The 137,541-nt window shown below is 52.5% G+C and overlaps 6 protein-coding genes across 13 annotated transcripts; 4 read left to right on the forward strand and 2 right to left on the reverse strand.

Moving 5' to 3' along the window:
• Positions 1 to 2,615: 2,615 nt before the first annotated feature.
• On the forward strand, positions 2,616 to 6,427 carry Lcn2 (lipocalin 2). Its single transcript, XM_026386562.2, has 6 exons — positions 2,616 to 2,755; positions 3,293 to 3,429; positions 4,531 to 4,610; positions 4,808 to 4,927; positions 5,152 to 5,253; positions 5,857 to 6,427. The coding sequence occupies exons 1-6, from the start codon at positions 2,618 to 2,620 to the stop codon at positions 5,874 to 5,876; spliced, it is 597 nt and encodes a 198-aa protein (XP_026242347.1). The 5' UTR covers positions 2,616 to 2,617; the 3' UTR covers positions 5,877 to 6,427.
• A 2,616-nt stretch (positions 6,428 to 9,043) lies between these two features.
• Positions 9,044 to 12,148, forward strand: Bbln (bublin coiled coil protein). The gene is made up of 2 exons (XM_026386490.2): positions 9,044 to 9,267; positions 11,718 to 12,148. The coding sequence occupies exons 1-2, from the start codon at positions 9,189 to 9,191 to the stop codon at positions 11,888 to 11,890; spliced, it is 252 nt and encodes an 83-aa protein (XP_026242275.1). The 5' UTR covers positions 9,044 to 9,188; the 3' UTR covers positions 11,891 to 12,148.
• Positions 9,986 to 29,177, reverse strand: Ciz1 (CDKN1A interacting zinc finger protein 1). 4 transcript variants are annotated; one of them, XM_026386489.2, is made up of 18 exons: positions 29,025 to 29,177; positions 28,255 to 28,384; positions 27,904 to 28,019; positions 26,588 to 26,659; positions 24,570 to 24,793; positions 22,329 to 22,422; positions 22,042 to 22,150; positions 20,929 to 21,461; positions 20,610 to 20,731; positions 19,779 to 19,973; positions 18,812 to 18,936; positions 16,593 to 16,680; positions 15,994 to 16,107; positions 15,658 to 15,810; positions 14,135 to 14,204; positions 13,793 to 13,914; positions 13,278 to 13,442; positions 9,986 to 10,939 (listed from the first exon to the last, which is right to left on the reverse strand). In XM_026386489.2, the coding sequence occupies exons 2-18, from the start codon at positions 28,377 to 28,379 to the stop codon at positions 10,928 to 10,930; spliced, it is 2,439 nt and encodes an 812-aa protein (XP_026242274.2). In that variant the 5' UTR covers positions 28,380 to 28,384; positions 29,025 to 29,177; the 3' UTR covers positions 9,986 to 10,927. The 4 variants fall into 4 exon arrangements, with proteins under 4 accessions (XP_026242274.2, XP_077653248.1, XP_077653247.1 ...); XM_077797122.1 differs by lacking the exon at positions 9,986 to 10,939 and adding an exon at positions 10,984 to 11,524; XM_077797121.1 differs by lacking the exon at positions 9,986 to 10,939 and adding an exon at positions 28,469 to 28,520 and having other exon boundaries at positions 13,069 to 13,442.
• An 8,099-nt stretch (positions 29,178 to 37,276) lies between these two features.
• Positions 37,277 to 77,117, forward strand: Dnm1 (dynamin 1). The gene is made up of 22 exons (XM_077797123.1): positions 37,277 to 37,499; positions 50,297 to 50,370; positions 50,583 to 50,732; positions 51,019 to 51,222; positions 51,483 to 51,581; positions 51,664 to 51,824; positions 52,838 to 52,980; positions 53,101 to 53,236; positions 53,426 to 53,493; positions 56,214 to 56,352; positions 60,635 to 60,721; positions 63,117 to 63,187; positions 63,313 to 63,364; positions 63,575 to 63,586; positions 65,817 to 65,930; positions 69,547 to 69,656; positions 70,405 to 70,516; positions 71,263 to 71,433; positions 73,209 to 73,450; positions 73,795 to 74,010; positions 76,205 to 76,241; positions 77,063 to 77,117. The coding sequence occupies exons 1-21, from the start codon at positions 37,339 to 37,341 to the stop codon at positions 76,224 to 76,226; spliced, it is 2,544 nt and encodes an 847-aa protein (XP_077653249.1). The 5' UTR covers positions 37,277 to 37,338; the 3' UTR covers positions 76,227 to 76,241; positions 77,063 to 77,117.
• Positions 77,118 to 78,864: 1,747 nt separating this feature from the next.
• Golga2 (golgin A2) lies at positions 78,865 to 94,452 on the reverse strand. 5 transcript variants are annotated; one of them, XM_026386372.2, is made up of 27 exons: positions 94,324 to 94,452; positions 92,724 to 92,846; positions 91,407 to 91,487; positions 89,333 to 89,440; positions 89,018 to 89,061; positions 88,836 to 88,899; positions 88,471 to 88,530; positions 88,210 to 88,290; positions 87,315 to 87,353; positions 86,986 to 87,048; positions 86,803 to 86,896; positions 86,603 to 86,709; positions 84,688 to 84,746; positions 84,232 to 84,373; positions 83,723 to 83,812; positions 83,509 to 83,616; positions 83,247 to 83,334; positions 82,500 to 82,837; positions 82,152 to 82,265; positions 81,574 to 81,819; positions 81,418 to 81,493; positions 81,132 to 81,220; positions 80,652 to 80,870; positions 80,469 to 80,571; positions 80,268 to 80,374; positions 80,032 to 80,188; positions 78,865 to 79,949 (listed from the first exon to the last, which is right to left on the reverse strand). In XM_026386372.2, the coding sequence occupies exons 1-27, from the start codon at positions 94,405 to 94,407 to the stop codon at positions 79,735 to 79,737; spliced, it is 3,099 nt and encodes a 1,032-aa protein (XP_026242157.2). In that variant the 5' UTR covers positions 94,408 to 94,452; the 3' UTR covers positions 78,865 to 79,734. The 5 variants fall into 5 exon arrangements, with proteins under 5 accessions (XP_026242157.2, XP_077653250.1, XP_077653251.1 ...); XM_077797124.1 differs by having other exon boundaries at positions 81,132 to 81,223; XM_077797125.1 differs by lacking the exon at positions 91,407 to 91,487 and having other exon boundaries at positions 81,132 to 81,223.
• Positions 94,453 to 94,556: 104 nt separating this feature from the next.
• Swi5 (SWI5 homologous recombination repair protein) lies at positions 94,557 to 103,027 on the forward strand. The gene is made up of 6 exons (XM_026386460.2): positions 94,557 to 94,597; positions 94,642 to 94,845; positions 95,129 to 95,177; positions 98,976 to 99,097; positions 100,334 to 100,428; positions 102,687 to 103,027. The coding sequence occupies exons 1-6, from the start codon at positions 94,557 to 94,559 to the stop codon at positions 102,749 to 102,751; spliced, it is 576 nt and encodes a 191-aa protein (XP_026242245.2). The 3' UTR covers positions 102,752 to 103,027.
• Positions 103,028 to 137,541: the final 34,514 nt, after the last annotated feature.

Raw genomic sequence — 137,541 nt, forward strand, 5'->3', positions numbered from 1 at the left:
CCCAGTAACTGCCCCCAGCTCTAAGCCATGTGAGCCCTTGAGTCCCCTCCTTGGCCAGGGGAATGGGGCCCAGTGGGAAGGGAGTGGGTGGTACCTGGAGCCTCCAGTGTTGTGTCCACCCTGGAGCCTTGGAGTCAGTCCTAACCTGAACAGGAGGTCTACACTGTGGGCCCCACTCCATCCCCCAGTGCTGAGCCTCAGAGCCAGCGTGAGGGGAGGTGCCTGTTAATCTGACCCCTTCCCACAGCCCTGCTGGACTCTGACGAGGGTCCCACCCAGACTTCGGGAACCTTCCACCTGGCAGGGCTGCCAGCACCCCAGCTTGTCCCTGCTCCAGCTCCAGTCAGCCCAGCATCGGGCACGTGTCTTGGGACACCCTTGAGGCCTGGCTTGGGAACCGCACGTCTGAAGCTCAAATCTCTCAACCGGCCTCTTCACTCCATCCCCGACCTCCAGAGAGGACCAGGACAGATGGCGGGAGGCAGTCAGGGAAGAAGGATGAGATGGCCATCCCCAGGTGTCAGCAAAGACAAAGTCCAACAGGAGATGAGGACCGAGATACAGAGACCAGGCCAGGGGACCAGACAGGCCTGAGGCAGCACGGGGGGAGGAGCAGACCCAGCAGGGTTTGTCAGAAACCTAGAGACAACCTCAGCAGGGACAGCCAAGTCCCCCTTGTGGTCTGTTCTGGCTCCCAGAATAGGCAGAGCCACTCCCTCTGCTGGGAAGGAGCCTGGCGGGTGGGAGGCAGGCAGAGATTTCCTTGCTCCTTGAGGGGCCCAGCTTCAAAGCTGCCTGGGGTCCCTGAGCTGGGCCATCTCCTCCCAAACTCTGTACACCACCCCACCTGGGAACACTGATCACTCAGCCCCCTGACTTTCAGGGTCTGGAACATTCCACCCAGCAACTCCTCTGTGATTCAGGACACTGCCTCTTGCTTACTTAAAAGTTTGGGGGACTCTGCCGCCCCCGCCCTGTCTCCTCCGCATCTGATGGTCACAGAAGACTCTTGAGGACACCTTGAGTGCTGGGGAGGGAGCCCAGGCCCGTGCGTGCTGGGCAGGCGCTCCTTCCACTGTGTGCATCCAGCCCCTGAGAACACCAGCCACGGGAATGGCAGGGGTGGAGCCCCTGGGGCTGGAGAGGGGGTGGGAGGTGGGGACAGGCTCCAGTGGCCTCGTCGTCCCCTCAGCTTTGCTCACCTTCACTTCTGCTCTTTCACCATCGGGACCAGCGGGCAGGGCAGGGCCGGAGGCAGTGAGTCCAGCTGGGGTCTCTGGCACCGGGGATGCCGAGGCAGCTCCCTTCCCACCAGTTCAGGACCCCCCAAAGCCCCTCTCTTGATCTGCTGATTCAGAACCCAGACTGGGGGTCCCAAGCAGCAGGTAGGTTAGAGCCAATAAGGGCCCTTTAAGTCCCATGGAGGGCCACTGAACCCTCAGGGTCAGGCCTCTAGGACAGTCACAGCCCAAATGGTGAGTCCTCTCAGGGGGACACTGCACAGTGCCTGGAACCCATCACTGCCCTCAAGGATGCTGGCCAGCCTCCCTGTGGGGAAACAACTTCCCGCTGGGACAAAACGTGGGTCAGGGATGGTTCTGGGACCTCAGGCCTGGGCCACTGGGTTCCATGGCCCAGAGACAGACAGATGGACAAGGCCAAATATTTGTACTCCCTGTGTCCCAAGGAGCAGAATAGAGCCCACTTTCATGGCCACCACCAGTCCACCTTGCCTGGGGCTCCCACCAGCTCCCCATGGTCCTCTTATCAGGGCCCCAATGGGAACGGGGACTGAAGCCTCAGCAGCCTCACCTGTGCCCACATGCTGAGCCTGGCATCCCTACCCACTAGGCTCACCCAAGCAGCCCAGGCCCTGGGGGGTGGGCTGCTGTTCTGTCCCCTCCTGAAAAATGGGGAAGGGAATGTGGTGGAGGGGTCTCAAGGTGGGAGCACTCCTGGGCCAGGAGCATTCTTAGGCCAGTCTCTCAGGCATCTCATTCCATACCAGGGTCTGGCCAGGGCTCCTGCGAGGGGCCAGGGTCTGGGCTCAGAGGGCTCAGCAGGAGCCTCATCCTTCTCTGCCCTGCACTCCCCTGACCCTCACAAGGAATAGAAAGCATCACGGGGCTATGGAAAGGGACCTTCTCCCTTCTAGCGGGTGCAGGGAGAGGGCAGCGCCACCCACAGCCCTCCCTGGACACTAGGTGGGCTGAGGCTCCTGGGGGTCAGAGATGACAGCTTGTCCAGATCCGAGCTCTGACCTCAGACAGGGCCAGTCACATAAAGGGAGAGGGCACAAAGAGTACCCAGAGGGAACCCTTGTCCCTGCCAGACTGTGGCCTCCTGGGAATGTCCCTCCTGTCCCCCTTCCCTGCTGGCCTTCCTTCCCCCCATTTGCATAATCCTGACCAGAGGGAGGAAGGGGCACGAACCTTGCCAAGCATTTCCACAGGAGTTTCTGGCAATTACCTCACTCTTCCTGGATTTGGCAAAGGCAATGTTACCCCACCCTGTGGGGAGCAGCAGCCAGTGGCCCATAAATAGTTCCCCCAGGCTGGGTTCCTTGTTCTCTCTGCTTCTTCCTTCAACACCTGCCAGGTTCGGCTGCCCTGAAATCATGCCCCTGGTTCTCCTGTATCTGGGCCTCACCCTGCTGGGAGCCCTGCAGACCCAGGCCCAGGATTCTGCTCCAAACCTGATCCCAGCCCCACGTCTCAGCAGGGTCCCCCTGCAGCAGGGCTTTCAGGATGCCCAGGTAAGGAGCCTGGAGGAGCAGCCGCAGGGAGGGCCCAAGGCAGCAGGCGCAGAGGGAGGAGAGCTGAAGCGTCCAGGGCAGTGCTGGGTGAGGTGGGCGGGGGGGGGGGGGGGGGGGCTGCAGCATGCCCTGCACCTGGGCTCCCGGAGGAAGCCATGCTAGTCCACCCATCTCCTCCCCACCCAGAGTTGTCTAGACAGATCTTTCCAGGTTCACATCGAGTCTCCCATAATTCCCACTGTCCATGCAAGGTGGGGACATGTGTCCCTCTGCACAGATGAGGAAACTGAGACTCTCTTGTCCAGGGCCACCCTGTCCCTGCCAACTCGGGGCTAATTCCTCTCTCAGGGATCCCTCTGGGTCCTGGAGGCCCCGAGCTCCTGTGGGCTTCTCAGGGCAGACCCAGCCCAGGGCCTTGCTGCCCAGTCAGGGGGACTCTTGGTTCCTAGATGGGCTGCCCAGAGGTGCCGGAAGGGACAGAGAGCGAGGGGTGGCTCCCAGGCCATCCCTGATCTGCCCATCATCAACTCCTGGCAGTTCCAGGGGAAATGGTATGTGGTAGGCCTGGCGGGAAATGCAGTTCAGAGAGAAGAACAGGGCCAGTTTAAGATGTACAGCACCACCTACGACCTGAAGGAGGACCACAGCTACAATGTCACCTCTACTCTGCTCAGGTGAGGCTATGACCTCCCAGGGGGCTGAGAGGCGGGCTGATGTCACAGCCAAGGGCCAAGTGGGGCTGAGGGGCTCTTCATGGCTCTCACACTGCCTCTCCCCCTCCGTCGCCCTCGCCGCTCAGGACAGACACGCATGGAGGGCGGGAGGGAGAGACACACACCATCAGTGGAAACAAGACGGAGAAAGTAGTGTTCCAAAGTGGAGGAGGGAAACTGAACTCAGCTGGGACCCCACCAGGGCCTCCGTCCAGGGCCTCTAGGGAGGTGACTGTCAAGGACCCACACTGCCTCAGATGGAGATGTGTGGGCCCTGAGTCGGAACTGTGCCTCAGGAACCACAAGCCACCTGCATGGCCACCCCAGCAGGGGGCTGGTGAGCAGCCAAGGGGAGGGGAGCACTCTCAGCTAGTTTCTGGGGCACCTCACCTTGTGCCTGGGACTGCCTGAGACACCCTGGGACTGCCTGGGAGGGGTGTCTCCGCACAAGGGCCAGAATCAGAGCTCAGCGGCAGCAGGGAAGAAATAGTGGGGTGCTCCAGAGAGGTGGGGAGAGCAGTGAGGGTGCGGTCAAGGTGGGAGGTTGGGGCTTGGAACAGGGAGCAGGGCGCACCATCAGCTCGGGATTTCTGACTATGGTGAGGGGGGGGGGATTGGAGCTGGAGCATCTGAGGAACAAGGGGCAGAAGAAAGGCTGGTTTGGGGAGCTCAGCTCTGGGGTTCCAGAGGGCAGGGTGGGACTCAGGGAATGGGGCAGGTTTGGCCCAAGAGCTAGGGGAGCGCTGGCATGGAGCAGGGGGTAAGTACCTGGGGCAGGGGACTGTGTGGAGACTGTGTCCCTCCTCAGCTGGAGGAGGGACAGGGGCTGCTGAAGGAATGTCTGAGCAGGGTCAAGTGGCTCCTTGCAGCAGACCAGGCAGGGACATATAGGCTCCGAGTGGAAGGCCCAGGTCCATCTGAGCTGGGCAGGGTGGGGACTCCTGCCATAGTGGAACTTGAGCTGAGACATCAGAATTCTGCTGCATCCCTGGCCCCTCCTCAGTTAGCCTGGGAGATCAAGTTGCATCATCTCCATGCTGAACCCCCATCTCTCTCCCACAGGGACCAGGGCTGTGACCACTGGATCAGAACTTTTGTCCCAACTTCCTCACCTGGCCGGTTTACCCTGGGAAACATTAGCAGTGAGTCCTGAGTGGGTCCTGAGATGGGGCCTTGGGGTTGGGGTTCCAGGGTGCAGTGTCCTCCTGGAAGAGTCCTCCCTGACCCTCCACATGGATGCTCCCCTGTGGGGAAAAGCCCATGAGCAGTGGAGGAGAAAGGGGACAGCCCCCTCCTCCTGGCCAGGGTAGGGTCCATCCTTTGCTGTCTATACCTACAGGTTATCCCAAAATACAGAGTTACATTGTGCAGGTGGCAGCCACCAACTACAACCAATTTGCCATAGTGTACTTCAAGAAAGTTTCTGAAAACAGGGAATACTTCAAGATCACCCTCTACGGTGGGTCCTCACCCCATCCCCTCTGGGGCCCAGATCCTGGTCACGCCCTGGGGCAGGGGATCCCATTCCCTTAGACCTCAAAGTCTTCTCCAGCTCCAACACCCCTCAGGGAAGAGGTCTTTCTGCACACCCTCCATGGAAAAGGGTTTGGGTCTTGTTCATTAGCTCAACATTATTTATGGAGTGTCTTCCTGTTGGCCACTCACTGGCCATCTTGGTCACAGGGAGAACCAAGGAGCTGACCTCTAAGCCGAAGGAGAGGTTCATCCGCCTTGCCAAATCTCTGGGCCTCACTGATGACCACATCATCTTCCCTGTCCGCATAGGTAACAGCCAGCTAGGGTGAAGGGAAGGGGACACGGGGACTTTCTAGGCCCTGGGAGCCACTTTAGGTTCAGGAAGATCCAACCCCTTCCTGGGGTCGGTGGAGTCCCAGCCCCAAGCACTCCCCCCCCCCCCCCCGTCAGTTTAGGTGGGGACTTCCCAGAGGAGAATTTCAGGGCCAGGCCCATGTTTCCTCAGATCACTTTCCTGAGCCACCTCCTCCCCACACTCCCTGTCCTGGGCCACCTCCTCTGCATACCCCGGGCCTTGCTATCTTGGGCCATCTCCCCCTCCCCCCGAGGGAGGGACTTAAGAGATGTCCTGTATTTCAAGTGGCCTCTTCCAGCCAGGCCACTCAGGGCCATGGGCTAAGGGGCTACCAGGTTCAGCAGGTGAACAGGAGGCCTGAGCAGTCATGAGGCCCAGGCCTTTCTCTTACACCCTTAGCCCCATCTTGGGTCCTCCTACTGCCCCAACCCTGAATCACCAGATCTTCTGCAGCTGGGCCAGGGTGGGCCTGAGGTGGCCCAGGGGAAGTGCAGGGGTCTTGGCCGTCAGAGAGATATCACACGTGCACACACAAACATGGACTTTCTCCCCCACAGATCAGTGCATTGACAACTGAACCGGCCGTGAGGATGTCTGCTCTGGGGGGTCTACAGGAGGCCAGGGTGCAGAGGGCAGGAGGTCTCAGGCCTACCTTTGCTCCTCTCGCTGTTCCTGGAAACACAGCTATCTTCACTTTGATGTCCTCTCTCAAGTGCCCCCTGCTTTCCAACCCCTGTCCTTTCTGTAATCTCTGCTGTGTTACCTGACTGCCCCACCAGCCACAATGCCAGGTTCAGAGCTGGGAGACCCTTCTCATGGTACAGTACTGACCTGAAAGCCTCTGATAAAGCCCTCCTCGTCTGCTAAGTAAACCCATGCCACCAGTCCCCGAGTCTGTGCTCCCTGAACCCTGGTGGGAGGGAGGGCAAAGTGTGGCCTCACACCAGCATGAATCCAGGGATGGAGTCCCCAGAACCCAACCTGAAGTTAGGGTTACAGAGAGACCACATAAAGGGAAGACTTTAGGACTCATGCCTCTCCCTCCCACCATTATCATCCCTGCCAACTGCCCTGAGTCCTCTTCCATAGAACAAAATCGGGCTTAGCCAGGCACAGTGGTACATGCCTGTAATGCCAGTGGCTTGGGAGGCTGAGGTTGGAAGATTGGAAGATTACAAGTTCAAAGCCAGTCTCAGCAACTTTCAAGACCTTAAGCAACTTGGCGAGACCTTGTCTCTAAATAAAATACAAAAAAAAAAAAAAAAAAAAAGAGCTGGTGATGTGGCCCAGTGGTTAAGCACCTTGGGTTCAATCCTTGGTACCCACCCCCCAAAGCTTATTCCTGCTTTGATTGGGCATGCCTCATCACCTACAGAGAAGCACAGCCTTCACAAGCCCTTGCTCACAAGGGCTGCCTGAGTCAACAGAAGCACTGATGGCACCACACCTCATGCCCATACTAAATCATTGGTAACAGGCCTCACAGCACTGGCCGCAACAGGGCTAGGGAGCTGAAGGGGCCTGGAATGGTTGTAAGATGCATCTACCCTGACTCACCAGGCCCCTGTGGATTGTGGAGGCTGCATCCAGGACAGGGGTGCACAGAAGAAGGGATGGGTGCATCCTACCTAGTTTGAGGGCAATTCCAGGCAGAGGATGAGTAAGGGTATAACCCTGGCCCCCTGCCAGACTCATAGGTGGGGACTGTGTTCATGCTGACCCAGTTTAGAGGGCTGCCCCTCACCCCCACCCTGCCACCTGAGGGGACATTCTGAAGCCTCAGGAGGGTGAGTAGAGGCAAAGAGGGGATAAGCTGCCAGGGATCCTGCCTCCTAGGAGTAGGATTAAGGCCCCAGACTGGCACCCATCATATGGCTGGGCCTGAGCCAGGCCTGACAAGCCCCTGTCTCCTCACTAGTCACAGATGTAGCCTCTCCACGTCCGCATCATATACAAGAACATACCCTTCCTGCCTCTCTTCTCCCCATGCATGGTCAGAGGCCTGAGTGGGTGGGACTCTGAAGGAAGCCAGGCTGCCCACCCACAGACACACAGTGAAACCAAGACAAACCTTGTCCTGGCTGGGGGTAGGAAGCTATGGAGTGATGATTAGCCCAGCCTTGGGTCCCCAGGAAGCAAGACAGGTCCACAGATTGTGTCACAAGTCTGGGCCAGACTCCTTGAACAGACCAGGTTGGTACAGGCTGGGCTTCTAATGAGGGATGAGAACTGTGCCCAAGTCTAGAATGGCTTCTGGCAGAGAAGGGTACCTGGGGGGCTACTGGCCAAAGCTCTCTAGCTGGCCGAGGAGACTGAATCTGCATGCGGCACGCCTAACCTCTGGGCTCCAGTTCCTTACCTTGGCCCAAGTGAGGTAACTTCCCATTGTCCCCTGCTCCTGCTGGGCCTTTCAGGATACACTCTCAGGCCCCTCCTGGGTCACTGGAGGCATGAGTTTCCTATTGCCACTGTAACAAATTGCCACAAACTGTTGGCTTTGTGCCTTCTGGTTTAGTTCTGAGGACAAGGTTTGTCTTGGTTTCACTGGGCTAAAAGCAGAGTGTGAGCAGGGCTGTTCCCTCCCGCCCTCGGAAGAATCCACTTCCCTGCTCTTTGCAGCCAGAGCTGCCCCGGTGCAATCCTTGGCTAGGGCTCCTTCCTTTTTCTTCAAAGACAGAGACAAATCCCTGTCTCTGGTCTTCCTCTTCCATCAGGGAGGACCAACTGATCGGAATGAGAGACCTCTGAACTTCTCTGGGTACTGATTCTGTGGACCCCACTGCCACTCAGCCTGGTTTCTGGGAGAAGAAGGCAGGACGGCTAAGTACAAGTTAGTGGTGGCCCATATAGCAGCATCCACTACACCTCCCCTTACCTCAGGTGAAATGGTGAAGGTGGCTTCAGGGATAGGAGAGTTTTCCACCCAATGTCACCATCTGGGACATCCAGCATGAGACCAGGACCAGGCTGCAGTAGCCATAGGTCCTCCTGGCCACTACAGCTGCAGGAGTAGAAGTGGGCCTATCTCCCTTGGGACATGGGCTTGCAGCTCAGTTGGACTCTTGGCCAGGGCACATCTCTGGGTCCAATGCAGGAGCAACACTTGATGGCCCGATGACTTTCTGCAGGAGGTGGGCAGCAAACCTTTTCCTTATGAACATGACAAGTCCTGAGGGCCACAATCAGGAGGAGTCTCCCACTCCTCCCCACCACTGCTCCAGTTATGCGGCTCTTCTTGAAGCGGGACTGTGTCTACCTCTGGTCCAGAGCTGGAGCCCATACTGGTTTCGACGCACAAGATGTAATTATCGAGAGCCCGAAGAGAAATGCCGAAGACCGGGAGGCCCAGGACAGAACAGGGGTGTGGGTCGTTTCCGCAGGGACTGGGTGAAGGGCAGGAGGTGGACCCTCCATGACTCTGGGGGATTGCGAACAGGAATTTCCCGAAGTCACAGGAGGCCTCGGAAACTCGGTGTCTGAGGTTGGAAGCAGCAGGATGGGGCGCAGTGGGGGGTCCCACACTGCCCCGCCCCTCTACGGGGCTCGCTCGGGCTCGCTGGCCCTCGTCGCGAGCCCGGACCTCCACCGCCGGGGCTTCCCCGCGGGCAGCAGGCCCCGCCCAGCGGGCAGTGGGCGGAGCTCGACTGTGAGGCGGGGCGCCGGCGGGGCCTGGGTCGAGGGGCGGAATCTGCCTGCGGGGCAGGGCGGGGTGGAGTTCGGGCCGCGAGGCTCCGCCCCAGGGGCGGGGCCCGGCCGCCATCCGCAGCTGCGTTCCACCCTTCCGGCCCCGCGTTCTACCAGCTGCTCCTACTTTCCGCCCGACGCCCGCTGGAGGCGTACCGCCGCCGCGTTCCTTCCTCGCGCGGCCCCATCGGCGCCCAAGCCCGCGATGTCCGGCCCCAACGGGGACCTGGGCATGCCGGTGGAGGCGGGCGCGGAAGGCGAGGAGGATGGCTTCGAGGAAGCAGGTGATCCAGGGGGCTGCAGGGACGGCCTTTGCTTTTCCAGGGGTGCCCTCCTGGGAGCGGGCACGGGTCGGGGACGGGGCTTTGAAGGGTCAGAAGAGCCCGCCCCACCCGGCCCTGGGTGAATCCCGAACTACAGGCGCCGGCTCGGAGGTGCAGGGCGAGCACCGTGAACGGATCCCTGGGAACCGCAGCATTGGGGGAACCGTGGGCAACCAGCCCCGTTTTACAGATGGGGACTTGAGGGGCTCGCCCATTTGGAATTTGCTCCAGCCACTTCCTTCGCCCCCGCGGGCGGGGCCGAGTTTGGCGAGTTTGGCTCTACCGGAGCGACTCGTTGGGGCTTTGCTGAGTCAGGACCCCCAGCCATCTGGCTTTGCTGGGGTGACCTGCCTCCAGAGCATCCTGCTGTGTGCAGAGCACTGTGGGAGGGCCGGAGAATCATCAGTCCGGGGCTGTTTCCCCCTCTATAATGTAGGAATAATGATTCAGTGTCGCCTCATTGAGATGGGTCAGGAGTAAAGGAAAAATTGAATGGAAAATGCTTAGCGCTTTCCAGAAGGCAGATATTCATTCAGTAAGTGGTTATTATGGTCGCTTTCTTTAGTGTAGTAAGGATTGGTGTATTAACAGGATTTTGTAAATGTGGGGTAAGGATGGATTATGCTTTTTGTTTCTGTTAACAGCTTTATTGAGCTATAATTCACATACTATACAGTTTTAGGATTTTAGTATATTCACATAGTTGTGCATTGATCACAATAGCTTAGAACATTTTAATCACCTAGGGTCTTCTTTTAACAAAGGTACAAGACCTTTCACTTAGGGGACAAGCATTGGGCTACTAGGCCTTTTTCCAGTTTTGTCTCTGACACAGTGCAAAATATTTATGGTAGTGACTGCCTGTGGCCAGACCCTATCTGAGGTTTTTTTTGTGTGTGCTCTGCAGGGGGAGTCAGACCCAGGACCTCATGCATGCTATACAAGCACTCTTGTGGCTGAGCTCTTGATACATTTGAAAGCTTGATTCTTAGCCCCTTTTCCAGAAGGGAACTGTAGTGACTGCAGTAACCCAGAGAGCTGGAACTCAGACCCAAGGGCCCTGATCCCCAAGTCAGAGCTTCAGTGGTCACCAACCAGCTGTACGACCCTTGGCTGGTTCCTTTCTTCTGAGGCTTCAGTTTCCCCATCTGTACCATGAGTGGAATGGACTTTAAGATCAGCAGATTCCCAGGACTCTTTGTCTCTGAGGGGTGCCCATTTGCAAGAATGCAGGCATATTTGCACCCCCAGTCCAGACCTCCTGGGCCCTGGCCTTTTCCATCACCACCAGCCGCTTCTCCTCTGGTCCCAGACTGGCAGCTGGGTGCATCTGAGTCATGGGCTGGCTCAGAACTGGGTCCCACAGTGGGCACAGGCCCAGACCTTGGGTCCTCAGGGACACTGCGTTGCAGAGAGGCCAGTCAAGAGTGGCAGTAGAGGAGTGAGTGCCAGGTTCTAGTGGAGACTAGGGAAGACATCTGGGAGGCTGCATTTGAGCTGGTCCTTGAAGGGTTGTTGAGGCTGAAGCATTGTAGGTGACAGAGACAGTTGAGCAAAGGCAGAGGTGGGGTCAGAGCTTCTTCCACTCACTCATTCATTCATTCAACGAACGCCTACTTTGTCAGTGAGGGCTCTGGGAAGACAACAGCAAACACAAGACCAGTCACCTCTCAAGGAGCTTTATTTGAGTGGGCGACACCCACCACACAAAATAATCACAGCAGTCAGTCCTGAGGGGAGGCCATGGAAGTGAGCAGAGGCAGGCTGGGGGATCAGGACAGAGGACTGATCTGGTCTGGGACACTGGGAAGAGTCCCTGTGGTGTCATCCATACTGAGTCTTCAAGGGTGAGTGGGACTCATCAGGGAGAAGAGGAAAGGAAGACAGGAGGAACCCACACACCCCAGACAGAGGCACAGCACATTCAAAGGGCCTGAGGTGAGAGGATAGGAGAAGACTTGGGAGATGGGGCTAGACAGAGGAGCAGGGGCTGGGTCCCATTCCAGAGCCTGGGAGAGTCCACTGGGTGTTTTGTCCTGAAGGCAGAGGGAGACAGGGAAGGGCTAGAGAATGGGGCCTGCCTGGGACAGAGGCGTCGGTTGCTCTAATCAGGAATGTGGGCTCTAGGCAGCTGCTGAAGGAAGGGCTGAGGATGCTTGGCACCGGGCAGGAGCTCCCAGGCAGGACACTGGCTGACTGCCCTGCGACCACCCTAACCCTAGAAAGAAAGTTGTTGCGCTAAGGTTTCATCTCTTCAAAGCCTCTTTTGGGCTGTCTACCCATTTCCAGATAGTGACACTGAGGCTCAGAAGTAGGGACTTGCCCCAAGCCCTTTTGGAGTCAGTTGGGGGACAGTGGGGTGTGAATCCTGAGGAAACACAGGAACTTGGCTGTGTTCCCCTTCTTCCCAGAGTATGCGGCCATCAACTCCATGTTGGACCAGATCAACTCCTGTCTAGACCACCTGGAGGAGAAGAACGACCACCTCCATGCCCGCCTTCAGGAGCTGCTGGAGTCCAACCGGCAGACGCGCCTTGAGTTCCAGCAGCAGCTCGGGGAGAGCCCTGGTGATGCCAGCCTCTAGGCTGCACGCGCCCCGCCAGGCCCCAGCCCTGCCTCTCTGGGCCAGACCAGCCGAGCACTCACCACCTGGCTTAGACACCTTCTCACGGTCTGGCCTTTGGGTCTCCTGGTGGGTCTGTCACTGGGCCAGCCCCCACTGCCCAGCAACCTTCCTGGGGCCAAGTGGGGACCTGCAACCCCGCCACTTGCCTGCCTGCCCAGCTCCTGAGTCCTCCACTCCTCCCAGGACCCAGGGTCCACATTAAACGGGTCCCCCATACCACTGTGCCCCTCTTCTCTGTGTGCTGGGATGAGGACTCTAGTGGCCACTGGAGGGGAGTGGGGTGGTCAAGGCGTCTGGGCGCATCTGCCAGGGGTGGGGTTTGTGGCCATCTTGGACTGGAGGGTGCAGTGAGGTTGGGGCCTCCTCCCTACTTGGTGTGTCCCTCCCTGGCCAGCAGCTGCTTCCCAGCCTGGCTGACATGCAGTGGTGGCCCAGTGGTCCAGTGGTGCTGGACATGCCCTATGGCCCTGTGGCATGCACTTAGCCTCCCAGGGTACCGGGGCCTTTAACAAGACAGTTGGGACCAAGACAGGCTGCGTGACCTTGGCATTGTCCTGCTCCTGGCCTGAGTCTCCCCAGCCGGCCACTAGCAGGCTGGACTGGTTGCCTGTCTCTAAAGGTCTTCTTAAGAGAGAAGACAGCAGAACTCAGGAGCCAGTGTGGTGTGGGTCCCCTCCTGATGGTCCTGCTAGCGCTGCCTGGCTGGAGGCCTCAGCCCTGCTGAGGAACCAGGAACTCAGAGCCACAGTGCCTGAGGGGCAAGGACCCCCACACCTGCACCTCAGCTCCCACGAGGTCCAGCTAGAGAGGCCAGCATGAGCATCAAGCTCACACCTGGGTCAGATCCTGGCCACTTGCCAGCTCTGTGACCTTTGGCAAGTCACTTGACCTTGCTAGGCCTCGGTTTCTTCATCTGCAATTTGGAAGTAGCCACAAGACCCCCTTCTAGGGTGACAGTGAAGTTTATCCTAACCCTGATAACATTATTAAGAGGGAGACAGGCTTAGAGAGGTCAATGCCTTGTGAGTCCCTGGTTTTCAGGGAGCCTGTCATTGGTCTCCCCGTTCTGCCCCGACATGGTCCCCAGAGAGGCTGGGCCCTGGTTAACGGCCTAGCCGGGGTGCCCCCTTCCCCTGGTCACCAGACAGAAGTGCTGGTGGGAACTGCGTCACCAAAATGACCTTCTTTTATTGGATTTTGAGTAAAAACACCAACCACGTCAAAGTTATGCATATACACTCCTAGAAAGCATTAGTAGATAGGGACCCAGAAGGGTCTAGGCTCAGGTTTTGAGGCGAGTTGAGCGCCGGGGAGGGGGTGGAGGGTTGGGGGGTTGAGCTGTCACCTTGCTGGTGGTTTTGGCCACATCCTGGGTTCTGGGCTGGCTGGGTGGGCGGCCGCTACTGCCATGGGAGGTGAACAGTGCAGTCAAAGCATTCCTGGCATTGATGGCGCACCGACGGCTCACGGGCCGGGAGGTGGGGCTGGGGTTCTTGGCTGCCTTGTATTTCTGGATACAGAGGATGCCAGAGAAGTCAGGGCTCCCTGCCTACCTGGGGTGCTCCCAGCCAGCAATTCCTTCCCCAGCCCCAGGCAAGACAGCATCACTGCTGTGTGACCCCATATAATACTGTCAGCCTCTCTGGGCCAGGGCTCTGAAGTTAATAGCCTGGCCCTCAGCAGCCCCCAGAACCATAATAGAAAGAGCCCAGCCCCATACCAGCTTGGATTTCCTTCTAGTTGTGGGAGTGTGCCTGGGGCTGAGGCTAAGCATAAGAGAGGTGGCCACTGACCATCCCCATCAGCTTGGTCAGAGGCTGGGGCCCTGGGCAGGGCAGGGTAGGAGGATGTTCAGCTCACCTGCAGGTTCTCAAAGTGGGCCAAGGACTTGCAGTGGGAGAGCTGTGCGCCCGAGTTGCTGTGGTAGAACTTGTGGCAGATGCGGCACACGTAGCCCATCACAGGCACCAGGAAGTCCACGCCTGAGGGACAGACAGCAGGGTCCACACACGTCCCTGGAACCAGCCAGGTGTCCGCCCTCCCTAGGGGCCCATTTGCTCCCCACCTTCTAGGCAGGAGTAGAAGAGCCAAGAAAAAGAGGGGCATAGGCTGTCTGGCCAGAGCATCTGGGCTGGCATCTGGGGGTGCCTGGAGGCCGAGCCCCAGCAGCCCCCGCATGCAGGCCCAGGGCCGGGCCCTTACCGTATGCAGTGTTGGGGCTGTAGGTCTCCGAGCCCTTCCACTCCTCTATGGATATATCTCTGGACCTCACCTGGAGACATGCAAGCGTGTACCTTGAATTTGACTCCCTGAGACCCCTCCCAGACAGGTCAGTAGCCTGGAGCCCACCCATGTCCTCAAATGCAACATCCCCTGGACTTCTAGGCTGTTGTGGGTGGCATCTGCTGGACCTTGACGTGCTCCTCTTGCTCCCAGAGACCCTTCTGGTTTGTGTTTTCTAGCCTCCACTCAATCGGTCCCCTCCTCCAGGCAGTCCCCCTGCTCCTGTTTTGGCGTAATCCACACCAAGTCTGTTCAACACAATGTGTCACCTCACTGCAACCCCATGACAGCCCTCTACAGTTGCACCCATTTCACATTAGAGGACACTGAGGCCCTGGAGATATAACTCACTTGCTGGTTTGTGGAGGGGCGGGGTGGCGAACCCTGGGAGCTCAAGTCAGAGTCCAAACTCACCTGTGAGCCCCGCCAGCTTCCCGAGTTCCTGTCCAAAACCACAGTGACCTCGGTCCTGAGGTGGGTTTCAGATGGGGTTCAAGGACCCGCATCTCACCTACTAGACCTGAGCCCCATTGTCTCTGGCCCCGTGGGTCCCTGTGTCTGCAGTGCCCACCCACTCGCCAGGCAAAGAGTGCCAGAAGTGACAACCAACCCCTCTGCTGTGCCTTTCCGGGGACCACCCTGGACTGTAAGGGGGGCAACCAGGCAAGGACCAGGCCGTGGTCCTCACCTGTCCCTGTGTCCAGCACCAGAGCCCAGCTCAGAACAGGGGACCGGAAACATCTGTTAAACTGGGACAAATCCAATTCTTGCAAGATTCTGCAACAAATCTGATTCTCCTGGGAGGCAGCAGAACTGGGCCAGCAAAGGCTGGGGCTGCGGAGACCCGCTTCATGTCATCCAATAAGATGAAATGCCAGGACAGAGCATGGTGCCTGCCCAGCGCGGCAAACAGGAAGTGCTCGAGAAATGTCAGCTGCTAACGTCATCACTGTCGCCTTACACTGAGTCCTGCCCACTACCTAGCTGATGCCTCTGCCTTTCCCGACTCTGTCCCACCCTTTCCCTTCCTCCACACAGGCTAGAATCTCGGCCAGCCTCCCAGAGCCCTGCACGCTCCACCTGCCACTCAACAGTTAGCCTGATGCATATGGGCAGATACGGATAATAGGGTTCATAATAAATTGTGGCCAGGTATGGTGGAACAAGCCCACGATCCTAGAGACTTGGGAGGCTGAGGCAGGAGGATCCCAAGTTCAAGGCCAGCCTGGGCAACTTAGTGAGACCCTGTCTCAAAATAAAAAGGGTTGGGAATGTAGGTCAGTGGTAAAGTGCTCCTGGATTCAAGCCCAGTATCTTCCCCCGCCACACATACAAAAAAACAACTTGACATTCATTAGTTTCTACAAATGCCAGCCCACTACCAGGCCCCCAGGGTTGGAGTGAGGACCCCCTAACTGACTCCCACAGCCCACCCTAAGCACCTGCTTGCAGAATTCCTCCTCAACCTCAATCTCTTCTTCTTCTTCTTCATCCTCATCCTCCTCTTCTTCATCACCCTCAAAACAACCCACGGCATCCACCGTGATGAAGTGGTCCTCGTCTTGGCCAGCTATCTCCTTCTCAAGCGTCTTCAGCTGCCCAGGGGAGTAGGTGAGGGGCTCAGGTCAGTTCTGGGCAGCCAGGATGCCACACACCCCTCAGTGAATCCCTCTGGGACTGCTATGGATTAGGCTGGGATAAACCTCAACCTGCTGTGTGGCCTTGGCCAAGGCTCTGTACCTCCCTGGGCCCATGTCCTCTGGGATGGGTGTGATTACCTCCTTGGCCTTGTCCTTGTGCCCCTGGGACTTCACATGCTCTACAAACTTGCGGGGGGTCTTAAAGTAGCGGTTGCAAATGGTGCAAAAGGGTCGCAAAGACTGCTTGGCGATCTGGGGAAAGAAAAGCAAGCCATGTGGGGTAGACAGTGTCCTCACGTGGAAGCCCCTGACTAGTGACCAGGCAGTGCCCAGTAAGGCTTCACCTATCATCCATAAAAGTAAGGCCTACCACATCTATAGAAAGCCAGCGAGGCTCTACCCCTGCCCTGGAACACACAAAACCACATCTCTCCCCTGTGTGGTGAGCACTGAGATGGGATGGCAGGTGGCGATGGAGGAGGTCAGAGACAGGACACAAGGGAGCCGCCAGAGGAACCCTATGCCCATGGAGGAATGGCAGGGTAAGCTGGTGCCACGCCCACACTGGACAGATGGGGAACCTGGAGCCCAAAGAGGAAGCATGGTCAGCTTGTCAGAAGCCATGCTGACGGACAGACACATGGAGACAGACACTAACTCTCTGCTGGCATCCTGGCTCCCCTCCCCAGCCTCGCTCGGAGGAGAGGCGGTGCCTTCGAGGCATGCAGCCCTTCTACCTTGTGGTCCTGCGTCCTGCGGTGCTGGATCAGGTCCCCCGTGTAGTAGACCTGGCAGGTGTTGCACCAGCGTCTCGGTGGAGGCTCTCTGGTGACAATCCAAACAAGCACAGTGTGACACTATGTTCTGGTGGGAAAGACACCAGCTCTCCCAAGCGCTCCATGGATGTGATGCAACTCAAGGGCTGGGGTGTGGCTCAGTGGCAGGGTGTCCTTAGCCCTGCTTCAAACCCAAGGGAAGAGTGGGGAGGGCCAGGGCTAGGCCCTAGAGTCAATGGCTCACACCACCAAAAAACAAAACAAACAACAACAAAAAAAACAAAACCCACAAGTGTTCCAAGTTAGTGAAATTAAGGGCTCTACAAAATAAGCAGATTTACATCAGTTTTGGGGGATGTAAGAACCTAGCCCAACATCCACTGATGAAGTCATGTGAAGTCGTGGTCAGACTGTGAGGCAGAGGGCTATTTAGAGGCACAAAAACTGTTCACTACCTCGTGCAGGATGATTCTACTTTCTACTTTTTAAGAGGTAAACACAGATAGGATCATGGGAGGAGGCGGGCCAAGAGACAATTTTATCTCTGGGCGATGGGATTATGGGAGATTTTTATCTTCTTGTGTGTGCACGTGTCGTGTGTGCGTGCGTGTCTCTGTGTGTGTGTTCTTGTATTTTCAAAATGTTAACTGAAGCCAGGTGCGATGGTCCCGCCTGTGATCCCAGCAATTTGGGAGGCTGAGGCAGGAAGATCACAAGTGTGAGGCCAGCCTGGGAAACTTGGTGAGACCCTGGCCCAAAAATAAAAGGGGCTGGGGCTGGGCCTCAGTGGGAGGCCCCCTGGTTCAATCCCTGGTACCAAGAGAAAAAAGAAAACAGGGAGACGGCTCGGCTCCTGGGGACACAGGTGCTGCCTTTTGCCAGGTCACTGTGCGCAGAAGCTGGGGCAGTGGGTAGTCTGGCGCCTACAGGAGACGGAGCTTCTCTATAAAATAGTGTCCCCTGGATCCTCCTTCCGTAGGCTGTCCTGCATATGCAATTTTAATCTGACGCGTTTCAGGTTACCGCAAGCTCCCCGCAGACCTTCCTATTAGTGGGAGGCCGCCGCTGGTCTAGCCCAGCCCCAGCTTGGATGTTTGGTTCCCAGTTCCATTCTTTCACCATTACATTAACTGCAAAGAACACCTCTGTGAGCTCCCTTCTCCTGTGCTTGTCATTATTTACCTACAGATAAAACCACGGAAGAAAGTGCTTCTCAGGGAGAACCCGCTAACAGAGACATGAGCTGCCCGTGGAGGGACAGCCACCTAGCTTCTGGTCACATGAGGAATGAAAGCAGGGGCCAATCAAGAGCCCTTCTTGTCCCTCGTTCCAGCCTGGGGAGGTTCGAGCTGCAACCTGGGTACACTCTACCACAGAACCCCTGACCTCTGACTGAAGGTCACTGCCTGGCCTGTAAAAGGGTCCCCCGGGGCCTCTCGGGGTTTGTTTGAATTCTGAATGAGCAGTTAACATTTTGAAATGGGGTGGCGTCACACGCCATCTGGGTTTCTAGATTCTCCTGAAAAACTAGGAGAACTTGAGCTGAGAGGCAGCTGTCCCGTAGACAGAGCCCATGACCTGCAGTGGCCCAAGCCAAAAGTCCTGCTTCTCTGATGACACCTGCCAGCCCCTGCAGGTCTGTGATGGCTGCTGGGTCCCAACAGCTCCTGCAGCTTCCCCCAGCCCTTCTCACCCCAAGCACTAGTCCCAGAGCCAGGAGGGGGCATATTTCTGACCTCATGATGAGAGGGGGACACAGGAAACACTCATGTCAGGCCACAAGATGACCTCATCCTTACCACTGGATCCCCACAGTTGAGGTCACACAGGCCAGAGGGGCAGGGCTCTGTGCCACAACTCACCTCCCTTCTACATGGTTGGTCACACTGTTCCTGACTGGATGAAACCTTAAGAGATTGTCAAGAATTCCTGAACCCAACCCTCATGGGGCCATTTTTCAGGTGGGGAAAACTCAGGTCCAAGGTCATTGAGTTAAAGGAGCCTCTGGGGAAGGACAATGCTTAACCCAAAGGCAGATTTTGCAGAGGACAGATTTAGGGCTGGGCCTGTGAGACTGCCCACCCCCCAGCACTACCTCGTGCAAGATGATTCTACTTTTTACTTTTTAAGAGGTAAACACAGATAGGCTCTTGGAAGGAGGTAGGCCTTCTCCCACTCACTCCTCTTCTCTCTCCAGGGCGTCCCGGGGCATGGGCAGCAGGGACAGGAGACAGGCTTGGCTCATGTGCTGGATCTCCCCAAGCCGCTGCTGGTGCTGAGCCTCTGACAGGTGGTCCTGGAATTCCTGTAGCATGAAGGAGCCAGGCATGGGCATGGGGGGTGGGCCCCGGAACATGGGCAAGGGCAGGCCAAGGGGGACGACTCCAGCCTGACTTCACAGCCAGCCTGCCATCTCAGTGAGGTCATTTCTTTTACAAAAAAGCCCTGCAGGCCAGAGCAGGGACACTAAACTGAGCAGAGAATGAGTATACACACAAGCCAGGTTTACCCCCTGGAAGAAAGGGTCTCAAAGACAGAGAGCTCTCTGATTAACACAGGTGTCCGTGCTCTGCCCTGGGGAGGCACCGAGTTAAGAAGTGACAACAGCAAGAGTGGCAGCAACATAGGTATAAGCCTACTATTTTTTATGTTCATATTTTTTTGATACGGGGTCTACTGTGCCCAGAAAGGCCTTGAACTCCTGGTTTTCCAGCCTTGGTCTCCCGAGTTGCTGGGACCACAGGTGCATGCCATGATGTTCGGCCAAGGCTGCTATTATTGATGCCACACTCACTTGCCCAGGGTTCAGGACTTCAATGACAAGTCACTGAATCCCCAGAAGCCCCAGCAAGGTGGGCCCTGTATGTTTCCTCGTCTGCTGCCAGAGGAACCAGGAGCAGGAGTGGAGCTTGCGTGCTGAGGCCCTCCCAGCTGTGCAGGGCTGATTGGAATCCGGTCTGCCTGACTACAATCCCACCCTCCTGGCTGGTCAGCAAATGTGGACCAATGGAGGCCCAGCTGCCCGGGGCAGGGCTGGTGAGCCCAGCGCTCACCCTGCGGCAGCGGTGGAAAGGGCAGTCTGTGCAGGCCAAGGAGACCCCCACCCTTCCTGCCCACCGCCCTTCCCACGGGCCCGGCTCTGAGTACCTGCTGGCTGGTGCAGCTGGCCTTGCAGATGTAGCAGAAGAACTGGAGAGCCTGCCTGGAGGGCGCGGGGGCCGCAAGGCTGGCAGAGGTGCAGTCACCGGGACGGGACACAGGCATGAGGGACACAGTGCTAAATGCCCGGCTGTTGCTGCTCTGTAGGATGGTGACCTTCAGGGAGCCCCCGGCACCCCACATCTACAGCAGGAGCAGGAGCAGAGCTTCCACTATCTGGGTGCCTAGGGCAAGCCGGCCCCAGGGCTAACCGCCTATGAGCATCGTCCCTAGAGTCTCAGACAGTGGGACTCTGGGCTGGCAGGTGAGGACGGGAGCTCACAAAGTTAGGATGTCCTGTGGCCAGGATTGGAGCCGGGGCCTGCCCAACTCCAAAGCCCACCCGCACCACCTCGTGCAGGACGGGTGGGGAAACCAAGACCCAAAAAGGGAAGGGGCCTGACCGCAGCTCCACTGTGAGCTGTGAGCCAAGCCCCACAGGGAAGCTACCACGTGGGTGATGATGTCTCCTATGAGAGGAGACTGAGGGCTCTAGTTTGGGGATGGGCTCACTGGAAGGGACTCTTGTCACCAAAAGCACCTGGAGGCCTTTGGAGCGGAGGCTGTGCAGGCAACTGACAGTGGTGGCGGGGGTGGGGTGGGGTGTTCATGCAGACAAACCCACCCCCCCACCCCCGTCTGCTGCCCATGCAGCCAGGCAGGGCTGCCGTCCCTGCACATGTGGGACATGCACAGAGCCCCTGAGGTGGCCCAGGCAGGGGTGCCATTCCGCCATTGCCCTCTGGGGCTCTCGTGCTGCCACATTTCCACTCTACCCACCCCCAGCATCTCCCTGGCTCTTTTTTCACATTCTCCCACACCCAGGCCGCTGGCTGGCTCCTCCTGGCTCGCTCCCACGCTGACCTGGGTATCCACTGGCTCCGGAGAGGCCACCTCTGTGCCTGAAATGACAGGTGTGCACCTTTTTTCAGGATCCCTCTGCCTTCTCTGCCCACAGCCAGGACCTTGAAATCCTGGGTTCCAGGCCCAGCCGTCAGGCTCTGGCAGCACCCGTGGCGGCTGGACAGTGCCAGGGAAAAAAGAAGGGCCTGGGCAGAGCCGTGCCAGCACCAGCAGGGCTAGGAGCCACCTCACTCACCTCCCCCAGCCTCCACTGCGTCGGGCGCCGGTGCCTCCAGCACAATGGCATGAGCGGGAGCTGGCGTTGGCTCGGGTGCTGGCACATACCCCAGTGGCTGGGCCTGCGGCTGACCCTGGGTCTGGGCTGGCACCTGAGCGGAAGGCTGCTCCTGCGGCTGCTCTGATGGCTGCTTCAGGGCCTGTGCCTGCGTGTGGCACTGTGGCTGCGTCTGTGTCTGGGCCTGCTTCTGCCGCTGCAGCTGCACCTGCTCTGGGGGCTGCGAACTGGCCGGTGGCTTCCCCTGATTCTGCTCCAGCCCTAAGTGCTCGGGGCAGGTCTGAGTTTGTGCCTGTTTGTGCAGTTTTGGTTGCACCTGCATGTCCACTGGCGGCATCTGTGGCTGAGTCTGTGGCTGTACTTGAGGCTGGAATCGTGGCTTCCCTCGGGCCTCCAGTGGCTCAGGCAGCAGCCCTGGGGTTTGCGTCTGCTTCAGTGCTGTCATCCGGGTCCGTGGCTGCCCTGGAGGCCCGTTCTCTGTGGGCTCCTCTGAGCTTTGGATCAAAAGATCAAAGTCATGTCTTTCAAGAGGTTGCAGAAGTCCCCAGTAAGGCCAAGACCCAATTCCAACTTTAGCTCTTCCACTTAAAAGTGAGGGCTTTGGACAGCTCCTTGGCTTAGCTGGGCCTCAGTTTCCTTCTTTTGTTTTTTCTTTTTGTGGTGCTGGGGATTGAACCAGGGCCTCATGCATGCTAGGCAAGCTCCCTACTACTGAGCCACATCCCCAGCCCTAGACCTCAGTTTCCCCTAAATAAATTGGAGAAGACTGTTCTCTCCCACAGTTTGCTCACAAGCATCTAAACAGCCTTGTAAACACCTACTCTCTAAGGTCCCAGGGGTGCATGTTCACCTCTCCAACCTGCCACCACTCAGGCTTCCAGGTGGCTCAGCCTCAGTGAAACACCAGGGTCTGATCTGAAGCCTCCCCAGGGAGGAGCAGAAATAAGTCTCACCTCCCTCCAAACCACAGGCCAAAGCCCCTCCTTGCTCCAACTCCACTGAAGGGCGCACCCACTATCTTTGCAGGAATGAGCGCAGGGCACCTGGGCCCGGGGCGCTGCCAACATCAGTTACCTCTTGGTCCTCTTGGCTGGTGGCTCCGAGGCCTCACAGGGCTTAGGCTCAGGTGCTCGAGTGTGTTTTTCGCTAGTGATGGCCTCTGGGCAGGGGCACAGCCCCTGGTCTGAAACAGAGGCGGGCAAGGAGAGAGAGATCAGGCAGAATGCGTGTGAGTTCCAGGTGGGCCCGGGCTCTCCCCTCCAAGAATCCCTGCCTCCCACATCTGCCTCCCTTACACTGACCTTGCTCCCACTGCCCCAACCCACGCCCCCTCTGAAGGGCCAGCAGCCTCCCTCCCTCACCTTCAGCTGTGTCCAGTTGGAACTCTCTGGCTTCCTCAGACCCCTCTGGGGGGTCTGACCTGTCTTCCTCAGGCATCGTCTGAGAAGAGGAATCCTGCTTCCTTTTAGAAACCATTTCTGACACCTACCACCCAGCTGTCCAAGAGCAGCCCCACAGGACCCTCTGGCCTCAGTGTCTCCACTCTCCCTTGGCCCTCTCTGTGTGTCCACGCTGGCCCTGTCTCTGGTCAAGTACTGGGCCTCTTCCTGCCCCACACCTTTGCCCGAGCCTCAAAGGCATTTCTTAGAGGAAATCTTCCTGACTCCAGACGAGGTCCAGACCCCTCGTTCAGGCCACCAGGCCTTCAGCTTCCCTTCTGAGGCATTTTCCAGTCTTAACTGGTTGGAGCATTATTTGCATTAAATCTCTCCACCAGCCCCCGAGATCTGCAAGAGGTCAGGCCAGAGGCCACATGTGCACTACTCACCAAGGCCCAGTTGGTTCCTGGGCACCTGGGAAAGGCTCCCAGAACCTGCTGCAGACTCTACATTCCTCCTGCTAAGTCCGCTATACAAGGCTGAGCAGGAAACACAACTGAACCCCACATCATTGCATCCCCAAAACTACCTACTCTGGGCCCCTCAGAAACATCCCAGCTCTTACCCTGCACAACAAGCTCCCCATCTGGGGGTCATGGGCCTGATCCTGAGCCTGTCTCGCCCACCCCAGCTCTGAACCATAGTTTTCCCACAAGTGGTTCAGAAGTAGAGTGTGGACCTAGCATGTGCCAGGCCTTGGACTCCATCCCCAGCACTGCAAAAAGCCAAATGAATAAATGCTACTTTTATTTTAAGAGGGAACTGCTTACAAAATTTTAAACTGTCTAAATTAATTGCCATACATAGAAGAAAAAGAGAAGCTGGCGATACAGCTCAGTGGTAAAGCACTTGCCTAGTGTGCGTGAGGCCCTGGCTTCAATCCCTAGTACCAAATACCAAGAGGAAAAAGAAAGGTAAACGCACCTGGGGTAGCACAATCTAAAGGTTCTTATTCACCCTTTCCCTGATAAACACACAAAGGCTGAGACTTGCACAAGGAACCACCTCCTCCCAAAGCATCCTGTCCCTGAGCTTCCTAGTGGTTCCTTGCCCACACACTGCTCCTGAGTGCAGTTTGGAGTTTTGGGTATTTTTTTGGTCCTGAGGTTGGAACCCAGGACTCTGCATGTGCCATGCAAGACCTTTATCAAGTAACTGACTTACATTCCCAGGCCTCACTCTTTTTTCTTTTTTTTTTTTTTAACTCAGGGCACTCAACCACTGAGCCACATCCCCAGCCCTATTTTGTATGTTATTTAGAGACAGGGTATCTTTGAGTTATTTAGGGCCTTGATAAATTGCTGAGGCTGGCTTTGAACTTGTGCTCCTCCTGCCTCAGCCTCCTGAGCCACTGGGATTACAGGTGTGCGCCAATGAACCTGTTCCCAATTCACTTTTTACATTAATCACAGGTTGAAATGATAATATTTTTCATATGCTGAGATAAATAAAATATATCAGTAAAATTAATTTCTCTTGTTTTTTATCTTTTTAATGTGGTTACCAGAAGACTTTAAATCACACATATAATATATTAAATATCATATTTTATTTCCACTAGGCAGTGCTGCTTAAAGAGAAATGTTGAGTAAATAAGTAAATATAATGCTGGTATAATACTGGTAAAATCATATTGGTGGGGCTGGGCTGTAGCTCAGTGATGGAGGGCTTGCCTAGCACATGTGAGGCACTGGGTTTGATCCTCAGCACCACATAAAAATAAATAAATAAAATAAAGGTATTGTGTTTATATATATATAAAACATTGGGACCGGGCATGGTGGTACACGCTGTAATCCTAGGGACTCAGGAGGCTGAGGCAGGAGGATTCAGAGTTCAAAGCCAGCCTCAGCAACTCAGCAAAACCCTAAGCAACTTAGCGAGACCCTATCTCTAAACAAAATCCAAAAAAAGGGCTGGGGATGTGTCTCAGTGGTTAAGCGTCCCTGAGTTCAATCCCCAGAACCAAAAAGAAAAAGAAAATCACATCAGAGACACAGGACTATTTGATTTGAAATCTGGGAAACACTAGGCGAGTGTGACCCCGTCCCCAGTTCACAGATGAAGACCCCCAGGCACAAAGAGGAATGTGGCCCACCTGAAGGCCCCGGCAAGCCCTCCCCACCCCCACCCCAGACCTGCCCCATCCCAGCAACCACTCACCTTGCGATTGGTGAAGGAGGGGGCCCGGCTCTGTTTCTGGGGCATCCGCCCTGAGAGGTTGAGCTGGGAGGGATTAATGGGGACCCCAACAGGAGGGGGGCCCAGCAGGGACTGGCGGGTGGCCTGGGGGAAGAACTGCTGCAGATTTGGGGGTGCCAGCTGGGGCGGTGTCAGGCTAGGGGCTGTCAAAGTTGGGGTGGCCATGCTGTAGCCCCGGAGGTTGCCTGCAGGCAGGAAGAGAGAAGAGGGCTCACACCATGATTGGGTGGTAGAGGCGAGGGTCACGGGTCAGCTCCCAAAGCATTCTGGGAATATCAGGTAATTCTCAGGAGACCCTTCCTGCCCCAGGGCAGCCAGAGGGAAGAGTAGAGCAGAAGGCTCACCCTACCTCAGACACTGGCAGGGGAGGCTTTAGGGCAGGTTTCCTTCTCTGCTGGGGGTTGAGGTTGCCCCCCGCCATGCCTCTGGGTCAGGGTCAGCAATCCTGCTCATTCTCAGGCATGCTTTAGGGCACCCCTCAGCACAGGGCCCACAGGGAGAACCGGCAAGAGTCTGGTCCCTGAAGAATGAGGCCCCTCTGCCCCACTAGCTGCCTTCCATCAAAGGCCCACCAGAGCCAGGCACTGGGCCACGCACGGTCCATCACCGTGTCTGTCACCTGACCTGTCAGGCATCAGGGCAGGCATTATGATCTTCCCCAACAGTAAAAGGGAGGAACAACTTGCACGATCTCTATGAGGGGCCCTGCCGTCCACCTGCTGGTCGGGCCAGGATTCTCCTGATCCTGGGGGTCCCCTGATTCCTCTTTCTCCTGTCCTACCCATGCCAGCCACCAGCAGGTCCCAGCATCTCTATCCACACCTCCCCAATCTGCTTCTCCTCCCCATCACTGCCGCATCCAAGCTGCTTCATCCCTGGCCTAAATCTCAGCTTCTCCCCCCACAAACCCTCCTACAGCTCCCTGCTGGTCAGGAATGAAGCCCTGGGTAAGGTCCAGCCCCGCCCAATCTCCTTCCTTGCTATTCTCCCCATATGTCCCTATGACATTCCAGTCACTTGTCCCTGTGCAGTCCTTCAGATATCCTGCCTCTGGGCTGGGCACATGCTATTCCCTCTGTAGAGGCTCCATCAACTCCACACACCCTGCAGCCCTCCCTTCAGAAGTCTCTCTCCCAAAGGCCTTCCCAGATCCTCTGTGTTCCCACAGCCCCTGATCCAGGGCAGCCTCATAATTTCCTTGCCTGCTTCCTGCTGACCCTTATCTGACTCAGCTCAGCACCTCAGTGAAGGCACAGAGCCTGGGAAATGTTTGAGGCATGAAAGGGAGTTGGAACTCTGTCCCAGTGCTCAGACAGGAAACACAGGGGTTAAAGCCTGGGTCAGTTTTCCTGTAAGAGCTGGGTTCAAATCCAGACCGCAGAGTATGAGGTCTGTGTCCTTAAACAAATCTATCCCCTGCTTTAAGCCTCAGTTCCTTATCTATAAAATAGCGATCGCCTCACAATGTTTTATGAAAATTCAATAGAATTCAATAAATATAAGTGTGCATGGTATATTGTAAGTGTTCAATTGATATACTTAATGCAAACACATACATACTTATATGCAGAGAGCCAACCAATGCTTAAAAACAACAGGACAAAAGATGGAATACCTTCAAAGAAAGATAGAAAGGACATGGACAAGTCACAAAAAGAAATTGGGGCTGGAGCTGGGGCTCAGTGGCAAAGCACTTGCCTAGCACTTGTGAGGCACTGCGTTCGATCCTCAGTGCCACATACAAAGATAAATAAAATAGAGGCATGCTGTCCATCTACAACCACAAAAAAAATAAAAATAAAAAATACAAATGTTTAACAGATAAATATAAAAATGTTCAACTGTACTAGCACTCCAGGAAATGTACATTAAAACATCAATGACACAGCTCTTTTGTTTTGCCAACCAACTTAGTAAATTATATGTATATGTATACATTTATATATTATGTATTATATATATAAAAAAGCAGATAATACCCAATGTTGCCGTGGGCATGGTGAGACCGGCACTGTCATACGTGGCTGATGGCATTGCAAACTGGTCCAGTCCTTTAGGAAAGCAAGTTGGCAATATTTATCAAAAGCCATAAAACATCCATCCCCTCAACTCAGTCATTCTACTTTTGGGAATCTATTCAAAGAAGAAAGTCTCAAACATTACATTTCTATTAAAATAGAAAAAAGAACAGCTGAGAAGACTTAGGTAAGCAAGGGCACGTCCCTTCGATAAAATATTATACAGCTGTTAAAACGGCTTTGGCAGAGAATATCAAATTATATGGTTAAAGATCATGCTGTTCTATTCAGTAAAAAAGAAATAACACCCAGCCTCTCACTTACGTCAATCACAGTAGTCCTATACAATTCCACAAGTTTCGGTTTTCCCACCTCCCCGCCCTTTTTTTTACATGTTATTTTTCTCTTTGAAAAGTGTGACTTTTAATATGCAAAAGAAAAAGGGGGAAATAGGGTTAGGCACATAGTTTAGTGGTGGAATTCTCGCCCAGCACCTGCAAGGGCCTGGGTTCAATACAGTACTGAAAAAAAAAAAATGTGTGTGTGTGTGTGTGTGTGTGTGTGAGAGAGAGAGAGTGAGAGAGAGAGAGAGAGAATATCTGTGTATACACTGGGGGTCCTTGTGTCTGGTTTCCGTTCTCATATACAGCTGTCATGTGGAAGTCAGCGTCAGCTTCCAGGACTATCCACACTCATGAGGCCCTGGCAAAGCTGAAGAGAGGTGACCATCCAGTCAGCTCCTGCCTGTTGTGCAGGATCATCTTGGGCACATGATCCCTTTCTGGGCCTCAGTGTTTTCATTAGGATGTTGGTGTACCTTCCCTTGGGGTCATCAATAGTATCAGGAGCAGCAGCCTGGAAGGAAGAGCTGACACTGTTTTCCATATGGGGACACTGAGGCAAGGGCACAGCCTTAATGCTCAAGGCCCACTGCTTAGGAGGTCTAGCTGGGCCACTGCTGGTGTGCTGTGTGACCTAGGGCAAGGGACTTCCTTTCTCAGCTTCCTCATTGGCCAGATGGCATCTAATCTGAATGTCAGTGAGGTATATGGAGCACTCCCCAGAGAGCCAGCATCATGGCCCAGGGCACTCCTCAGTCTGTCTGCAGATGGACCTGCATTCAGCTGAGCAGCTTAGAGTCTTTCAACCCCTGGAGCCTGGGTGTCCTTAACTGTGAGTCAGGGCACTCTCAGGGTCACTGTGATTTGGTGAGACTGAGTGCTTGTCTTGCTGGGGAGCCAGTGTCCACACAGGATGCAAAGGGGCCTGAGTCATACCTTGTAACTGCTGCAAAAGCAAAGCTCTCTGGAGCATGGAGCCATTGAGGAAGGAGGCCGAGTGGGTCCCCTGGAGACTCAGAAGCTGCTGCTGGGGCTGCTGCTGGGGGAGGCCCCTGTGTGTTTGGAGGGAGTGTCAGAGGGTGATTGGGAAAGTTAGAACCACCTTCCTCCTTGAGACCCCCATCTCCTGAGCCCACCCTCCCACACAGATGGAGGATCCCCTTGGGGGTGGGAGGTGATGAGCTCTAGGACTCAAAACAAGGATGCCCCTGGGACAAAGGACTGAATGGAGGTGCTGCAAGACATGGGTGAGAGCTGAGGCCTCCATCCCCCAAGTGGGAAACTCACCTGCTGACAGCCATGGGCAAGGGGGCCTGTGGTGGGGGCTGCTGCAGCAGCTGCTGAAGCTGCAGCAATTGCTGCTGCTGCAGCTGCTGCTGCTGGAACTGCTGCTGCTGCTGCTGGTTGAACATGGTGGCTAAGGGAGGGAAGCGGAGTAAGGCCGGGTCCCCACCATGGGTCAGTCCCGATGCCTTCCCCTCACCTCCAAGGCCATACACACCAACCCACAGTCGCAAACACCGGCGCTGAGCTGCACAGCTTCACTCCCAGCCCTGCCAGGGGAAAGCCACATTTGTACCCCTTTCCTTCCAATCCGCCCCCAGTCCTGCCAGGCTCAGGATTCAGCCACTTTCCTTGCCAATTTCCTTCCAATCCTGCCAACGGTCTCTCCTCCAAACCCCCAACCTCGCCCCTCCAACTCTCCAACTCTGACGTTTCCAAGCTTCCAACATCCCCGCCCCCACCTCCAGTCGATCTCTGCATCCATCACTTCCCGATGCCAGCTACTCCCCACTCACACCCCCTTTGAGACCGCCACCCTCTCCCTTTGTGCCTGTGTCGTGTCAATAACATCATCACCCTCCCCCAACCTTTCATCTTCCTCCCTCCACATCCCCAGCCCCGGCGCCCCTCCGATGCCGCCGCCCCCTCCCTCGGCAGACACAGCCAGCACTGCCCCGCAACCCGAGCCCCCGCCCGCCCGTCCGCCCGCGAAGCCTGCAGCCTCCGAGCAAGTAGCCACGGTCGCTGCAGCCCTCCGCGTCCCCGCCCCCCACCTCGGCTCCCCGCGCGGCTTCCGCGGCGGCCACTGCGCAGCCTCCCCCAAGCGCTCAGCAGTCGCGTCGCCACACGGGAAGCGCCGGCCGCGCGCCAGTCACACTCGAGCCCGGTGGCTCCGGCTCGCGGGTTCCGGGACTCCCCGCAACACCGCGGGCGCCTGGACGCTCGGAAGGCCAGTGCCCTGGCGGGCCGGGGCAGCGCCCTCTGCAGGACCGGAGGTTCCGCTGCAGCCGGTGCCGCCAGAACCGCCCCGCGCGTCCGTCACGCTGTGGGCGCGGCGTCCGCTCACCCCGGGCCGAGCCGGGACAGCTGCGGCGCGGCTCCCGAGGGCCAGGGGGCCCCAGGCAACGCAGACCCTCCGTCTCGCGTCCTCTGCATTGGGAAGGGGTGGCTCTGAGACTCAGGTCCTTCTGGTGCCCAGAGGGGTCTGTCGTCCGGCGAGGACATGGCCAGGGACTTTCAGATGGACTCGTCCCTAACCGATCTCTCCGAGGCTGCCGCCGTCCCGTGATCCTGAGCCCTCAAGGGCCCGGGGTGGGAGGGGGCGACAGCCGGCTGGTGCACCTTCGGCTACCGGGCCCGCGAGAGGGCGGCCAAGGTCGCACAGCCCCGTGGGAGTTTGCCCTAAAACGAGGCGAGGCGGGCTGCCTTGAAAGTATTTTTCTTGTAAGACTTGGCCAGAGAGGTGAGGAAAGCCGAGTTCAGTTATAAAAGACGGCCCTGCCCCCTCATCCTGCCCCTAAAACGGTCCCCACCCCCAAAGACCCCCTAATGACCGCTCTGTCCACAGAGGACCACCCGGGACCACTCTGCCCACATCCTTGGTTTCTAAGTGGCAATTCCTTTCCCCTTTTCTGCTGCTCAGAGCTGTCTACACATCTGGCCAAATCGCTTATTTTGCGTTCAGCGCCGACTGTGTGAGGACGGGGCGCACGGTGGCGCTAGGGACCGCAGTCCTGAGGCAGGTGATAGCTGTCCGGTAGCGTCAACGAATCACCGCAGTCAGGTGACAGGCGCTGCCTCAAGGCTCCGGACGGGCTCTACTGCAGCCCGGGGGCGGGGAAGTGGGCCGCTGAGGTCTCTAACTCGACCTGAACCAGCCCAGAGGAGCTGGACTTAAGGCACCGGACCCAGCGCGGGGATTTCCGGCGCTGATGGGAAGAAATGCATCCAGGAAGGTGGGGACTTTGAACGTCAGGATGAGGAGGTGGGCATCATCCCTGAAGGATAGGGAACTGCAGGAAAGGGAGTGACGGCCGCAAATGACAGCATCAAATCCCTGGATTAGAAAACACATTTTGTGGACTGAGGTTATAGCTCAGTGGTTGAGCGCTTGCCTCGCATGCGTGAGACACTGGGTTCGATTTGCAGCACCACATAAAATAAATAAGTAAATAAAATAAATATATTGTGTCCATCTGCAACTAAAAAAAAAAAAAAAAAAAAAAAGCATTTTGTTGCCACATGGGCACAGGCGGTGGCAAGGAGCGAAAATTGAGAGTCCGGGTAGCCCAGGCTGCCAACCAGGCGGAAGGATGTTGACACCTCGATTAGGTGACTGCCTTGGAGAAGTCCGGGGTTGAATCTGGGCTCCCCGCCTTGAGGCCAGGGGAGAGTCTTCTCAAACGGTTTCATCCTCTGTAAAATGAGGGCCCCCTCCCAGGGGAGTGTGAAGGTAACCTTACATAATCGTTAGCACTCGTTCTGGCACACAGAGAGACTAGCAAATTGCCAAAGTAAAAACACTAAAAATACTGCTGCTGCTGGTGAAGGTAGGAAGCCAGGGCTAACTTCCTGAGTTGGTTCATTTTTTCCCCCGAAAGCAATTTGCATATCTTCTATTAAGACTTCAGAACACAGTTCTTCCCTTTGACCAGGTAAATCCACGTGTAGGAATCCAGCCCAAGAAAATGATCAGAAATGAGACTTTTAAAAAACAGCAGGTTGTTCATAAGAACATTATTTATAATAGCCGTCTAGAAAAGAATCAACCTTAGGGGAATAATTTAAAAAATCATGGTGTCCACCTCTTAAGGAACAGCACATAGCCATCAGAAATTACATTTTCAAAGGCTTAAATATATTTAAACACAATATATGATATGACATGAACTCAGCAGGTTACAAAACTGCATACACTTTATGATCTCAGTTTGGGAAAAATAAATATATATGCATAGTGGGCTCAAGGGAGTTTCACTTTCTCTCCCTTTTTCTAATTTGCAATGGTAGGTTTGGATAACTTAATCCTAGGGTTAGAGTGGACTTTATTTTACTTTTTTAGTGTATTTGATCTCATGCAGCCTCCTGAGGACCATATAAGATAGGGGAAGGGAGCACTCTGGGCACACTGGAACTAATTGCTTTTAATTAGCCTCTTGCTGGCAAAGCCCCTGGAAGAATATCTTTGGAGGGTGAAGAGAGGTTCATCTCTGTCCACCCCAAATGAAGTCCAAGGTCATGGGAACAACTGACTTGAGTGTTCTCTATCACAAAGCAAATTCTTAAATTCACATGGATCTATATTCAGACTTACTTTGCTCCCCAGTCTGCCAAGAAAATACCATGATGATTATGGCTTTGGACTACATCGTAGTGCCTGACAGTGTAAGCTTCTGACATTATCATTCTTTAAAGAAAAAATACTTGGGCTGGGTGCAACTCCGTAGTAGAGCATTTGCCCAGCATACTTAAGCCCTGGGATCAATCCCCAGTACCATAAACAAAACAAATTCTTGCTGACTCCCAATTGCATATATTTTTCTATGTAATTTTCATGTAGATTATAGAATTTGATCAAACTTCTTCCAACACCAGAAATCCCATCTGAATTTTGACTGATTTTGTATTAAAGGTGTTTCAGTTAAACAAATGACATCCTTATTCAGTTTTAAAATGAAGTAAAAGTCTCCAAATATTGAAGCTTTGCATTGTGCTATAGTTTTGGAAGTTTCTTTGCCTAACACCTGTGTGATGTGTGTGTGTGTGTGTGTGTGTGTGTGTGTGTGTGTGTGGTGCTGGGATTGAACCAGGCCCCTGTGCATGAGAGGCAAGCACTCTACCAACTGAGCTATATCCCCCGCCCACCCCCCCCACACACCTGTATGATTTTTTTTAAAACTATTTTTCAGTTGTAACTGGACACAATATCTTTATTTATTTTTGTGTGGTGCTGAGGATCGAACCCAATACCTCATACGAGGCGGGCACTCTACCAATGAGCTACAGCCCCAGCCCCACCTGTATGATTCCTACAGTGGCAATTGTCACTATTTTCCCAGTAAGCTTTCTAAGTGGCTATCGATTATGACATCTTTATTTTGTAACCTGGTAATGTAATCCCACATTATTTCTGTCTTCAGTGATGTCATGTACTCCTTGATGGCAGGAAGCAGCTTCTGCATGTCCCCATTTCCTTGGGATCTAGAAGGGTCGGGTACACCACAGGGTTGCCTGGTGAAGTCAATTAAACAAGGAAATGAATGAGTGGATGCATGAATCCAGGATGCAATTGCCTCCCTCTGCCCTTGGGTTGGTGTTCATGGTGGCAGCACAAATGGGCAGTAAAGTGAACCCCACAACCAGACTCCCTAGCTCAGAATTCCCAGGAACAGGCTGTGCTCCTGGGAATGATGGAGGGCATGATGGAGAATACCAATTGGACACTGAGTCACTCCAAGTCAGGCAAGAGGCAGGGGAAATGGAAGGCCATATGCTTATCACCAGGCCTCCCCAGTGGCTGCCGCCCACCTGTGCCTCTTCCTTTCAATAAATGGGGTGGGAGACAGAGGACAGAGGTGGGATTACCTTGTTGCTGCCCCTGTCTTCTGGAGTGGCCTGGGGCAGGCCCCCTGCTGCCCTTAGGGCCATCTCTTCTGAAGAGGACCAATGTGTGGGTAATAGGTCCTCGTCTCCCCACACCTGGTCGCCACATCCAGCAGCACCCTCCGCCTCCTTTGGCAGACTGAAGAAGTCTCTCTCTGGACAGCGCCATGTCGATGGGATTGCGATTACACTAATCGCAGCGCTCGCTATTCACTGTTCCAGTGCTTCCCTAAATTGTTATGACGTCACTAAATCCTCCCAGCCTCCTACAAGTTGGGCTCTATTATTATCCATCCCCCTTTCAGAGATGAAGAAACTGAGCTCGGGGAGGTAAAGTAAGTGACAGGAGGACATCAGGTCAGAAAGTGGTAAAGGCGGGATGAACCCCCTTTTCCGCAGGACAGGATGAGCCCTGCATCTTGTTAACTAACCTCTTCATGCCCTGTGTCTTGCATGAAGCCTGGCCACTGATCCAGACCTGTTGGAGAATACATGATGAATAAATGGGCAACTCCAAAGGCCAGCCTCTGAGCAACTTAGTGACTAAATATAGTGGCTTGAAACAGGAGTTGTATGAAGCCACTGTTCAAATCAACTAGTGGTTTTTTGTGGTTGTTGTTTGTTTGGTACTGGGATTGAACTCAGGGGCACTCGACCACCGAGCCACATCCCCAACCCTATTTTGTATTTTATTTAGAGACAGGTCTTGCTGAGTTACTTAGGGCCTTGCTAAATTGCTGAGGCTGGCTTTGAACTCTCGATCCTCCTGCCTCAGCCTCCCAAGCCCTGAGATTACAGCTGTGAGCCACCCCGCCCAGCCCAGTGTTTTTGAGCACCTGAGACTTGCACAACAGAAATGCTACCAGAGGGGCTAGTGTATAGTTTTATGTGCATTAAAAAATATGTGGAGAGCATGGCGGAGAATATCAGTGTGGAAGCTGAGTCACCCACTTCCGTCCACAACTTGACTCAAAGTCACTTCTTGACTTTGTGACCTTTGCCACATCCTCCGTTACTTTTCTGTAGCTCAGTCAAAATGAGCTAATGAAGGGTGGGAGGTAGCTGGCACCTCCCTCGGCCCAGTGACCTGGCTAGAAGGAGACGCCCAGTGAATGCAATGGGTTTAGCACAGTTGGTCAAAACTCTGGAGGGAGAGAATCCTGCCTCGCGGGTACTCAAAGCAGAGGGTCAGAGCCATTTCTAAGACTCTCATTCAATTCATCGGCCCCCAGGGGACCCAGCTGCCCTGAGCCTGGGACACCCATCTGTAGCAGCTCTCCCTTAGCCCCTGCTAAGCCCAGTGCAGAAAACAAGGCCAGGTAGGCTTCAGGTGTGTTCCCTTTCTGACTTCAGACTTCATGCTGTTTCCCTGCCCACCACATTCTCCCTCCTTCACACCTCCAAGTGGTATTTGATGCATTCCCCCCACTTTTTAAAATACTTAATTTTTAGTTATAGGTGGACACTATATATTTTATTTTTTTATGTGGTGCTGAGGATCAAACCCAGGGCCTCACACATGCTAGGTGAGCACTCTACCTCTGAGCCACAACCCCAGCCCCACTTTTTTTTTTTTTTTTGGTGGTACTGGAGATGGAACCCAGGTTTAGGGCCTCACACATGCTAGGTAAGTACTCTGTACTCTATCACTGAGCTACACCACCAGTCCTTTTCTTTTTCTTTTTTGAGACAGAGTCTTGGTAAGTTTCCAAGGCTGATCCTTTTTAGTCTCGGAGTAGCTGTGATTGTAGACGTGTGCAGCCACACACAGCCCATTCATTCATTGTTCAAGTCCAACCCAGCAATTTTTTGTAGACCAGGGAACAATCAAGGCACTACCAAATAGTAAAAAAAAAAAAAACTATGCAGCCCTGAACAAGGAATGTGGCAGATTTGGAGGATGTCTAAGACATTGCTTCTAAAAGGAAAGTTGCACACAGTACATATAAGAACTTCTCCAACTTTGATGTGCACAGAAATTTCCTGGAGTCCTTGGTTCTTTTTAAATACAGGTCATGATGCAACAGGTCTCTGCTGAGGCCTGAGACTGAATTTCCCCACGAGGCCCAGTCTGCTGGCGTGATTATCAGTGACACAGAATCCTAAAGTATTTAGTATGATCCCATCTGTGAAAACAAAATAGAACAAAACAAATACATATGGGGGGCCGGATCTAGAGGATAAACCCTAAGTTATAGATACCCTTGAGCTCTTGGTGGAAGGATAACCTGAGGCCTTCAAATATTTGTATAAAGCCTGATTTTTATAAAAAGACTAGCTATTATAATTAGGGAAAAAGATAAAACCAATAAAAGCCCAGTGGTGACAGTATCCCTCTAGGCAGACAACTGTGAATGTAGCCCGATTGAATGTGCTGTTCGTCCCAGCTCCCATCACTGCCCTCTCTGGGTCCTCAGAGCATAATAATAGGCCAGCTTAGAGCAGCCGCTCAGGATGCAGATGTGAGGCATATGGAATTGATGTTCCAGCTGGCTGGAAAGTTGTCCTCATCCAGGTTCTCACAGCTGGGGACTAATGAGAGTCTCCTGAGTACCTGGCCTAGGCCCTGCCCTACATGGGCATTCTGCTCTAGCACCATGCCCATTAGCCAGATTACACAACTAAGGCTCCGAGATGTGGAAGGACCTGGGTCAGACAGCTTGTCTAAGGCCCGGCTAGACTCCTAACCCACTCCCTGGGGCTCTGAGGGGTAGGGTCTACTGACTCCCCCTGCCTGCCTGGAAAATTCGTCCCCTACATGGGGCAGTCCCTTACTTGCTTCAAGTCTGCTGTTGACCAACCCGTTCTGTGTCCACTCTCCACAGCAAAACAAACCCTGCCCTGCTTCCTGGCCGGCAGACCTGCTTCCTTGCTCGTCACCATATGGCAAGCTGTGTCTATTGGCTGACTCGTGTATCGCCCCTCTTTCTTGCATCAGCCTGTAAGCTACATTTTAGTAAGCAACATGTCATTTTGCTCGCAGCTATATCTCTGGGGCCTAGCACAGTGCCTGGTTCCATAATACGTACTCCGTGCGTGAAAACTGGACAGTCTCCAATTCCTGGGTCACTGCTCTCCCTCACAGGGAAATGACCTGCTGAGCCTCCAAACATCAAAGTATGCTGCCTCCCTTTCTAGCCTCCCGGTGGAGAGTTCAAATTGCTTCTTAAGTGAAGAGGCAGATGGTTGGGCCTGGCGCCTCAGGGCCTCTCTGTGTGGAAGGACTTAGCAGGGAAGGGTTACGGTGGTCCTGGATTCGAATCCCATATTTTGCCACCATCCTGATGGAGTCAGGTAAAGGGCATCTCTGTCTAGGACAAGAACTTCTAACTCTCCCAAGGGTCTTGTTAGCATCGGGGTCTTGGTCCCTGCTCTTCCTCTTTTTTTTTTTTTTTTTAAAGAGAGAGTGAGAGAGGAGAGAGAGAGAGAGAGAGAGAGAGAGAGAGAGAGAGAGAGAGAATTTTTAATATTTATTTTTTAGTTCTTGGCGGACACAACATCTTTGTTGGTATGTGGTGCTGAGGATCGAACCTGGGCCGCATGCATGCCAGGCGAGCGCGCTACTGCTTGAGCCACATCCCCAGGCCCCCCTGCTTTTCCTCTTGATCTGCCCGTGACAGACTCTCTTCTCCAAGGTCACTTTTTGGAGAACCCTAATTCCTTCCAGTTTAAAACGACTTTTCCACACCCACAGATAACGCTGCATACTCCCCATTGATTTCTTCCATTGCTCTTGCTATGAAGGGTTTCTGCTTTTACTATTCCATTTGCCTGCTCATCGGTTCCTGTCTATCCTGCCAGCTTTGTGTAAGATCTGTGAGGCCAGAGACCTGGCTATCTTGTTAGTGCTGAATCTGCAGGCCCAGGATAGGGCCTGGTTTATAGTGGGTGCTCAGTAGGTATGGTTGAATTAATGCTCCATCCTTCTCCTTCTAGAACAGAGAAAATGAGGCTCAGACAGGAAAGGATATGCAGGAGACTAGTGTCAGACCCTAGGGCAGAAGGCAGCAAAGTCAAGAGGAACTCTGTCAGGGGACTGTGACCTTGAGCAATTTGATAGTCTCTCCAGGCCTCAGTTTCCCCAACTGTGCGATGAAGTAAGACAGCTGAGACCACCATCCAATATCCCATTTCGAGGGGTGGTATACAGCCCACTTCCAGAAACGATATCCTCTGCAAAGCATCAGTACCCCTAGATACTGGTAAATCGCCCCAAAAGCCGCAGAAGGAGAAAACTACAACACCCATAATACCCCGGGAGGCGCCTGCGCACGGCCGCCTGCCCGCAGGGCCGCGGACGCCCTCTCGTGGCGGTCCGACGTAGTGCTCCGCTCGGATCCCCGAGGGGCGGGGGGCCCACGGCGCACGCAGTCCGGGCGCGCGGCTGCAGCGGCGGAGCCGGAGCCGGAGCCGGAGCCGGGAGCGGGAGCCGGAGCCGGAGCGGGAGCGGCGGCCGGATCGCAGCCCGCGGGGCCCGCCGCAACCATGGGCAACCGGGGCATGGAGGATCTCATCCCGCTGGTCAACCGGCTGCAGGATGCCTTCTCCGCCATCGGCCAGAACGCGGACCTCGACCTGCCGCAGATCGCCGTGGTGGGCGGCCAGAGCGCCGGCAAGAGCTCGGTGCTTGAGAATTTCGTAGGCAGGTAGGAGCGGCGCGCCCCCGAGCGCGCCCCCCACCCCGGGGCCCCGGGCTCTGACGGCGCCGCGACCTCCCAGCCCCCGGGCTGCGCCAGCGGACGGCGCGCCCCCACCCGCTGCGGGGGGAGGCGGCCCTCCCCCACCGCGAGCCCCTGGGGGCGGCGGCGCCCCCGGCTAGTCTGCAAACGTCGGCCAGCCCCGGGCCACGGAATCACGCCCCCTCCTCCGCCCCGTCCTTTAGGGGAGACAGCGCTCTGCCAGGAGCAGAGAGGTGCCCCCAGACTCAATGGTCTCCGCGGGGGCCGCATTACTCAGCGCCTCCCTCGGCCCGGGAGTCCCTAGGACCGGGCAGCACCCCGGGCCAGTGCCCCCTTTCCTAGGCTCCAAGGGGTCAGCCCCTGGGCCGTGACAAGGGACCTCCCCCAGGTCCTGGAAGAGGACACAGCCCCGTGGGCATCGAGGACCAGGCAGTCTCCCCGCTGACACACACACCTCTGCGGCTCCCGCCGCCATCCGTGCGCAGCGCGGCGCAGGGGGGGCGCGGGCTGCGGGACGAGGAAGGGGGGGAGAAAACACTTCGGGGTGCTTCTCAGCTGCCGCCCCTGGCCTCGCCGCTGCCCCCGGGTCGGGGGCGCCTGCCAGTGTGGTCCTCCCCAAGGCCTGGCAGAGGGATTGTGATGGAGGGAGCAGGCAGCGGAGGGCAGAGATGACTAAGACAGGAGGCAGGAGGCGGGCAGGGGGAGCCATTTGCAGAACCTAATCCCCCTCCCGCCTCTGATCCCACAAGGCGCTGGGAGGGCCAGGTGACAGAGTGGGGAGCAAACGCAAAGACAAAGGGTCCTGGGATGGGGGGGCGCGGGCAGGTCGTGACACCCAGGCTCCCCTCTGAGACGGAGAAGATAGAGGTGGCTTTCTGGTGCTGAGAAGGAGCAGAGAGGATTCCGCCGGTGCTGGAAGCGGATGGGGGGCTGGGCAGGCTGAGGCAGGAGGCAGGAGAGCTGACAGTGACCTTCCCCTCCATCATCAACATCCCTCCACTCTCCAGGAACCTGGCTTTCTTCCGATGACCTTCATGGCTAAGGAAGTGGTTGGCACGCAGGAAAGGAGGCAGGGGCCCCTCCCCCCAAGGGGACAGCAGTTCTGTAGGGTGACATCCAGGTTCTGCTTTGAAACCTCAGGCAAGTCTCTTGCCCTCTCTGACCCTCAGTTGTCACATGTTTAATATAACAGTTGGAATGGACTGGATAGTTGTTCCTGCCCCTCAAATGTCCTGGGAAGACCACTGCCAATCCTAGAGAGTCAAGGGAAGGATGTGGGATGTTGGAAAGTCTCCCCCCAGGACATGCCCATCTGGTCAGCACAGAGGGAGGCCTTCTGTCTCTCCAGGACAGCTCCTACCGAACACCCCTTCAGATCACGTGACCCCAGAGCTGCAGAGAAACCTATTCGGCCCCTTCCCACAGCCCTGTCCAGCACTCAGGGTTAGGGCAGAGGGTACCTTGGAGACAACGGTTCCCAAGGGTGTCCAGCACTTGTTCCATATTCTACCTCTTGTTAAATATTTGCTGTGCCAGGCCAGCTGGTCTGGGCAGGGGTATAGAGTCAGGGACCTCAGCTCCTGTCCCTGCAGCCCCTCCCTCATGCCCCACACCTTGCTGAGTCCTCCACAGGCTCACAGCAGCCCCCCCCCCAGAGGCAGGCAGGGGTTGCCCACCCTACAGATGGGGAAACTGAGACCCTGGACAAATGCCTTGCCAAGGTCACACATTCAGGAAGTGCAGCCCATGTCAGTCCAAGCCCTGGTTCCTGATCGTGACCAACAGCAGCCTCTGAGGGCCAGTCCCTGCGCTGGGCATGGGAACCTGCAGGTGTGTGGACTTCGTTTTCCTTATCTGAGGAATGGGAACACTGACAACTGCTGCCCTGCCTTCCTGAGCCAGTGGCTGTGGGATACGAGTTCATGGGTGGCAAAGCCCTTTTGTAAACATGTGGGGGGAGGTGTTGACAGTCTAGCTGTGTGCCGCTCCTGGCTCCCTTTCTGGGAGTCCACTGGGCAGCAGGCCAGCCCTAGCCCCACCCTGGCCCCAGCCCCTAGCCCAGCCCCAGCCCCAGCAGATTCAGCCACTGTTGGCTCGTCCAGGGGCAGAGCGAGGTGTGAACTCTGCTCAGGAGGCCTGGCCCTCTTGCTGCCCTCCGCATCTCAACACCCTTGCCAGGATCCCTGAAGAAAGATGTGTAGGGTGCCTGACACCCACCAGCCCAGGGAGCTGGAAGAGCCCTCCTCTAAGTGTGGGGGAGGGGTGGGAGAGCACTGGGATCCTGGAAGCGAGGGAGGGGGCCAGTGCTGGGGCACAAGCAGGGAAACCGAGGCTCAGTGGCCCCCAGCAGCCCTGCCCGCTCCCTCACAGGCTCCTGACCTCTCCACCCAGGGCTGGGTCCCCAGTCTGGTGAGCATGGTAACAGTAGCTCTGCCTCCTGGGGCTTCCCAGGAGCCAACCCCCCAAGGAGAGGAAATCGAGTTGGAGGAAACCAGCTGAGGTCGGCTAGCCTGGGCTCCTGGGTACCCAGGATGACCTTGCCACCAGCTCTGCGATGGAGGTGGCCCGGCAGCTGCCCAGGACCCTGCTGGGACTTGTCTGGATCTACGCTATGTCTTCATTCCCCTTTCACAGAAGGGCAAATGGAGGTTGGCTCCTCGGGTCATTTAGCAAGCATTCCTGGAGGCCACAGAGCCTTGAGGCCAGGGATTCTGCAGGGAGGAGACAAAGGCAGAGGAGTGTGGCCAGCGTTAGGGGGGGCAGAGAAGGCCTCCAGGAGCAGGCGGCACCAGGGTGAGCAATGAACAGAGAGGAGCTGTGAGAGTAGCTGGGGGGAACTCTGGGCCAGGGAACAGAAAATGCAAAAGCCCTGGGGCAGGACAAAAGGCAAAGGCCCTGGGGCAGGACAAAAGGTGGTGTCGAGGAGAAATGAGATGAAAGAGGTAGGCAGGCAGGGCTCGGTGAGGAATGTGTGTGTGTCTTCATTTTTCTTGGAAGCCTTTAAGTAAGTTCAATGACTTTAACTGATTCTGGCAAGTGTGTGACTTGGGGACAGGGTCAGAGAGAAAGCAAGATTGGCTGCTGCATGCGCACGAGGCGGGGGCCTCGGACAGGGCCATACCTCTGTCGAGAATTGTGGGGTTCAGGATCTGTGGTGGGTGGGTGGACACAGAAGGAGGGAAAGAGGGATCAAAAATGACTTCAGGGCCTGTCATCCCGGCGATTCAGGAGGCTGAGGCAGGAGGATCACAAGTTTGAGGCCAACCTTAGCAACTTAGTGAGGACCTAAGCAACTTAGCAAGACTCTGTCTCAAAATTTTAAAAAAAGAAAAAAAGGGAAAGAAAGGAGGGCTGGGACAGCCCAGTGGTTCAATCCCGGGTACCAAAAAGAAAACAAGGTCTTTGACGAATGCTCAGAGGCAGGAATGTCGCCGTTGATGGAGTCAGGGATAGGGGGGCAGGGCAGATTGGGGGCCAGGGAAGAGGGTGCTGGGTTGGACATACTGAGCCTGAGGTGCCCATTAGACTCCTCCGCGGAAGTGTCAGAAGCTGGGGGAAGGCGGGCTGGAAATGGAAATTTGGGAGTTGTCGAGTAAACCTGGAGAGTAGATGAGCTCATTCTGGGGTAAGTGCAGAGGAGGATCCGTGGCCCCCAGCACGCCCCAGCAACACCTGGCCCTAGGTCAAGGGGCCTGTCCAGGGCCCTTCTGCTCCCTGTGTCCTTCCGTCCTTCCCGAGCGCTCCTCCAGGGCTCCTCCAGAGCCAGAGGCGGCCCCGCCCCGCCCCGCCCCGCCCCGCCCCGCCCCGCCCTCCAGCCCCGGGAAGGCTGAGGCAGGGGGGATTTGCGGAGAGGGAGGTGCTGGGGGCGGAGCCAGGCCTGAGGGTGGCCCACCTGGAGCGTGTGCTCCACCCCTGCCCAGCTGCTGTCTCCTCATCTGTAAAATGGGGACAATGACACCTCCCTGGTGGGACTGCAGTGGAGCTGGAACTGGAGGGCCTGGCGTGGAGGACGCGCCAGTTCATCCCTGCTGGGGCCTGGGCAGGCAAGGCCTTGGTGCCCTGCAGCCTGGGAGGGGGCCACAGTTGGGGAGGGGATGGGCTCCATCCTGGTGGGGTAGCGGACCCCTGGGAGCCTCTGCCTGGATGGAGCTGGGGTCTTAGGTGGCTGCCTACCTACACCCCATGTGGGTCCCCAGCTGCTTCCCCAGGGGCCTGGTGCTGGCCTTGGCCTCTGAGAGCCCTTCTTTGGTCAGGCCTAGCCCTCCTCTGGCCCTCCTCTGGGAGACACCCACTCCCCACTGTAAAGCTCTGTGCTGTCCCTGAACACTCTGGGGCGCACCCTGGTGTTCCCGTTTCTTAGATTGGGAGACTGAGACCAGAGAAGACCAGGGGTTAACTGGGATCTGATGCAGGGGGTCGCTGTCTGACTGCAGATATTTCCTTGAAACCTGCCCTGTGCCAGGCCCCAGGGACAGGGCTGAGAACAAGGTAGACCTACCTGTGCTTCGGGAAGGTCCCAGCCGAGACGACAGGCGACTGTGAAACCCACAAGGATCCCACAGGAGCCTGAGAGTGAAGAGAGGCCGTGGCCTGGGGTCAGAGAAAGCCCTCCGGAGGTGGCACTAAGGCTGGACCAGTCCAGGTGCCTGCTTGGCCCCAAGAGGGGAGAAGCCTGCGAGATGGAGGACCCTGGTGAAGGACCCTGAGTGAGAGGCAGAGGCCACAGGCCAGACGGAGAAGGTGGGGGAGGCAGGATTGTCGTCCCTGTCCCCGGAGAGCTGTGGCAGCTGCCCTGGGTGCCAGCCTCCGTGTGCCTCAGCGCACACACCTGCCCCACGCTCAGCAGTGCTGCCAGGGACTGCATGTGGAATCCATTCCTGGGGGCTGGACTGAAGGAAAGGTGCCCTGCCAGGGACATTCTGCCCCAACCCCGCCCCTCCTGGTGGCCCAGAGGAGCTAGGAATGAAAAGTGACCCTGGCAGACAGCATCTGATCCCGGTGCCAGGAGACTGAATTTCCCAGGCTTTGGCCGGGGTCAGAGGGTGGGCAGGCAGGCGGGTGGGGCAGCGGCAGAGGAGCCAGTCACGGGGACAGTGTTGTCAGACGTGGGCAAGAGCAGAAATGGAGGCCCACATGCCATATGGCCCAACAATCCAGCTATAAATCAAGCGGCGGCTGCTAAACTCGAGGCGTTCTGTTCTCCCACCTTGATGCACACACCTTCACAACCGCCTGGTAGGCTGGGTTTGAATTTAGGACTTGAGGTCCCTCTGAGTGGGGACAGATGCCCCTCCCCCTGGGCTGCCCTGGTCCCTCCTCACTCCACCTCACTCCATCTCACGCCACCTCACGCCACCAGGAGCCTCCAGAGCTCACCCGGCCCTCATTCTCCGCTCCTCCATGGGCCCAAGAAGGACCCTCCTTGGGCCTGTGCTGCCCCCTGAAACAAAATCCATTTGCAGGAGGCAGACCCAGGGGTGGGCTAGGGACTGCTTGAGAGGGGATCCCAGGGTTCCCAAGGTAGCCTGGGAGGGGTCTGCAGGCTCTAGCTGGCCCCCTTCCCTTGGCTCCTTGCCCCCCTGGGAGGGTGAAGGCGGACAAAGTCCAGAGGGCCCCCTGAGTGTGAGACCCAGGATCAGGGCCCGATTCCCCATGTCTAAGGAAGACAGTGCCCACCGCAGTCTTCTTGGAATCAACATCCCACTTGCAGAGCAGCAGAAATGAACACCCCAGGTTTTGAGATGGCCAAATGGCACACAGAGGGTAGGGAACCTGCCCCAAGTCACACAGCGATTCAATCAAGAGGAAGAACAGGAAGCGGCACAGGTCTCCACACACGTGCCACCCCGCCTCCCCCTCCTCTGCTGCCCGCAGCGTCTCTGCACTCTTACCCACTCCCTGGACTGAGATCTGGGTAAGAACTGAGAGTGGAGCCCGCTGCAGTGGCGCACGCCTGTAATCTCACGGCTTGGGAGGCTGAGGCAGGAGAATCGTGAGTTCAAAGCCAGCCTCAGAACTTAGCGAGGCCCTGTCTCTAAATGAAATATTTAAAATTAGGCTGGGGATGTGGCTCAGTGGTTAAGTGCCCCTGGGTTCAATCTCTGGTACCAGGGAGATTGAACAAGGGCTGGAGTTGGGGCTCAGAGGTAGAGCCCTCGCCTAGCACGCGTGAGGCACTGGATTCGATCCTCAGCACCACATAAAGTAAAATAAAGACATTGTGTCCGCCTACAACTAAAAACTATTAAAAAAAACTGAAAGTGGTCTGGAGAGCAGCTCTAGCAACTCGGAATGATCCTAGGCAATGGGGGAAAGGAATATCCGGTTGAAAGATACTCAGGACGGTCTTCTAGATGGCATCTCCCCAGGGCCCTGGCCAGAGGCCCCGGGATCCACCTCCCCTCACCCTCCCCATCCAGTCCAGCCTCCTGCCCTGTCCGCCTACCCCTGACCTCTGCTGCCTTCACCCCTCTCAGCCACTGGGGCAGCGCCTCTCTCCTCCCAATCCATTCCCTGCACAATAGTGGGGGACTCTCCAAGCCCCCCATCTAACCTCTTCTGCCTGAAGTCTACTGTGGAGACCCTGCTCCCATAACCAGGCCCCAGCCCCCGGCCCTGTTTCCCCCAGCCCTGCCTCCTGGGCCACCTGAGCTCACGGGTCATGGGAAGAGTGAGCTGAGCCCTTTCCCATGGTCCTGGGTGCCCGCTGCGCCCCGTTGCCCCAGCCCCGTCTCCCTGCTTCGCTGGCTCCTTCCTCCGAGTCTCTCGTCAGCCGTCACCTACTCCAGGGTGCCATCCCCATCACCCGCCCCGCCGACTTGACTCTCCTGGTGTGGGGTACGGCTCTATTTTCTCTTAGGATGTCCTGACAGACAACAGCAATGACCGTGGCTACTTTTCACCTCGAATCCGTTCATTACCGTGTTACCTCTGGTCTCAGCACAGGGAAAAAGGAGGCCACTGGCCAGGAGGAGGAGGAGGAGGAGGATCTCTGTAGCTGAGTCACGCTCACCTGCTTCCCGAGTCCCCAGCTGGAGGGAGTACAGAGAAGGTACCCAGTGCCTGCCAGTATCCAGGTCTGGTTACCCAGTGGGCACCCTCTGTGGGGCCTTCCGCAGCCAGGACCTCAGGGCATCCCCTCTACAGTCCAGGGAGGGAGCTGCTACATCGGCTCCCATTTCACGGATGGGAAAACGGAGGCCTGGAGCAGGGGCGCACTTCTGTGGTAGAGCTGGTGCTCCTGGTGAATCCAGATGTAGCTCCAGATTGAATGGCTCCAGCGTGTTGTTTGGTGAGTCAAGAAGCTTCTGAAACGTGGATAGGGACCCAGCTCAGGGGCACAGGGCCTTCTCTCTCTGAGTGTCAGTTTCTTCCCCAGGGAGATGGGGAAACTGATGGCAGCCACCTCCCACAGCCGTGGGAGGATCAATCCAGAGGACGCAGATCCCTTAAGCAGCTTTATTGTGGTGTAATAAAAAATTTATATACCATAAAATCCACTCACGTTAAGTGTATGATTCAAGGATTTTTAGTATATCTATGGAGTCGTGAAACCATCTCCGCAGTCTAATTTTAGGATATTTCCTTCACTCCCCAGAAGAAATCTCAGGATGGTGTGGATTTTGAAGCCGCTGGCAAAGGTTTGGCCGACAGCCAGCAATCCATCAGCAATTATTATTATTGATAATAAAATGTTTACAAAGGTTATCCCCCGGTGTTGGGATGATGATCGGTCATTTCTAAAGTATTTATGTGCCTTCTGGACTTTTTCAAATGGAGAGCATATGATTTTTTAAAAATTGGGGGCAAAAGAGAAATATGTTTCCTTTTTGGAAATACAGCCATCAACACTCGGAAGGAAGGAAGAGAAAAGAACATCAATGAAGGATGGAAGGAAGGAAAGTTAGTAGATCCTCCTCAGTGGGGAAGACGAGGACCGGGTACTGGTCCAGAGCCCTGGTGCCCACCCCACCCTGTCACCAGCTTGACCACAACTTTGGGGCCAGAGACGTCAGCCTTTGCTCCTGGGTTTCCATGCCTGCCCAGTGAGGCTGAGGGGGCCCTGAGAGCTCACCTTCCAGTCTTCCTGGCACTGGGCAGGGTGGTCTGGGTGCTGCCACAGAGTGTCCAGGTGCTGGGACATGCTGGGAAAGAGCACCAGCCCAGTCCCTGTTCTTGGGAGCAGCAGGACTGTCAAGGAACTGTCTTGAAATATCTAAACCTTGGGGCTGGGGCTGGGGCTGGGGCTGGGGCTCAGTGGCAGAGCGCTTGCCTAGCCTGTGTGAGGCACTGGGGTGGCCCCTCGGCACTGCGTCTATATAAGCAAATAAAAGAAAGGTCCATTGACAACTAAAAAATATATGTTTTTTAAAAAGTAGAAACATTTGAAAAAAAAAAAAGTAAACCTCATCTTGGAATTCATGCGCTGTGATGTGGGCGGCTGCGGGCTCCCGGGGCCCTCTGGGATGGTGGGAACAGAGAGGGGCTTGTCGCCCAGGGCAGACTCACCCCTTCCTGCTGTATTTCTTGGCCGGCCCACTGCCGCGCCCAGCTCCCTGCCTCAGAGGGCACCTTGGAGCCTGCCCAGCCCCTGCCTTCCATTTTCAGGGCAAGATCTGGCCTTAGACACTCCAGCTCCCGGGCCAGCCAGCTGCTGGAGAGCCGCCTTCTAGCTCCCCGCCGCTCAGCACCCAGCACAGCCCCGCCGCTCTCCGCGGTGACAGCCAGTTCTTCAGGCATTACTGATATCAGCCTCGGAGCAGCCTGATTTCCTGATGTGGAAACTGAGGCTCAGAGAGGTGTGGTTGTTTGCCCTCGGCCACACAAGTCCATGCAGATCTGACCTCAAAGCCCAAGAACTAGTGGGTCCCCCCACTGTCACTTTTATGCAACAGGGTTGGGAACCGGGATCCCTGGGCTCTGGCCCCGAGTCTCAGCTCCTAGAGTGGAAATGGGGTCCCTTCAGCCTTTTGGTGCAGTTTCTCCAGACCCCCTTCCGGGGGCGACAGTACCAAATCAGACAGGGAGTGGGTGGCGTTTGGAGGTCCTGAGGTGTGCATTTTGTCCTCTCTGCTCCAGGTTTGAAGGTGCCTCTGCAGATGGCGAGGCAAGGCCTCCCTGGGAAGCCACCATCTGCTCAAAATGAGTGGGAGAGCTGGCAGGCCACCATCCACCCTCCCCCGCGCAGAGCAGCACGCGGCCACCGCGGCTGCTGGGCCCCCACACACTTTGTCTGGGCACCTGCATGTCCTCCCTCCGCCTGGGCAGGAGCTGGCAGGAGCTGGGCAGGAGGTGCAGGGGTGCCACTGACTGGAGGCTGGATCAGGCTGACTCCCCCCAGGGATCTGTTAGCCTTAACAGGCACCTAGTGGGTCAGTGTAGGCAGGGGAAGGAATGGCCGAGCCAGGCTCCTTCTCTCCCGCATTGCCTGAGCCCTCCCTTGTGCCAGGCTCTGCCCTCGGCGCTGTCTGTCAAGTGGTTGGGACTGGGAAGCTGGCCTCCAGGTTCTCGTCCCATCCTGGCCTTCTCTCCATCGCCGTGTGCCCTCCCAGTTCCCTGCCCTCTCTGGACTTTGGTCCCACCTTCTGGACAGTTATGGAGGAATGGGACATTGTCCACAAGCTTTGCTCTTCAAATTCCCATCCTTCCCTCTAACATTTCATGATCAGGGTCCCGAGATTCAATTCGGTGGCCAGAAGAAGTGAGGTGGAGGGTTCTGTGGGATTTGGGGATTGTTGATGGAATTTGGGGATCATCTCGGGGGGGAGTGAGATCAGGGGACCCTCAGCAGCCCGCTCCAGTTGCAGGGCAGGCCTGGGCTCAGCCCTGGTGTGAACCAGCTCCATGAATCCTCCACTGCTGCCGGCAGGGAAGTGCATGAGGCAGGGTTAATATGACGCCAGAGGACGGTGAGGCCTGGAGAGTGAAAGGACGTGACCAAGGCCACCAGGCGGGGGAAAGGCAGATGTGGGGTTCCAGTCCAGGGCATCTGCCTGCACGGGCTCTGAACCACTCAGCCAGTGAGCCTTAAACTTGACAGGGAGCAAGACAGCCATGTGGGGATGGGCTTTGAATCCGGATTCTGCCTCCCTGCATGTCTGAAGGTTGTGCGTTTGCACAAGCTGCCTCAAGAATTTGATGTGCCTCACTCTGTGCACCTGGGCCCTGAGAGCAATGGGACACCTCCCTCCCTGGCACCCCCATGCCCACCCTGCGGAGGAGAGACTCTTCCCCCAGACATGGCCCTGCCCGCTAATCTCTGCTGTCCATAAGCTGCTTGTCCTTTGAAGAAGCCCCAGGGAGGCAGTGATGTGGGGCAGGCTGGTCCAGGCTGTGGACCACACCCATCACCCTGCCTAGGTGGGCCCTGGGCTCTGCATACCCCCTCCCTATTTGGCACCTCAGAGACCTCCACGCTCAGGGGTGGGCCCTTCTGCTCAAGGGGGATGCCTCTTGGGGAAGAACTCTAGGCAAGGTCCATGTCTCTGCATGGGGGACTCTCCGTGGGGAGTCCCATCCTTTCCAGCCCCTCCTGCAGTTTCCATGGCAACAGCAGTTGCCATGGTATTGCTGGGCAAGAAGCTGATGGGGAAGAAGGTGGACCCCAGGCCCCCATGCCCACTGAAGCCTCTATGAGAACAGCTGTCCTATCTCCATGGTCCTGGGGGTCCCCCAAAACCGAGGGGTTGTCTCCCAAGGAGTCACTGAGTAACACCTAGGAGAGATAAAGGAGGAGGTCCCCCCAGGAGGCCCCGCCCTGTGTGCCAGCCACTCTGCAGTGCAGGCCACACAGACTTGCATGTTCTGTTTACTTGCCTGTCTCCTCCACCACATTGCGAGCGCCTGGGGTGGGGAGCTGTCTGACTCATCATCTCCCGTCCCCAGGGCCCAGCACAGGGCCTGGCACAGACCAGATTGAATTGAATTACATAAAAAGTTGAGTCTGGCTCCTCGGGTTTAGGGGGTGACACAGTTGGATGGGGAGGTTTCCAGGCTCTGGAGGCCAGCCTGCACTTGGTTTGAATCTCAGCTCTGGGGCTGGGGAGGAAGCTTAGTGGTGGAGCACTTGCCTGGCACGTGCAAGGACCTGGGTTTGAATCTCATCACCCCAAGGAAACAAAACCAACAAAAGCAACTTCTATGATAATCCCAGCTCTGGGGGCTGGGGCTATAGCTCAGCTGAGACTGCTTGCCTAGCATGCATTAGGCCTTGGGTTCAATCCCCAGCAGCAGCACCACCAATAAATAAATAGATGCAAGGAGAAGAATAATCCTAGCTCTGCTGTGTGACCTTGAGTGAGTCACTTCCCCTCTCTGAGCTTCAATTGCTTCATCTGTAAAATTATAATTTCCATATCAGAACATGTTTGAGGAGTTGGGATTCACTCAGAATTTATTGAGCACCTCTGGAATACGGGGATTCTGAGCCCTGGGATCTGTGGCAGAGAGAAAGTGCTGGCCCTGCCCTCCCGCAGCTCATAGTCTGGCAACAATGAAATTTGCTTGGCACCTGAAAATGCAGAAGCTACCTGCCATCTCCTTTCCATTGGCTCCTCCTCACCAGCTCTGCTCTCCCCAGAGGTGGCTCAGGCGAGGGCTCCAACAGGAGGCCTTGAACCTGGGAGCCCTGGGCCTCTTTGTTGCCCCAGACCTTGAATCTGAGTCAGGCCCTGGGCAGGTGGTGGGAGACCTGGCTTCTGCCTCTGGCTCTGTCAGTCCTGTGTGTTCCCCTCCCGGTCTCCATGTGTTGCTCCATGAGGAGGCAGCTGGCCTGCTTCCCCCTTTCCTGGGTCCTGGGGATCCCATGACAGCCTGATTCCTGGAGAGGCCTCTGCCCTCGTGTCTGCCTGGGGTGGGGTAGGGCGAGGAGGGTGGGGTGAGGGAACAAGAAGAGCTGACAGGACAGAGTACTTGCACCCTCAAGACTCAGCCAGAAGGACAGCTGGGGTTGACATCAGCATGAGCCATGTCTGAAATACAGATTGGACTGCTGGGTCTGGAGACAAATGACTTGTGACCCCTCAGTCCAGATCCATAGGGACTGGATCCATGGGGAGCTGAGAACAGAGAGCTTTCACTGCATGGTAGAACAGATCCAAGTCCAAGGTCTGCTCTGCTAGATACTGGCTGTGTAATCTGAACATCGCTGAGCCTCAGTTTCCTCATCCATAAAATGGGGATAGTAGCAGCAACTACCTCCTGAGGCTACTGTATGGAGTCTAGAGATATCGCCCACAAAGCAGCTGGCACACAATGGGCACTTTTGAAGCCCAAATTCTTTTCCTTGCCTCCTCCCCCCTGCATCTGCCTGTCCTCAACCCCAGCCAGATGGGACCTGAGAAAAGGGAAGTGAGATGTTGCCCTTCCCCACAGAGAAAGGAAGGGGATGAAGTGCAGGGCCGTTTCTTGGGATCCACTCTGTGGCCACTGGACACTGAGGGTGTAGGCCAGCCATACCTCAGTTTCCCCCAGGCTGAGTGGCTGAGGCTGGGTTGGGGCAGGAACCTCCTGTTGGTCCTGAACCAACACAGGGCATGTCTAAGAGGCATCTGGGGAATTGCTGGTGTAGTCTCCTGGCAGCTTAGGTGCATAAATTATGTGGGGACTTGGAAGAGGGTGTTTTCCACTTTTCTGGGTGGCATCACCCCTTCAGGGCCTGAAGCCCTTGTTCTAAGGTGCGGTGGGGTCAGCACTTTAAGGGGATTTTGGATCTCCCAGCTGCAGAACTGGTACTCCTGATCTTGACCTTCCTCTGATCCTTGCAGGGACTTCTTGCCCCGAGGATCTGGCATTGTCACGCGACGTCCCCTGGTCCTGCAGCTGGTCAATGCTAACACAGGTACATGCTCTCCATCAGCCCCAAGGTGAGGGGCTACCTTTCTACTGAACTTGAAAGTCACCAAGGAAGGGCTTCGTTCCCTCCTCGGGTTCCATTCCTTACCTGAACAAGGGAGATAAAAGCGTTTGGAGTCTGTTTCTGGTGGGAGATGGGGCGCAGGTGGGTTCCGGACTGTGATGCTCGCCCCCTTCCTCTACCCGCTTCTGGAGCAGAATACGCGGAGTTCCTGCACTGCAAGGGGAAGAAGTTCACTGACTTCGAGGAGGTGCGCCTGGAAATCGAGGCCGAGACCGACCGGGTCACCGGTACCAACAAGGGCATCTCTCCGGTGCCGATAAACCTGCGGGTCTACTCGCCGCACGGTGAGACCTGGCCCCGCCCTCCTGCTTCTTTGCCTAGCCACGCCCCCAGGCCGCTTTCTGGGCCCCGCCCCTTTCTGGCGCAGACTCCGCCCCCGCAGCCGCCCCCCCCACGCCCTGCTAGCCCCAGCTCCACCCCGCCGTGGCTCCGCCCATCCTGAGCCCCTATCCTGGTCCTCCTTAGACCCGGCTCCCACGCGGATCCCCTGGGTCCGACCCTGTTCTGTAACTCTGCGCGCCCACGGTCATGCCCCTTGCTTTGAGCCATCCCTCTTGTCGCCCCGTCCAGTATTGAACCTGACGCTGGTGGACCTGCCCGGAATGACCAAGGTGCCGGTGGGAGACCAGCCTGCGGACATCGAGTTCCAGATCCGAGACATGCTTATGCAGTTCGTCACCAAGGAGAACTGCCTCATCTTGGCGGTGTCCCCTGCCAACTCCGACCTGGCCAACTCTGATGCCCTCAAGGTGGCCAAGGAGGTGGACCCCCAGGGTAGGTTCCCACTTGGCAGTCCGTGTGCCAGGCCCGGGGGTGGTTGCTTCTTAGTTTAGGGGGAGCCCCTGCAGGGTCTAGGTGGAATAGCGGTGGGAGCAGATTCATGCTTTTAAACGTCACTGTGTAAAATTATAGGAGGGGTCCCAGGAGCGGGTGAGGGGATGGGCAGGGAGACGGGGAGCAGGGTGGGTGGGCTTGGGGATTTCCTCCTGAGGGCGGGTCTACATGAGGACTGCCCTCCTGCTGCCCACCCCCAGGTCAGCGCACCATTGGGGTCATCACAAAGCTGGACCTGATGGATGAGGGCACAGATGCCAGGGATGTGCTGGAGAACAAGCTGCTCCCCCTGCGCAGAGGTAGGCGACCACTCCCCTACCCACTGCCTGCTCCTCTGGACACTCCTGAGAAGGCCGCTTCCCTGACCTTGACTGCCCACAGGCTACATTGGGGTGGTGAACAGGAGCCAGAAGGACATAGATGGCAAGAAGGACATCACGGCTGCCTTGGCCGCTGAGCGCAAGTTCTTCCTCTCCCACCCATCCTATCGCCACCTGGCTGACCGCATGGGGACACCCTACCTGCAGAAGGTCCTCAACCAGGTAGGGGCACAGGCTAGGACAGGGCCTGGGGACACCAGCATGACCAAAGAGTAATTTAAATGTATCTTGAGGGAGACTGAGAGGTTCGCACCCATCATGCAGACGAACAAACACCCAGAAAAGCAAAGGAGGCTGCCCACATCCCAGGGCCACAGAGCTTTGCAGCTGACCCTGTGTGGGACCTGCCTGGGGAACCCCAGAACTCCTGGGACACAGAAAAGGCCAAGACCTCGTGTGGAGGGGGCCAGCAACAAGGGCTTGGTTTGGGGGCCATGATTGGTGTGTACGCAGCTGAAGACCTGGTTCCTTTCGAGATGGGGAGAGATGGATCCTAGACTGGGGTCAGCACCCCCCGGGGTTTCCCTGGGTGCTTCTCCATCTGGAATGGGCCTCTAGAACTCAGGGCTGTGCGTTTTGACAGGAGAGGGGCAGTGGGGAGTGCCACAGACCTGGGTTCCAGCCTGCGCTGAGACACTCTCCAGCTCTCTGCGCCTGTATTCCTATATCTATGAAATGGGGAAATGTCGCCAGAGTCTGTTTCATAGGGTCGTTATGAAGATACAGGGAGATGCAGTGTGGGGGGACCTAGTGAGAGTGGGCGCCTCAACTTGAGAATTACCTGAAGGGCTGAACCCTAGAGGGAATGAGGGGGCAGCCCTCAGCCTCCCCTGCGTTAGAGGCATTTGGTTTGCCTTTAGGATATCTGAAAACGTTAAACTGGTCAAAAATCAAGTAATGTCAAATACAAATCCGCGATTCTGGTTTTGTTTGAAAATAGAGTTATGTGCTCATTAAATCAAATAATACACCTCTGTGAACTCATGCCAAGGGGAAGCCTGCCTGCAAGAAGATTTTGTTCTGGAGCAGGGCAGCCCTCGGTGGCCCCATGCCCATCCCTCCAGTGTCCACCTCACCACATACGCAGGGCCCCCTGGTAGCCCGCTCTCTGCCTGGCTCCCTGGGAAGCTGGGTTGGTTCTGTGGCCTTAACCTTTTCCTCCCCTTCACACCCAGCAACTGACGAACCACATCCGGGACACACTGCCTGGGCTGCGGAACAAGCTGCAGAGCCAGCTGCTGTCCATCGAGAAGGAGGTGGAGGAGTACAAGAACTTCCGCCCTGATGACCCTTCACGGAAGACCAAGGCCCTGCTCCAGTGAGCCTCTCCCGGCCCTGACGTCCCACCGCTGAGCTGTCCCCGCCCCAGCCTCTCAGCACCCACTTCAGCACTGGACTCCCCAGGGCTCTCTCCACGGGGCCATACCTCTCTCCACAGGATGGTCCAGCAGTTTGCAGTGGACTTTGAGAAGCGCATTGAGGGCTCTGGAGACCAGATCGACACCTATGAGCTGTCTGGGGGAGCCCGCATCAACCGGATCTTCCATGAACGCTTCCCCTTTGAGCTAGTCAAGGTAGGACAGGAAGCCCCAGGGATGGAGGACTCAGGAAGTCTCCACTCCCACCCAGGACACTCTGATGTGGTCCTTTGCTTAACTCTCCAAAGGCCCTGGTGCTCGGCCCTGGGAGTGGGTGGGCCCTGCCTGGGCCTCCCACGCAACAGGGACAGGCCCTGACCATCTTTCTCTCTGTTGTCCTCATAGATGGAGTTTGATGAGAAAGAGCTTCGAAGGGAGATCAGCTATGCCATCAAGAATATCCATGGCATTAGGCACGTACTGGGACCAGGGAGGGGGGCTGAACCCCAGAGGGCAGGGGGGGGTTAGCTCTGATGCAGAGAGCAGGGAAGTGGCCCCCCTCAGGAAGGACCTGAGAGTCCTGCTCCCTAGTCCCCTCAATCCCAACTTTCTAGCTCCCAGCTCAACAGGCTCCAGCCAGGGGAGGCAGATGGGGGGGCTGGACCACTGCACTCCTTGCAACCCGATGGCCTCCTCTACTGTCCCTGGAGCAGGGCCTGGGAGCAGGGCACAGAGCCCAGAGTACAGATGGCCTGCGAAGTACCCTCTCGGGCTGGGCCCCTGCCCTTCCCCAGGGTGGGGCATCTCCACCCAGTCCTAGCCAGGTTACTGAGCAAAGGTGCCCACCCACTGGGCAGGGCCTGGGGCACAGCATCACTCCACCACACCCTCCCCGTCCCCGTCAGCCCAGTGTTGACCGTTCGCCCACCTCCCGAGGCCATCCAGCCTGTGGAGCAGGAGGGCTTGGGAGGTAGACTCTCTCCTTGACAGTTCAGACCCCTGCAGAGACCCAGATCTGCACTGTGCTCGCTCAGCCACTCCAGGCAGCAGAACCATGTAAAGCACTTCCTAGTGCCAGGCGCAGACAGACGGACATGTCCCTGGGTTTGTGCAGACTCATTTCGGTTTTCTTAGAATGACCCAAGACTGTAGACAGAAATGGAACTAGAAAAGAACATCCGAGGTTGGACTTGGAGTTTACCTGCTGATGAGCACCTGGGCCGAGATGCTCAGTCCTGGGCGGCTCTTCGGGAGAACCCAGTTTGGCCATTGCCAAGCCATTTCTGGCCACAGAGCTTTTTGTAGGACCACTTAAGAGGCAGCAGGACATGTAAATGCACACATGCAGCCTTTGTCTTGCCCCCAAAGACCTTGTAGGGAAAGCCCCTCATTAGAATCCCGTCACCCATCTGACAGGTGGGGACACCGAAGCCCAGAGAGAGTAATGGGACCCCCGCCCCCGCCCAGCTCAGAGGTTTGGGAGGGGCCCTGGCCTGTCCCTCCTGGCAGGTGCTGGCCTGTGACACTGTGCCCTTCTCCCGCTCCGGGCGTTCAGAACGGGGCTGTTTACCCCAGACATGGCCTTTGAGACCATTGTGAAAAAGCAGGTGAAGAAGATCCGAGAACCGTGTCTCAAGTGTGTGGACATGGTTATCTCGGAGCTAATCAGCACCGTTAGACAGTGCACCAAGAAGGTAACCCGGGCCAGCCTGCCTCTGTCCCTACCCTGCACTGCTGCCGGGCACTCCCTCCCCAGTCCCCACTGCCTCCCCGGTAGCATGTACAGGCCTCAGCGGGGTGGGGGAGGCAGGCAGCCACGGGCCAGCAGAGGGAACCCCGAGCTCCAGCCCTGGGGACCGAGGGATTGGAAGCTGGGGAGACTGGTAGGGTGGCTGGTCGTTTACCCTGAGAGCCCACCACGAGGTCCCCCCAGCTCAGAGAGGATAGGGCTTGAGGGTACCTGAGCCCCCTTCCCGCCCACAGAGGTGGAGTCACCTTGGGATGCTCTAGGGAGGGGTCTTGGGGAAAACTGAGGATGTAGATGGGGCCCAGGCCTTCTCCGGCACTGGGAGCCAGAGGGGTGCAGGGGCCCAGGACCAGCGGGTATCCTGATCCCCTGCTGTCCCTCATCTTCCCACCCGCACCCCACCCTCGCTCAGGCCCCCCTCAGGCCCTCCCCTCCCCTCCATTCACATCCAGCCTTCCAGGGACGAGCCATCTCCCCCTGCCATGTCATCCAGCCTCACAGAACCACAGGAGAAGGGCAGGGCAGGGACGGTGACCCCCATTTCACAGCAGGAACACTGAGGCTCAGGGGACCAAGTGACTCACCCAAGGTCATGTCAGCCAAGAGGTGGCAGCAGTGTTGCTAGGCCAGGGCTTTGGGCTCCAAGTCCAGGGCTCACTGATCCCACCCGGGCCTCCCTCCCTGCCTCCCCCACTGCCGCCCTGGCCCGCTATTGCCACCTCACTACCTGTCTTTCTTCTTCTCTCTCTTTCTGTCTTTTGGAACTGATTTCCCCAAGCCCCTTTGGAGGAGAGGCAGGGGACTCTCCTTGGGGAGAGTGGCAGGAGCAGAGCAGGGAACTGGACAGCAGAGGTCAGGCTGCTACACTGCCCTCTGGGAGGCCTCATCTGCATCACAATTTATGCAAGTGGAGGCCCTTAGATTTGTGCAGTGCACAGCCTGAGCAGCAGCCCTGGTAGAGGTGGAGAAATCAGGATGAAGCCAGTGCAGGTGGCACTGGGAATCCTAGCACTGAGCAGGATGGGTGGGTGGGGTCCTAACCTGTCTTGGCCTGGGTCGGCTCCTTAAAAGGACCCAAGGCTGTAGACAGAAATGGAACTGGAAAAGAAGGAGCAGGTAACTTAGAGCAGCTGAGGAGAGTGAAGGGGCAGTCAGTCTGGGGGTGAGGCTCTGAACTAGTAGGGATCTGGTATGGGCTAGGGGCTTGGCCCCTGAGACCTCTGGCCATCCCCACAGAGCCCTGGGGGATCTTGGCAGCGCCCGGGAGGCCTGATCCCGGGTGGAGAGGGAGGGCTGGGTCCCACGCTCACGTTGTCTTCTCTTCTCTTTCTCTGTGTCGGTGTCTCTCTCTCTTCCCCCATGCCTGTGCCATCCTGCCCCACCCCTGGAGCCCGGCTGCTTGGCTCTCACCCCCTCCTCTCCCTGACCCCTCCTCCCCGGGTGCAGGACGGGCCTCTTCACTCCTGACCTCGCTTTTGAAGCCACAGTGAAAAAGCAGGTGCAGAAGCTCAAAGAGCCCAGTATCAAGTGTGTGGATATGGTAGTCAGTGAGCTCACCACCACCATCAGAAAGTGTAGTGAAAAGGTATGGCGGCCGCCTGGGAGGGGCTGGGCCTGGCCGTCCCTTCTTTGTGGCTCCGGCCTCCCATGGGCGGAACCATCTGCCAAACAGACTGGCAGCCTCTTGGCTCCCCGCAGAGACCCAGACACCCATGCAGGCCAGGAGATCCCTGGCTGGTGTCTCTTGCCAGCCGATAACCCTGGGTCTCCCTGGGCTTATGGTCCCCCCAGGCCCCTGTCCCTGCCAGAGGACTTTGCTGCAGCTCAAGTGTCCTCAGTGACCCCTTTCTGCCCACTAGGATGAGAAGGATGAGACGAGATGGAGGCTGTTGACTGAGCAGCTACTGTGTGAGCGCACGGGGCTAAGGGCTTGCCCTTAGTGTGTGACTTAATCCTCTCGACAACCCGAAGAAGTGGGTAGTGTCAGCCCCATTTTACCAATGACCCAACAGTTTCAGAAAGGAAAAGCAGAAGGGGATTCCGATTTAGGAAGGGATCTGGGATCAGAGCCTCCTGGGGCGGGGAGCCATCCCAGTCCCTCAAAACCAATTTGCCTCAAAGCAGATGGTAATGCGTGCGTGCGTGCGGTTTGGCAGGGCCGGCCTCCTCCGAGCTGTCTGTGATCCTTCAGATGCCTTTTTCCTATCTGTCTACTCTTGAGCATTTTGAAGATTTTTAGCCAGGTCATCCAAAGCGCATCTTCCAGGGGTTTACAAGAGAGTTCGCTGCCTGCGGGAGCTGGCCCAGGACTCCAGGGCTGCCGCACCCCACAAGTAGCCTGAACCCGTCTCGGGGCTAAAGCCCAGTCTCTCCTGGGCCTGAGAAATCTCCCGTGCTGCAGGGTGGGGGCACGGCTGCCTTAACTTTGAGTTTTCAGTAATGATCTCCCCGGCTCCTCTGTCCTCGGGCACCGGGTGGTGGAATGTTGCATGTGGTGGCCACTGCTGCCTCATGGATGATCTGTGGCCTCAGTATCCTACTGAGGGACAGTTAGGGTGCTTTAACTCCTTTCTGTTTTCTTTTTCTTCTTTTGACCTGGTTAATAGATGATGAGCAGTTATCAATTTGATAACTTCTGCAATATTCCCTTCCCCAAAACTTTACTATCTCTCCAAATCTTTTTTCTACATCTTGGTTTCTTGTATTTGGTGACACACTGGGAATATATGAGCATTCTGCTTTTTCTCTTAATAACATACATTTTCAGGGCCACTAGTCCATAGTCCATAGAAAGATTGAGAATAGAAACACGAGCTTCTATTGAATAAGTTTCTTGAGGTTTTCCTGTCATGGAACATTTAGGTAGTCTCCAGTTTTTTGATATTACACATAAATAACCTGTCAGTGAACATCTTTGTACATGAAGATGTATTATATTCTTTGTTGAGGGCTGTCCTTCATCTAGATTCCTAGAGGGCCGATTTCTAGAGATAAAAATTTAAAAACTCTGCTGACTTGCATTCCAAAAGGAAAGCAGTAATTATTGTAAATGGTAAAATTTTGGAAACGACCCAGATGCCCATCAAGAGGATCAATGCTATGTACACTATTACACAGACAGTGGAATGCTACAGCTATTATTAAAAGGGCAGGACATACTTGTTTGTAGTCACATGTCCCTCCAGAATGTCCTGTGAGGGAAAACATGATTGTTTCAGAGAAGAATGTATATAGTATTTTGGGAAAATTAATGTACATTGAGTGATAAAATCCCCAAGTTGCATTCACCAAATTGCCAAACATTATTTTGTGAGCAGGCAAAGGAACATAGTAATCTTTCTATTTCACAAATTTTAGTTGTGTTCAAATCTTTCATATGTTTGATTTTTGCGAGTGGAAAAACTGGCCAACAAAAACTTTAGAATGGAAAACTGGTCTAAACGGAGGAAGATAATTCTTTTGCCTTTTGATTTGTTTAATGGACAGTAATTATTTTTTCTTTGGCAAGACTCACCCTCTTTGTCTTTTCTTTTTTTCTTCCTAAGTTTTTGAGCTGAGCAAATCACTCCTGCTAAAGGTTTGATAAATGTTTGATTCTGATTACTGCCAGCCCTGCTAGAATCAGACTTCTCATCTCTGGGTGAAATTCAGACTTTGATGCAGGAAGTAGCGGGTGCTACTCCATCTTCTCAGCAACCCCAAGAGGCAAGGCACCTTTACTATCCGTGTGACCCACAGAGAAACTGAGACTCAGGGTGGTCCCGTGGCTTTTCTGGCAGGCAGGGACTGGCTTTGAACCCAGGGCCTTGTGCTCTAGGAGCTGCAGCCCTGACCGCTAAGCCAGTGGGCTCCAGGCTGCCGGCCCTGCTCAGCCAAGAGCTGAGAGAGAAAAGTTCCATTTCAAAAACTGGCTGGAAGTCTGGAAATGCTCAGAGGCAGCCAGGATGGAAAAAGATGCTCAAGGAACAGAACCCTCCCAGGGGCTGAGGCTGCCCTGCCACGTGTGACACGTGGAAAACTAGAGAAATGCAACATGCAGGCAGTCGGTGGGAGGACTGGTCATGCTCTTTGGCAATACTCCCCCCTCCCTCCTTTTCCTGCCCCCCTCCCACCCTGCTCTGGGAGGGGGAGCCTTGGGGGCCACCCCAGAGGCCCAGTAGTGATGACTCAGTCCACAATCTACGCAGACTAGGAGACTCTGAGGAGTGGAGGTCCCTCCCTGAGCCTCGAGGGGCAGCAGGGTCCACTGGGTCCCGCCAGCAGTATGTCTAGCCCCTGCTCACAGGCTGCCCCTCCCCAGGTCCCTTGCCACACCCTTGGCACAGCCACAGAACCGTGGGACCTAGGCTTCTCACGGCGGCCTCTCCTGGGCTGGCCTGCAGGGTACCGCTTCTCTCCGCATCCTCCTGCCTCTCCTGACTGGCCTCCTCCCAGCTCCTTGGCCTCCGTCTTGCCCTCAGAATCACCTGTGACCCAGGCCTACCAAACCCCAGCTCTGTTCCCACACAGGGGGGTCCGTCGAGGGGTTGGACCCCAGCATGGGAAGAGGGACAGGGCGCTGTCGTAGCTTGGCCCAGCTGGGTCTCACGAAGGGAGGGCAGACAGCAGGACTGGAGGTCCCCCTGGGTGGGCCCCACCATCTGAAGTTCATTGGGCCTCCCTCCCTGAGGAAGCGCTGTTCACAAGCCAGAGGGTCAAGGACTCTGGGCCCACTCAGCCCGACAAGAAGGACAAAGACATCATCCTTCATTCATTCCCCCATCCCTTCTACATGCCCTCTTTGAACTCTGGAGGCGTGCCTGGCCCCTCCACCCCTGCCTTTGGGACAAGGACTGCCCATTTGGACGAGGGAGATTGGGTGCCACAGGGAGGCCCCTAACTCAGCTCTCAGTGGTCTGGTGGGGGCAGACTTTCTGGAAGAGGTGACATCCAACAGCCACTTGCAGTGCAGGCAATCACCTTGGCCTTGTCCAGGTGGCTGAGCTCAGTGTGGCTGAGATGGCGGGACTCACAAGCAGAGGGGAAGAGTTTGGAGAAGCTGGGGAAATGGGTGCTGCTGAGCTCCTGCTCCAAGGAGTGGGTAGAGTCAGCCTGGCCTGCCAGCCGGGAGCTGGGCAGAGGAGGCTGGGGACGATGGTGTCAGGCAGGTGCATGCAAAAGGAGGCAGAACTGGGTGGATTTTACCAAGAGGGCCCAGGGCCCTGTCAGGCCCCCGCGGGGTACTGCTCATGCTGCTGGCACCCCCACCTCCGCATGTCCCCATGCCCTCGCATGCCTGTGGCTCCTGCATGTCCTTTGGTGTGACCGCTGGTTTCCCCCTGCAAACCTGCCCCTTCCTCAGCTCTGACAAGGAGCATTGCCTGTGCCCAGCCTGACTCAGGAGGCCAACTGGCACCGTGGGCCCTGACCCCCCCAATTCCTCCTGGAGAGGACTCGAGGCTCTTCCCCACCTGATTACCCAGCTGTCCCTCCAGGCCTTCGGAAGGCAAAGGGCAGCCACCCAAGGGCCAGTGCACACCTTGGGAGCTAATGGTCCTCAAAGGTCTCATCCCTCTGGTCATTCTCCAAGATGGCAGCTGTCCAGGGAGCAGGCTAGTTCCTGTGGTGCTCCTCACCACCAGAACTGCCCTTCCCACCAGAGCTTGCCCCAGTAGGCCTCAGAGAGGGCCCGCAGCCAGGAAGAACTTTGAACCACGCGCTGGGGTTAGGGGTGGCCGTGGCTTGGTGCCATCAGCTTCCTGGGATCCCGGGCCCTCTTCCCGCCTCGCCTCTGTCCCCTTGTCCCTGGGCCCCTGGACTCTGGTGGGCCTCGGGGCCCCTCCCATGGCCCCCGTGCACGTGGTTCTCTCGCCTCCCGCCCTTCCCAGCTCCAGCAGTACCCTCGGCTGCGGGAGGAGATGGAGCGCATCGTGACCACCCACATCCGGGAGCGTGAGGGCCGCACCAAGGAGCAGGTGAGCGCGGCCCCTCTCTCTCTTGCTGTGGTAGAGTGCCACTGCATTCACACTGAGGTGCAGTGTCACCACCAGCCATCCCTAGAACTATTGTCATCTCTCAAAACGGAAGCTCTGTCCCCCATGAAACACTGACTCCCCACCCCACCCCGGTCCCTGGCAGCCACCTTTCTCCTCTCTGGGAGTTTGCCTGTACTAGGCCCCTTGTGAGTGGACTCATGGTATTTACCCTGTTGTGTTGGCATATTTCACTTAATATATCTCCAAGGTTCATCCGTCTTGTGTCTTGTAGCACGTTCCAGAATCTTTGTCCTTTTTGTGTGTGTGTGTGTGTGTGGTGCTGGGATTGAACCCAGGGCCTTGTGCATGTGAGGCAAGCACTCTACCAACTGAGCTGTGTTCCCAGCCCTTGTTTCCTACTGTGACTAATTCTGCTATGAAAATGGATGTACAAATATCTTTTCAAGTCTCTGCCTTCACTTCTTTTGGGTCTATACCCAGAAGTGGAATTGCTGGATCATGTGGTCATTCTACGTTTAGTTTCTCCAGCACCCGCCATCTTGTTTTCCACAGTGGCTGAGCCATTTTACCTTCCCATCGTGTGTCCCTCTCTTTCTTAGTCTGGCTTTCTCGGCTTTCTGGCCTCTGTCTTTCTTGTTGTCTCTCTTTGGGCCTCTCTTTGCTGTTTCTCAGGCTCACCTTATACTCCTTGTGGTTGACTCCTTCCTTTTAGGTTAGCATTCATCAAATATTCATTCACAGACATGGTCACTGAATGCTGTCTCTGAGCCGGGAGGAGTGGCGAGGAGCAGGGCCCATTATTCCACTCTTCCCTGACCCGCCTCGGCCACCCCTCTGTCTCTGCTCATCTCTGGCTCCCACTTCCCACTCCTGTCCTCACATCTCCTCCACAGTGATACGTCTGCAGTTCACTCGTATTTTTGCTGTTGATGTCATGTTTAAGAATCTTTATTCGTCTCTTTCTAATTTCAAAAGTGATCGATACCCAATAAAACATTCAATTCATATAGAAGTGATTAAATTGCGAGTAAGTGCACCTCCACTCACCCTTCCCCACCCCCGCAGTTTGGTGTGTCCCCACCCAGGCGTTGTCCTGAGTGCTCACACTCATACACACACTTTGCAAACTGCACCTTTGTCTTCAAGAGCCACCATCCTGCTGTGTGTCTACCCCCTTTTTTTCTCTAAAGATAATTATAGCACTTCACATCTTTGAGCACCTATTATATTTTGGGCGCATGCCGGCCTCACCTCACTGTGTCTACGCCAGCCCTGAGAGGCAGAAGCACCTCATTGGTAGGATTTTAGGCTCAGTGAGGACAGGCCCCAGGCTCCTAGGAAGCAGCCTGCCTCCTCAAAGTCACCTTGATCACCTTGAGCCTCTTCTCACTTCATCATGTGCCTGGGGAAGTGTTGTCCCAAGACAGCTCCTAGAAGTTCTCCTTATTCTTCTGAACGGCAGCAGACTGCCTATGGTCTAGGGAGTGCCATAATCTACTTCACCTTCTGATGGCCACTGGCTTCTTGGTAATTTTTCTCTATTACCAATTATACTGCAGCCAGGCATGGTGGTGCGTACCTATAGTCCCTGCTACGGGGAGGCTGAGGCAGGAAGATCATCCGACCAGGAGTTCAAGGACAGCCTGGGCTGTCCACAGTGAGAACTTGTCTCAAAACAAACACATAACAACAACAACAACAACAAAAATAAACTACCCTGAACACTCTGGTACCTCTACCTTTATTCAATTGGTGAGCGTATTGCAAGGGAGTATGTGCATCTCAGTGTTGTTGTTAAATATTGCCAGGGCTGAGGTTATAGGTCATGATAGAGCACTTGCCTCGCACATGTGAGGCACTGGGTTCCATCCTCAGCACCACATAAAAATCATAAATAAAGTGAATATATTTTTAAAAAATCGCCAAAGCGCCCTCCAAGAGGTGCAGTTAATTTATACCACCTGGGCTGGGGCTGGGGCTCAGTGGTAGAGCACTTGCCTAGCATGTGGGAGGCCTCATTAACAAACAAACTCTTCCACTAAGAGTATAATGCCCCCCAGGGGTCATCACTTATTATTAATAGGTGGAGAAAGGGCCTCCTTGTTGAACTGACATTTCTCTATTATCGTGGGTGAGCCCCTTTTCCTCCATGAGTTGCCCGTTCATGGCCTTTGACTCTTTGACTATTGGCTATTTAATTTGTGTTTCTTTTATCTTTCACTCACTGATTGTAGGGACTTTATTGTTATTAACTTGGTGGTTTTAATGGATGCTAACCTTCTGTATGTGCCGCAAGAGCTTTTCTCCCACATGGTCACCCATTTTTAAACTTTGTGGTCTTTTCCGCTTGCTGCTGACCTGCGTAACCCCGAAGGTCATGCTTCTCATCGATATTGAGCTGGCTTACATGAACACCAACCACGAGGACTTCATAGGCTTTGCCAAGTGAGTACACTCCCTGCGCAGCAGAGGTGACACACTGTGTGATGTGGCCCTCTGGGTCCTGTGGCCCCTGCACAGTGGGCAGTGGGGCTGAGAAGCTCTGAGGCTCCTCCCTCCCTTCTTCTTAGTGCTCAGCAGAGGAGCAACCAGATGAACAAGAAGAAGGCTTCAGGCAACCAGGTGAGTGGGCCCCAGCGTCCCAGCGGCTCGAGGGATGGAGGGTACCGGAAGGACGCCAAGCTCTGAGAACCCCCCTCCCCTGAGAGGAAGGGTCCTACGGGGGCCAGGGAGCCTGTCATCTGCCAGCCACAAGCATCCCACTCTGCCTCAGTAACCCTCTCTCCTCTCTCCCCGATGCTTCTCGTGGTTGCTATGGTTACCTCTTTGCAGGATGAGATTCTGGTGAGTACCAGGACTGGGGTTCTTTGGCTTCTGTAGTGAGGGGGAGGAGGGGGCCCTTTGGAAATGGGGGTCTGCAGTGGGCAAGAGGGCACCCTTTGGCTTGAATCACTTGCGCACACTGGCACATAAGTGTCCCACACCTGCTCACTGGCCAAGCAAGGTCAAGCCATGCACGGTCCCATCCACCCATCCATCAGGGTGGTGAGCCAAGCACCTGCTTCAGGCAGAGTTAGACCCTGTGGGCAGGGGGCCTGATACTAGGAGCTGCTCCTTAGACATCTGTTGGACGGACGGGTGGATGAATGGATGGGTGAGTGAATACTGGGGTGGAGGCTGGATGAGTGTATCCACTCATCCTTGTGGGGACAGGCCCATAGGAAGCTGATGGCCTTCACCAGAGCTGGCTAAAGAGATACAGGAAGTCCAGAGGCGAGTCCCTCCTCACCTGGCTTCCTGCTCTTCGTCCTTCATGTGTCTGCAGAAACCACTCATCAGGAGCCCTTGCTCGACCTCAGCTGTACACACGAGCCCTAGAGCATCAGCACTTTCCCCAGTAGTCTCCCCAAACTGTAGTTTCCTTGTAAGAATCTAGGTGTTGGTGTGACTGTTGGCTCAATGTCTCTTTCCCTCCCAGGCCCAAGGGGAGGGCTGAGTCTGTCTGGCTCATTATTAAGTCCTCAGCCCCAAGCCCCTTGCCTGGTGCATAGTAGATCCTCCATAGAAGACAGGCATGAGTGGACGTAATGTCCTAGGGAAATGCAGTTGAGCCAGAACTCACAGGTGCCAGTCCCTGACTGAGCCTCCCCTGCCATCTGAGGGCTCCAGGTAGGGTGGCAGTTCTCTGGCACTGGGGCTGCAGAGAGGGGCTTTGGATATGCGGGGAAGAGTCCAGGGCTGGGAGTGGTCAGGAGAAGACAAAGGCTGCAGGTCAGCAGAGAGTAGGTGGCAGCCCTGCTGGCCAGATCCTGGGATATGGAGTGGACTCAGTTCCAAAGATAGTGACAAGACACTGCAGGGCTTTTTGCCGGTTTGGTAGGGCAGGCAAGAGATGGTGGACACCTGTCTCTGTGTCCCTGTTAACCTGCCAAGGCCCCTGTGATCCCCCCTCCTCTTGGCTGCTGATTGGCTGTGAGGTTTGACTTCTCAGAGGTGAGAAGTGCCACGGAAGGGCTTTGGGGCTTCAGAAGCAGGTCCAGGCCTCCTTAGGTCTTTCCTGGACGCTCAGAGATGCAGCAAGGAGGTGAGAGCCAGAGAGAAGCAGCTCTCTCATCCTCTCTGGACAGTGACCCTGCCAGTGGAGTGGCATTCACAGGCCCTGGTCTGTGGCAGTGTTCAGGACAGTCCTGGGGACCGCTGCTTTTTGTCATGAAAAGGGACCTTTGATTGTAATTCTGAGCTTTCCCTAGGAAGAAGAGGGCCTAGGTAATTCATCCGCTTCCCCTACCCCAGGGAGCATGGGGCAAAGATTGCTAGAACCGTACAAGTGTAGCGTTCATTGTTCACACCACAGAACAAACGGAGTCTTCCAAGAATCCTGCAGGGTGCTGGGTTACACTTATGAGCAAGAGCGTTCACAGTTTAGCAGAGGATGCTGCATCAACAGATAATCTCCCCCCCCTCTCTTACACACACACACACACACACACACACACACACACACACACAGTATATTAAAAAAAAAATCGCAGCCATCATTATAGAAGACCTAAGGGAGTGATCAAAGATTATCATGGGGATCCTGGTTTACATGGTGGGCCAGGGAGGGCCTGCTTGAGAACATAAATCCTGAGTTGACACCCAAAGGAAGGGGAAGTACTTTCTAGGCAGAGGCAACAACAGCATGTGCAGAGTCCCTGAGGTCAGAAATAAGTCTTAGGAAGATTAGACCTAAAACTTAAAAGACCCTTTCGGTTGTCTTCCCCACTCAGCCACAGCTTCTTGCACACTCACATCAACAGAGAGTTCACTCTCAACCAAAGCCTCCAGCCCTTTGCTCAGAGAGCTGTGGCTGTACAGGCCCCTCATCCGGAGCTGACCTCTGCCTTCCTCTGTCTCCTACTCTGTTCACTTGTGGTTCAAACCAGGAAAGGTCTGGCCTTCACCCTCCCTGACCAGTTGGGCCTCCGAGTGTTGGCAGGGGGTGGGCTTTTAAATGCCTTTCTTTGCCTACCCCATCCCCCATGGGAAGCCTGGCCCCTGCCCACTGACCTCCTTGCCTCTTCCCGTCCAGGTCATCCGGAAGGGCTGGCTGACCATCAATAATATTGGCATCATGAAGGGGGGTTCCAAGGAGTACTGGTTTGTGCTGACTGCTGAGAATCTTTCCTGGTATAAGGATGATGAGGTGAGCAAGAGGCCACAGGTCATCCAAGAGTCCTGCAGGTGGCCAGAGTCAGGCTCAGACCCTGTCCTGCACCTGGAGTGTCCTCCACCACACCATGGGGTTTTTTAAAGCCTCATAAAGGACTCATGGGTAGAGTAGGATGCAAGGTCCGGAGGCAGCCAGTCCTGGGCTCTGAGGGAGGTATTCTCTCGCCCCAGGTGAAAGGAGAAGGTGGCTGGTGGGACGGGGGAGCTCGGGCTGAGTGCCCTGGAGAGGGTGGGCCCTGACCCGCCAGTCCAGTGGCCTTCCTGTTTTCTCGCTCTAGGGCGTGCCGCCTCCTCCATGGCCCCTACAGGCCCATGACACACACGAGTCCAGCTGCCAGACATGCGGTTAACCCCTGCACCCCAGTCCCCCGGGCCCCTGATATCCAAGGGAGCTGGCCATTGTGCCTCCAGGCCGAGGGACAAGGAGCGATAGTGCCCTGCAGGGCCACCCACAGAACACCTCCCTGCCACTAGGGCACCCAGAAACCCCTGCCACCTCCCTCCCCTGTTGCTGGTCTCCTTTAAGAATGAGTCTGTTTGGCGTCCACATCTGGATTCCAGAGGTGACCAGAGAGAACAGGGAGGGCTGGGGGAGATTGTGGTAATGAGCTCCAGCTGGCCAAGGAGTGGGGGAAGGGACCCCCTTCTTCCTGAGGCGACCGTTGGAGGTTAGGGTGCTGTTGACGGGGAGTAAGTCTTGGGGTGGGGGCCAGTGATTTTGGTTTCCATGTCCCCTCCTTGGTCCCTGTCTCCTCCAAGTCTGCTCTGGGCAGGGGCCCCACCTCCCCCCTTGGGCGGGGCCCTCTGTCGTCACTGGCGGGGGCGCCAAGCCATCTGGACCTCATTACCCTAACCCTGGCCTCTCCCTGAGTCCAGAGGCCCCTGGAAGGGATGGAGTGTGAGGTGGCGTGGGGCGCCGTTGGGGGGTGGCTTCCTGCTCTGTCACCCTGGCTGGCTCCCTAGACACCCCTCCTTGGGTCCCGTGTTACTCTATGGGGGCTTCTTACACAGGGCCAGGGGTTGTTGTGCCCTGTGCCTGGCTACACTGGGGAGGAGTGAACTTGACTGAGAGGGTCCCTTGTCCTCATACCTGTGGGAAGGGGTCCTTTGAAGCCTGGTGTGTACGGTGGAGTTTAGCTGTGTGTGAAAACTGGCTGGGGAGTGGGGGGCCTGTGTCCTGTGTCTGGGACCCGGGTCTGTAGCTTGTGGATGTTGTGGGGGGGGGTAGATGGGTGTGTTTAGGGTGTGAGCACCAGGTGTGAATGTGTGCTTCATTGTGACTCTGCGTGCCTATGCTTGGGGTGTGTGTGTGTAGGGATGGGGGCTTGAGAGGGAGGGGGCGCGTGGGAAGTTTGGGGTTTAAGGGTGGGGGAAGGGTGTTCCGCTGTGAGACTGTGTGTCTGGGTGTGTGTGCGTGCACGTGTGTGTGCACTTGTGAAGTGTGTGTGTGCCTGGGGCGCGGGCGTGGGCGTCAGCGTCTGTGTGAGTGTGTGAGTTGTGCTGGTGTGTGTGGAGGTGTGTGGCAGGGGTGTGAGTGGATTTCTGCACCAGGACTGCTGGGGACATGGAGGCGCACAGAGGCTGGGGTCCGGCTTCCTTCTCCCGCCAGCTGCCTGCGTCTGGGGTGAGGGAGCCCTTGGGGCAGACAGGCGCTGCCCACATCCCCAGCTCCCCGTGACCCCGTCTTCCCAGCCTTCCTCCGCTGACCCCCCACTCCCCACCAGTCCCACAGCAGGGTGGCACCCCCACCTCTCTGCACATCCTCCCAGCCCACCCTGTGCCCCCAAGTCCCCTGCCCCAGCTGCGGGCTCCGGTTCTGGGATGGCAGGCGGTCGGTCCAGCTTGCAGCGGCGGCGCCGAGGGTCTAACCCAGCCCAGCCTAACCAATGTGCAGACTACTGTACAATGCGGGAGTCCTGAACAGATAGTCTAAACACTGGGTAGACGGAGTGGAGGTGTCCTCTGGTCATCCAGGCAGCAGGGTCCGACCGTCCGGTGGTAGCTTCAGCTCCATGGCCTGGAGATCCAAGGCCCCCCCAACCCAGGCCCTGTGTCCCCCCAGCCCCAGCCCGGCCAGCCGCAGTCCCCTCTCTGCTCTGGACTCCCCTTCTGCCTCCTTTGACGTGGCAGGGGTGAGCGGGAGCTGGGCTGGGAAGGAGGGGCCTGGGGAGGGGGCTGGCCGGCAGGAAAGGAGGGGTGGGGGAGGAGGCCGCTCCTACCTAGTGTCCAACCCCCAAGCGCAGGGCGGGTGGCGGGCCTCCCTCGAACGGTTCCAGATGTTCCCTGGCCGTGTGTGCAACTTCCTCCTCTCCTCCCCCAGCCGCCCTCTGGGGCTAGCGGCCACCCGCCTGGCATAAAGAGGGCTTTATGTGGCTGCATGGGCCCGTCTGGTGGGGGGGTGAGGGGGGAAAGGATGTCGGATGACGCACCAGGACGGGGAAACAAAGTCCCCCTAAACCCAGCTTCCCTACCTGGACCTTAAGTGATTTTCCTGTCCAAATCCTGAGTCCCCTGGAGATCATCCCTCCAACACAGGTCCCATGGTGTTGGGTGGGCAATTGGGTGGAGCAGAAACCCCTCCCACTCCTGGAGCCCTGGCCTGGGACACCTTCTCCTGAGATCCCTGAACCCCGCCCTGGGATACAGCAGCCTACAGATGCATGTATGTTCACAGATACACACTACAGGCCAACCAAACATGTTTAGCCCCTTGCACACACTGTATGTAGGTAAATCTGTGTTCCCACGCACAGGTCCTGTGGGCACATGCACACAAACACACAGGCATTCACAACTGCCCCACATTCACAAAATGTGCACACATCCACACGCATACACAGCATGGTCACACTCACACGTGCACACACCTCTGTGTACCACAGACACATGAACACCCACAGAACAGTGACAGGATGCATGCTTAGGCTTGCCTGTGCTTGCACAAATGTAACCACACACGTGCACAACCACAGACACTCCATCTCTGGGCTTGTGCTGTGCGTCTGATTGCTAACACATGGGCAGCTGGGGGAGTGGGCTGAGCTGGCCCTTTGAAGCTCCAGGCTGGTGGCCCCCCTTCCCTGTCTCTGTAGTCAGGAAATGAAGTCAGAGGCCACCAGACCAGGGGCGAGAAAGACTCATGTGAGCTGTCCCTGCCTGGGGCTGGCCTGGCTTGCCTCCAGGATTCGCTTAGGGTGGGCTGTGGGACCCACACTCAGCCTCCCCTGCCTCTCCTGCCTCCCCAGTGTCTTGGGCTCTGGGGTATATGCAGAGCTGCTGGATTGGCTTAAAGTCAGGGGGCGCTGGTGGTGCCGATTCAAGTCAGGGTCCCACGGGTTTTATTGGGCAGCACCTGTGTGGTGGGAGGGACTAGCACCCAGAAGCCCACCGCTTCCCCTGGGAAAGTCCTCAGGAAGGTGCCAGTAGAGGTCTGAGTCCCAAGCCAGGGCTGCATGCTTTAGTGTCCCTACGGTTCAGGGCTTGGTCCCTTTCCAAGTACTTTTCAGCGCTAGGTGCTGACCAGCATGGAACACTTGGGGACTGAGGCATGGCATGCCAACCTCACCCGTGGCTCCTCCCTCCGCCCACAGGAGAAAGAGAAGAAATACATGCTGTCTGTGGACAACCTGAAGCTGCGTGACGTGGAGAAGGGGTTCATGTCCAGCAAGCATATATTTGCCCTCTTCAACACAGAGCAGAGGTACCTGCCTGGCCCAGCGGGGCTGCTGAGGCCCCAGGTTCTGCAAGCCCCCAAACACGCCTGTTGAGTAGAAACTGGGTACTTTCCAGGAAAGAGCAGGACCTGCCCGAGGTTCACAGGAGCCATTTATTTGACCACATCTGTTGACTTTGTCCTGTGCTCTGGACATCATGTCTAGATCTCTTCCTCTTCCTCTCTTTGCCCTTCCTTCTTCCTTCCTCCCTCCCTTTCAGTCAGTTGCTTAATGCCTGATCTGCACTGATGCTCTGACAGGCACTGGGGACAGAGAAGAGTCCTGCTTAGACCTTGTCCCTTCTTGCATTGCCCAGTTTCTCCTGGGGCCAGTGGCAGCACCAGGCTCTCACCCACAACCCCAGGCCCCAGCCTTCAGGCCTCTCCTACTCAGAGATGAGGGTTTAGCACCACTTCCCCTGGGAAAGTCCTCAGGAAGGTGCCAGTAGAGGTCTGAGTCCCAAGCCATGGCTGCATGCTTTAGTGTCCCTATGGTTCAGGGCTTGGTCCCTTTCCAAGTACTTTTCTGCCTCACAATAACCATAAGAGAACAATCATTGCTGATGAGGAAGCTGAGCCTTAGAAAGAGGAGGGGACTTTCCTGGAGTCACACAGCTGGGATACTGCAAAGCCAGGGCTGGACCCTAAGTGTGACAATCTCAAAGTCCAGGCCTGCCCTTAACCCCCAGGGGTGGGGCTCCACCCCACTTCCCTCCCCGCCTGCTGCATCTTGCAGGAATGTCTACAAGGATTACCGGCAGCTGGAACTGGCCTGTGAGACCCAGGAGGAGGTGGACAGCTGGAAGGCCTCCTTCCTGAGGGCTGGCGTGTACCCCGAGCGTGTTGGGGTGAGAGGAAGGGCAGGGAGGGGAGGGGCAAGCTGCGTACCGTAGGCCTCAGGGCTTCCCCTTCACAGAGGCCAAGTCGTGCCAGGTTTCTGAGCCCTTACGTGGTTCACAGAGCAGGCACCCCCACCCCACCAGAGTTAAGGGCTCTGATCCTCCCATCCTTCTCTAGTGGCGGTCTTGTGTGTCCCCTGTCCTGCCACAGATGGCATTTCCTGCACCCCTTCACTCGATGGCGGTGTCTTGTGGCTGCCTCTCTTCTCTGCTCTTGCTCTGGCGGTGTCTAGAGTCGTCATAGAGTTGGGGTGCAGTGCCCTGGGTTCACTCAATTGCTCCTCTTTTCCTCTGTGTGTCTGCTTCGTCTGTGCTCCCTGGTGGTGGCGGCGGTGGCAATGCTGATGTGGTGGCCTCTGTGGCTCTGGTGTGGGCCTCCCAGGACAAGGAGAAAGTGAGTGTGCCCTCCCTTGTCTCCTGCCAGGCACTCCAGCCTGGTATCAGTCTGTCCAGGTCTTTACACAGGGGAGTTGAGATGTCCTTCTCTAATGTCTGGATGGGGAAACTGAGGCTAAGTCTAGGCACTAGAGTCAGAACTGAGACAGGCTGAATGAGAGGCACAGGGGTGGGCAGAACCCTGCTCTGCTCTCTGCGCTTCAGTGTTCCTGAGAGCTCTGGAGGGCCGGGTCCTGGTATGCCTGCAGCCTGGCTGCCCAGACGTGGCCATGCCGACACCCTTCTATTCCCAATGGCAGGCCAGCGAGTCGGAGGAGAATGGCTCAGACAGCTTCATGCACTCCATGGACCCACAGCTGGAACGGCAGGTGGAGACCATCCGGAACCTGGTAGACTCATACATGGCCATTGTCAACAAGACAGTGCGGGACCTCATGCCCAAGACCATCATGCACCTCATGATTAACAATGTGCGTGCATCGCTGCAGGGGGTGGGGGGGGATGGGTGCTCCCATGGGACCAGGGAGGAAGGCAATCTGAGGGAGACACTGGCCAGTCCAAGGGGACCAGGTCTCAAAAGGGAAGTGATGTACAGACCAGAGTTGTCCAACAGAAATATAACGTGGATTTAGTCTATAATTTTACATTTTCTAATAGTCATGTTAAAAAAAAGAAAAGTAATTGGGGACTATGGCACCGGCCTGTAATCCCAGTGGCTTGGGAGGCCAAGGCAGGAGGATCACAAGTTCAAAGCCAGCTTCAGCAACTTATCAAGGCTCTGAGCAACTTAGTGAGACTTTCTCTCAAAATTAATTTTTTTTTTTTAAGGGCTGGGGATGTGGCTCCGTGGTAAAGTACCCCTGGGTTCAATCCCTAGTACCAAAAAAAAAAAAAAAAAAAAAACCAAGTGAAAAGAAAACTGGAGATATAGTACAGTGGTAGAGCTTGTGCCTGACATGCTTAAGGCCCTGGGTTCCAGATTCAGTTCCCAGCAAAACATACACACACACACACACACACACACACACACACGACCAAAAGAAAACAAAACTTTTTTTTTTTTTAGAGAGAATTTTTAATATTTATTTTTTAGTTCTCGGCAGACACAACATCTTTGTTAGTATGTGGTGCTGAGGATCGAACCCAGCCACACGCATGCCAGGCGAGCGCGCTACCGCTTGAGCCACATCCCCAGCCCCAAAACTTTATATTTTAAGTCCATGATATCAAAAATATTATTTTCAGTATGTACTCATCTAGAATATATTAGCAAGATACTTTACATACTTTTCTACTAAATTTTCCAAATCCGATTCAGATATTAAATTTCCATTGGAAATGATCTAAATTTAGATTTCATGAAATTTACAATTGAAAAAGCAGATGCACATAGCCAAGTTGTCCCAAACATACATAAATGTTTTCCAAGAGCAGCACCTTTTGAGAACCCCCAGACATTTTCCAGCTCCTTCATAACTTGTGGCTTAGTGAAAAACCAGGTCCCCAGGGAAGTAGAACTAGGTTTGAATCCTGGCTTTGCCACAAATTCCCTGTGTGACTTTGGGCAAATAAGCTACCCAATCTAAGCCTGTCTCCTTACATGTAAACTATAGATGTTGATGATAGATTCAGTGCATATACAGTGTGTAGCAACTCAATGCCTGACACGGGACAGGTGCTCCACGTGTATTTGAATAAAGAATAAATGAGACTGGGTGTCAAAATCTCAGCCACGAATAACGCAAAGCCTGTGCAGAATAACACCTGGAGGTTTTAAGGTGAACATTAACAATGTATCCCCATGCACAGACTCGCGTTTCACTCAGTCCAGGCACACATTTACAGCTGCTACAGAACAGCGCTGAAGACCGCTGAGCGCCGTCAAGGGCTCAGAACATTTTAAACTGTTATCTTCCTTAGTGGAGCATGAAAGTTCTTGGAAAGGCTCAAAAAAAAAAAAAAAAAAAAAAACTGAATAGGCAAGTGTGTCTTCGTGGCATACTAGGTTCTAAGTCTCTTCCCAGATCTGTGACTTTGGACAGGTGACTCTTCCGCCTTGGAGTTCACGGTCCCCTTCTGAGAAAAGTGCAGTGCAGTGGGGCAGGAAATCCCCGAGGTTAGGCTCAAAGTCGCAACTGAAAACTGAATCTCGCTCCCAGTCGGGCGCACTGCCCCAGCAGGGCCTGGGGGGAAGGCAAGGCAGCACAGGCATCAGGTCCCACGCTCCTCCCTTCTTCGCCCGCAGACCAAGGAGTTCATCTTCTCAGAGCTGCTGGCCAACCTGTACTCCTGCGGGGACCAGAACACACTGATGGAGGAGTCGGCGGAGCAGGCACAGCGGCGCGACGAGATGCTGCGCATGTATCACGCGCTGAAGGAGGCGCTCAGCATCATCGGCGACATCAACACGACCACCGTCAGCACGCCTATGCCCCCGCCCGTGGACGACTCCTGGCTGCAGGTGCAGAGCGTACCGGCCGGACGCAGGTACCAGGGCCGGCCCCCACGGCCCCAAAGCCCCCAAACCCGGGGCCCGCGGGAGGAAGGCCGGGACCGGGCAGTGGCGCGCCCGAGTCGCCGAGGCGGCTCCCACCTGGAGCGAGGGGCGGAGCGTAGAAAGGGCGGGGCTTAACGCGGGGCGGGGCTTGCCGTGGAGCGCTGGCTGCGGGGCGGAGCCGGATCATTGGTGATGCTAGGGGCGGGGCTTAAGCTCCCTCCACCACCTTGGGGCGGGGCTTGCGTGCATGGGCGTGGCCGGCACTGGGCTGGGGCGGGGCCTCAGGCTGGGGCGGGCGGCTCATCTCGGGTTCTTCTGTCCCTGTCGCCCGCAGATCGCCCACGTCCAGCCCCACGCCGCAGCGCCGAGCCCCCGCCGTGCCCCCAGCCCGGCCCGGGTCGCGGGGCCCTGCTCCTGGGCCTCCGCCTGTTGGGTCCGCCCTGGGGGGGGCGCCCCCCGTGCCCTCCAGGCCGGGGGCTTCCCCTGACCCCTTCGGCCCCCCTCCCCAGGTGCCCTCGCGCCCCAACCGCGCCCCGCCTGGGGTCCCCAGGTGAGTAGGGTCTGACTGCGGCGGGAGAGGCCGCCGGGTGGGCGTGGCCGGGTGGGAGATGATGTCGGATTCTAGAGCAGCTGCCGGGTCGCCAGAGCCGACCCGCTGCATCCCAGGCACTGGGTCCCCAGTGCCGGAGCCACGGACGTGGGGCCAAGGGCTGGCGAAGCCAGCTGAGTCCCGGAGGTGCTCTTTTCTGGGAACGGCTGTGGGGCTCATCCCACCTGCTCCCTTCTCTCCAGCACTTGCATGGCGCTTCACTCTTTTTTCACTTCTGGCACCCCAAACATTGCCTTCTTTCCTCCTCTCTTCTCAGTTCTCCATTATGTCCTCCTTTCTCCTGGTGAGCCTCGCTCAGGCCCAGGGACCTGAACCCAGAACCTTCCTCTGTGGACCATGAGGATTGTGTTGTTACACTCAGGGCTACTTGATCCCCCGTTTTCTAGCCCTCTTTTGACTTGTCTGTCTCAGGGTGGTGTCTAGCTTCTGGCCCACAGGAAGAGAGGCCAGGCTGCGACTGTGTGACCAGCAAGGTGTGTGATGTGTGTGTGGGCGTGCACACAGGTGTGAGTGTGAGTGGAACCCAGGCATGGGTAGGACAGGAAGCAGGTGGGGAAGGATTTTGGAAGCCATGGGACAATCTGGTGGCCTTTCCTTTCTCCCTGCTTCTGGCCCTTCCTACCTCCTCTGGACCAATGTGGTAGGGGTGGGGAAGGAGTAGGAGTAGGTATAGGCTGTCCCATTCCAGAATTCCAGAGATTTCTAGAGAAAAGTATTCTTTCCTTCCCTTGGTTTTTGGTTTTGCTCTCTTTTTTTTTCTTTTGCAGTGCTGGGGATGGAACCCAGGGCCTTACTCATGCCAGGCAGCACTGAGCCATACCCCCAGTCCTGGCTTTGCCTTCTTCATCCATGATCCTCTTTAAGGAAGTTCACTCCAATATCTCACTTAGTCTGCCCTATATCCACTGGCCACATTCTCTGAGGAAAAACCCAGACCAATAGCATCTGTTTCCAGATAGCTGGAGGGTGGGGCTGGAGTTCTAGCCTCCATAACCAAATGAAGTGGGCATGGGGCCTGCTCTTTGAGGATATGATGACCAAAGCAGATGGTGTGAAGGCAAGCTGTGTTGCACTGGGCAGGAGCACTGGACTGGGAGTCTAGAAATGTTGGTTCACCCTGACCTAGTTTTAGACAAGTCATTTTCCCTCCCTGGGCCTCAGTTTCCCTTCTACTGAATGATAATTAACTTTCTGCCTTTCTCTCAGGGTTGGTGTGGGGATCAAGGGAGACAAGGGCTGTAGGGATGCCAAACGACACATGTGGCTATAGGAGCACTTTTCCAACTGCCAATGTGAGCTCAGACTCTTATGGGTATTCCACCTGCCCAGGTCCCTGCTGAGGTGTAACATATAAGAACTGTCAGATCAGGTACCTGCTCTAATTCCATTCTCAATGATATATGGGAAACATCTGGAAAATGATGACTCTGCCTGGGGAAGGAGCAGACTGAAGGAGCTTCTTCAAAGCAGCTTGACTTTAGTGGGGAATGGGGCATGATGGAGATAAAGCTCAGGTGTAAAGAATCCAGAGGACATTGGGTTGGGAGAAGACATATGGGCAGATTTAGTGTGGACTACACTAAGGAGAGCTGCTGGCTGGGCAGAGTACAGACAATAAGGAAAGTGTGGATAAGGTGGGGCAGGTTGGAGAACCTTCATAGAAGAAGAGACTGACTTGGGACTCTGCTATAAGCAGTAGGGAGCCATGGAAGGCTCTTGGACAGAGAAATGACAGCTGGGCCCTAGAAAGCAAGCCTTTCCCTTGTAGAGCCGTGCAGTGGCCCTGTGAGCACATTAGGCACAAGAGCGCAGGGAGCTGGTGCAAATGCCTTGTGTGCAGGCAAGCTTCTGTATTGTGACAGCCCACGCGTGTGCTTCAGTGTGCCGAGTGGCTGCATGCCCCAGATCCATGCTGCACGAGCCAACCAGCAAGAGTGTTGGGCACTGGGAGGTGGTTGGAGGGAGGTGTATGCGTGTTGTTTGTGGGCATGTGTGTTAGCGTGTGCATGCAGGGCCGTGGGGCCTCACAGCATGTGTGTGCACGCCCGGGCGTGTGCGTGTGCGTGTCCCCTGCCCCCAGGCCTGCCCCACTTGTGCGTGTGAACTGCCCTGTTGATTTCGTGCTGTCTTTCAGAATCACTATCAGTGACCCCTGAGGAATGTCAGCCACGGTAGGTACATGCTCTCAGCCTGCTGCATGAACGGTGTGTCTGACCCCACTGCACCAGCTCCATGCTGGGGGGTGCAACCTGGGACCTCAGAGCAGGCCCCCTCCCTCTCCCTTCTGCAGCTCCAGACTCCCTCTTTCCTTTCTGTCCTCTGCCAGCTGGCTCTCTTACCTCCCTTCTTAGCGAGCCTCGGGACTCAGCACCGCTGCCCAATGTCTCCATGGACAGGCTCCCTGCCCCAGATGGCAGATGTGGGTGCTCTCTGGAGCTACCAAGAGGCCAGAGAGCCCATGGTTTATGGTGAACGGGCTGGGACCTTGGAGGAGTTGTGCACACAGTTGATCTCTGAGGAGGCAAGAGGCCTTTGAACTTCATCCTGGGCATTCCACATCCAGCCCCCAGTCTGAGCCACTAGCTGTGGCATGGCATCCTACTCCTGGCCTGGGAGCTCTGGGAACCAAGTCCTCCCCAGGGCAGGGGCTTGAGTGGACACTGTGGTTGTTTGATTTCTGAAAGCCTGAGTGTCTTATACACAGTCAGTCAAGATGAGGCAGGGACACAGAGCCCCCTTCCCTGCCTCCTTGTGACAGAAGACAGAGTCCTCAGCCCCAGGTGAAGCAGCTCAGCCAGCCCTGGGTTCCTGCATCTTGGCCTGTTGCTCCTAAGGGTGACCTACACTTTTCAGCCTGGGGACAACAGTGTCTGCTAACTTGGGCGAGTCAGTCTCTGAGTTCCACCTGGCCAGGCCACAGTATGGGCCCGGTGACCCCACCTGCCACCATTCCCTGGCCACTGACTCTCACTCTTCTGCTTTTCCCCAGCAGGAAGGGCCCAGCCTCACCTACGCGACCTGCAGCCCCCCGACCAGCTGAGGCTCCCCTCTTAGACTTATAAGTCTGTGGCCACTGGCATCCGGCTGCCTGCCTCCCCTTCCCCCCAGGTCCCCTCAGAGGACTCCTGGGCTTTCCGATCACCAAGGGGCCTCCAGTGCTCCCTCCAGCACCCCTTTTAGCTTTGCCCTCCTGGTTCAAGTCTTCTTTCCAGCCTGGTGGCTGCTGTGGAGGCTAGGGGTAGAACACAGGGTAATCAGAGGTGGGGGTGGCCCCAGGGCCAGGCTCATGTCTGAACTGTGGGAGCACTGCCTGGGTGGCGAGTGAAGGTTGTGTGTGTGGTGAAGCAGGGCTGCCCTGCCTGCACCAGGCTAACTGGGAGCGCTGGCCCAGCCACCTCCAGCTCCTCCATCCCATTTGCCTTCCCTTTCTTATCTGTCCATCTGTCCGTTTCCTCTTTTCCAGAAACCTTGCCCATGCCCACAGCTGCGTCACCTGTCAGGGCGTGGCTGCTCCTGCCTTACCAGCTCTCTCCTTCCTTTTCTCTCTCGTTTTCTCTTGGTTTTCTCTCCAACTGCCAGCCGATCGGGTCAGGCAAGTCCGTCCCGTCCTGAGAGCCCCAGGCCCCCCTTCGACCTCTAACCAGATCCCTCCTATTCCTCGGAGACCTCCCTCTCCAAGCCTGCCTGGACAGCTGCTCTGTGACTTGACAGTGGCCCCCCACCCCGGCCCCAAAGCATCCCTTTTCATCTGTGACTTAGTCTGCCGTAGTGGTGAGCTGACACATCCAGGCGTGACGTTGGTGAAAACGTGTGTCCCTCTGTGGTATTGCTCCCGCCCTGTTCTATAAATATCTATAAATACTCTATACATATATATACATATATATGGCTGACTCAGCCACGCCTCTAGTGTTGGGAATCAGTCACCATGCTATCCTTGTGGAGTCGTGTGGCCTCAATACAAGGGAATGCTGTCGCCCTGATGTCCCCGGCTCCACAGTGTGCCACCTTCAGTGAGCCTCTCTGTCCTGCTTGGCCTGTGGACAGCCAGCCCCCTCAGCCATCCTTCTGTTGCCGCTCGAAGCATGGGGGCACTGTGCTGGCAGCTGCTGGCTCTCTGAAGGCCTCCAGTCTTGCTGTCTCTCGGCTGAGAATAAAACTCATTCCTGGATGGTGGGGAACCGTGTGTCCTCTGCTGGCTTGTGTTCTCTGTGGGGCTTGGGATGGGAAGGTCTGCGTGTGGCTGGGTGAAGAAGGGCCATGGCTAGTATGCTGTAAGGAGTGTGAAGGTGGTTAAAGCACCTGGAGGTGAACTTCTCATCCTGTGAACCCGGCTGTGGCCACTAGGGGGCAGGGCCACAAACTCAGCCTAGAGGGAGAACCTGTGGCTGGGGTGGGCACTCTGAAGGGACAGCCAGGAGGAAGAGGCTCCCAGGTGTGGACAGGCCAGGGGATGGTAAGTCTGGACTGGAAGTTGACACCCTTAGGTGTTGCATCCTGTGACCCTTCCCCACTGTTAGATAAACCTTGCGTCTTCACACATTAGGACAAGACTGCCCTGAGAGCCCCCATGGTGATGGCCCTGGAATCCTCCAGGCTTCACCAAGCAGGGTAGAGGGGACAGGCTTAGAGGATGGCAGACAGCCCTGCTAGGCACACTTCACGCAGTCCAGAAGCCTGCCCTCTGCTGGCAGGACCACTCCCTGCTTAGTGCTGCCAGCTGTCAGGACCCAGGACCCAGGACCCAGGGAGGCAAATAGGAACCCAAGGCTGAGCGGTATGGCTAAATCCATTTATTCAGAAATAAAAAGCAAAATAAACAGGAGCTGCATCACCAGGGCACCACAACCCCATTCCTGCCTCCTTCCTTTGTCCTATGCTATCAATAAATAAGTTTCCCAAACCCAAATAATTATTAGACTCTTCTCTCCATTTGCCAGCTCCAACTATGATACAGGGGGCAGTCCTACCCCAGAATTTACAAAATGATACACAGGTACAATATGTACACTGGGGGAGGGGAGGCCCACCCCCCCAGCAGCCTCTGCCCTGCCTGGCCTACAGTTAGCCTCAACTGTCATAAGGCCTGAGAATGCTGCCCAGTGGCCCTGCCCAAGATACTTCTAAGGATGGGAGCCCTCAGGACTGCCTGCGCCCACGCTGCCCTCGCCTAGCCTTCAGTGACCCTAAATGTTTGAAGACCCATGAGAATGCTGCCCAGCTGACCTGCCAAAGTGCCTCTAAGACGGGAGCCCTGCTGAATGGAGGACTGCCCCCGCCAGACTCTGCCCCAGCCCCACCTACAGTGAGCCCCATCTTAAGGGCTGTGAAAATGCTGCCCAACTTGCCTGCCCCAAAGTGCCTCTTGTAAGAGGATAGAGCCCCCTAAATGAAGGACTGCTTGGTGAGGGCAAGGGGGCCACCATAGAGCCCTGCCCCTCTAAAAAATTATGAGCCTCTGGCTCTCTTTCTGGAGCAAGAGTCCAGAAATCAAGACTCAGCCCTAGCCAAGATGGCAAAGGGTCTGCACCTATTTGTCCCCTATTAGGGGTCTTAACTTGCTAGTCCTAAGGGTAAAAGGGTAACTGGGAAGGAATGGCAGGGACAGGGGGGTAAGGGACAGGTGGGGGAAAAGTCCCTGGCCCCTCCTCCCCGGCCTCCGACTTAGATGACCATGATCTTAACCTCATCATTGTCGTCGGCACGGTAGAAGAAGGGGACGCAGGGGTTGGTGCCCAGGCCGAGGCGTTCCTGGGGGTTCTGGATCTCGCGCAGCAGCTGTATGATCTGCTGCGCAGTGTGGTTCTCGGGGGGAGAAGCCGCCCCAGCCTCTCCTTGTGCCGGCTCCACGCTGTCAGCAAGGCTCACCTCTCGAAGGTCTTTGGAGAGAGGAAAGGCCTCTGAGCATGGAGCAGCCCTCTGCTGCTCCTCCTGTCAGCCCGTCCTGAGGTCTCTACTCACCACCCTGCTTGTCAGTTGCTCCAAATTCCTGGGGGCTTGCTGGCTCTGGAGTGGTGGTCTCAGCAGGACTCTGGGCTGCTGCCAGGAACTTGCCCTGCCACTCGTTGCGCTCCCCCACAAGCCGCAGCACCAGCTCCTGCAGCTCCAGCAACTTGACCTGAAGGGAGAGGTGCTCAGTGCCCCAGCCCCCGCCCAGCTTGCAGGCCTGCAGAGAAGAGATGTTCAGGGGCTCCCACCTTCATCTCCTCCTTGTCCTGGGCCAGCCGGCTGATGTACTCCTCCTTCTCTCGGTGGCGCTCCTTCAGCACTGCCCTCTGATTTTGGTAGAGGGCAATGTATTCTCCTGCAAGGAGGGGAGGGCACAGGACTCAGATGCTGGGGCTCCCCCAAGAGGCCCCTATGCAACCCCCACTGCCTTGGGCCCCAGCTGGGCTCACCGATGGTGTCCGTCTCTCCAGAGAGCTGGATGCAGCGATGTTCCAGTTCCTCCACCCGCTCCTTGAGCTCCACCTTCTCCTGCATGACCTCCAGGAAGCGGCTCTGAGACCAAAATAGCAGGGTCAGGACTCAGGAGGGAACTGTCCTGTATCTACACTTCCTCTGTTGGGAAAGGCTCTCACCTGCAGCTTCTCCATGGCCATCTGTAGAGCCTGGGTGCTCTCCCCAGACACACAATTGTCCCCACTCCTGGGGACCAGGGCTTGCTCTGTGGGCTCACTCTGGGATGTGGCTTCCAGATGAGCCAGGCGCCGGCAGCGTGTCTGCTGCTCCCTCAGCTGCCTGCGCAGCCGTGCCTTCTCTTCCTCGGCACTGGCTAGAGCCGCATTAAAAAATACCACCTAGAGGCAAGACATGTCCTTTTTATTGAAGAATGCTCGGGACAAACCAGGGAGCAGAGAGCAGAGCTGCTTTCTCCCCCCTGGGCCTCAGTGGGTCACTACTTTTCCTAGGGGGGCACGTATCCAATCCCTGTCTCCACGGGAGGCGTGGGTGTTGGCGGAAATGGGAGTGGGAAAAACCAACGTATCAGGACATCCAGAAGGACCACAGCGGGAGGCAGAAAAGGCGAGCTGGGGAAGGGACAGAAGAACACAGCTCACCATGGCCTCTCGGCTGTCCAGGTCCTCTGGGATGGTCAAACTGGGCCGAGAAGCCTCCTCCTCCTTTTCTTCCTCGTCCATTTCATCTTCTACTGCAGACAGCCAGAGGGATCCCTCAGACAACCCAAGGGGAAGCCCAGGAAAAAAAGGGTCCACTTCTGACCCCTCACTGTGTACCCCTGGGCCAGCCTCCCCAGAGATTAAAGCACGTTCCGAAGGCTTCCTCTAACTCTGTTCTGCCACAGTCCCTTCTTCAGGCTCCCCTCCTTGGGACGGTTTCACTCACCTTCCCCAGGGAGAGCCAAGAGGCTCAGCTGGGCCTGTAGCTGTTGGTTTTGCTGACTGGTGGCTTCTAGGCGCTCCTAGGGATTGGGAAGTGAGTGAGAAGGCATAGAATGGCCAAGTCCTCCACTTAGGAGCCCGGCCTCAGCAGCCCCCTCACCTGGGTCTCCTGCAACTCCTGACGGGCCATCTCCACTGCCATCTTGCCCTGCACCTCTTCATGCTGCAGCTGGTCCATAAGCTGAGTCTGCAGCAGAACCTGCTTGTGCAGCGCCTCCTTCTCGGAGGTCAGCTGCTGATAGGCAGCCACGTGCTGTTGATAGGCTGCCACGTACTGCTGCAGGTGAGACAGGTACTGGTCTCGCTGCTGTTGCAGACCCTGAGCCTCCTGGCTCTTCAGCTCCACCTGTGGGAAGGCCCTGGGTGTAAGGGCAAGTGTCACTTGCTTCCAGTTCTTGATCCCAGCCCATAAGTGACGGTGGTGGTTAGTGGTGGAGGGTAACAGAGCCCCAGGCCTCCAACACTTAGCCTCACACTCTGTAACCATCTTTCCCTACCACGGGAACTTCAGGCCACAGATGTGGAAAAGCAAAGAGAGCCACACACATCTGTTAAGTGCACCCTACTAGTGCCCAGTAACTGAAGCTAAAGAAACCAGGGTTAGCGGTGTGAAGCATTAAAGCCTCCCATCATGGCTGTCTCTTCCCCTATAGTGAGGGCACATGGGGCAAGGGTTACCGTCTCCTTTAGCTCTCCCAGCTTCTCCTGTAGCTGACCCAACTTCTTGGCCAGCTCCTTCTTGACGTGCTGCTCTGACTGCAGCGCACTGGTGATCTCCATATTCTCATTCGTCTGAACAGAAAGCAGGAATCAGTGCCATACAATGCAGCTAGAGACCCCAGGCCTGGGTGTCCACCTGCCACAGTCAGAGAGTTATCCCTCCCCCCACAGACACCTGAGCGAGGCTTTAGCTCGCGGGGTGCTTCACAGCCACCATTTCGTGGGGGGCGGGGTTGGGTGAAGGCCAAGACAGAAAGGCCCAGAAGGACCTGATGAGGAAGGCCTGTGAGCCCATGGGCCACGCACCAGCCTTACGAAGCCGTTCTGCAGCTCCGCCAGCTGCTCCTTGAGCTCACGGTTCTGGGAGAGCGCGCGGCTGATGGTGGTGCGGTCGTTCTGCATGCTCTCCAGGATCTGCTTGCGCTCCTCTGCCTGCTCACCCCAGAGCTCCGCAGCACGCTGGAGCTCCAGCAGCCGCTCCTCCTGCTCTCGATTCAGGCGACTCAGGCTATTGTTATCCTGCACCTGGGCATGGAGCTGTCCAGCCAGGTTCTCCAGTTCCTTCTGCAGCTGCTCCACATCTGCCTGCAGCTGCTGCTCTGCCTCTGAGGGCCCTGCTGGGGGCTCCACGGGTGGGGGCTCCACTGAGAAAGGAAGCACAAAATAAGGGACTTGGACCTCTGGCTTTTCAGAACCCTCTTCGTGGGTCCACAGCTCTTAATTCAGGCTCCTCACTCCAAACCTTGCCTTCCTAATAGTTCCTCATGCCTACATGATGGTCAATCCTTCAAGTCATTTCCCAATATAGTTCCTTACACTGCCATGCTCAAGTCACTGTGGGAGGCTGGCAGTGGGCACACCACCCCTCTCCAAAGATGGGGACACACTGCTGGCTCAGAGAGGTGATAAGATTTGCCATACATCTTCTGGCACAGACCCCTTTCCCTCTGCCACAGTGTCTCTGAAATCACTCCTCTCCCTGAGGTAGTCTAAGCCACCCCCCCAAAGCCCTCAGACATACTCCGGCTCCAGGTGACCCTCGTCCCCACTCACCCATCTGGCTCCTCAGTTCTGCCAAGTTGGTCTCCAACTCCTGAACCCGACTCTCACTCTGTTCCTTCTCCTCCTTCAATGTGCGCAGCTGCCTCAGGCACAGGGGGAAAGAGCAGAGAGAGGGAGGGCATGGAGGACCCTGGCCCCAACTCCCTCTCTGCCCCCACCTCCAAAAATCCAGAACATGGACCCCTCTCCTGGTTGCACTCCACAGCAGGACACACCAGGGAAACCCAGCAAGCCATCTGAGGTCAGGCCTCACCTGCTCTGACATCTGCTGCATCCTCTGCTGCCACATGGAGCTCTCTCCTTTCAGGTTCTCTGCATAGTGGTCTCTCTCCACCTGCAGTTGTTTCAGTGACTCCATCAGCTAACAAGAATGAGTACAGAAATTAGGAAGGCTGTCACTGGTTGTTACCTGCTCCTGGCCACCTGGAGCCATCTTCCTCCCATATCCCTCCCTCTGCAAAGCCTACCTGCCCCACATGTTTCTCCAGCTGTGCCCGCTCCTCTACGGCCTGCTGTAACTGCTGGTTACTATCAGGGGCTTCAGACCGGCTAGAGAACTGAAGTGGGGAAAGTGAGAAGTTTAGATCTGGGGAGCCCAGGTGTTCCACATGATGCCTCCATAGGGTGTGAACTAGATCAGTGTACGACTCAGGGTCATTACCAAATAATAAAAGTGCTGGCTGAACCCTCAGGAGAGGGAACAGACTCCTGGATAACCATATAGAGGAAATCTACAACACGATGGTGTTCAACCAAGATGATTTAAAAATAAAAATTTAAAAAGCCATATCATTGAGATTCTGATTCCACAGGTCTGGGCACAGCTCCCATTTGTGGATTTTTTTACCACCTCTGGAAGATTCTATGGCAGGACCAGACAAGAACCCAAATTTTCCAGCTCTTGGCTGGAAGCCACCCTGATGACCGCACGGGGCCAGGGCTGGGGCTGCTGGGGCTGCTGGGGCTGCCGCCTTACTTGTTGCAGCAGCAGCTCAGACATCTCCAGCTTCTTTTGGAGCTCCTGAGCCCCCAGCTGCATAGCTGCTTTCTCTGCCAGCACCACACGGAGCTTCTCTTCCAATTCTGAGTTCTGCTGCTTCAGGTCCTCGTTATTTATGCTGTAGTCAGAGGCAGCACAGTAAGGAATGCACCAAGAACAGGAAGAAAATTTCGGTGACCAACCCATTGCCCTTGCCACAGAACCATGGCTTTAGAAGGGACTCCAGGAATCAGGAGTCACAGGTGACAGACCACAGAGAAGATACGAGTAGCCTGAGGCTACCCCAGGAATGAGGCAAAGACTGGGACTACAGTTTGGCTTTGGACACATCCAAGCCTATAAAACCTCCTCCCCATGTTCACCTCCCACCCCCACCCCACCCCCACGACCTCACTAAAGTCCTGGACTGCCCATTCTCCTTCCCCTTCCTACTTGTTCTTGTACAACTCCAGCCTGAGGGCATCTCTCTCTTTGGTTAGCTCCTTGTTGTGCTGCAAATACAGAAAACAAAGTCAGGATCTGGACCTGGCAGGCCAAAGAGGCAGCCAGCACTCTAACCACAGTAACTATTCCAGAGTGACATTTCCTCACCCTCAATCACACTTGACAGTTTTCCAAGGCATTGCTAAGCCCAAGGTTCGTTTATGTTTTCATGTGTGTTTGCTTTGATTTGTGTGATAGGGAATGTCTCAAGACGTTATCCCTGCTGGTATTTAACTCCTGGGCTCAAATGATTATTCTGCTCCTCTGTACTTGGGACTAAAGGTGTACCACCAAACTCAGCCTTGATTTGTTGTTTTCCTGGTGCTGGCAACAAAACCCAGGGCCCAAAGCATGCTAGGCAGGTGCTCTATCACTGAAATACATCCCAAGCCCTCTTGTTTGCTTTGACTTTTATTTATCTGTTTGTTTATTTTTTGGTGTCGGGGATTGGCCCAGGGTTGCTTTATCATTGAGGTACATTTCTAGCCTTTTTTATTTTTTTAATTTGGAGACAGAGTCTCACAAAGAGGTTGGCATTGAACTTGTAATTCTCCTGCCTCAGCAACCCAAGGTGCTGAGATCACAGGAGATCACCAGATCACCACCCTGCTTGATTACTCATTTGTTCTGAATAAGAACTCAGTAAGGCTCGGCATGGTGGCACACGCCTATAAGCCCAACAGTTTGGGAGGCTGAGGCAGGAAGATCGAGAGTTCAAAGTCAGCCTGCCTCAGCAAAAGGGAGGCACTAAGCAACTCAGTGAGAACCTTCCCCTAAATAAAATACTAAATAGGGCTGGGGATGTGGCTCAGTGGTTGAGTGCCTCCGAGTTCAATCCCCAGTACCAAAAAAAAAAAAAAAAAACAAAACTCAATAAGGGTAGAAGAGATAGGGGAAAAAGATCTAATAGATAAAAGATCTACAATTGTATCTAATACTGGTGCTACTGTTATTACTACTAGCTGTAATTATCTACACTAAGTGCTTCGCCAGGCATCATGCTAATGATCCCACTTTATCTTTATAACCACTGTATGAGGCAGTTACTGGTTATCTCCATTTTGTAGGTGAAACACAGCCTTTAAGAAGCTAAGTGGCCTGTCTGGGATCACTCATGCAGAGCTCAAATTTGAACATCCTGGTCCCCACACAGGGAGGGGGGTATAGTTAGAAGAAAGGAAGTTAAATCTGTTGTTCACAATTTGATTGGATGGTACATTCACATAGTCCAAAACGCAGAAGGTACAGAAGTGAAATGTCACTAGGTGTGGGGACACACACCTATAATCCCAGACTTGGGAGGCTGAGGCAAGAGGATTGCAAGTACAAGCCAGCCTCAGCAAGGACCTAAGCAACTTACTGAGACCCTGACTCAAAAAATAAAGAGAGCTAGGGATGTGAACCCCTGGGTTCAATCCCCAGTACCCGCCCCCCCCCCAAAAAAAAGAAGTGAAATATGTCTTAGCCACCCTGTTCCTCTCCCTGAGTTTATGTATTCCAGACATGTTTTAGGTATATTACACACATGCCCCCTTCTCTCTCCACAAATGGAAACATACTAAGTTCTTGGGAACCTTCACAGCCCATGCATCATATATCCCTTCTCCTAGCACCTGGCAGAGGCCACAGCAGGCTAAGGGCATGGTGGGCTTCCCACCCTCAGGGCTCCATATCCAGTGCTCACTGTGCAGAGCACCTGACTCATCCCCAGGCTTCCACTACCAACCACACCACACAAAGCTGCAAGAAACAGCCCATGCTGCATTCTGAGCAGCAAGATGCTCCATCCACAGAAGGGCCCTTATGCTCACTCCTGCACTGGAAAGGTTAGGCTTCTGGTGGCGGGGCAGGAGGCTGGGCTCACCCTGTCTGCCTTCTTTTGCTGTGTGGAGACAGCAGACAGAGTCCGTTCCAGCTCTCCTACACGCTGTCGGGAAGACTGCAGACGGCCAGCAAGACCCTCAGACTCTCCTGGAATGAGAAGTCGAGATGAAGCCTCAAGAAATTACCCACAGGCCCGCCAAAGTGTCAGACTGGAGGCTGAAGAGGTCCCCGGACTCCCACCTGCTTTCTGCCTGGCTGCGTGCTGAGTGTGAGCCAGGGCTGTCTGTAATTCTGCTTTCTCAGACACCAGAATTCCTATGGTCTGGATGTGAACCTTTCAGAGAAAAACCAAAACAAGTGCTGAGGAGGAGGAAAGAGGTGTTTTCCAGGGAACATAGGGAACACATGGCACTGTCCACTCACCTGCAACTGTTCCCTTAGAGCTCCCTGCTCCTTTGCCAACTTCTCTTGACACGCCTTTTTCTCCTAGAGGCAGAGGAAGAAGCAGCTCTTACTGGGGGAGGCAGAGATGGAACAGCGAAGACCATACCCCAGAGAACCTCAGTGGCCCAAGCAGGCCCACAAATGAGACCTGAGTATGAGGTACCCTGAGTGGGACAGGGTGGGCCATGGGGGGATGGGCAGTGAGCCTTCTCCAGGCTAGGAGTGGGCAGGACAAGACTGCAGCCTCTACCTGAGTCCTACCCCAATCCCAAGAGCCATGCAAGAAGCAAACACAGAAATCACATTACTTTTTCCAGTTGATCCAGAGTGTCTTGGTTCTGCTGTTTCTGCAGGGAAAAAGTCAAAGGAAGGTAATTGGGGTTGATCCCTTTTATGCCACTCTCCAGATCAGGATGGGGCAGGCAAGTGCCAGAGATGGGTCTAAAAGAAGCTGTCAGATCCCATGGGGACATGAACTGACTAATTCAAGCTCCCAAAGAAAGAGAATTTGGGTGTTGACTGGTGTTCGCTCACAGCTATGCAAGGGAGGGGCTGAATCTGAGTTCTCTTTAAAGGACAATACCATAAATCTCCAGAAATGGAGTTGGAGAAACAAAGACAACCCCCTGCAGCTTGTGACTCAGGAGGGCGCGTTCCCTCGGCAACTGAGCACATCCTATGGGCCAGGTAAAATTCTGAACAGTAGGGTATAGGAAGAAGAAGGATGGACAAGACCCCTCTTCTCCCTGGTGCTTATATTCCAATGAGCCTTTAAGTCTGTGATGCTCAGAGCTGAAAGGGACCTTTGATTCCCTTTAATTCTACCTCTGTGGGAAACTCAAGCCCAGGGAGAAGTGGTTAGTCCAAAATCAAAGAGAGCAAATTAAGGACTGAACCAGGGCAGTATGCGGGGCTCCTGACAGCCATTTAGGCTTAGGCTCCTCCTGGAGCAACAACCTCAGGGCAAGTGGGGCAAGGACTCAAGAAATGGTCTTGAGGAGAGGGAGGACACAGAGAGGGAAGCAAAAGAAAGAGCCATGCGGAATGCTCTATGCTCTGAGGTCTCTCCAGCTGAGACCTAGGCCCCCCAGCACCCCATTCCCCTTGGCACCAGGGGCCCCCAGCCCCTTACTGCAGAGCCCCAAGGGAAACTGGAGCCCAGGATTGGCAGCATGAAACCAGGGGATCCCACTGGACTCTTACCAATTCCTCTATCTTGCTACTGAGTTGTTTGTTTGTTAGATAGCTGGAGTCCAGGGCTACTGCTAGCTCTTGGTACCGGCTCTGAGGCGCATGCAGAGAGGAGGAGTTGGAGGAGGGTTGGGGGAAGAGGTAGAGAGAGCATCATTAGGGTTGGGGGGTGTGTGGACTGTCTTAGCTGGCAGCAGGGCACCCAGGCCCCACTGTGGGAGAAGATAGGAGCTGGCCTGCAGGGTCACTGGGCCAGGGGCCAGGGTCACTCACCTCCAGATCCTTCATGTTAGCAGATGATGAGAGGCCTTCTCCATTGATGTATGATGTAGACTAGAAGAGATGAGAGGTCCAATGGAGATGCTCATTTCCTCTCAATGTCTAAGCCCTCTGACTTCCTTTCTTCCCTTTCAACTAGCAAAATCTTCCCTGGCCATGTTGGATCCCTATTCCCATAACCCCTTTATGCCAACTTCTCAGGGTTCCTATGCTCCCATCAGGCTTCCCCCTTCCAAGCAGCTCTCATCTGTGTTTTTTGCACCTGAATAAATGATGGCATCAAACATATATATCCAGTCCCTTATCTGAACTTCTCCTCCCCACCTCTGCTCCCTTATGGACCCTAATTTCTTAGGTACCTCAGATACAAGACCATTGAGCTGTTGAGAAAGTTGTCGCAGGCTCTCGGTTGATGAGAAAGTCCTAGAGATGGAGACACAGGGTCAGGGGTAGAGATGGCTCCATGGGAAAAAGTTCATGGGTGGTGGCCATCCCTGACTCCCGTGGCCTAGGGTCTGCTGCCCCAGTAGGAGATACTCACTTTGTTTCATCCATAATATTAGGACCAATGTCGGCATCATGGTTCTGTTTGGGAAGAAACACATGATGTGGTCATTCAACTTCTAGTAAAAATCACCCAGGGACAGGGTGAGCCAACCTCATTCCAATAACTTTCCATCTCCCAAACCTCAAAGAAAAGCCGTGTCTTGGCCTCCCCATCCCAGTCCCCAGGAAGAGCACCTGGCTCTAGAGACCAAGCTACCTGAAGAGAGGAGACTCCGTATGAGCATTATCCTTTGGGAAGAGGATGAGTAAGCACACAGGAAGATAGTGGGCAAAAGGGAAAGGAACAAACCTGAGGTGACTCCAGGCTAGGGAGAGTAGGGCCTGGGGAAGGGACACGGCCAAGTGACACGCTGTCATCAGCAGCTGGTGGTGCAGGAGCAGTGTGGTCTTTGGGTGCCTGTCACAGAACAGAGCAGGGGGAGGGGGTCAGGGGCCATATAGGAGAGAACCTGCTTCATTGCTATGGACACAAGAGTGCAGAGCAGGCAGGACATTGTTGCTGCAGTCAGAGGAATAGTCATATGTGCTGGGAGCACCTGGGGGTATAGATACCGTTAGCCCAGGCTTCAGACTGCTTGGCAGCATTTCAGCCAGCCAAAGATCAAAGCAGGGGCTGCATGACCCCCTTCCTAAATACCTGAGGACCTTGTTCTCCCTGGGGCTCAGCAAAAGGTGGTACAGGCTTGGGCCAATGGCAGCCACAGCAGGTAGAAGGAAAGTGTGGCCAAGTCAGGGAGAAGAAATGCACTGTTCTAGAGAATTACTGTGACCCTAACCCTGGGATTCTGCTGGCCAGAGACTATGGGTGATGGACTTGGTGTCATAGTCCATTCCCCTCACCATAACCTAGTTCTACTAGAAATCACATTTTCTCCATTATTCCCCATTTCTGGAGACACCACTATCTCTACTCAGGGGACTGCAATCCCATCTCTGCATTCCTAGAGTAGAAAACCTCTGTGGGAACCAGTTATTGATGCTGCGAGGCTTTGAAACACAGTAGGTCTTCACCTCCACAACAGAGGGGCACAGGCTGGGTGCACAATCTCAGAACACTAGCACAGACTAGGATTTTTCTGATGAGAAAACAGCCCCCTATGTGGCTGGCCCCTCACTAGGGCAAATGCCAGACACACAGCTGTAGGACTTATTGAGGCTCCCACCTCTCATGCTACTTTGTATCCTCCAAGTTGACAAAGTGAGTCATAGCACCTGGGTAGACCTGACCGCCTGGGTGGGAACAGCTATGATGACTGGAAAACTCTTCAACCCATCATCCCTCTCCCTATGCCCAGTTCCAAAAGGATCTGGCTCTGTCTTAGCTCTATTGCTCTGGCTTGGCAGATGTCCTTGGACAAGTTAGCTAAAGAGAAAGTTCCAATACAATATCCGATGGAGGCCGATGCCTAGCCCTGTGTACCGAGACCCTGCCCCAGGACTGAGCTACCTGCATTCCTGAAAGGTCCTCTATGACTTCATAATGACCTCATAATGCTGACCATGACCCTTCCGTTCCCTCTGCCTCCCCACTCCCCATGTGCATGAATGTTACTCACCTTTAATCTTCAAAGTGGCCTCAAAGTGGCCACCTCCTCCATCCTTGAATCCATTCAGAACCAATTTCCCCTCACTTAAGTATTTGGGATGGTGCCACATTCTCCCTAGCTTCTCTCAGAAGCCTCTCCTCCCTATGCCTGCATCCTATCTTGTGTCTGTTTTCGCTTCTGTTTAACAAAGTGCCTGTGCTTTGAAGGGCCAAATGAATATGGCCAGGTGTCCTCTGATTTTTAAGAGAGATTAGGGGCAGAGTGTTCTGGTCATTCACCTGTTGGTTAAACTCACATCCTTTACAGTTAGTTGATCTGAACAAAATAGCCTCAATCCTTGCAACTATAATGCAAACTCACTTTTTCTTAACCTTACATTCCCAAACTTCAAACCCAATGAAGTAATCAATCAAGAAAATTACAAACTTTTAAGGTCTAATGATCTTTTAGGGATGGACACACAGAGGACAAGACCTAAAAAGTTTTGCTGTTGTTTTGTTTTTTAATCTCTCCCAGTCTGAAAGCACCACACTGGGCATTCAAAAGCTCAAGCTCCACACACCTTCTCTCAAAGTTATTCCCAAATTAATTTTAGTCTTCAAGGTATGTTTCACCTTCTCCAAGATGATAAAAGATGTGGAGAAGGAAAAAAGCCCAATCAACAAAGCAAGTGAAGAAGCAGATGTAAGCAGGCTGAGGGTTAATGGCAGCAACATAAAATAAGCCAGAGGCAAATGATCCCCAAACCAGAGAAGCCTCAGAGGCATGCACAGCTGGGAGAGAGGAAGCCAAAGGGTGGTCTCGGCACTGCCTCACCTTCCACTTGTCCAATGGGGGGAGCGCTACCCCATTGGAATGGTTAAGGTCGGACACCAGCACCTTCAGAATGTCCTGAATCTACAGGAGGTGAAAAGGGAAAAACAAGGGTGGGGGGAAAGAAAGAAGTGGCTTAGAGAGAGGCAAGAAAGTCAAGGGAAGGGAGAAGAAGTTGGTTTAGGAAAATGAAATGCTAGAAGAGCAAAGGAGACCAATACCAGGGCCTGTGCCATCCTTCCAAAAAGACACTTGCTGCCTTGCAAATAGTAAAATTCTGAGTGATGTAATCAAGTTACCTGACCAGTGCAAGTCTTAATATGCACATGAGACCCTCTCCTCAGGCTTAGGATGAAGGGTGGAATCTGGAAGAGCTCCAGATGCCCATCTCCATTTCAAAAACCAGACTCCCAAGTAAGTGTTCACTAGAACACAGGGAGTTAGAGCTAAAAATTAAGTTTGAAAGACAATGATTTAATCCAACCATATCATCTTACAGATAAGGAAACTGAGACCCTGGAAGAAAATACATTTTCTGAGGTCACCCAGCAAGCTAATAGCAAAAACAAAGACTCAAAATTCAGACATTCTTCCAATCCTGGAGCCTGGGGCTCTCCTCGCCACACCCTGGGGCTCTTGCAGTGATGCATCCTAAAAGAAGAGCCTGATGGCAAGCAGCTGTTCTCAACTGCCTGGCTTCCCCCTGGCCCCCAAGACTGAGGAAACCAAATAGCAACTACCATTTATTGAATGTTTACTCCAAACCTGACTCTCTATTAGGAAATAAACATAAAAACAATAATCTCATTTAAGCTTCATAAGTGTACATAAAAACTATATACATATATATATATTTTTTTTTCAGTGCTGAGGATTGAACCCAGGGGCCTCATACAACTGAGACACCCCCAGCTCTCAAAACCAAAATTCTTTTTTTATAATGTTTTTGGAGTTTTAGATGAACAACATGTCTTTATTTTTATGTGGGTTTAAGGATCGAACCCAGTGCCTCACATATGTAGACAAGCACTCTGCCACTGAGCTACCACCCTAGCCCCTCAAACCCAGAATTCTTTTTTTTTTTTTTTGTAGTTGTATACGGACAGCATACCTTTATTTTATTTGTTTATTTTTATGTGGTGCTGAGGATTGAACCCAGTGCCTCACACATGCTAGGCAAGTGCTCTGCCACTGAACTAGAGCCCCAGCCCTCAAACCCAGAATTCTTAACCAATACCTTACACTTCTTCAATCTTAACCATTATCCTTTTCTGCCCTTTGAACCCCCAATCCCTGGGAGCCTGACCAGCTAAAACTCACATCCTCAGGTGAATGACAACCACCAGCAGTGGTTGTCTCAGGGCTACTGCCATTTTTTATCTTTTTTTTCTTCTTTGCTCCTGCAGGAACACCAAGACTGTTCTTCTGCTGATACTCTCTCAGCTGTGAAAAGGAGAAGCAGTGACATTCATGAGAATTAGCCCCTATATTCACATCTTCCTCTATAATTTTTATAAAATATTCTTATGTGTACCATCTGATATAATGTCATCAAAAATGTCACAAGGTGTTTCAGTGATTAAGGACTGAAAAGATGGACTACAAACATTGAGTTTTTTTATAAAGACAATAATGGAGTTCAAGTTCAATCTTCTGACTCCCAGCTCTGGAGTTCGCCATAAAGCAGCAGCTCCCAGGGGCAAGCCAGAGGTAGAGGTGGATAAATAAATATTAAGTAAGCAGGAACTGTACACTGGGCGGTTCAGAAGCCAAATATTGGAGTCCTGCTTATACCTCTGTACTTCCCAAAGTTTTACAAATCAACATATCCTAACAGAAGGCAGTAAAGACACAGCCCCAGCGAATCTGGCAACATAGCACAACCCAAATATTTCAGAGGTCTATTACAATCTTAAAAATCTATACAAATGTCATCTTTATATACATTAATGTTTAATCGCTCTCAAGAAAATAAACTGATGCTTCAGAGAGATACCTCACATTTATTACCCCAGAGCACTCTGCACCCCAAGTTGTGAAGATGAATTGGGGAAGATGCAAACTGTGAAGCTCAGTTCCCAGGACCTGTTCCACATTAGACAAACAGACCTCACTCAGCAAACACTGAATGAAGGGCACCTTAGTCCCAGAATCTCAGGGAATTCGAATGTAAAGATGTCAGGGAAAAAAAAATTTTTTTAAGCCACTCTGGAAGGTAGACACCTGGGAGAAAATCCCAGGTTTAGGAAGAACCCAAACCTGTTCTTCCATGGTCACCGGGAGATACTGTCAACCTTTTTATTAGCTCACTGGTGAAGTGTGTAGGCTTTCTGAGTTATCACTGTGTGAGTTGGAAGTAATGGAGCCTAAAACCTCTCAGCACTAGGTCCCACAGACCTGAGAGTTCCCTTCCAGGTGGAAATCTGTGCCCAGACCAGAGAAGCCCAAAGGGAGTGAAGACACTTAGGGGACCAGGTAGGAAGATCACAGGCCGAGCTGGCGGTGGTAATGACAGTTCCGAGGGGGACTGTGACGTAACTACATTCCACTCCTCCCTACCGACGCCCGAGTCGCTACTCCACGGTGGGGGAGGGGAGAGCAGGGCTGGGACCGAGGTCCTTGACGACCAGGGAGCCCAGGGAGGTCCAATTTGGGGCGGCAGGAAGCCGGGGCCGCGCCTGGAGCGGGGAGCCCTGGTGTCACCGGCCAAAGTCACCCAGGGGCGACTGGCGAGGGCGGGGGCGGGGGCTGAGCTGTTGAGGGGGCGGGGCTGGCTGAGAAGACTTTAGTGGGGGGAGCTGAGGGGCGCCCAGGGGCTCACCCCGGGTGCCTCAGGAATGGCACAGACTCTGGCCACGGTCCGGCCGTCGGAAGGACTCGGTCTGTCTGCCTCGAGGGGCCGCGACCCGGCGCGTTTTACCTTTTTCTTGGCCGCGGCCAATTTGCTCTGTCTGGTCTCTTCCGACATACCGGGGCGGGGAGGGGGAAGTAAGGGGGGCCACATCACCAAGATCCCAGCATCCAACGCGAAATTGCTTCCGGCAGCTAAAGCGGCACGAAGCGAAATAACCAGGGGAGGCGTATCCAGGGCGGTTCTAGGCGTCCGTGGTGGGCGTGGTCTAAATTCCCCAATCTGATTGGTTAACAGGAAAGATGACGGAGAGAGGGGTGTGGCCAGGCCACCGCGAGCCGCGGTGGGCGGGTGGAGTCACAAAGAAAGCTGCGCGCGCGCGCGCAGCCGCTGTCCCCGCCCACTCCGGGAAGGGGCGGGGGCTGCGCTCGCTGGGTGCGCGCGCAGCTTTTCGTGCGACGGTTTCTGGCTGCGGCCGCCGAATTCTTTTCATCCCGAGCACCTGAGGCGTCACTCTCCAGTCCTCGCCCTGGATCCTCCTGCACCACAGAACCTCCCGGCCCGGGGGCCTCGGACCCCGGGGCTCAGGAGGTGGGTGAGGAACTGGCATTAGTCCCTTTCCTGATTCCTTGCAGCTCCTCCCCGGACTTTCAGAAATCCCCTTCAGCACCCCCACCCAGCCCTCCTGGCACTCTTTCCCACAACCCCTCCTTCCTCGAGGGTCCCGGCCCTGATTCCGGGAGTGTAGCTCCCGGCAGCACCGGTCCGGTCACCCCTACTTCCCAACTGCTGCTCCTCCTGCACCCACGGTTCCCCGTTCCTTTCCAAGCGGCTCGCAGTCCCACCAAGCTTTTTCCCTCGGCCTTCTCTCTAGGACTGAACCCGGACAGAACCGAAGTTCCCGCGGGGCCTTCCGATCCCCTGTGAGTATGTCGGTGCCCCACCCTCCTCTCCATCCCACTGCAGCCCACGCTGCTCAGCCCTCCTCAACGACTTCTCCCAGCGGGATCTGTTCTGCTGAAAAATCCCAGGTCACTTCGCAGTCCCTTCCCTTCCTCCTGCCCTCCAGTCTTCAAAGGGCTGTGCTGGCCTCCCCCTCCTGCCTCAGCTGCTTTTTCCCCTCCCTTACTTCAGTCCTTCTGCTAAGGTGTTTCCCTTCACCCAGCCCCGCTTTTAATCTCCCCCCCAGCTCTTGATGTTCGTGCGGTCCACTCTTATAGCTTCTAGTCTCTTTTTCAAAAACTCATCCTCCTCCTTTACTCTGATTACCCATGATGGGGTTTCCATCACCCCTCTCAATTAGATCATGAAAAACTTGGTATTTGTTCATTGATGAAGCTCCTGCCCTTAACTGGGCACCTGGGATGCTCTGCCAACCAATTTTTTCCCTCCAGGAGCCACAGGATGAGGAGGAAACAGACTAAAAAATTCTAGGATAGTATGAGCCTGGTTTGAAGAGGGGAGCCCAGACTTTAGTTGTGCAAGGAAGCCTCCCCAGAAATGGTGAGGCTGAAGGTGAGGCCTAATGGATAAGTGGCAGTAAGCCCAAATGACAGGGTGGGAAACCACAATCTGTGAAAAGCATCAGGTTGTATGATATTTTCTCCCAGAGAAACAGTGTGGACTGCCTTTGACCTCCCTGAACCCTCGTTGGATTCCAAATCATGCCTTACTTGTTCTCTTAATTCATTTCTTCCCTTTTTATTTATTTTTTTAAACATTTATTTTTTTTAAAAAAGTAAAAAAGGGCTGGGGATGTGGCTCAAGTGGTAGCGTGCTCGCCTGGCATGCATGTGGCCCGGGTTCGATCCTCAGCACCACATACAAAGATGTTGTGTCCACCGAAAACTAAAAAATAAATAAATATTAAAATTCTCTCTCTCTCTCTTAAAAAAAAAAAAAGTTGGACACAACCCTTTATTTTAATGTGTGCTGAGGATCAAAACCAGGGCCTCAGACGTGCTACATGAGCACCGTACCCCTGAGCCACAATCCCAGCCCATCATTCTTTCCCTTTTTAAAAACAAGCCTTCGCTGGGTGCTGTGGCCCATGCCTTGTAGTCCTAGTGGCTTGGGAGGCTGAGGCAAGACTGAAAGTTCAAGGCCAGCCTCAGCAATTTAGCAAGATCCTGTCTCTAAATAAAATATAAAAAGGCCTGGGAGGGCTGGGATTGTGACTTAGCAGTAGAGCGCTCACCTAGCGTGTGTGAGGCCCTGGGTTCAATCCTCAGCATCATATAAAAATGAATAAATGAAATAAAGGTATTATGTTCAACTGCAACTAAAACATATTTAAAAAGAGAGGGGGCTGGGGTTGTGGCTCAGTGATTAGGAGCCCCTGGTTTCAATCCCTGTTATATTAGTTAATTAATTAATTAAAAAAAAGATTCATGGGGCTGGGGATGTGGCTCCAGCGGTAGCGCTCTCGCCTGGCATGCGTGTGACCCGGGTTCGATCCTCAGCACCACATACCAACAAAGATGTTGTGTCTGCCGAAAACTAAAAAATAAATATTAAAAATTCTCTCTCTCCTCTCTCACTCTCTCTTTAAAAAAAAAAATAAAAAAAGGATTCATGGGGCTAGAGATGTAGCTCAGTGTAGTGCACTTGTCTAGTATGCACAAGTCCCTGGATTCCATCCCCAATACCACAAAACAAAATAAGACTTTAATTTAAAAAAAAAAAAAAAGTTTAGGCATGGGGGTCTCACTGTGTTGCCCAGGCTGGCGTCCAGCTTGGGTTAAACAACCTCCTCCTGCCTCAATCTCCCATGCACTGGGTCTTCAGGCTTGCATTACCATGCAGGGATAAGAAGGCTTTATTGAGCACTTTATCCCAATTAGCTTATTCTAATATATCTCCTAAGTCCTTCCAGTAACTTTTGAGGCAGATACTTTATCATCCCCATTTTTTTTTCTTTAAAGAGAGAATTTTATTTTATTTATTTATTTATTTATTTATTTTCGACGGACACAACATCTTTGTTTGTATGTGGTGCTGAGGATCGAACCCGGGCCGCACGCATGCCAGGCAAGCGTGCTACCGCTTGAGCCACATCCCCAGCCCCAATCATCCCCATTTTTGACCTGAGGTCTCTGAGTGCCAGAGACAAAGTCTCACAGGCAGAGCTGATGAGTTTGAACTGCAGCAGTCTCCTACAGCCTGAGCGAACCCTCAGCTTTGTCTCCTGCCTCTGTTTTTCTTTGCCTTCTTAACTGGCCCCTCTGCCTCCTGCTGCTCCTTTTATAATATGGAGCGTATCAAGGATTGAACCCAGAGGTGCTCTACCACTGAAGCTACATCTCCAGCCCCTGTAATTGTTATTTTGAGACAGGATCTTGCTAAGTTGCCAAGAAACTTAGTCTCCTACCTCAACCCCCATTATAGGTATGTGCCACTGTGCCTGGCTCTGAGTAGTTTCTCCCTTCTCTCTCTGCTGTTCTTTTTCTGCACACTCCCTCAGAAGTCTCTGTCCTGTGCCTCCAACTTGCCCCAGTGTGCATGACTCTCTAACCCTGACTTTCTGTGGACACTTAGAGCTGCCTACAGAGTATCTGTGCCTTCCTATTTATCCAGTCTGAAACTGCTGTCCTGTTAGACACTCCCTTAGGACACTTTTTATGATTAACATATCATTCACTCATTCATTTGACAAATGTTTATTGAGTGTCTGTTATATGCCAGATACATCTATAGACTCGGTGCTGTCAGGGAACAAAACAAAGTCACTGTCCCCATGGAGTTTATCATAATAACAGGTGTATGAAAATACTTATGAAATGTACTTGAGGTGTTGAAATGCAATACAAGATCAGGACAGGGTGATGTAGGTGAATGAGGCAAGTGGTCAGGGAAGGCCTTTCTGGTGAAGTGACATGTGAGTAGAGCTTTACATTAGATCCTGTCTGGAGGATTGACCTAATTGTTGGGTGTTTTCTCTTTGAGCCTAGGATATAAGTTCCTTGAAGAAAGGGGCCAGGCTGGATATCCACTATTGTTGAGTGACCAGTTATGAGCCACTGAACCACCAGGAGCAGGAACAAAATCTTTTATTGCCTCTTGTATCCCATGTAGACCGTTCATCCAACATACACTTCCTAAAGATTAGCCACATACTAGGCACTAGCTGTTGTGGCTTTAGAGACAGAAAGGACAAAGATGAACTGTAGCCCCATGGAGGGTTATGCTATCTGGTGATATTTGCAGACTTAAGAAGAAGAGAACCTAAGAAAGAGACCTGGAGTGCATTCTCTGGAGTCATGTTGGGGGCCAGGGTGGGCCATTTAGCTAGGATTAGGTTTGGCCAGCAGTGAAAGAAAACTCTTAACAATGGCTTTAAGAGTCACTAGAGACCTAAACCTCCATCTGTCCTACCACATCCTCAACATGGCTTCTGCCTCATTGTGCACGATTTCTGTTCAGCTCCAGCTTTACATCCACATTTCAGGCAGCAAGAAAAAGGAAGGCCAGAGAAAGGTGCCCTCTCCCTGGAAGGACTTTCCCCAGATTTTATATATATATATCACTTCTGATGAAGTTCTATTTGGCAGAACTTAGTCATAGGGTCACTCTAATTCCAAAGGAAACTAGGAAATGTTTTATTTGGGGGCTTAGGAGTCTATTACTAAGCAAAAGTGGGGGGTGGCTATTGGGGGACATCACACAGGCTCTGAATGGTGGATAACTGGTCAGTCCCACTGATGACTTTTTATGCCACTCAGAGGCCATCTTCCAAGTCTGGCCCAGCTGCAGGAACCGGTGAGGAGTCCTTGCACCATGAAATTCAGAAACTAAAAGAGAAAAAGAGGATGTTGGAAAGGGAAATCTCCCAATTAATTTCTGGGTAAGTCTTTTGGGGCTCCCTAGCATGGTTTAGATAACTTTTGGGGGGACACAGCTCAGTGCCTGGTATACACAAGGCCCTGGGTTTGAACCCAGTACCACAAGAAACAGCAACAACAGAAACTTCAACTAGTGCTCTGTAACTGATATGGTCACACTGGCTTGGCATAAAAGAAGAATGGCAGGGCTGGGGCTCAGTAGTAGAGAACCTGTGTAGCATATTTGAGGCACTGTGTTCAATTTTCAGCATCACATATAAATGAAAAAAAATAAAGGCCCACCAACATCTAAACAAAATATTAAAATAAGAAAAAGCCGGGCGTGGTGGCGCAGGCCTATAATCCCAGGCGCACGCCTATAATCCCAGCAGCTCGGGAGGCTGAGGCAGGAGGATCTTGAGTTCAAAGCCAGTCTCAACAAAAAGCAAGGGGCTGCTAAGCAACTCAGTGAGACCCTGTTTCTAAATAAAATACAAAGTAGGGCTGGGATGTGGCTCAGTGGCCAAGTGCCCCTGAGTGAATCCCAGTACCAGAGAAAGAAAAAGAATGGCACCATTGGATTCACCAGAGGCCTCAGCAGCCTCTCTGGTGGAGTGTTGGTTGGGCTGGAAAAAACTTGGAAATGAGAATTGAAAACTGTCCAGGATAGAGTCACTCTTCTAGTCTTTCTTAAGCTGCATTCTGTCCTCAGCTTCCACCTACACCCAGATTGTATTCTGGCTGGGAGGAGGGCTTTCAGTGCCTAAGGCAGGCTGGCTTTTCCCCAAGTTCTCCAAGCCTCTTGCTGCAGCCAGCCATGGAATGTCGTTTCACACTTAATGGATTCTGTCTGGATCTTGTGTCCCATCTGTGAGTCCCTCAGCTATGGCCAGGGTTACCTAGGGAACAGGGCATGCAGAGCAGATCCTCTACCAGCTACAAGCTTCAAGAGGGTAGCATCTGGGCTGGGGATGTGGCTCAAGCGGTAGCGCGCTCGCCTGGCATGCGTGCAGCCCGGGTTCGATCCTCAGCACCACATACCAACAAAGATGTTGTGTCCGCCGAGAACTAAAAAATAAATATTAAAAAAAAAAAAAAAAGAGGGTAGCATCTATGCTATCATCACTGTGTTCCCAGTGCCTTGCACCTAAAAGTCCAGTAGTGAACATTTGCTAAATACATGCCTCCTTGCTGCCTAGCTCAGATCCTTATCAACTTTCCCACGGTGCTCTCTCCCTTTCTCTCGTTGCTCACCCTAGAGGCTACAGTGAGGATGAAATGGAGGAACACATCTCCCTGCTCCACGAGTATAATGACATCAAGGATGTAGGACAGATGCTGCTGGGAAAGCTAGGTGAGCAACAGGCTCTAGAGGAGCCACCAGGGATCCAAATGTGTCCCCTCCCCTAGCAGTGTTGGGTTTTGCTCCTGGGCCTCCAAACTTGCCAACCTCCTGCTCTTCTCAGCTGCCCTGCTCTTGGAATGCCCCACCCCTCTCCTCACCAGCCTCTGCCCCCTCTGGCCGCCCAGCAAAGCAGTAATACAACTATTCTTACCTGAGTCCCAGGGATTTTTCCTCAAGCACAGAGCCTTCTCTGAAGTGCTTTAGACCAGGACTTAACCCATCTGCAAGATCATGAACTAAGGTTCCCCCTTCTTCGGAGCCTACAGAGATACCATCTGTGGCTCAATTGTCTGTCCAAAGAGGCAGGAGGTGTAAGAGTGACGCTTTGTGGCTTCAAAGAGTATTCTGTTCCTCCTTGAACTAAATCTTGCTATCCAGAGAGTTTTAACCAAGGCAGACACACCTGTGTGTCTCCAAAGTAAGGCTGATATGAGGTAAGGAAATGTGCAGATGGCCTTGTATAGACCCTCCAGTTCCATCAGCTGGCCTGGCCTGGTGGACAGCCCTGGCATCCAGCAGCCTGGGTATCATTCAGAGCTACCCAGTTGCTGCATGAGTTCTGCACTTAGTGCAGGAAGTTGTGAGCATCCAAGCTTCCTCGGCAGAGAGGAGTCCCATTTCCCCTGTGTTTTGTTGGAGAATGGATCCCAGAGCAGGAGAAAACGAGGAAAATGGATGAAGGGCGAGTGATCAGGGGCCCAAGAAGAAAGGATGTGAGGAGAGTGCTGCTGAGTGGGTGGAAGCATTCTACTTAGAACTCTGCTTGAGATCTGCTGTTGTAGGGTCCAGTGGCCTACCCCTTTTTGGTTTATTCAGCGAGTATTTTGGGGGCACCTCCTCTGTGCCAGGCACTGCACAGATCTTACTTTGGTGAACAGACACTTGAAGGTCCTGTGGCTTGAGTTGTAGTGTCGTGAGGGTGGGGCGGAATGGTTGGTAAGTAAAGGAACACAGCAGATTAGTGATAAAATGTGTTAAGAGCAGAGCTGAGGAGAGACCGCGGTTGCAGGTGAGGACAATGTAAGGTGCTCCGAGGAGCCTGAGGAGAACCCTTCCCAGTGGGGGGAAGATGAGTCTGAAGCAGCAGGAGGCGCAGCTCACACAGGCCACAGACCAGCAAGGGCTGGTGCCTGGGCTATGCTAAGATGTTGGGTTTTCAGCAGGTCTGAGAGGCAGTCAGTTTTCACTAAAATTCTTGTTTTGTTTTGTTTTGTTTTGCAGTTATTGGGATTTGAACCCAGGAATGCTCTGTCACTGAGCTCCATCCCCAGTCCTTTTTTATTTTTTGAGTCAGAGTCTCACTAAGTTGCACAGGCTGGCCTCAATGTGGGATCCTCCAGAGTCATTGGAATCACAGGAATGTGCCACCAAGCCTGCCCCTTTTTTTTTTTTTTTTAATGGTACCAGGGATTAAACCCAGGGGTGTTTAACTTCTGAGCTACATTTCCAGCCCTTTTTATTTTTTATTTTGAGACAGGGTCTCACTAAGTTTCTCAGGGCCTCGCTTGCTGAGGCTGGCCTTGAACTTGTGATCCTTCTGCCTCGGCCTCCCTAGCCACTGTGATTATAGGCATTCACCATGGCTCTGACTTTTTTTTTTTTTTTTTTAAGATGGACACAATATCTATATTTTTATGTGGTGCTGAGGATCGAACCCAGTGCCTCACATGTGCAAGGCAAGTGCTTTACTGCTGAGCTATAATCCCAGCTCCCTCTTTTGAGGTGGGTTTTCTCATTATTGCCCAGGCTGGCTCCCAACTCCTGGGTTCAAGTGAACCTCCCACCTCTGCCTGTCCAGTAGCGGGGGTTACAGGTGCACATCACTGCCTGGCTTCCGTTTATAGTTCAGGCAAGGACTTTAGCTGTTCTGTGTGGTGAAGGATTCTGGGGAGCTTCATTTCACTCTGTGGAATGAGGTGAGTGTCCAGGGAGACAGGTGCTCACAGCGCAAGTTCTGAACACGGTATCTGGTGTGTGGAAAGCTCAAGTGTGAGCTGTTAGTATGGTAGGGCCAGGCAGGGCCCATAGAGAGAGGCCTAGAAGGAGAAGCTTTTACCTTTGCCACTGGGTGAGGCGTAAGTGTGAGCACTAGCTAGAAGCCAGGAGTGCTGTCCTGTGTGGGTCAGGCCAGTGATGCTGGCCTGGGGTTTGGCTTACTTCCTTCTGCCTCTCCCTACTGGACACTCATTCATTTTTCTCCATTTCAGCCGTGATCCGAGGTGTCACCAGCAAAGAGTTGTATCCAGAATTTGGTCTGGACGTGAATGACTGAGCTGAGGCTCAGCCTCAGGTCCAAGACCCACAGGGACAGGTGGATTTGGACTTGAGAAACAGCAAGAGCCCAGCCAGTGCAACACTAAGTTTCCAGTGAGAAAATGCTAGAAGCCCTTTGCTGAAGATCCCAAATGAAGTAAGGAGGGAGCTCAGAGAAGAGGGAGTCAGGGAGGAGGGGGTATTCCCAATTCTAAGGTTCCTAAAATGTCCCTGTGATCCTGAGTATCGGCATGTGTATTCCATTTGCTAATAAACATGAGCAATCTTGGCATCAGTCTGTATACCAATTCTTTCTCCCTCTAATCCCTATTCCTACTTGGGGGAGAGAGCCTGCCTTGGATTTTAACAGCCTTATACCTATTGTCTCTAATGCTCAAGAGCATTCTGTGAGGAATTAGTTTACTGTCCCATTGAGGCTCAGCATGAAGTGACTGAGTTAACTCCCCTGCTGGGCGATGTAGCCTCAGGCACCCATGCTGCTAGACAGCCCCTCTCTTCTAGGTTTCCCCTGACTGTGTCTTTGTGGATGGGGGTGCCTTCCTACAGCCCCATGGGTAGAGCTATGCTCATCTGTTCCTTTGTAATGTAACCCCTTGCCCTGTTTGGGATAGAACGTTCCATGGAAATGCCTTGTGTGTGTCCCCTTACTGTGCCCTTGGGTATGGCCTTCCTAGATGTCAGGCAGCTTGCTGACAGCAGACATGAAGCTAGACTCAGCCCCCTTAAACCTGACCCCTTGCCTTATTTGAATAGCTTCTCAATTAAAAGGGGTCAGTGTGTGTTCTCTCTCTCTCTCTCTCTTTCTGTGGGCCCTTAAGGTTGGAGGAGCTGTCACAGCACCCCCAAAGAAAAAGGTATTTGTGTCTCTTGTGTGGTTATTTTGCGCAGCCCAGTCAGCCCAGTTCTCCTGGAGTGACCCCTGAGTGTTTTAGTCGAGAGCAACTCGGCTTCAGAGAGACAGTGAATACCCAAGGTCACAGAGCTGTAAATGAGAGAGCAGAGATTTGAGGCCAAGTCTGACTCTGAAGCTGGTGCTCTGCAGTACTGCCTTCCTGGGTTGGGAAGAAGCTGGGAGTGAGGAATGACATCACTTGAACTTGCAGTCCTCCTGTCTCAGCCTCCCAAGTCCCTGACATTACAGGCCTGTTTTGTATCAGTATATTAATGTTCAATTTTGGGAAAAAATTATCCTCTTCTAAAATTTAGCCATTTTGATTATATGCAGTATTCCTTTTATAAACCTTTTGTAATTTCCTTAGAACCTTTACAACTGGCTCAAATCTATGACACTTAAACTTTGTATTTTGTCCTGTATTGTCTTCATCACATGCTGGAATAGTTTAGTCAGTCTGGAACAAAATTTTCACTTTTGCCAGTTTTTTTTTTTTTTTTTTTTTTCCACTATTTGGTGAGTCACTTTGTTGCCACACTCATGTCAATCATCAAGCCAAATGTTTCCTCTAATATCTGGCTGTAACTCTCCAGTTAAAAATTCAAACTTCTCTTTTCCTAACATCCTATAAACTAAGCCAGACCCAATGATGCACACCTATAATCCCAGTGACTCAGGAGGCCACGGAAGGAGGATTTCAAAGTTTGAGGCCAACCTTGGCAAGTCAGCAAAACCCTGTCTCAAAATAAAAAGGACTGGAGATGTGGTTCAGTGGTACATGCTCCTAGGTTCATTTTCCAGTACCAAAAAAAGTCCTATAAACTGAACAACTAAATGTCCGTTTCAAGAAGACAAGCCTCGTCCACAAAGTGGACCAAACCATAACCAGAGGCATTTGAAGTACAAACCAAGATGAGGAGTTGACATCAGAACTAGATGCCCTAGCATAATAATAGCTTTGCCCCTCCTAAATTTTTCCTTGTTTATGGCTATTTTTTCCATTGATATGATAATGATGTCAGAATTTCACAATCACAACTCAGGAGGCTGAGGCAGGAGGATCTCAAGTTTAAAGCCAGTGTGGGCAACTTAGCAAGACCGTGCCTAAAAATAAAAAGGGCTGGAGGTATTTCTTAGTGGAAAAGCACCCCTGGGTTCAATTCCAGTTCTGCCCCTAAAAATAAAATAAATGAATTATTTTCAGAATCAGTAACTACTATGGATAACTTGACAGAATCCTTTAATCCACCTAGTGGGTAACTTGGGTAACATCCCCAATGCAACTTTTTATTCAAATTATATAATAGTCCCCCTTTTTTTAAAACCTTTTTAAAAAATTTGTTCTAATTAGTTATACATGACAATAGAATACATTTTGACACATTGTACACAAATGGAGCACAATTTCTCCTTCCTCTGGCTGAACATGGTGCAGAGTCACACCAGGTAGTGTAATCATACATGTATATAGGGTAATAATGTCTGTCTCATTCCACTGTCCTTCCCATCCCTATACCCACTCCCCTCACTCCCCTCTGCACAATCTAAAGTTCCTTCATTCTTCCTCATCTCATCCCCATTATGGATTAGCATCCTCTTATCAATAAGAGAAAAATTCAACCTTTGGTTTTAGCTTATTTCACTTAGCATGGTTATTCTCCAGCTCCATCCATTTACCTGCAAATGCTGTAATTTCATTCTTTAAGGCTGAGTAATATTCCTTTGTGTATATGTACCACATTTTCTTTCTCCATTCATCTGTTGAAGGCCATCTAGGTTAGTTCCATACTTTAGCTATTGTGAATTGAGCTGCTATAAACATTGACTAGCTGCATCATTGTAGTATGCTGCTTTTAAGTTCTTTGGGTATAAATTGAGGAGTGGAATAGCTGGGTCAAATAGTGGTTCCATTCCCAGTTTTCTGAGGAATCTCCGTACTGCTTTCCATAGTGGAGTTCCAACAATAATGTGAATGTACCTTTTCCCCTACATCCTCGCCCACACTTATTGTTGCTTATATTCTTGATAATTGCCATTTTGTAATCCTTTTTATAACACTCTTAATTCAACTCAGTCACATTATGTTAAATGATAAAATTGCTTGTTGAGAGCCACAGTTTAGTCGGAATGACGCCTGGCATTTTGCTAGAGGGAATGGTTGAAAGGTGACCCTGCTCCCGGATTAGGGCGGCTCTGGGGTTAGGGCAGATCCTGCTGCCCACTACTTTGGAGTTCCCATTGAGTTCTCAAGGGGTTCTGGGAGAATTAGCATTCGGAGCCCCGTGGAGGGAGTATATTCCGGGGAAGTGTGTGTAGAGTGCCGGTGAGAGTTCGGGAATAAAGAGTTGCTGTTTGAACCTACAAGGCTTTGTGGCGGCTCAGTTATTTTGTGCCCAGCCAGACTGCGGCATTTGCTCTAAATTATCTTGGTTACATAAGAATATGTCTATGTTATTACTAATACTACATAAATCCCTCTGGGGAAACTAAGACCCACCTACAAAAAAAATAAATAAGAGGCCAGAGCCAGGCATGATGTGATCCCTCAAGAGGCTGTGTTCAAGGCCAGGTTCAAGGCCAGACTGGGCAGCTTAGAGACCCTGCCTCGGAAATAAGTTTTTCTTAAAAAGAGCTCAGTGGTAGTGCGCTTGCTTAGCATGCAATGAGGCTCTAGATGGAACCCCAGTACCCACCACCACACACATGCACGTGCAAAGTGGCTACAATAGGTCTCACATAATTCTCTGAAGTTGTTACACTTATTCAGTTTGTTTCCATTAAGAGTAGTGTTGTGCTCCAAAACTTTAATGCAAACTTGATTTGTTATGCTTTTGTTGGTTTCATTTCCTTTTAAAACTTTGTGCCTGTTACCTGTCAAAATTCTACACAAGTGTAATTTCTAACAAAATTATGCTAGCCCAGTACTTTGAGATTATAGACAATGCCTACAAACAGGCAAAAATTAAACATAACAATGAACTCTAGGTAAACTTAGCCTGAGGACTACTCCTAAACCCCCTCATTGCTCAAATATGGCTAAAAGAGTTTGACACTGAGGGGCTGGGGATGTGGCTCAAGCGGTAGCGCGCTGGCCTGGCATGCGTGCGCCCCGGGTTCGATCCCCAGCTCTCTCTCTCTCTCTCTCTCTTTCTCTCCCTCTCTCTTTAAAAAAAAAAAAAAAAGAGTTTGACACTGACACCCCAGTCACCAGTTACTCCCCTCCAATGTGGTACCAGACCAACAAACTGGGACAGATCTATCCTGGCTCTAAAGAACAACTGAAACCTAGCTACACCGAACACAAAATGTAATTACAGAATGATTCATCAAAACGATGTTTTCAGGTGGGTGCAGTGGTGCACACCTGAAATCCTGTGATTTGGGAGGCTGAGGGGAAGAGGTTCTCAAGTTCAAGGCCAGCCTAGGCAATTTAGAGCTTATCTCAAAATAAATAATAAATAAGCCAGGTATGGTGGCCCACACCTATAATCCCAGCAGCTTGGGAGGCTGAGGCAAGAGGATCTCTAGTTCAAAGCCAGCCTCAGCAGTAGCAAGTGCTAAACAATTCAGTGAGACCCTGTCTCTAAATAAAATACAAAATAGGGCTGGAGATGTGGCTCAGTGGTTGAGTGCCCTGAGTTCAATTCCTGGTACCAAAAAAATAAATAAGTAAATAAATAAGGGATGTGGCTCAGTAGTCGTTATCAAAATCACTGTGTCAAACCCTAACTGTTTAGTCATCTTGTTGCTATGACCAAAAGACCAGACAAGAAGATTTTAGGGGAGGAAAAGTTTATTTGTTGCTCATGGTTCCAGAGGTCTCATTCCTTAGCTGACTGATCCCTTGTTCTGTGCCTGAGGTGAGGCAGACCTCAGGTGGGAGGGTGTAGTGAAGGGAGGCAGCTAGGAACATGGCACCAGGAAGCAAAGAGCTGGGCTCACCAAGAACAAAATCCATTCCCCCAGTGCATACCCCCATGACCCACCTCCTCTGGCCACACCCTTCCTGCCACAATTACCACCCAGTTAATTAATCTCTATTAGAAGACTAATGCACTAATCAGGTTAAAAGTCATAATCCAGTCATTTCACCTCTAAACTTTCTTGCATTGTCTCACACATGAGCTTTTGGGGGACACCTTATCACCCTGAATCTAAACCATAACACTAACAAATAAATCTGGAAGGTTATAAAAAAAGAGATCTCATGCACAGACACCTGATTACAGGAACTATTACAAGCAGTTGGGTGTAGTGATGTGTGCCTGTAATCCCAGCTCCTCTGGAAGCTGAGGATTGAAAGTTCAAGACCTGACTCAGCAACTTAGTAAGACTGTCTTAAAATAAAAAGAACTGAGGATACAGTTCAGTGGTAGAGCACCCCAGGTTCCATCTAGTACCAAAAGAAAAGAAACAAACTACTATTAAAGACCATCAAGATCAAAACCTTGCACAAAGAATATTTCTAGGAACTGAGGTGCAGCTCAGTGGCTGAGTGTTTGGCATGCATGAGGCCCTGGGCTCAATCCCCAGCATAAATAAAGAAATAGGCAACAGCCCAGCAACTGTCTCTTCAACCTTGGACTGGCACCATTTTGTTATTAACCTTTGAATATCCTTGGGGCCAAGGATCATTGTTTCAAAATAACTGATGCGATGCTTTTGGTTTTGCCTTTACAAGTTTTCCTCTGTACCTGTGGAGTGCCCGAGGCACGCACATTCTGCTCTGCAGTGCTCCCTGCTCATTCACCATCGCTGCTTTTTTTCTTTTCCTTCTTTCTGTTTTTTGAGATAGTGTGTCACTGTGTTGTCACTGTGTTGTGATCCCCCTGCTTCAGCCTTCTGAGTTGCTGAGATACAGGGACATGCCATCATGCCTGGCAGATATCACTATTCTTTGTTTTGTTTTATTTTGATTTGTGGTGCCTAGGGATTTAGCCCAGGGCCTAGCACTTGCTAGGAAAGCTCTCTACCACTCAGCCATGTATCCCTACTCCATCACTACGCTTTTTTTTAGAATATTTATTTATTTTTTTAACTGTGGTTGGACATAATACCTTTTTTATTTATTTATTTTCATGTGGTGTTGAAGACCGAACCCAGGGCCTCACACATGCCAGGCAAGCACTCTACCGCTGAGTCACAACCCCCGCCCCCATCACTACTCTTTAGTTTCTACGTTTTGTTATTTAAATGTTGGCATTAATCATTTTTTGTTGTTGTAGTTGGACACAACTACATTTGGCACTTTATTTTATTTATTTATTTTTATTTGGTGCTGAGGATCGAACCCAGGGCCTCGCATGTGCCAGGTGAGCACACTCCACCCACCGCTGAGCCACAACCTCAGTCCACATTAATCTTTTATTCTGACAACTTTCACAGCAAAATCTCTCCCTTGTATGTCAATGTGCAGAATGAGAATTCCAGTCCCCAGTTGTAAATCTCTGCCTAGCAAGGTAGTATGCCTTCTTCATTGCATGTATATTATCAAGAATAGGGGCCGGCAGGGCACAGTTGAGTACACCTGTAATCCCAGAAACTTGGGAGGCTGAAGCAGGAACTCTTAGAGAGTTCAAAGCCAGCCTCAACAACAGTGAGGTGCTCAGCAAGTCAGTGAGACTCTGTCTCTAAATAAAATACAAAATAGGACTGGGGATGTGGCTCTGTGGTGGAGTGCCCCTGGTTCAATCCCCAGTACAGCACCCCCCCAAAAAAATAGGGGTGGTTGGTAGAGTGCTTGCCTAACATGCACACAGGCCCTGGGTTCAATCCCCAGCACCAAAGCAGGAGAAAAAAAAATAGTCACCACTGGCAGAATAGAAACCAGAGTGATAGAGCTGCCCGTGCAGCCCAGGATGACGGGAGTTCACACTAGGCTGCCAGGCGTTCCAAATGCTCCCACTGCACATCTGGCCCCATCCCTGATGGATGTTCTCAAAGATTTCCCATGGGATAGCAGTGCCTAAGGACAGCCTGTCAAGCAATTCAGGAAGTAGAGTTTCTAAAACTCAGCTGTGCACATCAGGTTTGGGTTTGAGTTCCCTCTCTGCCTACTCAAGAGCTATGTGGCCATGAGCAACGGACTTGGTTTCTATAAAGTGGGAAGACTGGCAGTATTGCACTCATCAGGACCATGAGCATTAACTGCCTCGACAAAAAAACCGAAGTCCCCACGGCTGAGCATAAAAAAGTCCATTTGTGTCATAGACTCCAAGGAGGGTCTGGTCACCCTCCTGTATTTTGTAGTTACATTGCTGGGATGTGTGGCCACCATACTTCCTCAGGCTAAGTTTACCTAGTTCATACTTAGCAGGAAGAGAGAGCCGTGGAGCAGGTACACCAACTCCCATTGGACTTACCCCCCAAATTGGCAGACATCACTTCCAATACAGCCCACTGTCCCGAGGCAATCACAGGACCCAAGCCAGCCATGAGTAAGGCTAGGCAATGGGGATAAGCACATGGATATTCCAGGGGACCAGCTGTCTTAGCCATGAAAAAGGATGTTTTTGATACTTGAGATGGGAACTTTTTACCTGGTGACAGAAGAAATGAAATTGAGTCAAATGAGCACAGATATACAGACAAGGCTTGAATTGGGCCTTCAGCCACAGTGGTTAACTGGGGCTTCAGCTGGGGGGAGACAGCACTGATTAAGGCCCAGGCTGCTCTCCAAACAAAGGGAGCTGCAAGCTTTTATTGATTTGCTGGGGTGGGCTAGAATCTAGGAACTTCCAGCGGTCAGAGGCACAGTTCCAAAAGATGTTTCTCCTGAGTGAAAGTCAGACCACCAGGTGGTCATGGGCAACTTTTACTCTTGTAGCTGTTGCCATCTCCTGTGCAAACATGCAGGCCTCGTGACTAGACTAGTCCTTGTGAAGGGGCTGAGGGACTTGGGCTGTTCAGGCTGCTGAAAGAGCAGAAGGATTTGGTAGAAAACATAACCTGCTCCAACAGGCAACCCACATGCCCACTCGCAGGGCCAGGAGAACCTACCCCAGAAGTTAAGGCAGCAACCTTAACCTAACATAACAAATAACTTTCTATAAATATATTAAAAACCCCACCCATCAGACGTGCAGGCCCAAGAATCAGTGTTTTCAGCAAAAGCAGCCCTCAAGTCCCTGAAAAGTAGTCCCTAGGCAACTATGATCATGACCCGCATGTCAGAAGTGTGACCCACAAAACAGCTGTTGGGAGCCTAATCATGTACTGCCCAGCTCAATGACCACCAAAATCAGTGATTTATTTACTTATTTTTATTTTGTTTACTCTTAGAGGAGGAATTTTTTATTTGGCTCATGGTTTCAGAGGTTCTGTTCAGGGTACGTGGATTTCATACCTCTGGGCTCAAGGTGATACAGAACCTCACAGTGGAAGGGCGTGGAAGAGGACAGCAGCCCAGGACACTGAATAAGATGGGCTAGATAAGTAATAAAGCAAGCTGCAGGTGAAGAAATGAACCCCACAAAGCCTTCTCTGAATGAAAGGCCATTACGTACAGGAGCACTCCAAACATTCCAGCCACCTCCTTTGTCCCAGGGTGGTGGAAAGAGAGACAAGGCAGACCTGAGTGAAGACTAGAGACGCAGGTTAACCAGTGCGAACATTGAAGGCTGAACCAACTGCCTGAACACTTTTCCAATACCTGTTCAGCATAGATCTTTTTTTTTTTTTTTTTTTTTAAAGAGAGAGTGAGAGAGAGAGGGGGACAGAGAGAGAGAGAGAATTTTTTAATATTTATTTATTTTTTCTTAGTGTTCGGCGGACACGACATCTTTGTTGGTATGTGGTGCTGAGGATCGAACCCAGGCCGCACGCATGGCAGGCGAGCGCGCTACCGCTTGAGCCACATCCCCAGCCCTCAGTATAGATCTTGACCAATAGCCTTGGTACTTTTCCAATACCTGATTAGCATAGGCATCGATGAGTGATTATCATAGCTATAGCTACCCAATAGCTGTAAGGCCCCTAGACTAGGACACTTTAGTGCTAACCCCTATTGGGTCCCCTCTCACCTTGAAGGTGGCCCTGTCCCTTTTCTCTCACTTGAATGAATCCTACTCTTACACTGGTTCTCCCTTGTCCATGGATTTCATTCTTCAAATTCTTTTTTTTTTTTTAAAGAGAGAGTGAGAGAGGAGAGAGAGAGAGAGAGAATTTTTAATATTTATTTATTTTTTTTAGTTCTCCGCGGACACAACATCTTTGTTGGTATGTGGTGCTGAGGATCGAACCCGGGCCGCACGCATGCCAGGCGAGCGCGCTACCGCTTGAGCCACATCCCCAGCCCTCATTCTTCAAATTCTTGAGACAAAAGCCTGGAAAGAAGGCACTGGCAGGAGTCTGGGGCCTGCTGCGACATGACAGCAGTGGAGGCTGAAGATCCAGTTTCAGCAACCAGGAAATAGAGAGCTCTGCTCCCCAGGGACAAAATGTGTACCCCAGAACCATGCCCCGCAGTGACCTACTTCTTTTTTTTTTTAATCAAATTTTCTTTTTTTTTTTAAGTGGTGCTGAGAATCAAACCCAGTGCCTCACACATGCCAGGCAATTGCCTACCGCTGAGCCTCCGCCCCAGCCCCAGCCCCAGTGACCTACTTCTTCCAGCCACAGCTTCCTGCCTGCAGTCACCACTCAGTCAATCCATATCAAAGGATCAATCCACTGATTAGGTTAAGGCTTTCCTGACCTAATCATTTCACCAGTGAACTTTCTTGCATTGTCTCATACATGAGCTTTTGGAAGATGCCTTAATATTCCACCCCTGCCCCCAAAAACTCATGCCCATTTCACAATGCAAAATACATGTAATGCATTTTCAAAAGTCCTCATAGTCTTGGATCACAAGTTCAAAGCCAGCCTCAGCAACGGCAAGATGCTAAGCAACTCAATGAGATCCTGTCTCTAAATAAATATAAAAAATGGCTGGGGACGTGGCTCAGTGGTCGAGTGCCCCTGAGTTCAATCCCTAGTACCACCCCCCCTAACAAAAGAGTCCTCATAGTCTCAACAATTCCAGCTTTACCCAAAAGTTCAAGTTTAAAATCTTTTCTGAGACTCAAGGCAAACTCTTTTCTCCTGTAAAGATGAAAAGCAAGTTACATATATCCTGCCATGACTATACGACCATTAATTCAGAAAACTGGTGAGGGGCGATGAGGGATTAGAAAAGACAAACACATACAAAGAGAAAAAGCTGGGCCCAGGGGGCAGTACACTCTGGTAGAGACAGTGACCCAGAGCCAGCTCAGCAGGTTTATTATATAGGTTTTTTAACATCAAAGGGATTTTCTGTGAGAAAGTTTCTTCAAATCACATAGAACCAAGGTCAAAGACTAATAGCCTGTTATAATTATCAGCTTGCACTCATAATTCTCTTCCCCCCAGGCAGCTGGTGCCTGAACTTGTTATGCTCGAATTCGGGACCCCCCAAAAGACCACCAGAGACCCAAAATGGATGTAAACAGCAAAGAGGTGTTTATTGCGAGCTGGCTTGGTCCTTGGCATGCACACAGCAACTGGTGACGCTGAGAGAACCCCAGCCCAGGGTTTGCAGCAGTTTTATACATTCTTTGGAGAAGGCAGGAACCCCCACATACATCATAGCATCTCTTAGCAAATCATCACACACCAAGGGAATATCAAATAACAACTCTAAAACATGATTAGCACATTCACTAGGTTTTGGGGGGATACTCTATGCACCACAACATCACACAGCAAATCATTTCACACCACAGCAAAAATCCAACAACAACTCTTAACATTGATTAGCACATTCACTGGCAGGAACAAGTTGGGTAGGGGTGATTGGTCAGTACAAAAGGGGTATTCATTTGAACTGATTGGTTTAAGCCAAGAGGGGTGTTCATGCTGAATTACATGGTTTCCCAACACCATAAACTACTGGGAGGGTCATCTGGCATCCCAGGTATCATGCTGATTGGTGGCTGCTAGGGGTCCTCACCTAGCCTGACTGAGTCAGGGGCACCTGGCACAACAGATCTCTCCTGTTATTTGTAGTTAAACCACTTAGCAGGGTGGGAATGTGCCTAGGAGTGCTCTGTGGGTCTTTCCAAGGACAAAGGTCATGTCCCTTCCTTGGACAGGCTTTGCTCTGAGATAGAGGCTGGTTTTTCAAACTTAAAGTCAAGAACTGATAGCGCTGTGGTAGGCATGTGTTTTAGTCAGCTTTTTTGTTGCTGTGACTAAAGGATCTGACCAGGACAATTTTAGAGGAGGAAAAGTTTGAGGGCTCATGGATTCAGAGGTCTTAGTCCATAGAGGGCCAGCTCCATTTCTCAAGGCTCAAGGTGAGGCTGAACATCATGGCAGAGTATGTGGCAGAGGGAAGCAGCTCACATCATACTGATAAAAAAATAGAGACTCATCACTCCAGATACAAATATATGCCCCAAAGCCAAGCCCTAATTCCACCTCCTACCACTTCAGTTACCACTCAGTTAATCCCTGTTGGGATTAATTTACTGATTGGGTTAAGACTCACCACCCAATCATTTTTCCTTTGAACCATCTTGCACTGTCTTATATGTGAGCTTTGGGGGACACCTCACATCCAGACCATAACAGCACAGAACCCCCTTTTGAGCAGGGTCTCACCATAGCAACTGGGAAGTCTGAACTGTCACCTTTGCACCAGGAGAGAGAGTTCCCATCACCCAGAAAGTTCAAGGACATAATTCAAATCTCAGGAATATGCAATATATAATTGCAAATAGTAAACATTTCCATTCCAAAAGGAAGATATAGGGCTGTAGATAGAAGGATGGGACCAAACCAAAACCAAACTCCAGCTGGGCAAACAAGTCCTCTAGCTCTATGTCCAGCATCTGAGGCACGTGGCATTATTCTTTTGTAAATTTCTTGGTTATTTTTTTGGTATAGGGGATTGAACCCAGGAGTATATTTATTTTTTTTTTTTTTCAGTTTTTGGCGGACACAACATCTTTGTATGTGGTGCTGAGGATCGAACCCAGGCCACACGCATGCCAGGCCAGTGCGCTACCACTTGAGCTAAATCCCCAGCCCAATCCCAGCATTTAAAAAAAATATATTTATTTTTTAGTTGCAGGTGGACAAATATCTTTATTTCATTTTATGTGGTGCTGAGGATTGAACCCAGTGCCACGTATGTGCTAGGCGAGTGCTCTACCACTGAGCCACAACCCCAGCCCAATCCCAGCATTTTTTATTTCTCATTTGCAGACAGAGTCTTGCTAAGTTAGATAGGGCCTCACTAAGTTGCTGAAGCTGGCCTCGAATTTGTGATCCTCCTCCCTTGCCTCCCAAGTGGCTGGAATTACAGACATGCACCACCAAAGGCGTCAGGATATTCTCTCCAAAGGGCTTATAACTCTGCCTCTGTGGCCTCACCGGCTCCAGTCCAGAGAGCCTTTCTCTTGACTTGTCTCTGCTCGACTCGGAGCCTTCTCCACAGATACTCCATGCTACTCACATCTCTCAATTTCATGGGTTTCCACTGTAGCTTCAGCTTCCTTTTCCCCTCTCAGGGACAGCCCACAGGGACTTTGACCCTGCTACATTTTGCCTGGCCTTCCATACCTTCCTTTGAAATCTCAGCAGAAGACTCCATGACCCCCTAACTTCAGCATCTGAGAAACTCATGTGACTCCATTTTTGAGAAGCCAGCTTCTACCTCAAGGCCTGTCTAGAGGGAGGGGGTGTGACTCTTGTCCTTGGGAAAACCCACAGAGCATTCCTAGGCACATACCCACCCTTTCTGAGTTGTTTGTCTGTAAATAACAGGAGAGATCTGTGGTGCAGAGGTCCCTGACTCAGTCAGGCTAGGTGAGGACCCATAGCAACCCCCTAGCAACCACCAATCAGCTGGAGAAGGGGAAAATATCTGAAATGCCAGGTGACCCTCCCAATAGTTTCGGTGATTGATAACATGATTAGGCCACCCTGCAGTTTAGCATATACATTCTTGCAACCCCTCATGGCCTAAACCAATCAGTTCAAACGTATCCACCACTTGAGCTAACCTATCACCCCTACCCAACTTGTTCCTGCCAGTGAATGTGCTAATCAATGTTAAGAGTTGTTGTTTGGTTTTTGCTGTGGTGTGAAATGATTTGCTGTGTGATGTTGTGGTGCATAGAGTATCCCCCCAAAACCTATAAATCCTCACTGAACTAAGGGGCTGGGGCTCACTCCTTGGGACCGCTGCCTCAGAAACGGGTTGTGAGTCCAGGCCCGAGCTTGCAATAAAGACTCCTGTGTGATTGCAACAGATTCGGCTCCTGGAGGTCTTTTGTGATCCCGTGAATCTGGCATTACACATCCTACATTCGTGTAGAACCAGCAACCAGGTTGACACCAAGGTCTGCTGCCATCTTGAACAGTAGCCAAGCCTCCTGGGACCCCAACTACAACAGCCTCTGAGCCCCTGGGAAGTTAGCATGGTGAAAAACTTCTAGTGCAAGCAGGGTGCCCCCCTGGGCTCAAAGAAATTTTTACTTTTACAGCCTTGAGCTTGAGATGGATTTCTTTTCTTGCTAATTCCTGAGATGCCAGATGCCCTCAAGCTATTTTTCATATTGTCTTTTCCTAAAGTACTTAGTATCTCTTTAGTAGCTGTAATGTCTTTAACAATCACAATTTCCTAGATTTCCTGGGCAGGGGCTATAGCTTAGTTTGTGGAGTGCTTGCCTTGCATGTACAAGTTCAATCCCCAGCAGCACCACCCCTGCTGAGGGCCATTACCAAGTAGGTATGACGCATCGTAATCCTTGCCAGTGTACCCCATGTTAAATGGACTTGCCTTGGAAATTTGCTGCGACCTTGCTTGTGTGTTTGAGAAAGGTGACCCTGCTCAATCACCAGGGTGGATCCAGGATTAGGGTGTATTCCTGCAGGAAGTATCTCCGTCCTTGGGTTTAGGGAGTGACAATAGGAGTTTTAGGGAAGTTGAGGTTGAAGATTATGGCTGCTGGGATTAGGGTGTTCCTGCTGCTTGTTCCCCTTGAGTTCTCGTGAGATTCAAATGGGATTTGAAAAAAGCCTCATGGAGTAGGATTTGGGATCGGACATTTTGGAATTGCCCCTGAACGTGTGTGGAGGCTGGTGTGAGATCGGGAATAAAGAATTGCTGTTTGAACCTACAAAGCTGTGTGGTGGCTCGTGATTCTGTGCCAAGCCGAGACATTGGCACTTGGCTTTTGGCACACCCCCCCCAAAAGAAAAAAAACGGAATTCCTTAGCCCCAGTTTTACTCTCATTTTTGTGGTCAATCTGTAAGATTTTCAGATCTTTCTGTTCTTTCTGTCCCTGATTATCACGTAAATGTGGCTAAAAGCATCCATATCTGAATGTTGTGCTGTCTTGAAATTTCTTCTGCCTAATTAATATCTTAGTCCATCATCTTTAAATTAGGCCTCACAGAAAGTCTCAGGACGTTGGCAAAATGTGGACAACTTATTTGTCAGAACATAACATGAACGGCCTCGGTGCCAATTTCCACTACAGTGTTCCTCCTCCTCTGAAACCTCATGAGCCCAGTCTTTACTGTTTGCAGTCCTATCGTGCTGCCGCAGTCTGGCTGGCCTCAAAATCAGGAGCCACTCACACCTTGTAGATTCAAACAGCAACTCTTTATTCTCGAACTGTCACTAGCACTCTACACACAGTTCTGGGCAAAATCCACGCTCTCCACTGGGCTCTGAATCCCAAATACTCTCTGAATCCTGCGAGAACTCAATGGGAACTCAAGGAGCAGGTGCCAGGAGGCAACAGAATACGCCCTATTCCCAGCAGGATACACCTTAAACCTGGAACTGCCCTAAACCCAAGGAGCGGCCCTAAACCCTGATCCACCCTAAACCTGGATCCGCCCTAAACCCGGATCCGCCCTGGTCCTTGAGCAAGGTCACCTTACATGCAATGTCACTGCAAATGACCTGGGTCATGCCATGCATCATTCCTACTTGGCAATGGCTCTCAGCATCGTGCTCTGGTCTTCTGAGCTCCCACCAAACTCACCAACTGTAAGTTCCACTTACAGCATTCTAGTTCTTCCAGTTTGCATCTCTAAACTTTTCAAAATTAATCCACCCACAAACAACTCCAAAAGCTCAGGGCCATGTGGTCAGATTAGTCGTATTAATGACCCCACCTCTTGGTACAAATTTCTGCTTTAGTCAGCTTTGTGTTGCTGTGACCAAAAAACCTGACAAGAGCGATTAAAGGAGGAAAAGTTGATTTTGGCTCATGGTTTCAGAAGTTCAATTTATGGTCATCTGACTCTATATCTCTTGGCCCAAAGTGACACACAACATCATGGTGGAGGGGTGTGGAAGAGGAAAGCAGCTCAGGACATGAGAGTCAGGAAACAGCCCAACATCAGTGATTTTTAATTTGATTAAAATAGGTGACACTAGGTGGTTTTTTCAGGCTTTTCCTCTGGTCACTTCATCTTGTGCAAACATTCTGTTTCTGTGGTTTTACTGGGTTCTCATGGTGGGTTTAGGAACAAAGCACAAGGGTAGAGAAGTGACATGCTGTGCTACAAAGGGGAACTGTCTATTGCACCCAGGGACTTACTTCATTGTCCCTGCCTTGTGTCTCACCATGATGCTTCCATTTTGATGGGGAGGGGACTGGGGATTGGACCTAGGGGCACTTTAGCACTGAAATACATCCCCAATGCTTTTTATTTTTTTTTAAAGAATTATATATATATATATATATATTTTTTTTTAGTTTTCGGCAGACACAACATCTTTATTTGGATGTGGTGCCGAGGATCAAACCTCAGGCTGCATGCATGCCAGGCTAGCGTGCTACCACTTGAGCCACATCCCCAGCCCCCCAATGCTTTTTAATTGTAAAAAATCCTTATTTACTTATTGGGGGGACTGGGGATTGAACCCAGGGTCACTCAACCACTAAGCCACATCCCTGCCCTTTTTAATATTTTATTTTGCGATGGGGTGCTGCTGAGAGCCATTGCCAAGTAGGAATGACGCATTGAAATTTCCTTGCCATCGTACCCCATGTTGCTTAGAGGAAGGATTCGTGGAAATGGACTTGCCTTGGACATTTGAAGTGACATTGCATGTATGTTTGAGAAAGGTGACCCTGCTCAAGGACCAGGGTGGATCCGGGTTTAAGGAGGATCCTACTGGATTAGGGCGGATCAGGTTTTAGGGAGTATCCTGCTCCTTGGGTTTAGGGCGGTTCCAGGTTTAAGGTGTACCCTGCTGGGAATAGGGCGTATCCTGCTGCCTCAGGCCTGCTCCCAGAGTATTTGGAGAGAATGTGAATTTCCCCAGAACGTGTTTGTAGTGGGCCGGTGTGAGTTCGGGAATAAAGAATTGCTGTTTGAATCTACAAGGCTGTGAGTGGCTCGTGATTTTGTGCCCAGCCAGACTGCGGCAGGGTCCCACTAAGTTGCTTAGGGCCTTGCTAAGTTGCTGAGGCTGGCTCTGAACTTGTGATCCTCATCCTCCAGTGCTGCTAGGATCACAGGCGTGTGCCACCTTGCTCACGGGCATCCAGCCTTTAGAGCTGCACTAGACAGCAGCTCATGCCGCGGGCACCCACGCCTGTGCTTGGACGCCGTTCATGACCACAGACATCTGTCTGCATCTAGATTCACCAGGAAGGTCCCAGGCACTGGCCCCTGGTAGAGCCATTCTCATTTCTGGACTTTTTTTTTTTTCTTTTTGCCATTTCTTATAATTCACATGTATCCTTCTTTTTATAATGTCAACAGGTTTTCACAAACTCCTTATAAGATAGGTTCCATTATCGTCCTCATTTTATAGATGAGGAAACTGAGACTCAGAGAGGGGAGCAACCTGTCGGCCACAGTGAACCAGTGGCTGGGCCGGGCCAGAGTCCTGGTGTCTGGCTCCTTGGCCGGATACCACACTGGGAGGCCTCCTGCTGGACTCTCACTGGCCCGGTGCCCGGTGCCCTCTCAGACCAAGAATCAGCTTCGCACCCGCCCTTCCCCCGCTCCCACATGTGCTCGGCCTTTCCCTGCTGAATGTCCCCTGGTATGTTCCCTTAGGCCTTGGTGGGAGCAGGCGACCGGACTGAAGATAGAACCAGGACTGGGATGGGCTTCTGAGACCCTCAGGCTTCTTAGGCTCCACCTGTTGTCACCTCACAAGGACCCTCTCATCCTCCTGGCCCACATCATTTTGCTGGGAGGAAGGGAGGCCACTTCCCGTGCCTCATGTCCTTTCCTCCACTGAAGACCAGGCTCATCTTGCTTCTGTCCACTCAAAAGTCTCTCAGTGCTAGGTACACGAGAGCCGTGGTCTTTGGGTCTCTGCCATGTGGTATTCACCTGCCAGCAGGTTGATACAAGGCTGCCATGGGTTCCAGGAGCATGTTTGGGCAGTATGTAGCCAATTTGAGACACTAGGGTATCTTTAGATGGAAAAAAATCCATGCAGATGAGAATGTGGGAGATTATTCCAGCTGGGTGGGAAAAGGGCATGTGCAAAGGCCCAGAGGCAGAGAATTTAGCGGCCCAGGACATCAGGATTTAGTCTGGTTGAAGGGTGACTAGGGAAGGTGATTCAAAGGCCGTGTTCGCTCAAGAGCCTCGCCCAAGCACAACTGTAACCCATTTCTGCATTTTGGGCCCATCTTAAGTACCCAAGGAGGGTACAGGGAAGAAAAGCATTACTGGATCCATCTCTCCCATGCAAGATCAGCTCTCCCTGGTGTCATAGCAGGTGCAGGCCTTGAGGGGGCGGTGTCTGCCCAGAGATGGGCCCAAGGGCTCCACTGCACAACCAGGGGAGGGACTTGCTGGGCTTGCCAGACCGGTGCTCACCGGCCAAGCCACAGGCCAGACTAGATCTCAGAGCTCCCTTCACAGAAGAGGGGTTCTTCTGGCAGTGTTCCCAGGAGTCTGAAGTCACCAGTACGGGCAATAAGAAGCCACCTGATTGTGTGATGTTCATTTTTCAGGGTGTGCCCCTAGGGTGCTGGAAACAGTAGGCCGAGCTTCACTCACTGGCATTGTGTGAGCAGGTCTGCAGCTGGTCTGGCCACATCAGCGTCAATCCTACTCCAAAATATTTACTCAGGCAGGAGCAGTGGCTCAGGCCTGTGGTCCCAGCTACTGGGCGGCTGTGGCAGCAAGTGCACTTGAACCCAGGAGTTTGAGATCAGTCTGGGCAACACAGAGAGACCCTATCTCAAAATTAAAAATTGAAATTTAAAAAAAAAAGGAGTTTTTAAAACTTACCATTTGGCACTTACGGAGTTCAAGACACTAACACAACATACTCTGCCCTCCCCTCCCAGGGGACCAAAAGGGGTCAGTCTGGGCAGTCTGATGCCACAGAGACAATGTCATCAGGCTCACCGCACACCAGCTCTGCTCAGGAGACCACGGGGAGGGGAGGAAGCGCTGTGGTGGGGTCCTGACCTGACGCCCTGGAGACATTGTGACCAGAGCTCCAGATTCCTCTTCAGGTGGACAGGGACTAAGGATGAGACGAAAGGTGACAGTGAAACACCCAACCTGCGATGAGCCAAAGGCCTCACCAGAGCTGGGGCTGATGACTGCAGTGACCAGCAACTGAGGGTCAGAGGACCCGAGCCCCTCACCTGCAGCAGCCACTGACCCCCGCAGCAACGGGATGGTCAGGTGGAGAATGCCAGGTCCCAAACAGGCACAGCCCGTCCAAGGAGCAGAGAGCCCTCCAAATCCAGAGCTGGCAAGGTAACCCTGTGCTGAGTTGCCTCCCCAGCCGAGGTCAGCCTCTCCGGAGCCTCTTGAACAAAGTCATGCATTAAGAAAAGGAGGAATCAGAACTTGAACCCAGAACTCCCTGAGCCCATGAGCCCAAACTCTTAGCCACTAATCTCTGCCGTGCTTCGGCTCACATTGTATCTGCCCAATACCCCAACTGAGCCAAGTGTGGTAGCACAGGCCCATAAATCCAGCAGCTTGGGAGGCTGAGGCAGGAGGATCACAAATTTGAGGCCAGCCTCAGCAACTTGGTGAGGCCCTAAACAACCCAATGAGCCCCATCTCTAAATAAAATATGAAAATGGGCTGGGGATGTGGCTTAGAAGTTCAGTGTCCCTGAGTTTGATCCCCGGTACAAGAAAAAACAACAACAACAACAACAAAAAACAGACCTCAACCTAGCAGCAAGGCTGTTGGCTACAAAAGAACAGCCTCTACCTTGGGATCAACTTTGGCCCCTTGCTCCTGATTCCTCTGAGCAGAGGGCTTTGAATCCTTCCAGGGATCCCCTTATTCCCAAAGCCAGGAACTCTGAGCAAGAGCAAAGCCCCTCCTTACCTTTAACTGCCTCAGCCTCTCCTGTTCATCACAGAATCCCAAAGGGTCTCAGTGGAGTGAAAATTCTAGTGGCTTATACTTAGAGTACATTCTCTGATCTCTGTGACAGGCCTGAACCTGGTGTTTGGCCTGAATATCACACACATTCCTAATGGCAGCCCTAAGAGCTAAGAAGAATTATCCCCATTTTCCAAATGAGACAAACGAAGCCCGGAGAGGTTTGGTCACTTTCCCAAGGAAACATAGCTATGAAGAAGACTCATAGGTTAGGGTTAGAGATTCAAAAAAACAGGCAATAATTTCTGAACTTCAGTATAACAATAATATGAAAGGGTTAGTGGGTTTTATTGTTGTTGCTGTTGTTCAACTGCTGTTTTGTATGTTTGTTGTGGTACTGGGGTTGAACCCAGGGCTGCATGCATGCTAAGCACATGCTCTGAGCTATATCCTCAGCCCTTTTTATACTGGAGATTGAACTTGGGGGCACTTAATCACTGAGCCATATCCCTGTCACTTTTTAAAAGTTTGGTCTCACTAAATTGCCCAGTCTGGCCTTGAATTTGTGATCCTCCTGCCTCAGTCCCCTCGTCCCCAGTAGCTGGGATTATAGGCTGTGCCATGGGCCCAGTTTGAGAGGGCTTTTAAAAATGAATAATTAGCCAGGCGCAGTGGCACACGCCACACAGAGGCTTAGGAGGTTGAGGCAGGAGGGTTGCAGGTTCAAAGCCAGCCTCAGCAATTTAGCAAGGCCCTAAGCACCTTCAGAGACTCTGTCTCAAAATGAAAAAGATCTGAGAATGAAGCACCTGTGGGTTCAATCCCCAGTAGCCCAGTTCCCCCCCTCCGCCCCCTTCCCCCCCCCCAAAAAAAAAAAAACAGTTGCAGGGGTTGAGGTGCAGCTCCAAGGTAGAGGTAAAGCACACGCTTAGTGAGGCCCTGGGTTTCATCCCTGGTACTGCAAGTAACAACAAAAATTTGGCCCCCAGCACTTAGGGATTCTGATTTTGCAGCCCCAGAAATGTATTTAACAGGTTCCCCGGGAGGGTTCCTGGTGGTGATGGAATTGTTTTTAACCACCAGCATAATGTCCTTTGAGTCCGGCCTCAAACCCATCTGCCTGCAAGCACATCTAAGAGCCTCCTGACCATAAAAGCCAGGGTGGCAGCTCTATATCAAACCCAGGTGTGACCCAAGCCAACTGCCCCTCAGAACGTCTGGGCTCTGGCAGTTAGTGCTGTTCCCCCTGCAGCGAACTGGCTCCTCTGCGCTCCTCCCAGAGCCAGAAACCTGCTGGGCTGGTTAGCCAGGGAAGAGGCGGGGCCTGTTTTGCCATCTTCAGGTTCTTCTTGATTCGGATTTATCAAGAGCTGAGCCTTGGCCTGGACTCAGACTTGGCCCTGGACTCAGACTTGGCCCCGGAGTTGGAGGTTGGACCTTATGGAGGCAGTTCAGGGCAGGAGGTCACTTTGACCTCAGCCAGTTTTGCAGATCCCAAGGGAGCTGGAAGGCCCCAGGACAGTCCCCACCCTGCTAATCACATCCTGGCCGCCCACCTGTGATGCTTGTCTCTCTTAGTCAACCTGGGCCACCCCTATGGCAGCCTCAGCGGGGAGCTCCTGTGGTGTGAGTAATGGAGGCCCCTCCCTTACCCAGCCCATCTCTGAACAAGTCCCAAGCTTCCTGCGGAGGCGCTCCAGGGACTGATCAGATAACGCAGGAAACTGAGGTCTTGGTGATTGGGGAGTGGATATGGAGTGCTTGTGATTTAATCTGTAGCCAAAGAGAAAGCTCAGCAGGCCGAGACACGTAGAGAAGGACACAGGAGGTTGGGCCAGTGGCTTCACATCACCAGGACCTGTTTCTTCATCTATAAAACAGGACAAATAGTGCCTGCCCTGCCCATGTCACAGAGGTCACCTTTATGAAAGTCAGCTTAATGATTGCCCAGGCACAGGTCTGTGCTGCTTCAGTATCATATGTTCTAAGCATATTCCAGGCCCCCGGGCAATTAAAGTGGGACCTTGGTGAACCTCACCAACACCCCAGGGACCTGGGAGTACCCTGGCAGTGGGGAGAGAAGGAAGGTGCCCAGGGCTGGGGCCAGTGAAGCAGCAGCTGAGCGGGCTCAGCCTCGTTCATCCACTCCACAGGTGACGACCGGTTCTGCTCTGAACTCCAGGGCGCAGAACTGGGCAAGAGGAACCTCGCTCCTCGCTGCCTGTGTGGAGCTCACCTTCCAAGAAGAGAGGAACAGTCAAGAAAAAAAAAAAAAAAGTCTTAGTTCAGAGGGGATTCATGTCAGAAAGAAAAGTAAGTCAGGGAGGAGGAAAGATAAGAGCTGGCCAAATTCTGGCCTCCCTTGTTCCCCTAAATACATAGTGAATGAATTCAAATTCAGGCCCAGGGCTGGGGGTAGGCTCAGAGTTGGAGAGCTTGCCTGACATTCCTGAGTCCCTGGGTCCTACCCCCAGCACGGGGAGCTGAGGGACACATTTAGGTTGGGGGCCTAGGAAGGAGAGGCTTAAATAGGGTGGGCAGGTGTGGGGGGCGGAGACCTGTAGGAGGTGAGGGAGGGGCCTATGGGTACTTGGGAGGAGGCGTGTCAAGCAGGGGCAGGCGGGAGGTGACCCAGGAGACAAGATTGGCATGGACTTGCCCTCCCGAGATGGAAGGGGCTTCAAGCAAAAAAGTGATCAAACCTGATTGTATTCTTTTTCAATATTGGAGGTTGAATCCAGGGCCTTGCGCACGCTGAGCGCTCTACCAACTGAGCCTCAGCCCCAGCCCCCTGATTGCATTTTTATAAGAGCCTCTGTCCCCTGGGTGGAGCGGGCGTAAGTGGAGCCGCGGCCAGATGCTGGAAGCACAGGTGTTCTGATGGACTGACTGCAGGGCGGGGACCCTGCAATGATTTTGGCCTGAGCAAGGAGAAGAGCAGAGGCCACCGAGCAGTTGGTGAGACCTGGAGCAGGCTGAGTTCAGGATGCTGATTCCACGTGGGAGTGGAGATGTTAAGGTGATAGTTGGGAACAGAGTCCAGGGCAGAGGTCAGGTGGAGATACAAATGTGGCACCATCAGTGCCATGTATCTAGGGCCCTGGAAACCATGGGCACACAGGGCTAGGTCACCAAGGGACTGGGTGTGAGCAGAGAAGGGAGCCAGGACCACAAAGAGGGTGGGGAAGAAGAGCTGCCGGCTGCGGGGAGATAGGCCTCTTTCTTTTCTTTTTTCGGCACTGGAGATTGAACCCAGGGGGCTTAACCACTGAGCCACATCCCCAGCCCTTTGCATTTTTTTTTGTTTTTAGACTGAGTCTTGCCAAGTTTCTGAGACTGGCCTCAAATTGCCATCCCCCTGCTTCAGCCTCTCAAGTTGCTGGGATTCCAGGCGTGCACCACCACGCCTGGTTGTTTCTAAGATAGGGGATATCGTATCATATCATAGCATATCATATCATAGCATGTTTATATGCTGATGAAAATGATCAAGGAAAAGTGAGAAATTAGTGAAGCAGGGGGGAATTGCCAGAAATGAGACGGGATCTGGTGCACAAGAAGAAGGTGAGCCTAATGTCACAGCTCTGAGAGTGCACCCTGAGTAACAGGAGGAAACGCAATTTATGGACCTGGATATGAGGAGATAGAGGCACAGTTAATGGAGCTAGTCCAAGTCCTCTTCCAGTTGCTTCTACTTTCACCATGAAATGAGAGGCAATGTGTTGGGCTGGGGATGTGGCTCAGCGGTAGCGCGCTCGCCTGGCATGCGTGCGGCCTGGGTTCGATCCTCAGCACCACATACCAACAAAGATGTTGTGTCTGCCGAGAACTAAAAAATAAATATTAAAAATTCTCTCTCTCTCTCTCTCTCTCTCTCTCTCTCTCTCTCTCTCTCCTTTCTCACTCTCTCTTTAAAAAAAAAAAAAAAAAGAAATGAGAGGCAATGTGAAGCATCTAAGAAAAAGATGTTCTCCAGCTTGTTCATAATCACTGAAAACAGACAACAAGCCCTTCAATTACTGAATGAATTGACAGTGGTGCATTCAGACAGTGGAATGAATACTACACAGCAGTAAAAAAAGAACAAATTACTGACGTGTCCAATGTTGAGGAATCTCAGATGCATGGTACTGAGAGAGGCAGGTCTCCAAATTTACGAACTATATGTTTCCATCTGCGTGACATTCTGGAAAAGAATGTTTTAGAGAAACAGAAAGCAAAGCAGGAGTTACCATGGCTGGGGGTGAGGCCTGTAATCCCTGTGATTTGGGAGGTTAAGGCAGGATTGCAAATTTAAGGGCAGATTTGGCAATTTAGTGAAACTTGTCTCAAAATAAAAAGAAAGACAAAGGCTGGGATTATGGCTCAGATGTAAAGTACCCTGAGGCTCAATCCCTAATACCAAAAAAATAAATAAATAAAAAGACACTTCATGTTTTTTCTTTCTTTCCTTTTTTTTTTTGGCGGGAGGGCAGTGCTGGAGCTTCACCAAGCCAAGCTGAGGTTCATGAACCCAGGCCCTTCCAGGCCCTTCCAGACCAAACCCAAAGGGCAGTGCAGGAGCTGGCCTCTCCTCCAGGTAACTGTGGCACTCAGGCAAACATGAAGGCCTGAGTTTATTAACAAGGTTTCTGGTACCCTTCAGAGCTCTTTAGTATATAGAAGGAACTATTTGCAGCTGGGAGCTGTGGAACATGCTGCAATCCCGGGACTCAGGAGGCTGAGGCAGGAAGTTGGCAAGTTTGAGGCCAGTCTCAAAAAGAAAATTATTTATTTCCTTTCTTTTATGCTTTTGGTGTTGATTTGTTCTTCTTTTTCTAGGGCTTTGAGATCTAATGTTAGATCACTTATTCATTGACTTTCTATTCTTTTAATGAAGGAGCTCAATGCAAGGAACTTTCCTCTTAGCACTGCTTTCATAGTGTCCCAGAGATTTTGATATGTTGTATCACTATTCTTATTTACCTCTAAGTATTTTTTTAATCTCATCTCTGATTTCTTCTGCTATCCATTCATCATTCAATAGAATGTTCTTTAGTCTCCAGGTGTTAAAGTAGCTTCTATTTTTTATGTTATCACTGATTTCTAATTTCATTCCATTATGGTTTGATAGAATGCAGGGTAGTATTTCTATTTTTTGTATTTGCTAAGAGTTGCTTTGTAGCATAAGGTATGGTCTATTTTAGAGAAGGATCCATGTACTGCTGAGAAGAAAGTGTATTCACTCATTTATGGATGAAATATTCTATATATGTGTGTGTTAAGTCTAAATTAATGATTGTATTGTTTAGTTCTATAGTTTGTTTAGTTTTTTTTTAATTTTATTCTTTTTTTTTTAAAGAGAGAGTGAGAGAGAATTTTTAATATTTATTTTTTAGTTGGCGGACACAACATCTTTGTTGGTATGTGGTGCTGAGGATCAAACCCGGGCAGCACGCATGCCAGGCGAGCGCGCTACCGCTTGAGCCACATCCCCAGCCCCAGTTTGTTTAGTTTTTGTTTGGAGGATCTATCCAGTAGTGAGAGAGGTGTGTAAAGTCACCCAGTATTATTGTGTTGTGGTCTATTTGATTCTTAAAATTGAGACAGGTTTGTTTGATTACATAATGCTCCTTTGTTTGGGGTATAAATATTTATGATTGTTATTCCTTGTTGCTGTATAATTCCCTTAAGCAGTCTGAAGTGTCCTTCTTTGTCCCTTCTGATTAACTTTGGCTGGAAGTCCACTTTATCTGATATGAGGATGGAAGCCATCCCCTGCTTGGGCCAGGTGTAGTGGCTCATGCCTGTAATCTCAGCAGCTCTGTACACTAAGACAGGAGGATTATGAGTTCAAAGCCAGCCTCAGCAATAGCAAGGTGCTAAGCAACTCAGTGGGAACCTGTCCCTAAATAAAATACAAAATAGGGCTGGGAGTGGCTCAGTGGTTGAGTGCCCCCTGAGTTCAATCCCCCATACTAAAAGAAAAGTGCCCCTGCTTGTTTACACAATCTGAGGATGTCTCTGCCTATGAGGCAAGTCTCCTGGAATCAGCATATTGTTGGTCTTGTTTTTAATCCAATCTGCCAGTCTATGTCATTTATTTATTTATTTATTTATTTTTTATTGGTTGTTCAAAACATTACAAAGCTCATGACGTATCATCTTTCATACATTTGATTCAAGTGGGTTATGAACTCCCATTTTTACCCCAAATACAAATTGCAGAATTACATCTGTTACACATCCACATTTTTTATGTCATTTAATTGATGAATTTAGGCCATTAACATTCAAGGTATTGAGGTATTGAGATGTGATTTGTATTCCCGGTCATTTTGGTTTATAATTTGATTGAATAATCTTTTAGTATAGTTCCTCCCTTTGCTCTTTTTCATTTTATCTTCATGGAATATTTTGTTGAGAATGTTTTGTAGTGCAGGCTTTCTAGTTGTGAATTCTTTTAACTTTTATTGGTCATGGAATGTTTTTGTTTCATCTTCAAATCTGAAGCTTAATTTAGCTTAATATTAATTTTTAATATTATTCTTGGTTAGTATCCATTTTCTTTCAGAGGTTGGATATATTAGCCCAAGACCTCCTAGCTTTGAGCATCTGGATGAGTGAGATCTGTGTTGATTTCCCTGTAAATGTTACCTGTCATTTTTCCCTAGCAGACTTTAAAATTCTATACTTATTCTATATATTAGGCATTTTCATTTTAATGTGCTTGGTGTGGGTCTGTTGTAATTTTGCACATTTAGGGTCTTGTAAGCCTCTTATATTTGATTTCCCATGTCATTCTTTAGGTTTTGTAAATTTCCTTATATTAATTCATTGAAAAGATTGTGCATTCTTTTGGTTTGTATCTCTGTGCCTTCATCTATCCCAATAAATCTTAAATTTGGTCTTTTCATGTTGTCCCATACTTCTTGGAAATTCTGTCCATGGTTTCTTAACATCTTCTCTGTATGGTCAACTTTATTTTTTTTAAAAAAATATTTATTTTTTGGTTGTAGGTGGAAACAGTATCTTTATTTTTTATTTTTATGTGGTGATGAGGATTTAACCCAGGGTCTCATGCATGTGAGGTGAGCACTCTTCCGCTGAGTCACAACCCCAGCCCTAACTATGAACATCCCAAACTCCTTCTCTGACATTTATTCCACTGTGGTGTCACTGGATTCTATTGGAACATTTTGGTTTTTCTGAGGTAATTTGCTCCCTTGTTTTTCATGCTGTTGTGTGTCTACCCATCTAGTAGTGTAGACCTGAGGTACTACAGTTTTTACCCTGTAGACTTAGATTGTCCCTGAAAGTTTCCAGTACCTTGCCTTTAAGGGAAAATAATAACAACAACCAATGCAAAAATATACAGCCTTAAACCAAATAGCCTCTACTACAACATCTACAGTTCTGTCACAAAAAACAGAAATGATGTGCTCAGTTATTGCCTACAATAAAAGTGTGCAAAAGGGTTTACAATTTCAGATAGTGAACAAAGAGAGAACAGGAATGGTATAGGATGTGATGTTTATGAGGAAGGAAGAGAGAAGATAGAAATAAAAATTATAGGAAGAGTGAAAGAGGACTAATCAAGATAGATTGTTAGCAGAGAAAAGAGAGAAAGAGAAAATATAATAAATTTTTATATATAATAAATGTTTAATTAAAAATTGAACGAGAAAGGTATAAATGGAAGAACACAAACAAAACTGAAATATACTATTCAGACATCCCAGTTTTCAATAAACTGATGCATAAAAAAACAGTTTCAAAAATGGTAGAAATGTAAAAAAAAAAAAAAAAGAAAAGGAAAGCAACCGGATTCCAATGAAAAATTGAACAATTGTTTTCATTAGAGTTCAAAAGTTTTTCAGTTTCCCTTCTCAGCAGTAATGTGGGGTTGTCAGCTGTTCTGTGCAGGATGGATCAAGGCTGGGCTTCAGGACATATGGGAGGGTGCTAAGACCTGCAGGTGGCCACATAGCTGCTGGCTGAACTCAGCAGATATGGCGGCTAAGTTGGGGCCTAGCCATGTCTGGGGCCCAGGTATTCTGTGAATTGCAGATCAAGGTCCTGTGCAAAAACCTGTGGGCAGGTGCGGGGACCTGTGGGTATCAGTGAAGGTGTGCACTAGACTGGGCAGGTCTGGTGGCTATTCACTGTTCTGTGTGTGAGGCAAGTTGAGGCCTGGCCACTGGTTGGGGACCCAGCTATTTCATGACAAGTGGATCAAGGCTGGCAGAGAAGATGGGAGCAATTGGGGGTCGGGGAGTGGGGGACTGGGGGAGGAGGAGGGCCCTATTTGGTGCCAGACTGATGGGGGACCTGGTGGGGACCAGTAGATGCTGGACTGGGGAGGGAGGGAATTGGGGATCAGGCTGGTGCTGGCCCATGGCAGGCCCATGGAACCTGGTGGGTGCTGGACCGGCTGGCTGCAGAAGTTGAGGGTTTCAACTCCAACTTGTAACCTGTCCCTGTAACCTGTCCCTTCAGTCCTCAGGAGCCTCTGGGCTCAGGAAGCTGGGGACAGCCTCCTCTCTCCTACTCTCTAACCTGTGTTCCCCTGGTGAAATGAACCAAGTTTTTGACTTTCCACAGGTTTCCTAGGCTCAGACAGGCACAGACCCAGCTGCAAACTCCAGGGTCTGGGATTCCAGTTTCCTCAACTTCCATCGCCCTGCAGTCCCAAGATAGCCTTAACCCAAATTTTGAAGCTCCCTTTATAAATCTCACATTGCTTATCCATTTGGTACTTTAAAAAATTTATTTAGGGCTGGGGATGTGGCTCAAGCGGTAGCGCGCTTGCCTGGCATACGCAGGGCGCTGGGTTCAATCCTCAGCACCACATACAAATAGAATAAAGATGTTGTATCCACCGAAAACTGAAAAATAAATATTTAAAAATTCTCTCTCTCTCTTTTTTTTTTATTAAATATTCTTCCTTTTTTTTTTTAAAGAGAGTGAGAGAGGGGAGAGAGAGAGAGTTTTTAATATTTATTTTTTAGTTCTCGGCGGACACAACATCTTTGTTGGTATGTGGTGCTGAGGATCAAACCCGGGCCGCACGCATGCCAGGCGAGCGCGCTACCGCTCGCTTGAGCCACATCCCCAGCCCGTCTCTCTCTCTCTCTTTAAAAAAAATTATTTACTTATTTTTTGAGATGGGGTCTCACTGTGTTGCCCAGGTAGCTGGTCCGGAATTCCTGGGCTCAAGCAATCCTCCCATCTCAGCTTCTTGAGTGTTGGAATTACAAGCTGTGCCACCTCACCCAGCTTATTTGGTGCCTATTAACAATCATTGTTAAATTCTTGCATTCTCGGGGTTAAAAACACTGGCTAAGGAAAACATTTTGCCATACCAATTGATTTGGGAAGGTTTTTCCCAAAAACAGGCTGCATGTAGACTGATATTTTGGACATAACTGAGGAGATGCTCCTCCTGAGATCAAGTGGGTACCCTGCAGCCCATTTTATCATCTCTGCCAATATGGACTCCAGACAGGGTGATACAACAACCCCCTGAGTTCCAGGCACTAACAGATTAACAAAGTCCCTCCTCCCCACCCTGGTCTCCTTTCCAGTGGACTAGATCCACATATCTAAGTATTGCTTGATTTTATTCTGAATTTTCTATATTTAGGAACACATATATGCCTCCTATATTACAGCCACATATAGATGGTATTGGATTGTGTATCCCCCACCCTACTTCAAAGCCTTAGTAGAAAAATCTGGCTGAGAGAATGTCCAGGGCAGAGCTGAGTCTGCATGGGCTGGGCCAGGATCAAGATAAGGAGGCCATGATTAAGGAGAGCAGGCACTTGCTCACGGGGTCAGCCTAGCCAAGGGTCTGGGAGACCCATGGTTGGGCAGTGTCACCCCCAGCCACAGAAGCAGGAGTTGTGCAGGTTACACAGAAGTTAATCTCCTCTTCTGTCCTGGAGACAGAGGGAGTAACTGACAGGACAAACGTCAAACTCATAGCACACATCAGAAGCCCAAGGTTAATGACAGCTCTTGTTATTAATAACAATGCCATCACCCTTTCTTCTGGTCAAGTGATTTGCTGACTGCCAAATCAGCCCTGGCCCTGGGCTGATGCTGAGCCCTGGGGACAACTGACAATATATTTACAACACTGGCTATTGGCCATTGGCCATTGGCTCTGCTTTCCAAGAAAATATGGGACAGTCACTAGTGTGAGATGACACAGAAAGGGCCCAAAGAGTCTGGCTAGTCTGAAGGAACAAATATTGGTCAGCCAGGTTCTGAACCCTGAGATGAGATTAAGTCAAATGAATAAAGGAGGAAACAGGTCCACGGGCCTAGTGGCTTCTGAGTCAGAGGCTGAGAGCTGGTGTCCCAGGCCTGTTGCAAGGGGTTCTGTGGGAATCCCCAACACTTACTTGTCTCTCAGGTATAAAGGCCTTCCAGGTGGTTCTTGTTCACAGATGATCAAGTTTATCAGTAGACAGTGCAGCTCCATTTGGTAAACCAGGCATACTTGGTGAGGTACATCCTGGCTCTGACCCTCATCTCCTTCAGGTGGTTGTACAAGGAAGTTTTCCTGATCCTATTTAACATTGTTATCCTCCCTAGTCCCTACATTATTTGATGATGTATCTCTGGTCCATATGATGACAAACAGTAATTGCTAAATAAATATTTGTTGAATGATGTTTGTCAAAGTAAAACAACAACTAGCCGAGTGCAGCGGTACATGCCTATAATCCCAGCAACTTGGAAAGCTGAGGAAGGACCATCACAAGTTTAAAGCCAGTCTCAGCAACTTAGCAAGACCCTTTCTCATAATAAAACATAAAAAAGGGCTGGAGCTTGGGCTCAGTGGTTAAGCGTCCCTGGGTTTGAGACCCAGTACCAAACAACAACAACAACAACAGTAAAACAACACCACTATTTTTTGTTTGTTTGTCTTTTGCAGTATTGGAGGTTGGTGAAGGCTAGAGGTCAGGTTAAGCTATACATGTCAAGAGTTTTACCTTGTAGTCACAGGATGTTAGGCCAAATACAGAGGTTGAAAGTAAAGGGCTATATATATAGCCCAAGATAACACTGAATCTTGATTTGCACTATTCCATCTTTCCCCAGTCACCACATTTGGGTCAGTCAAGCTCAGTGTGAAGGATCTATACAGATGAGGCTTTCTTCAGAGAACTTCAGTTCACATGTTGAATAAAATGGCTGGAGCCCAGGCCTTTGGGAAAGTCATCTCATTGAGCAAATGGTAATTTGCTCAATGGGAAGGAATAATTCAAGGAGGGAAGAGGCCAGGGCTTAGGTAGAGCTAAATGCTTTCTCAAAAAAGCCCTCTCCCTCTGGCCCCTGCCATGGAGTCTGGAGGAAAGAGTGCCCAGGCATGATGGGCAGGTATAGAGACATGGTCATGCCTGTTGCTAAAGGAAAGATGCAAACTGCAGGGCTGAGGATGTAGCTCAGGGTCAGAGGACTTGCCCAGCATGTATGAGGCCCTGGGTTCAATCCCCACTTGGTTAACATATCAACTGTAGCTCAGGAAGCAGTTCAGTGGTAGTATGTTCAGCATGCATGTGGCCCTGGGCTCACTGTTACCAATAGGCTACTTGCTCAATTAAGATAGAAATCACTAGGCAAAATGCAGCTCCCTTAGTGTTAACAGCTCTGTTTTGAGGGCCAGCAGTTCTCAGCTCTTAGTGTTAGCAGCTCTCCCTATTGCTGTTTGAGTTGTCCTCCTCCTCAGGATAGCAGCCCTTCTAGAAGCTTTTCCTGCAGTTCTTCGAAGCTCTCTGGCTGCTAGTCATTCTCAGGAATGACTGAATCTTTGGTGTTATCAGATCTGGCTGCTGACAACCTGGTGGTAGCCACTTGGTGTTAACAGCTCTAAGTGCAATCAGCTTAGACTGCTGTGCTCGAAAGAGACATCACAACAGGCAAAATAAAACTATCAGAAAGAGTCTTTATCAAACTTTATGTTGCATTATATGGAGAAACAGCACATGGGCTGAACCGATACGGTGAGTGGGAGCTGCTTGTACAGACGGAAAGGGTGGGCTTGTACAGTGCAGTGTCTCCCCAGCTTACTGCTTAGTCATGGGAGGAGTTTCTCAAGAACTGGAGACATCTAAAACAGTTTCAGAGAAGTCATCCTGACAGGTTATGAGACAGAGCCACCTGGAGAGCCTAGGGGAGGTCCGAAGCCACTAAAACTGAAGCAGTCTCCCAGAGCAGTCACGGGGTATCTGTTGTAGCCTCCACTGTAGCAGAGTCTCCTGGAAGCAGGGCTATGAGGTGTTTAGAGAAACTAGAAGAAAAAAGAATATAAAAAACAGCTCTTGGGAAAGGTTATGTCCTTTTGTCTCAGGTCCCCAGCATACACACACACACACACACACACAAAAAAAAAAAAAAATCTGAGTTTCTGGGTTATTCACTATATATATAATGAATACATATATATTCAATATATGTATATATATATATATATATTATATAATGAATTACTTATATACAAGTATATACATCTTCCTTTGCTCATTTTTTTTCACTATTAGGGATCAAACCCATGCTCTCCTACCCCTACCCCTAGTACAGGGGATTGAACCCAGGGCACTCTACCACAGAGCTACCTTTCTAAAATTTTTCTATTTTGAGACAAGCTCTCACTGAATTTCCTAGGCTTGTCTTGAACTTGTGGTCTGCTTCCCATGTAGCTGGGTTTACAGATGTGAGCCACTGTGCCCAGTTCTTACACAATTTTTTTTTTTTTTTTGCACTAGGGATTGAACCAGAGATACTACCACTGAGTTACATCCCCAGTTCCTTTTTTTGTTGTTTTGTTTTGGGTAGCAAGGATTGACCCCAGGGGTGCTCAGCCACTGAGCCACAACCCCAGCCCTTTTTATATTATTATATTTGTTTTATATTGTATTTTAAATACTAAGTTGTTTAAGGCCTTGCTAAATATCTGAGGTTGACCTCAACTTGTGATCCTCCTGCCTCAGCCTTTCGAGTCACTGGGATAAAAAGGCATGCACCATTGTGCCCAGCCCTTCTTATTTTTGATTTTTTGACAGGGTCTCAAAAAGTTATCCAGACTGAACTTGAACTTGAAATCCTTCCTTCTAAGATTCCTAAATAGCCATGATTATAGGCATATACCACTATGCCTCTTTTTTTTTTTATATTTATTTATTTTTTAGTTATTGGCGGACACAACATCTTTGTTTGTATGTGGTGCTGAGGATCGAACCCGGGCCGCACGCATGCCAGGTGAGCGCGCTACCGCTTGAGCCACATCCCCAGCCCCCCACTATGCCTCTTTTTAAAATATTTTTTTAGTTGTAGTTGGACACAATATTTTTATTTATTTATTTTTATGTGGTGCTGAGGATCAAACCCAGGGCCTCACATGTGCTAGGTGAGCTCTCTACCGCTGAGCCCCAACCCCAGCTCCTTATGCCTAACCCTTTTTTTTTTTTTTGCACATCCAGCCTTTATTTATTAACCCTTACATATGGAAATAGGTATTCCCTGCTGTAGCTGATTAATTACAGAGAAATAAATTGATACTGCATCTTCTGGGATCAGCTAAAAGCACAGGGTGAGCAGAACACAGAGCAGAAAATCAAGAGCCGATAAACGCTTCATTACCAGTCCTGCTTTGTAGGAAACTGTAAGCTGCTCAAATTTAAGGCAGCCTGGATTGGCCCCAGATGCATACCTATTCTTCTCTAGCCCTGAGAGACATTCACTAAGAATTTTCCTGAGATATCAACCAAGATCATCTTCTCAGAGGAGCGACTCAATCTTAAATAATCCTGGGGCTGTAGGCACCTATCCTTTTAAGTCAAGCAAAAGACAAGGTATCATTATACTATTGGGCAGCTACAAAACCACCAGGTCACTGATTCCCAATAGTTGCAGGAGGTACCTGACAAAGAGATACTCTTTTAGTGACCAAAAATTCTTTCTAGGCCAAACTTTCATAGCCACAACAGTAACTCATAAAGCCTGATTTATGAGTATTTCACAGTATAGTCAGGACCTCCTGTCCCCTTGTTTACCAGACCAGAAACTGTGTCCTTATGCTCTTTGGTAGCCACAATAGAACACTTGGTAGATAAGCCATGATGCTTAATCAATCTTTTAGTTCTTCCAGAAACACAACACCACCATTTATTCCATTAAGAACAGTCCTATACATGTAACCAAAACAAAGTTTATCAACTATTATAACTCTATAATAATGAAATGTCATTCAAGCTGGAAACCACATAAAAGTTTGGTGCCAGCCTCTAGCAACAAGTGTCTAAGATGGAACAATAACAAGGTGTGGGAAAATTCATTCTACCAAGTAGAATTCTAAGAACAGATATCCTATTCCAAAATGTCCGGGCTTGCTGTAAATGGGCCTATAGGGAATCCTCTAATTTGGAACAAAACCACATTATCATTACCAGCTGCTCTGACCTTGTAATTGTTGGAGGCTAATAAGCCTCCAACAGAGTGCACACAGCATTTGGCAGTTAGTCCAGGGCAGTTTTGACTGCAGTGGGCAGCCGGATCCGGCCACCTCTTACCTTTTCAGACTTGACTTTCCTTAGCGGGTGACACTCATTCTCCCCTTCCTCTGGCTCTGGTTTAGTTCCCAAAGGATTGAGCGCTGCCCCAGGCTCAACAGCTATACTCCCAAGTGGCTCCACAGCTCCTGTACTTCCATCACACTGACCACCCCATCCTCCCAAGGGAACCGGCTGGAGGACCCCAGGATCCTTTTCTGAACAAGTCCCCACTCCTTGGCTTCTCTCCTTCTTGCTCTTAGATGAGCTGTCTCCTCTGCTTTTTGGAGCCGGCTACACTGCGGGATGCCTTACCGGCCTTCTCTGAGCCCTTGGGAGCAATAGCAGCAACCAGGCCTCCTGCACTGGCACACCTCCCGAGCGCCCCTGCACCTCTTTCTTGCTAGCTGCCCCCTCACTTGGAGTGAACAGGAAGTCCCTGAGTGGGTTTGCTAGTGTCTTTTCACTCTTTTTCCTTTTGGATTTTGATTTGCCTTCCTTCCCTTGAGGACCTGGCACTGGGGCCACAACTTGACGCTGTCTGGTCTTGTGGCCACAGCATTGGGAGCTGGCATCCCCACCTCCTTTAAGCCAGACATTTCCAGTTTCTGCTGGTCCTTTCCCAGGTCGGTGTCCAGGTCAATGATGAGATTCCCTACTCCAATGTCCCATTCATCCCCACTGTCCTATGTCTCAACCTGGTTTGCATCCACTCCTTTCCCTTCGGAGGCTTCACTGCTCAAGGACATCTTAGAGTCAACATCCCACCTCAAGATTCAAGGCTCTTCCTTGCCCCCAGCTTTCCTATTTTCAGCTTCAGCTATGTCCTCAGACCTGCCACATTGGTCAGTACATGCCCAGTGGACAATATCATAGTGCGGGGTCCCAGGAGCTGCCACCTCCGCCCACCCGGGTCCGGGCCATAGAGCTGCTATGGGGCCCTGGCCTCCATCCGTTTCTGCGGCCCCCCACCCTTGTGCCTAAGTCTTAACAGCGATTTTTACTAAGCAGGTATTATGTGCCTGAGGCTGAGT

Source organism: Urocitellus parryii, chromosome 4 (assembly GCF_045843805.1).
Source record: "Urocitellus parryii isolate mUroPar1 chromosome 4, mUroPar1.hap1, whole genome shotgun sequence".
Taxonomy (NCBI): Eukaryota; Metazoa; Chordata; class Mammalia; order Rodentia; family Sciuridae; genus Urocitellus; species Urocitellus parryii.

What these genes read in the sequence shown, in the direction of transcription:
- Lcn2 (XM_026386562.2), top strand. Translation starts at nt 2,618, where the DNA reads ATGCCCCTGGTTCTCCTGTATCTGGGCCTCACCCTGCTGGGAGCCCTG. An exon ending in AGGGCTTTCAGGATGCCCAG is followed by an intron (nt 2,756 to 3,292) that starts GTAAGGAGCCTG and finishes AACTCCTGGCAG; the next exon opens with TTCCAGGGGAAATGGTATGT. An exon ending in TACCCTGGGAAACATTAGCA is followed by an intron (nt 4,611 to 4,807) that starts GTGAGTCCTGAG and finishes CTATACCTACAG; the next exon opens with GTTATCCCAAAATACAGAGT.
- Bbln (XM_026386490.2), top strand. Translation starts at nt 9,189, where the DNA reads ATGTCCGGCCCCAACGGGGACCTGGGCATGCCGGTGGAGGCGGGCGCG. An exon ending in GGATGGCTTCGAGGAAGCAG is followed by an intron (nt 9,268 to 11,717) that starts GTGATCCAGGGG and finishes CCTTCTTCCCAG; the next exon opens with AGTATGCGGCCATCAACTCC.
- Ciz1 (XM_026386487.2), bottom strand. Translation starts at nt 28,379, where the DNA reads ATGTTCAACCAGCAGCAGCAGCAGCAGTTCCAGCAGCAGCAGCTGCAG. An exon ending in ACAAGGACAAGGCCAAGGAG is followed by an intron (nt 15,811 to 15,993) that starts GTAATCACACCC and finishes TCCCCTGGGCAG; the next exon opens with CTGAAGACGCTTGAGAAGGA. An exon ending in CCCACTTTGAGAACCTGCAG is followed by an intron (nt 13,443 to 13,792) that starts GTGAGCTGAACA and finishes CTCTGTATCCAG; the next exon opens with AAATACAAGGCAGCCAAGAA.
- Dnm1 (XM_077797123.1), top strand. Translation starts at nt 37,339, where the DNA reads ATGGGCAACCGGGGCATGGAGGATCTCATCCCGCTGGTCAACCGGCTG. An exon ending in GCGGGTCTACTCGCCGCACG is followed by an intron (nt 50,733 to 51,018) that starts GTGAGACCTGGC and finishes CGCCCCGTCCAG; the next exon opens with TATTGAACCTGACGCTGGTG. An exon ending in TCAGAAAGTGTAGTGAAAAG is followed by an intron (nt 56,353 to 60,634) that starts GTATGGCGGCCG and finishes CGCCCTTCCCAG; the next exon opens with CTCCAGCAGTACCCTCGGCT.
- Golga2 (XM_077797124.1), bottom strand. Translation starts at nt 94,407, where the DNA reads ATGTGGCCCCCCTTACTTCCCCCTCCCCGCCCCGGTATGTCGGAAGAG. An exon ending in AGCAAAAGAAGGCAGACAGG is followed by an intron (nt 84,747 to 86,602) that starts GTGAGCCCAGCC and finishes CTGTATTTGCAG; the next exon opens with CACAACAAGGAGCTAACCAA. An exon ending in AGGAGTTGCAGGAGACCCAG is followed by an intron (nt 81,494 to 81,573) that starts GTGAGGGGGCTG and finishes CCCAATCCCTAG; the next exon opens with GAGCGCCTAGAAGCCACCAG.
- Swi5 (XM_026386460.2), top strand. Translation starts at nt 94,557, where the DNA reads ATGACGGAGAGAGGGGTGTGGCCAGGCCACCGCGAGCCGCG. An exon ending in GCGGGGCCTTCCGATCCCCT is followed by an intron (nt 95,178 to 98,975) that starts GTGAGTATGTCG and finishes TATGCCACTCAG; the next exon opens with AGGCCATCTTCCAAGTCTGG. An exon ending in ATCTCCCAATTAATTTCTGG is followed by an intron (nt 99,098 to 100,333) that starts GTAAGTCTTTTG and finishes TGCTCACCCTAG; the next exon opens with AGGCTACAGTGAGGATGAAA.